This window comes from Phoenix dactylifera, chromosome 2, assembly GCF_009389715.1.
Source record: "Phoenix dactylifera cultivar Barhee BC4 chromosome 2, palm_55x_up_171113_PBpolish2nd_filt_p, whole genome shotgun sequence".
Classification (NCBI taxonomy): domain Eukaryota; kingdom Viridiplantae; phylum Streptophyta; class Magnoliopsida; order Arecales; family Arecaceae; genus Phoenix; species Phoenix dactylifera.
Genome location: NC_052393.1, coordinates 22,726,068 through 22,861,606, shown reverse-complemented (window position 1 = coordinate 22,861,606; position 135,539 = coordinate 22,726,068). Strand labels below are relative to the sequence as shown.

The following is a 135,539-nucleotide window of genomic DNA, read 5'->3' as shown; positions in this document are numbered from 1 at the left end:
TTAAACAATATGAAAAGAGAAGAGTTAGAAGCCCTCAAACAGATTTTGGAAGAGGAAGAAGGGGCTTCTCGAACTCTGAGTCTCCTCTTTGAATGTGCTAAATATTTGATGTCAGAAGGAGAGCCTTGAATGTGAAGGAAAGAGTTTGTTGGATGGAGTTTAATGCGCTTCTTCCTTCTTTTGCTTGTCTTTTCTCTCAATAGACTCTTGGTAGATGAAAAACACTTAATGCACAAATGGAGTGACTCTCTTGGTGTCTACTACTGTTCACTCTGGCTATTTAAGCAGTCTCCTTTGAAAACTAGCCGTTAGACACTGATTTGTGGCCGTTCTGCACAGTCTGCAACTTCTGACAATGTATCCGTTGGGGTCGGAGTCGACTCGCTCGATCTGGAGTCGACTCGGCTATTGCTGGAGTCGACTCTTGCTTTACTGGAGACGACTCGTCCACTGTTCGGGATTTGAATTAAAGTGCTGTCCCGTTCTGGAGTCGACTCGGCCAAACCTGGAGTCGACTCGCCAATATGCAGAGATGACTCGGCACTTTTGGAGACGGCTCGTTCTCAGGGTTCCAGAGATCTATATTTCTGCATTTCTTTCTCGAGTCGACTCGGATCATCTTGGAGTCGACTCGGCTCTCAGAGCTCGAAAAAACCGATCCTCTGTCTTTGGAGTTGAACTGCCTTGCAGTCGACTCGGATTATCTTGGAGTCGACTTGGCTCTCAGAGTCCGCAAACTGATCCTCTGTCTTTCGAGTTGCACTGCCTCGGAGTCGACTCGTACTTTGTTGGGGTCGACTCGGCTGACTTGGGGCTGACTCTCGTATTCTCGGAGTCGACTCGGTCACAGAGTCACTTTGTTTGGTTTTCTGCCTTTCAGTCTGCTTTCCTCTGAGAGTCGACTCTTGCATGTTTAGGAGTCGACTCGCCAAACTTCGGAGTCGACTCGTAACCTTCTAGAGTCGACTCGGTAACAGGGTCCAAAAACCATCGTTCTGTCTTTCTGTCTGTTACCCTTTGGAGTCGACTCGAAACTGTCGGGAGTCGACTCAGCAAGCATCGAAATCGACTCGAAATCGTCGGAGTCGACTCGGTGACAGGGTCTGAAATTCATCTTTCTGTCCTTCTGTCTGTTCTCAGTCGGAGTCGACTCGTAGTGAACCGGAGTCGACTCGAGCTTGTGCCAGAACCTCTGAAACACTTGGAGTCGACTCGCAAGCTTCCGGAGTCGACTCGAGCTTCAGACTTTGGCTTAATTGTGTTCAACACTTAGTCAATTAATCTTGAACAAAAGCTCGATACTCTTAAAGATAAATTCACCTATATTTGCCTGAAACACTAGATTGAATTCATTAATACAACATGAAATATATTCAAATACTTTGAGCTCATCAAAATCAAATGGGGGTATAACCAATCACTCCACAAGGCTACAATCATTTAACCATTTCTAAACTCCACAATGGCAGGAACTTTGCATATTGGAATGTCTTTTTTCTTTTTGTCGTATTATTTTGCCCTTGTTTTAGAGAATACGGAAGAATAAAAGAGAAAAAAAAAACTGTCAAAGGAAATGAGATATGATAAATCAGCATTCAATGCAACTGGTAATGCCAAAAAAGGGCCCATAGGATCCTAGCCATATTCGACTCTAACGGGCACATGGAGCTGATAAATTTTTGCTAATATAAGTATTAAACAAGTGTAGGGAGGGGGGGGGGGGGGGGGGGGGGGGGGGGGGGGGGGGGGGGGGGGGGGGCGGGGCGGGGGATGACATATACAAATAAGACTAGAATTTGCAATCCCAATATAGTCATTTACATAGAGCAAATACAAAAATCAATGGTTATTAGATATTAAAAAAAAAACTGCAACAAACATTCTCAAAGGCTAAACACCCCTTTTTGCAAGCCAATTTAACCAATGTCTAAAGGAGTCATTTCTTAAATGGCAATCACTTTAAATAAATAGATAAAAGTAAATGATAAAAATCCTAAAATACTTCTTTGAGATTTTATTGAATGATCTGAGAAATATAAAACTAATATATTTTTATTAAGAAATATAGTTTATTCAAGGCATTAGATATTGTAACATGCAATTAAGACTACAAATTGAGTGAGTTGGGTTAGTTTAAGGCAAATCCAATACAATCCAACTTCTATATCTCCCAACTCTAGCCCAACCTAACCCCATCTTAAGCTAAATTCAAATTGGGTTAGATTAGTCAAGTCAAGTTGGATTTTGCCGTATTAATGAGGTTAGGTTGGATTAGATAAGAATTTGAAGTTAGTGAAATAGTTTGTGATATTTTTGTTAATACTTGTTAGATTGAGGTCCCAGCAGTTCATTAATTTTCATGGTAGCTAGACATAATTTAGCGATACTAAAAATATAATTATATAAACATATGAATACTTTATATAAACATAAATATGAATTGGATTTTTTATTTATTTATGTGTTGGGTAGGGTTGGGTTGAAGGCCAACCCTAACCAACTCTACTTGAGCTTGGATCAGGATCTTTGAACCCCAAATTTATAAGACCTCAATGACTCAACCTAGCCCTAACCAATGAATAGGCCAGGCATGCAAGTTTCAAGTTGAGTCCAACCAAAGTTGCACTTTTACTTTGCATGTAAAATCCTAATGATTAAAACATATTCCTATTTTCATGTCTTGCAAATTATGAAAAGTTCTTGTAACCAAAGGAATAAGATTGTGGTGGCCATCTTATCTCACATCAAATAAGTTCCAGGCTAGCGCAAACCGCTCATTGTCCTAAAAGAGAATGATTAATTGCCAGACTTAAAGGTTTTAATACCACTTGATAATAATGAATATGAGATTGAATGAGAGAACATACAAGCACTGGTTTCACAGGAGATACAAACCTTCAGCTTCTTCATGCACTTCTTATAATCTCCCCATTCCTAGAATGTTCCCTCTCATCTAGTTGCTTGGTTTAGCACTTCCTCTTCAAGTTTGCTTTTGCTAACTATATTTACCTCCGTCTAAATGGATGAACTGGAGGAACCTGGTTTATGTTAATGCCCTAGCTAAAGAAATCGCTCTGATGACTATATGGATAACCTTGTAGACCAAAATGGTCTCTCTCTCTTTTTCTTTTCTTTTTTTTTTTTTTGGTGGTGGTACTACGGTAGCTCATGTCAACCTGGCATGAGTCCTACCCTCAGAGTCAAAAGAAATAATACATAAAAGTGGGGGAACGGAATCATGGAGTTCCAGCATAAATGATCTTGAGAATGGACTTTGTTCATAGTAATATCATGGAGTTCAATGCATATGTGAGACCCTAAAACTGGGCCCGATCCATTTGACCGGCCCAGTCCCAGAGTTCAGCCTCACGTGCGCCTCCCAGAGTTCAGCCTCACGTGCGGCAATGGGATGGAGAGATCCATCCCGAAGAAGAAGGAGGAGCCCCTGTTTTATGGCTTCTCCTCTTTCTCCTTTGAGACCACCGGAAGAGGAGCTGCCAGACCTCCTTCTTGGGCGATCTTCTTCCTCGTGCAGCCGCCCGAGAGAGAGAGAGAGAGAGAGAGAGAGCCGAGAAGCCACAGCACGGGTCTTCCTCTTTCTCCATTTCCGTCGGAAAGAAGCCGTCGGATCTTCGCCGGGGCTGAGGTAAGGGTTGCTACCCTTCATTTCTTGTTATACCATTTGAAAAGAAAGAAAGAAAGAAAGAAGAGAGGGAAGAAGGAGAACGCCGACCATCGTGGGCTCTTCTTCTTCTTCCGTCCGCATGCCTCCTCCGCGGGAAGAAGGAGAGGGCCAGCCGTTGCGGGTGCCGCCGGCCTCGACTTGGCCTCTCCCGAGCTCGCCGACCTCTCTTCGCGGGAGAAGAAAGAAGAAGAAAGAAAGGGGGGGGGAAGGAGAAGGAGTCGGGAGAAGAGGAGGAGGAGAAAGAAAAAGAAAGAAGAAAGAAAGGGGGGAAGGAAAAAAAAAAGAAGTCGGGAGAAGCTTCTGGAAAAGAAAAGAAAAAGAAAAGAAAAAGAAAAGAGAAGGAAAGAAAAGAAAAAGAAAAGAAATCAAAATAAAAAGAAAAGAAAAGAAAGAAAGAAAGAAAATAAGAATAATAATAATAAAATAAAGGGAAGAGGGTGGTTTATGAGTATGAACCTGAATCCGAACCCGAACCTGGGGTGCTAAACACCTCTGCAGGGTCGGCCCAGCGAGAATATTAAAATTTAAATTTTATATATATTGTGATGAATTTTAAAAGAAAAATATAATTTTTGGATATTAGGTTCTGCGAGGGATTTGTGAGATTAATTGAATCGCGTTGGATGTAAGTAATGAACTGCCTTTTCTATACTCTTTATTTATATAACATTATTCTTGCATCGAATAAATTTTTAATGAATTTATATGTGATTTATGAATTTTACGAGATAGTGATTTGAATGAAAGATAGATAGATGAATTGGAACAATATTTTTCGGATATATTTACTGTTCTTGCATTGCATATGCATATTTAAATCGGATTATGATATATTTATTATGTTACAAAAGAATTTTGATGTGCATCAGATTTGGAACTCTCAGCCTGACTATGTTCTGGACCCTGTCAATTGGGGGTTATGCATTGGTAATTCTGGCCCCACCATAGGGTATAAGTGCGGTATTCTGGCCCACTCCGCAGGGTATAAGTGCGGTATTCTGTTTCTGGCCTAACCACAGGGTATAAGTGTGGTCATAGTTAAAGGCTGTTGAGATGAATGTGATTTGTTTCGAATCAGATTTATGATTATGTATATGGATAATTAAAAGATACAGATTTCAATGGATTTGTGTTTGAAAAGAAATCAATTATGTCTTTATGCTGATTCATCGTAATTTGTATTTATATTTTATGTTAATATATGAATTGTCTAGTTAAACTATTTATTACTTACTGAGCTGTCAAGCTCATTGTATGATTTCTTACTATTTTTATAGATCCGAAGAATTAGCTCGATCCAGGGTTTTACAATATGGAAAAGCGAATAAAAGAATTATGGCATAAGTTATCTTAGATTAGGTTTTATTTAAAGTGATGTTTTATCTTTATTGTTCCGCTGTGTATTTAGAACTATAAGACTTTATAATTTGTGTCAGTCAATGGAATAAGATTGCATTTATTTCAGTTGAATTATTTAGTTACATTTTTGAGATTTGGTTAAGATGCCTTGCATGCTCGTGGGAAGAGTTTCCTACGGATGTGCAGCGGTTGGCGCGGACCCCCGGCTCGCGATCTCGGGCCGAGGGCATGACAACTTAAATGGTATCAGAGCATGAATGGATAAATTCTAAGATAAGAAAATCTGACATGACATGAGTGTAGGTGGGTAGACATTAGGGACATTGGGACGTTAGTTTGATTGTAACAACCATCCTATATACTTATAATTAATTAGTAAGCTTATTATTGGCATGCTGCTATTCGATAGATATAAGTCCGGATGTCTCCACGTCGGATAAGAAAGACTACTCGCGAAGCTACTGATAAGGCACCCAACCCGCAAAATGACAGCACACCCCAACAAATTGGTAGCACCCCTCAGTAGGAGAGAGTCGTCAATCCTGCTAGTGATACTCAGACAGGACAACAAGAACCGGGCCTAGGCTAGGTTATGCAGATCATAGTGGGCCTTATGCAGATGCAACAGCAGGTACAACAACAGTTGCTCCAACAACAAGTGCAGTTGCCCCAGACACAGCCACAGCAAGGACGAGGGGAACAGTGTGAACAACGTAGCAATATAGCTGAATTTAAGAGGCTGGCTCCTCCAGCTTTCAAGGGGACTACAGAACCATTGGAAGCAGACAATTGGCTTACAGGGATAAAAAGCATTTGTTGTCTTGAGAAGCCAGGATGATGAAAAGATTTTGTTTGCATCATACATGATGCAAGGTGAGGCATTCAACTGGTGGCGGATGTTGGAACATAAATATGAGCAGGATAGGGAGCTACTCACTTGGGACAGATTCCGATGAGCATTTTATGATAAGTATTTTTCTCGGAGTGTAAGGACGTAGAAAGAGCAAGAGTTTATTCATCTAAAGCAAAGAAATATGACTGTTGTAGAATATGAAGCTAAATTTACTGAGCTAGCCAAATTTGTTCCAAAGTTAGTTGAGGATGAGCTAGATCGAGCGCATAAATTTGAGATGGGACTAAAGACTGAAATTAAAAAACAAGTGGTACCTTATGAATTGACTACCTATGCAGCTGTGGTAAATAAGGCTTTGATAATTGAAAAGAAAGTTAATGATGAACGGTTGGAAAGGGAAAGAAATCAAAAAAAAAAGGAATAGGTCAAATGAATTCCAGGGGCAGAGCAATGAAAACGCCGAAAGTTCAAACAAGAAATCTACGAGTGACAACCCTAAGTAGATGAATAGCAATAAATGTTCAAGATGTGGTAAGGCTCATGCTGATAAGGATTGCCATTGGAACACTGGTGCCTGTTTTAGATGTGGTAAGATAGGTCATAAAATTGCAGACTGCCCACAAAGAAACGAGAATAGATCTACTTAGGCAATGGAAGGAAGCCAGGGGCCAAAGACTCAAGGAAGTGTATTTGCACTTACACAGCAAGATGCACAGGCTTCTGATGTGTTGACGACAAGTATTAATCTAGTCCCAATATTTATTTCTATTTATTGTTTTGCCATGCCCACTGCTCTTTGTTAGACAACTCATTACGCTGCTAGAAAAGATTAAATAGTTGCATAACATTTTTTTGATTAATTGTCAAAAGAAGAATATGAACTTTTAAATTTCGAAAGTGTTCACACGGATTAAGACATAATAATGAATGTACCAACAAGCAAGTAATTCTAGAGGAAAAAAAATCTAGACTTTGACATGGGTATGTTGAGGTTTAAATCAGAGTGTGCAGAGAAAGTGTGGTGAATAGAATTATTTGACATTGGTCAGACGAGATGACTTTGATTTGAAGAGTGTTATAACTTAGTTTGGAAGAAGTATTCTTTACTCTTGAACTGCATGTATGAAAATTTCGTGGACGAAATTTTTTTTAGGAGGGAAGGATGTGAGACCCTAGAACTGGGCCTATTCCATTTGACCGGCCCAGTCCCAGAGTTCAGCCTCACGTGCGGCGCACGTGAGGCAGCGGGATGGAGAGATCCATCCCGAAGAAGGAGGAGCCCCTGTTTTAGGGCTTCTCCTCTTTCTCCTTTGAGACCACCGGAAGAGGAGCCGCCAGACCTCCTTCTTGGGCGATCTTCTTCCTCGTGCAGCTGCCCGAGAGAGAGAGAGAGAGAGAGAGAGAGAGAGAGAGAGAGAGACGAGAAGCCACGACACGGGTCTTCCTCTTTCTCCTTTGCCGTCGGAAAGAAGCCGTCGGATCTTTGCGGGGGCTGAGGTAAAGGTTTCTACCCTTCATTTCTTGTTATAACATTTGAAAAGAAAGAAAGAAAGAAAGAAAGAAAGAAGAGAGGGAAGAAGGAGAACGCCGACCATCGTGGGCTCTTCTTCTTCTTCCGTCCGCATGCCTCCTCCACGGGAAGAAGGAGAGGGCCGGCCATCGCGGGCGCCGCCGGCCTCGACTTGGCCTCTTCCGAGCTCGCCGATCTCCCTTCGCGGGAGAAAAAAGAAGAAGAAAGAAAGGGGGGAAGGAGAAGTCGGGAGAAGAGGAGGAGGAGAAAGAAAAAGAAAGAAGAAAGAAAGGGGGGAAGGAAAAGAAAAGTCGGGAGAAGCTTCTGGAGAAGAAGAGAAGAAAAGAAAAGAAGAAGAAAAGAGAAGGAAAGAAAAGAAAAGAAAAAGAAAAGAAAAAAGAAAAGAAAATAAAAAGAAAATAAAAAAGAAAAGAACAGAAAGAAAGAAAGAAAATAAGAACAATAATAATAAAATAAAGGGAAGAGGGCGGTTTACGGGTATGAACCCGATCCGAACCTGAACCCGGGGTGTTAGACACATCTGCAGGGTCGGCCCTGCGAGAATGTTAAAATTTAAGTTTTATATATATTGTGATGAATTTTAAAAGAAAAATATGATTTTTGGATATTAGGTCTGCGAGGGATTTGTGAGATTAATTGGATCGCGTTGGATATAAGTAATGAACTGCCTTTTCTAGACTCTTCATTTATATAATATTATTTTTGCATCGAATAAATTGTTAATGAATTTATATGTGATTTATGAATTTTACGAGATGATGATTTGAATGAAAGATAGATAGATGAATTGGAACAATATTTTTCGGATATATTTACTGTTCTTGCATCGTATATGCATATTTAAATCAGATTATGATATATTTATTATGTTACAAAAGAATTTTGATGTGCATCAGATTTGGAACTCTCAGCCTGACTATGTTTTGGAACCTGCCAATTGGTGAATCTTCTTATAGTCTATATAGAATCAATTCTTTTCGCCCTTGAAAGCTGCAAAAAAAGAGTGTGAGATCTAGATTTGGCCCGTACATTATGAGCAGTTTCCATATCTTGAGCTTGCAACAAGCTTCCGATATTCTCTGCACAAACTGGTCCTCGACATTGACACCGGTTAGCTTCCGATAGCTTCTCTGAGTTTTATTTGGAAGGAGGTCATCTTCTAGCATATTCCTGGTCTTGAACTTGCAACAAGCTTCCATTTCTCTCTGCACAAACCGGTCCTTGACATTGATGGTGGCATGCTATTAATAGATTCTCTTAAGAGTTTTATTTGGAAGAAGGTCGTCTGCTAGTAAATTCCTGGTCTTGAACTTGCAACAAGCTTCCGTTATTCTCTGCAAAAACCAGTCCTTTGCTTTGATGTTGGTATGCTATTAATAGCTTTTACAAGAGTTTTATGTGGAAAGAGGTCATCTGCTAGTATATTCCTTGTCCTGAAGATGCACACTGACTTGGAAATTATGAGGTTCCCTGCATTTGTCACATGAAATAGAATGCAGTCAATTATACACCATCAGATCTAAGGTTTTGCATTATTGAAGATAGAACTAGATCCAACTTTATACGTTGATCACCAATTTAGCATTGAATTGGATTGATAACATACAAATAACTTCACAAGATTGTGACAAAATTGATCTATGTAATCTAAGATGGGTTGGATTCAGTCAAAATCAAGTAAAGAGCATTTTCCCCAACCAATTAATGTTATAAACAAACAGGTGGAGCTTAGGGTTAAAAAAAAGCAGTTTGCAATCGTTACAGAGACCTTAAAAAGTTGATACGATATATATTTTGTCACACCTCAAACCCAGATCGCGACAGAATTATAACTCAAGTCGACAGGGCCACCTAGGGGTCAATTTGAATCTGAGCAAAATGAAAGCTAGGGCTTTGAACTAAGATTCCTAGGTCTGGCTTAGAGAGAGAATCTCAGTCCAAGTCTTGGTCTGATCCTGATCACGGGCCCGGTCTGAGTGGTTCGGGTTGACCATTAGGAAAAGTCTAAGCCTACTCAATTAAAGAAGAGTCATGGATTAGTTTTTTTTCTTTTGGCCCAAAATGGAGATGAACACGGCCCTCAAATGGACACGGCCCACAATGGATGAACAGGGCCCAAAATGAATGAACACGATTCACAATGGATGAACAAACCCCAAATAGTCCACAATAGATAAATAAAGCTCAAAATGAATACAACCCACAATAGATGAATAGGGCCTAAAATGAATACGGCCCACAATAGATAAACAGGGCCCAAAATTAAGTTCTTCTTCCCGTTGACTAAAAGAATAAGAAGGAAGGGAAAGAGAAGGAAGAGAGGGAAGAGGGAAGGTCCGGCGGCAGTTGGGCCTTGGCAGTGGGGGTCCATGGCCAGGCGATAGCAGCTGACAGTGGTTGCGGTGACTGGCGAAAAAGGGAAAACCAACTTCTTGGCTTGAAATAGAGGAGCGGGCTCGGATTGTTTAGAAACAAAAGAACAAGGGAAAGGGGAGCTCATCAGCGAGTGGCGGAGAGTATAGATCTTAGCTCAGGGTAGCCAGTCCAGCGAGCTAGCGGCGGCAGCGACGGTGCTTCTGACAAAGAGAAGAGATCTTGGAGCACAGAGAGAAAGAAGAAGAGGGAGAAGGAAGCTTCGGACAATGCTAATCTGAGGTGGCACACCAGCCACCGGAGAAGGAGGATGGAGGAGAGGGAGTAGAATGCTCGGCAGAGCTCGAAGGTGGATCAATTGTTGAGGGTAGAGGAATTTTAAAGGAAGGTTTTCGAAGGGTCGTGGCTCATTCACCATCATGATTCTCACGATAGTTGAGCATGATCGACGACCTTTCAAAGCGGCCATGGAGCTGCCCCGGATCCAACCCCTATCACGCCGAGGAAGATGGAGCAGAGGATTGCGATCGCGATCCTCTGTTCTAGCTTCTCCTCATGCCACAGGCTGAAATCAGTTGGGCTTGCCAACTTCAGCCCAATACAGCCCATTTAGGGCATATTCTTAAATTTTTTACTTTTTTTCTGAAGAGGAAAGACTTTTAGTTGATCAAAAAGCAATATTTTTTTTTTATTTTATTGAACAGATAACCATTCCTTGAAGAGGTTTGTAGACCATATTGTCAACATTACGAAAACTTGGGAACTAGAGAGTATGTAGTGTTCGATATTTGCCTCGATATTCATCTTTCTATTAGCTTAGCCTTTTTGATCTTCATCTAGTTATTGATCTATTATTAGTTCACCAGAAAACTTAACCCTTTATTAAAGAAGACAGCAGGCTATGATTAACATTTACTTATTACAAAGAAGCTTGAAGAACTTCTTTAAACAATTAATGTCACGTCCCTAACCTAAAGAGAAATCAATTAGACTTCTTCCTTTCGACCCAATGTAGATACCTATATATCTTTATTGATGATTTATTTCCAAGTCAATATTTTATGCTTTAAATAAATATTAGCATGCTTTTCCCACTTTGGGGTATTATGTTGCTTACTAGGCTAGTGTATCTTATCATCATATTTTCTCTATTCTTCAGATGCAGATACATGATCGCACAAGACTGGGGAGTATGCTAGATTTTCTAAAGATTCTTTAAGTTATTGATAGTTTAGTTAGACTAATAAGAGTATTTTATTTGATTTATGTTATTAGTTAGCACATGTAGACATATCTTACATTGAAACTTTGTAAAATTGCTTTGAATAAATTATTGATTAAACAAAATTTTACGATTTATTATTACTTTGATCTGATCTGTAGCTTTGCATGCTTGTACGGTCTGCCGTACAGGCACCGTATAGCCATGCAGAGTCTGTCGCAAACTAAATATACAAGCTGAATCACATGCAGATATTAATCGATTAAAGTTCTCTATTTGGTCCAATTCAAATACGGATCAAATCCGATTCATTCCAATGCGACAAGTAATCAATTGGACTTCTTTTTGACCCAATACAGATACCAATTTGAAGCGGGGTAGCCAATCCCGATCCAACCCTACTCTACTCGCGGTCCAATTCCCAATCCCCTTAGAAATTGCTGTTTTGAATCAACCTAGAAGAACTAGGAGTTGACTTGAAGTAGGAATGCCAGAGAAGTTCGTCTCCTATAACATATAAAAGTTGACTCGAACTAGGAATAACAATATCTAAAATACTTATATATATACACGTACCCAGCATCCGGTGGAGTTAGAATCAAAAAAATGAGAGTCCATCATCCCATGGAAGACTTTTTGAGCTTCATTAAGAAGGAAGCAAGGAAGCCCTAATATCTTCTTTCTTGGAGAACGCCACGGGCTTGTCCTCCGACGCCGCCGTCAAGTATCTGCAGGCGACCAACTGGAGGTTGGAGGATACTTTAGAGCTATTTTTCGCCGGCCGAGAGCCTGGTGCTGCCTTCTCTGACAATGGAACAAGAGATGACGGAGTTCGACCTCCAATACTAGTGAAGAGGGAGGTTTTGTATGGTCCCGCCCCTTCTCTCCCCTTTCAAAGTTTTGATGTGGAATCGAGTGTCTGGAAAGGGTGGCGAATCAAGCTGCAGTGCTCTCGCTTCGTTGTTCCGTCCACCATCTTGTCTCATATATCATGGTTCCTTCCACGACGCCAAGGTGACAACCCATTGTGGGAATAGGTGGCTGTTTGTGAACCTGCAAAACATAGAGGAATTCAGGTCCTACATGCTCAACTGAGATACATAGTCGAAAGGAACGATGGTGAACATGATTCAGGCGAATTTCGTCTTCTAGCAAGCGAACCATGACACTGATGAGGGGAAGAAGGTCTGCACCTACTACAATTTGATCTCGTTGCCTACAATTCTCGTGATCAATCCCATCACCGGCCGAAAGATAAGGTCATGGAGTGGCATGAGATCAGCAGAGAAATTGTTAGAGGATCTGCTCCCATTTGTGGATGACGGTCCAAAGAAAAAGAAGGCCTCGTGAGTTGGCCGGCCCACTGCAGAAAACGGCCTTAGGCCCCCAAATACATTGGGTCGCTCCTGAGTTTTTATAAAGTGCAAAGTTCACGGTGTCTTGTTATTCTTAGTTTTGTAGGTGTGGTCTTAGGGTTATATACTACGTAGTACAAAGTGTTTTTTGAGATAGTAATATAGTAGAAAGTTGATGTTTTCTTTTGTTCGTTTGTTCTGTAGTTGTGGTCTCACGATGCTACTGCTACGTAAGTACTACTAGGGTTAGTTATTAGTGGGAAAAAAGGGTGTGTGAAGAAGGGTCCTATTGTAAAGACTACTATTATAAACATTTAATTTAAGAAAAAAACTGAATTCCCTCCTTTCTAATGATATGAAGTTATTCACAGGTTATGATTCTATTTCTGAAGACTTGTTGATTTTTTTAATTTTTCCTTTTTTTCTAAAAAGGGAAAGACTTTTAGTTGATTAGAAGGCAACCATTATTTTTTTTATTAAAAAACAACAATTCCTTGAAGAGGTTTGGAGGCAACATTATCAACATTACAGGACCTTCGGAACGTGGAGTACATAAAGGGCTCGTTTGATTCGCAGGAAAATAAAGGAGAAAAGTGTGGTCAATGGGAAAGTAATGAGATGCCTCTTGTTTGGTTGGAGTTTTCAAAGAAAAAAGATAGAAAAATTGTATTCCCATGGAAATATGATTTCCACATTTCATGAAAAAGTCTTTCGCATTAGAAACATGGAAAAATTACTTTTCCATAAGGCGCAAATCACTCAATCTTTATTTTTTTCCAAAACGGCCCTTCAGCATTAAAGACCTAATTTTTATTAAGAGTATAATAGGAATTACACATAATTTTTCCAGGAAAGTGGATAGTCAACCAAACATAAGCACACTAGAAATTTGTCACTTTTCCATGTTTAACCAAACATGCCAAAAGTACATTTCTAGGTATTCGCTTCCTACGAATCTTCTTTTCAGAAATTGTATTCTTAGGAGGGAAAATGCTTCCCGCGAACCAAACGAGCCCAAAGGGGAATTGATCAGCTAAGATCTGCCTTCACATCTTTTTAGAAGTACAAGGGATAGGAGTTATGAAGTATACCACGATCCTTGTTCTTCCACAAATTACAAAGGGGAAGAGGAAACAACCAGGAAAACCAACATGGAAGATTTGAGAATGGCAATAGCTGGGTTAGGTCACCTAAGGAACTTTTGAGCTTTAAAGCTGGCCATCGAGAGAACCTACTCTGTTTACCAAAAAAAAAGAGAACCTACTCACAGGAATGTAACGCTTCAGTGAGGCATTTTGACGAACAGATGAAGAGCAGAGAAGAGAAGAGCAGAGCAAAACTTTATCTGAAACGAGCAATACCGCAACTAGATGAACCGGCACGAATCAGCTGAGGTCCACGGCCTCCACTTCTCTCCCGCCGGCTGTGATTTCGAGGCGGAGGTGGAAGCAACGAGAGGAGAGGGGAACGAATGGAGTTTAGCCGATTAGACGACGCGAGTTAATGGACAGGAAGGCGGCGGAGGGTGGGTCCGTGCGGATATGGGAGCCGCGAAGAGGAAAAGCAATATTCACATATTGAACATGAAAATTTTGTAAGGGAAAAAAAATGATTTCTTTCCTCTCAAGAAAATGTAATTTTTATTTCTATAAACATATAGACAACTCTATTGAAACTATCCTCTTCGTTCTTTCTCATAATTAAAATGATTTATTATTTAATTTTACAGTGGAATTCTCAATAAACTATTTTTTTAATTATATACAGTCAAATAGTTTGTAGCAAATTCCTCTCAAAAATAATTTAAACCAAAATTAAAAATTTATCCATTCTTATGATTTTTTTTAATATTAAGAAAAATATGTCTAAGAAAGTTATATATGATCGGATACTAGCATATTTATATTTGTGTCTATATTTTTAAGGAATATGAATTCAAATATGAATATTAAATGAATACCAAAATTAGCATCTATATTTGTTCTAAATGGATACAGATATAAATTGAATATTAAGTATAACCATATTTATTCTGAATGAATACTGACATAAATCACATATTATTTATATCCGTATTTTTTCTATCCTAATATAGATATAAGCCGGATTTTATTCGGATATAAACCAAAATTTTATTATAATTTTGTGATGAAAAGTAATATTAATTATATAATTGTAAAGGATGAGAAAAGAATCTTCCATACTGGCTGCACACACACATAGGTAAGTAAAGATTTAGACTAAAGGTTTATTAAATCGGCACAAAGACCAATTTGGTCATGGGTCAGATCACCAATTCGACTGAATTCATAGGAAAATATTAAAATAAAAAATTATATAGCATAAAATACAATAAATATATTAAAATTTTCTGTATCAAATAACATTCTTACTTTTTAAATAATTATAAATTATCTATCTTTAGAAAGCTTGTAAGAAAAATTATGTATGAATATAGGAATGCATAGAAGTTAAGTTTTAAATATTTTAATAATAAGGCTTTGAAAACATCATAACGAATAAAATAATGCATGCTCATTTTCATTTTTTACCAAAGAGAAAATGATTTTTGTAAAAAATAATGATATGAAATTTCATAATATACATTAGATGATTATTTAATAATTTGACTATATGTCAAGAAGTCAACTCTCTTAATTAAATAGAATACATGCTATAACGTGGCAGTCGAGAGCTTGCTATTCAAATCATAGATCACTGGTTCAAATTAGTTTTTTTTTGAGAATTTTTACTGGATGTCGGAAACCAAATTCGAAAAGTATTTAAAATCTAAATTCGGATCTAAGTCCAATAAGATATCAAAATTTCTATTTAAATCCGATTCACTTTGGATATAGAAATGGACACGGTTGAGATAGATCATGAGGCAATTAGTTCCATTATACCCGTAGATTATATGAATCAATATTTAGGTTAACTTATATCATTAAGTTTCTGGTATGGATACAAATTGACGTATTAGTCAAGATAAAAACCTTGGTAAGGAGCAAGAGACACTCTTTTCCTTCCATCTTTATAATCACCATGCATTTAGAATAGATTCTTGAACTTAGGTTAGTCTCATTCATATTAATGTCAACCATCACAAAAAACCCCTAGGCCGAGTACACACTACCTTAGGGGGGAGGAACACACAGGTGGTGCAGTGGGGTCCCATAGCTAAGACTTGGACATCTTCCATGTAATAGTTCATGGGTACCATAGATCAGCAACAAAACCTCCCAGTTGATCATGGTTACAGTTCATCATGTCTTTATTGAGATCACAAAGACTAACAATTTATTGCATGTTGGTCAGGGTCACGGTTCATCTTGCCTGTACTGCAAACATGTAGGCTAACAACTTACACCTCCTGCTGGCCAAGGTCCATTTATCACAGTGATTGACTGAGAGTTTGAAATATGAACAAAATACAGTTCCCATGTAACTTATGGACCATGGAGTTCTCAGAATAACAATAAGTAACTTTCATGAAATCATAACCATAAGCAATGAGTCACATTATCGTAAAAAAGCATTCAAAAGCACAGCCATGTAATTTCAAAGAAAAGTAGTAACTTCAAGGTTCCTGATAAAATGGACAAATAAATTAAATTTTCAAAATCTTCAGATGTACTGTTTATCTAAGTTTACCACTTATTCCTTTTCAATTATGGTAACTAGCAGCCTTAAGGGCAAATTTCAGCTCAAGCCAAATCTCGAGCAATCTTAACGAAGTCCGAATACTACAAAAACTAACCATAACGACTTGAATTTACAACTAATCAAAATACGACCAGGTTGTGATGATCTCCTAAAATTTGCAAATCTTTAAGTAATTTTCCAAAATCATTTCTAGGAACTAGAAGTCTTAGGAATGGGTATAGACTTTAGTGAGTCATGCTTAGCCCCAAAACAAAATCTAGATACTGCCTGCACGAAAACCTTCTATACTTAGAATTAGCCAACTACAATAACAGCAGGATCTAAAAACTAATTTTCAAATGGAGACTTAACAGTAGTACGATTTATAGAGTTGTTGTATGCAAATTTAGCATGTGCTAAAACCAAGTCCCATTGAGTAGGATGCTCACTAACCAAACATCTAAGCATGTTACCGAGTGTACGGTTCACTACCTCTGTCTGACCATCTGTTTGGAGGTGATAAGCACTGCTGAGGTTTAGTTTTGTTCCTAATTGCTCCAAAGAGTTTTTCAAAAATAACTAGTGAATTTTGTATCCCTCTCAAATGTGAATGATCTGGGAATACCAAATAGTCTAATAATTTCTTTAAAAAATAAATGTGCTATATGAGATGCATCAGATATTTTTCTACATGGAATGAAATGTGTCATTTTTGAAAACCGGTCCACCACAACAAAAATCGAATCAACCTTTCTAGCAGTCATGGGTAGTCCTACAATGAAGTGCATGGTGATATCTTCCCAAGGGCCACTAGGAATAGGCAATGAAGTGTACAAACCTGTATTCTGGACCTTTTCCTTTTCCTGCTGACAATGTTGACATTTTCGTACGTATCTAATGACGTCATCTCTGATCTTAGGCCAGAAATATCTCTCAACTAGGAGTCCTAAAGTGCGGCTCTATCCATCATGAGCAGCTAACCCTCCTTCATGAAATTTCCGAATCAAAGTCTCACGCAATTCATCTCCACATATGCACAAGCATGATCCTCTAAACAAGAAGCCATCCTTGAATTCAGACAATAAAGATTGGACCGCCTTTGGAATATTCACTTCCTCCTGGATCTCTTTTTCTACTAGAACAGAAACTATTGAGTCCTCTTTCAGTTCAGCCTTGAAAGATTTTGAATTTAGAATCAAAGCCCTTTGAGTAGGTTCTTTGCCTTTTTCTTTCACAGATTTTTTCGTGTTATACCATACAATTCCTTTTGTGGATAAAATGTGATATTCATTTTATCTTTCACAAAGGAATATGTATTTTTTTCTCTGTCATGTTGGATCTTCCTATCGTACTGCCAAGGCCTACCCAACAACACGTAGCACATCTCCATAGGCATAACATCACAACATACCTGATCTTGATAACATTTTCCAATGAAAAACTCTACTAGACACCTGTGGGTGACCGGAACCTCAACTCCCTCCTTAAACCAAGATACCTTAAACGGTTTATGAATCTTTTATGTAGGTATCTTTAGTTTATCAACTATGGGTTAAGACCCAAAGTTTTCAATACTGTCACTATCAATCAAGATAAAACATCTATATCCCCCTGTAGTAGCTATAGTCAAGAAAATACTTCGCCTCAACCAATTGTTCTGGATAGGTTGCTTAGGTGCGACCATGACACGGTGAATCACCATGAGTGGGCCCACCTCATCACCTATAATAAGGACACAAAACAGAACATGATCGATAGCTTATTAATAAAGCCTAATCAATAAAACATAACAAATGCAGCAAACTAAAAATAACTACAGTAACTTCCTTCCTCCTTTCTTCCATACATTCAACATGCACAATTCTATGTCCAAGACTTTCACCCATCCTCCATTCCTAGAGATGAGTAATGGCCGTGGGCATTGAAAAAAGGCCAAGGCTGAAGCAATTAAGTTTAGTGGTTTGTGGTTGGGTTAGGCTTCCTATCACACCTAGGTGGACATTTTTTACTTAGCAGTCCTAGTATATGACTCGACTGAAAATCGAAGTCTAAATATGGCTTTGGATGGAAAATACAAAAACAACAAAAAATATAAACTATATACAAAATGGAGTCATGAGACTACATCAGTTTAACTTAGTTATGCAAGATCGAAACTAAAGGCCAAGTTAATCTAATCTAACTAAAAATTGTTGAAGATGGCCAGTCAAAGGCTTCACATCATTTGCATAAGGATAATATACAGCAATAGTGGAAGGGGAAAGAACTTATGCGACCTTTTGTTCATAAGAAATTGATCTAGCAACAGCAACAAAATATAATAAATAACTGCATGCCTAGAATGAACGGCAATTAATTAAAAAAAATGACTTAATTAAAAAATCATCCATTCTGCATCTAGTTGGCTTTTCATGACTAGTAATGGCTTTTCCTAATGAGTTACGATCTACAGGAAACCGAAATTTAAATTCACAATTTGCTGCCATTTTTTTAAAAAGCAAGTAAGACAAGTCAAAGTTTTATTCTGATTATTTGTGTAAACAGACTTCAACAAGTTGGGCAAACTCATGTTGATGTTCAGTGTCAAGAGCATGCACATTACATGTTTCCTGATGGCACATCCATAAGTACAGCACATGATTATTCCACCAGAACATGAACAATATAATTTTTCATGCACCAATCTAACTTGTAGATAGAAATAACATAAACCTGGGACATGTGACCTAATTTTCAAACACATGCACTTACATGATATATGTCTGAATTCGACGGGTCACTGCCTTCACCTCTGCATGCTTTGTTGAAACATGAACTGTCAAATGAAAATGTCATGGTAGTGATTAACTGCCCAGAAGCTTCACCACTAGAAATTTAGTTGTTGTATATAGTCCAGTTATCCCAGCATGGCTTCTGCATGCGCAACCATAGTACCGAGACCATCTTTGTGTAGCAAACTTAGAGAAAGAATACTGAGAGATTTTATGATTGTTAATTCCCTCAAATCGTTTTCACCCTACATACAGAGGCCCAGAACTTCACAATTGCTGGTGCCCATAAAACTCCAGAGTTTGATCCTGAAGCTCAGATATTCTTCTAGAAGGGAATCCTTCAAAATAATTTTTTCCTTGCTTCTGATAACCATATGGTTCATACCAGTCTTGCATCTGATAACCAAATGGTATGTAGCTGTCTTGGTTTTTCCAATTAGGTTCTAAAAAGCATGGTTACAGTAATTTCATCTATATCACCGAATACCTCTCTCCAAAGTTTCATGAACTATGTACTTATCAACTCTACCAGGGAACGAACCTAAAGAAAGTACTGGTCCATTCCCAATATTGCTTCAAATCAATTATGCCATATAGATCCCCATGGGCCCATATGTTTCACCATCAACACCTGCCACTGACTAGGAAAACTCTCTCAAAGAAATTCTTCAAATAATGAATTCCTCACATCTGAAAACCATGAGGAGCCCTGCATTCCCAGTTTTATCACCTGATGGGATTCAGGCAGCACCAGTACAAAGGTGTCCATCTATATATGGAACATGACCTCTCCCAACAATTTCTTCTTTAATAATACCATAAGTGACTCTCTTTCTGATAGCCAGATGGTATGTAGCAGTCTTGATTTTTCCAATTGGGTTCGAAGAACATCGTTAGAAAATTTTAATCTACATCGCAAGCATACATCTCTCCAACATTTCAACTTCAACTATATCATTACCTACTCTACCAGGCAATGAATTTTCTTGAGCACAGCAAGCAGTCAGTTTTCTTGATATTGCTTTCGGATCAATTACGCCATAAATAGATCCTTGTGGGTGCATATATTTCATCATGGTCAGCTTCCATTTCCTGACATCTGAAAACCATGAGAAGCATAGCATTCCCAACGTTATCCGCTAATGGGGTTCAAGCAGCATCATTGCAAAGATGTCCATCTATATCTGGAATATACCCTCTCTCAACCATGTCTTCCTTAATAATATCATAAGTAACTCTGTTTGGAACCAAACCTTTCTCCAACATCTCATTCAGAAGCTCATTTGCCTCATGCATCTTACCTCTCCCAGAGAAATGCTTGATAAGAATATTATACGTGACAACATTCGCATGCTTTCCACCCTTCTCCATCCTTGCCCTTATGTTCAAAGCAGCCCTGAGGTTTCCTTTCTTACACAACCCATCAATCAGAGTGTTATAAGTTACATGACTTGGCTGCAAACCAATATCCTGCATCTCATCCAAGAGCTTGACCGCCTTTGCCATCTTCCCTTCCCTGCACAAGGCACTGATCAAAACATTGTATGTTATGAGATCAGCTTTCACATCATTCTCTTCCATTTCATCCAATAGCTTTGTAGCACTGCTCATATCCCCATTTCTACAAAAACCTGATATCAAACAATTATAGGTCGAAACATTAGGACGTATTCCACTCCCCGACATAAGCCTCTTCAACGCAATCGCATCCTCCATCAAACCTGAACGGCAATGCCCATCAATTAAAGTATTGAACGTGATAACACTTGGTGTCACGTTCCGTTCCAACATATCATCCAGCAATCCCTTCGCCTCGGCCAACATCCCTTTCTTGCAGAACCCATTAACAATCCCATTAAAAGTCACCACATTTGGCATCACATTTGAATCATCCATCTCTTTAAGCAACCCAAGAGCTTCATCGACCTTGCCCTCACCACAGAGCCCATTAATCAACGAATTATAGGTGACCACATTAGGAGACAGCTCCTGCCTTTTCATTTCCTCAAGAAATCTCGCCGCCGCCGAGCTGTTCCCATCCTTGCAGTACCCATCAATCAGTGTGTTGAAGGTAACCACATTGGGGTGGATCTTCGCCAACACCATCTCCCGCAAGAGAGCGTCGGCCTTGTACATCTTCCCTGCTTGGCCACTTTTGCAGTACCCATCAATGAGGGTATTGTAAGTAACCACCGACGGCGAGAACCCCCAAGTCTTCATATCCTCGACAAGGTCCCCGGCCCTCCGGAGCTTCCTGGCCTTACAAAGGCCATGGATCATGGTGTTGAAGGTGATCAGATTGGGGGCGATCCTCCGCCGGATCATCTCTTTGTACACTTTCTCGACATTCTCGATCCTCCCCTCCTTGATTAAATAGCTTAGCAGAGGGTTGCAGGAGAGGACCGACAGCCGGCAGCCGTAATCCCTGGAGCGATAGAAGGCTTCCAAGGCTGACTCGGTTCTCGAATTCTTGACAAGAGCGAGGACCAGCATGTCGGCGATGACGGAGAGGGAGGCGCCCCGGCGACGGGTGTCACCGGATATGGAGAGGGAGTGGAGGATGGACGGGGCAGAGTGGCGGCCGGACTTGGCGAGGGAGTGGAGCTCGAAGCGGAGGTCGGAGTAGAGCTTGGCGGCGGCGAGGGAGTGGAGGAGGCGGCAGTGGAGAGGGAGGGGCTGGGGGGAACGGAAGTGGGACTCGGACCAGCGGAAGAGGAGGCGGAGGGTGGGGGGATTGGCATGGGGAGAATCGAGGAGGAGGTGGAGGAGTTGGGCGGCGGCGGCGGCGGAGGTGGTTCCGGCAAGGGCTTTGAGGCGGGACCAGTGCTGGCGGGCGATGAGGTCGGAGACGGCGGTGAGGTCAAGGCAGGCGGCGGCGGCGGCGGCGGTTTGGGAACATGAATTTGGTGTCATTGGCGTAGAGAGCGGCTCGTTTGATGACGGAGATCAACAAGGTTCCGATAACGCTGACTGATTAACAAAATAACGGGCCTCACCGAACCGTTGTGTACCGCTATAACGAAAACTACTGCCGTTGTGGAACCATTTCAACGGTATTTTTTTTGCATACACACTCTTCAAAATATTAGTATTCATGTAAATATCCTTTCAAATTAATATCTACATATATATTTTATAAAATACTTATTATATATATATATATATACTTATTTAATTTTTTAAAAATTTAAAATTTAAAATTAAAATAACTAAAATATTTTTAACAAATAAAATATTTATAAGATTTATGTACAAATAACAATTTTGTCTTCCAAATTTCTCGCTTACTATGAATAGCAGGATTGCCCAAATTTTTAGGTCATTCAACCTCTTTCACTCAACCACATTCTCATCCTCTAACATATTTTTCTCTCTCAATCCCCTTTTGTTTTAGTAATCCTCTAATTCTCCCCCTCTACCTTCACTCCCATCTTTTTTTTTTTTTTTGTACAATGGTTGCTCACGCTACTCTAACATGGAAGTAACCAGTAGAATCAAAAAAAAGACAATAACTCAAAACTAGGGGAATGACCCTTTGGTCTGTCCAAAGGACCTCTCCTAAGTGCTGGATAGCATAAGCGGCGACCTAATCGGTGGTCACGTTTGCCTCCCAGTATACGTGCACAGGCGGAAGATGTTGTAGTCCTCCATCATCCGTCGAAGATCACGAAGTAGGAGGTTGCCATCTCCCCTTCCCTCCTCCTGAATCCAATCGATCACCATTGCGGAATCTTCCTCAAGAAGGATGCACTTCGCCCTTAGCATCCCCTTTGTATAGGAGATGCCTTCCTAGGCCATCCTGAGCTCTGCCCTGGCTGCTGACAAGCCGGTGGTACTCCGCCCTCCGGCAGCTATCAATCTAGAGTTATGGCTTCTAATCACAAAACCAATACCTACCCTGTCTCCATCACTGGATACACTACTATCACAATTCACTTTGAGATGGCCTGGGGATGGGGGCTCTCAAGAGACAAAAGTTGTCCTAAGCGCTGTGGTAGCATGAAGGGGGTCCCAGATGTCTCTAGCCAACCTAGAGAAAATTGACGTAGTAGCTTTGGTGATCTCTACTGCCTGAAGGAGTGCTTGCTCTACAATACACCTTGGAGACGTCCACTTGTCTTCGAAGACCCGGACATTCTTATCCAGCCATGTGTGATATGCCACATAAGCACATGTGACACCCCACCTATTCCAATACTCCTTTGCATCCCCTCTATAAATTCAACCTAACAATCCTCATTACCACTTTGTTCATTCACTTTAGCAAAACAAACGCCTTATACTTGCATAACGGACCATACAAGCATTCAAAGGTACAGATCATATTATAATCTTAAAGCAACAATTTCTTCGATTTTTAAAAATTTATTTAATCAAGATCTAAAACAAATCATTCTCATAATCAATTGTTCCAAAGTGACATAAGTTAAAATATACAAACTAATTTAAATCAAATAAATTGTTCTAACTAAATTAGTCTAAACTAGAAGTCCAATAATTGTGAATGTCTTCAGAAGATCTAGCACATTCCCCCAAGTCCCGAGAAATCATGATTCAATATATGAAAAATAGAGAAAGGAAGAATAATGGGCTACACTAGCGCAGTATGCAATATAACACTAAAATGTGGGGTCTAAGCATGCTAAATAAATAAATAATTAAAAAACATGATACTAACTAGAGATAAATCAATTTTTGAATTATATATATATATATATATATCTCTTTTGAAATTTATTTTTATTTTCATAAACTGATACCAGAGATCTAACATTAGGCTATGACCATATAACCTAGTGGCATGGGTTAGATATAGAATGTACAAAGTGTCGGATTCCACAATTCTAATCACTAGTGGCTCTATGTCGAAACTAGTTTTTTAGATTACAAGTCGACAGGGCTAACAAATAATTTCTATTGGCGGAACTAGATCATAGCCGTGCTGAGAATACATACATATGAAATAAATTTCATAATTTACCTCTACATTCATAACATAATACATAACGTATTTAAAAAGATTACTATTGTAACAATAACATGTCTGATCTATTTGACCAAGTATAAAACAAATATCATAATCATATTTAATAAACTAATTATTATTTTATCAAAATTTAAAAAATACACTTTGAAGTATTAGATTACGTACCTTTTCTTGCTTCAAAGTCCTACCTCAGGTAGCAGATCAGGTTTACCTATTTTAATATTTATTAAAATATAATTAATTTTATCGTCATTTTAAAAGCCAAACGAAGTCAAAAATTAAAATACGATTGGAGATATGGCCTCATACCTCCAAATCAAATCGGTCAGATGGGAGTGCTCGACTGCCAAGGTCTGTCCATGCAAAGTGAACTCAAGTGATCAAAATGAGCTACGATTTAAGTGGCTTAATAAAGGTCAAGGATAACCAAATTCTACGGGTACCTAACAAGGCTGGGGGTACTGGTCCAGTATAGTGCCCGGGTATCGAGGCGGTGCAGGGCATCCACCTTGAGGTCAACTTGGATCCAAGCAAAAGAGAATCATAGTTTTGAAATTCCTAGGTCTTGTTAGAGCGTAATAGATGTTGCATACTTGTATGGTGGACCATACAAGCATGCAAGGCTACATATCATATTACAATTTCAAAGCAATAATAATTTTTTGATTTTTGAAAATTTATTTAATCAAGATCTAAAATAAATCATTCTCATAATCAATTGTTCTAAAGTGACATAAGTCAAAAGATGCTAACTAATTCAAATCAAATAAAATGTCCTAACTAAATTAGTCTAAACTAGAACTCCAATAATTGCAAATGTTTTCAGAAGATCTAGCGCATTCCCCCAAGTTCCGAGCAATTATGATTCGGGATCTAAAAAATAGAGAAAGAAACAATCATAAGCTACACTAACCTAGTATACAATATTACACCAAAAAGCTAGGGTCTACTTGGATCAATCAACATGCTTGTCCAAATTTCTAGGCCATTCAACCTCTTTCACTCAACCACATTCTCATCCTCTAACATGTTTTTCTCTCTCAACCCCCTTTTATTTTAGTAATCCCCTAACCATATTGTTAGTAGTTTTGAAGGTATCTGTCACGCCCCAAACCTAGAGCGTAATAGATGTTGCATACTTACATGGCAGACCATACAAGCACGCAAGGCTACATATCATATTACAATCTCAAAACAATAATATTTTTTTTAATTTTTAAAAATTTATTTAATCAAGATCTAAAATAAATCATTCTGATAATCAATTGTTCCAAAGTGACATAAGTCAAAATATGCTAACTAATTCAAGTCAAATAAAATCTTCTAACTAAATTAGTCTAAACTAGAACTCCAATAATTGTGAATGTCTTTAGAAGATCTAGCGTATTCTCCCAAGTTTCGAGCAATCATGATTCAGGATCTAAAAAATAGAGAAAGAAAGAATAATGACCTACACTAGCCCAGTATGCAATATAATATCAAAAAGTGGGGTCTAAGCATGCTAAATAAATAAATAATTAAAGAGCACAATACTAACCGGGGATAAATCAATTTTTGAATAATACAGATATCTCTTTTAAAATTTATCATTATTTTTATAAACTGATACTAGAGACCGAACATCAGGCCATGGCCACGTAACCTAGTGGCATAGCTCAGATACAAAGTGCACAAAGTACCAGATATCACTATTCTAATCACCAATGGCTCTATGTTAAAACTAGTTTTTCAGATACAAGTCTACAGGGCCAACGAATAATTCTTATTAATGGAGCCAGATCATAGCTGTGCTAAGAATACATACATATGAAACAATTGTCATAATTTACCTAATTATATTTTTAAAATTTCATAATATAACACATAACATATTTAAACAGATTTACTATTGTAACAATAACATGCCTGACCTGTTTGACCAAGTATAAAATAGATATCACCCATATTTAATAAACTTATTATCTAAAATTTGAAAAATATACTTTAAAGCATTAGGTTACTTATCTCTTCTTGTTTCAAAATTTTACTTCAAGTAGCAGGTCAAGTTCACCTATTTTAATATCATTAAGATGCAATTAATTTCATCGTCATCTTAGAAGCCAAGAGAAGTCAAAAATTAAAATACTATTCAAGATATGGTATCATGCCCCCAAATTAGATCAGTCAAGTGGCAGTGCTCGACTGCTCGGGTCGATCCAAGTAAAGTGAACTCAAGTGATCAAGATGAGCTATGATTTAAGTGACTCAATAAAGGTCAAGGATAACCAAATTCTAGAGGTACCTGACAAGGCTAGGGGTGCTGGTCTAGTATGCTGCCTAGGTATCGAGGTGGTGCAGGACGTCCGCCTTGGGGTCAACTTGAATCCGAGCAAAAGAGAATCATTACTTTGAACTAAGATTCCTAGGTCTTATTAGAGAGAGAGAGAATCTAAGTTCAGGTTCAATCAAGGGTCTGGATTTGGTTGTCAATAGCACAGGTCAACCTAAATCAATCAACATGCTTGGCCCATGAGTCAAGAGAGAGAAAAGAGGATTTGAGAAACTAATCCATAAGTAAATAAATAAAAAAGAAAAAAATAAGAATTAGAGAAGGAAGAAGAAGATAGAATGGAGAGAAGGATGAGAGGGAAGAGAAGAAAAGGAGGTCTGGCAGTGGGTGCTGGAGATCTGGCGACCAATCACGATGGAGCCAGTGGCGGAGGTGGTGGCAACTATAGCAGCGGCTGGCAAAGGTGGCATGACCAAGTAGTAAGTCTCGATTTGGCCCAAAAATAAGAAAAATGGCTAAACATAAGAAAGAACAGAGAAGGAGGGAAGGGAAGCTCATCGTGCATGGTAGAGATGGTGGACCTCGACCGCAGATAGTTGGGTCTGGTGGGATTTGTGGTGGCGACGCTCAAAACAGAAGAAAATAGGAAAAATAGGGCAATCGGGACACTAGCGAGAGTAGGAAGAGAGTTCGGCGGTGGCACTCTACTGAGGTGGTGCGGTGGCCATCGAAGAAGAAGGAGGAAAAGAGAGAAAACATTCTGGTGAATTGAATAGAGGGGACTCGGGGTACTTATAAAGGATTTTAGGGAGAGACGATAAGATCGAATTGAGCGACCGTTTGCCAGTTACAGCGGCCCCCAACGGCTGCCAGCCATTTGCATTAGCCCGATGAATCCCCATCAGCAACGGTTGGGGGTAGCCTCTTCCCGACGGCCCAGGGATCAAGCAAAGCAGGAACACATCCTTCTCTATTTCGATCCCATTTTTTTTTTGAAGTTTTCCAATGGAAGTCGATGGGCAATGCCGATTTCAATCAGAAATGAGCTCGATTGGGCCAATTCTCACATCCTCCCCTCCTAAAAAAATTTCATGCTGGAAATTTAACATACCTCAGTTTGCAAAAAGGTCTGAATATTTCTCTTTCATCTCGTCCACTAGTTCCCATGTAGCCTCACATTCACTGTCATTACTCCAATGAATCTTGACATAGGGAATCATGCACCTTAATACTTATTCCTTTCTATCAACAATATGTACCAGCTGCTCATCATATAACAAGTATTCTCCAAGCTGTAAAGGAGCCAACTCTACCACATAGCCTGCAGTTGAAATATACTTTCTTAACATGAAGAGATGGAATACATCATGAACTTCAGATGGTGAAGGTGGAAGTGCCAATCAGTATGCTCTCCAACTCTTCCTAGAATTTCAAAGGGTCCCATATAACACGTACTGAGTTTTCTATGAATTCCAAATTACATTACCCCTTTAGTAGGAGATACTTTCAAAAATACATGATTGCCGACCTAAAATTCTAATTCTCGCATTTTATTGTCTCCATAACTTTTCTACCTCCTCTAAGCTATCTTGAGGCGTTCTCTGATTTGCTAGATTTTCTCTACTATTGGTTAAATAATCTTAGGACTCATAAGTTTTTTTTTACCTACATCATCCCAACAATTTGCTGGATCCCATCTGAATACTTTTCTGGTAACTATTATTATATGCAAACTCGACCGAGGGCAAGTGACAGTCCCAAGAACCTCTCATATCAATTGCACAAGCTCTCAATATATCTTTCAAAATTTTGAATGGTCCTTCTCTACGAGGCAAAATAGAACGAAGTCCATTGTGATGTGTTCCCACTTCCATTCAAGAAGCAGAAGAGAATGCAACAATCTTGCTAGTCTATGATGTTCTACCTACTGACAAGTCAAACATTGTGCTACCAACTGTGAAATCTCTCTCTTTATGTTATTCCACCAAAATATATTCTTCAAATTCTTGTACATCTTAGTACTCCTAGGATGCACTATGTACCTGGTTCTATAAGCTTTTTCAATAATTTTTCTTTTTAACTCAGAATCATTTGGAATACAAATTCTATTATTGAATCTCAATGATCTATCCTAATGCATTCAAAACTCTAACTGAGAACCTAATTCAACATAACTTTTAATCTTTTGTAATAGAGCGTCATCTACTTGTGCACTCTTGATCCTTTCTTTTAAAGTAGGTTGGACACTCAAGTTAGCCAAATGTATATCATGATCATGCAAACATACTTCAATTTCTACTCTCAAATCTTCCAAAATGTCCCTCTAAGAGGTGAGTAAAATAGCTATGCCATCCAAAAATTGTCTGCTTAAAGCATCAGCCACTACATTGGCTTTTTCTGGATGGTAATGAATGGATAAATCATAATCCTTAAGCAATTCTAACCATCTTCTCTGTCTCATATTGAATTTCTTCTGAGTAAAGAAGTATTTTAAACTTTTATGATCAGTGTACACCTTATTGGACTCACAATATAAATAATGCCTCCAAATTTTTAATGCAAACTCAATAGTTGCAAGCTCAAGATCGTGAGTGGGGTAATTATTCTTATAAGGATTAGCTATTGAGAGGCATAAGCAATTCCCTTGTCATTTGCATCAAAACATAACCCAATCCTTTCTTTGAAGCATCACTATAGATGATAAAATCTGCACCACTAGAAGGAAGGGTAAGAATAGGAATCGATACCAAATGTTGTTTAAGCTTCCTAGAAACTTCATTCACATTTATCTGACCACTCAAACTTAACTCCTTTATGAGTTAGTTGAGTCAAAGGTGCAACAATATAGAAGAAACCCTCAACAAACCATCTATAATATCCAACAAAGCCTAAGAAACTGCAAACCTCAGAAACACTGTTCGGCCTGTTCCAATTGACCACTACTTCTACCTTTCTTGGATCTACATAAATCCCCTCTTTAGATATCACATGCCTTAGAAACATCATATTGTCTAGTCAGAATTCACTTTTCTTCAATTTACCATACAATTGCTCATGTCTCAGAGTTTCTAGAACAATCCTCAAATGCTGCTCATGCTCAGCCTGACTTCCAAATTAAACTAGAATATCATCAATAAAGGTAACCACAAATCTATCTAAAAAGGTTTTAAATACTCTATTCATCAGGTCCATAAAAGCTGCTAGAGCATTTTTCAACCCAAAGGGTATGACCAAAAATTCATAGCGCTCATACCACATACGAAAACCAGTCTTAAGCGCATCCTCCACCTTTATCTTCAATTGATGGTACCCAGAATGGAGATCAATCTTGGAGAACAATTGGGTGCTCTTTAATTGATCAAACATGTCATCAATCCTTGGTAGAGGATACTTGTTCTTCATTGTCACCTTATTTAACTCTCGATAATCAATACATAACTTCATACTACCATCTTTCTTCTTTACAAATAATATTGGAGCTCCCTAGTGGAAAACACCAGGTCTGATGAAGCCCTTATTAAGAAGATCTTGCAACTGTTTCTTTAATTTCTTCATTTCAGCTGGAGCTATTCTATAAGGAGTTTTGGAGATTGGTGTCATACCGGAAGTCAAATCGATTGCAAATTCAACTTCTTTATTTGGAGGCAAACTAGGGAGATCTTCTAGAAAGATATTAGGATATTCATCCACCACTGAAAAATCTTCTAGTTTCTGGTATGCTTGTCTGGTATCAACTACTATAGTTATATATGCCATGCACCCCTTCCTAAGTAACTGCTTAATTTCTATAGTAGAGACAACTTAAGGAGAAGTATAAGCACCACAACTCATAAAACTAAATTCAATATATTAGGAATCTAGAAATTTATCCATTTCTTATAGCAATCAATAGTAGCAAAATGTGATGCTAACCAGTCCATACTCAAAATTATGTTAAAATCATAAATGTCTATGACTATCAAATTAGGAGTCAATTCTTTACATACTATCTAAACTGAACAAGACTTGCAGATTCGATTAGCGATCACCCCACCCCTGGCAGGAGTTCTAATATGCATATCAAACTCTAATGGCACACAAGATAGGTTATAATTTTGCACAAATATAGATGACATAAAAGAATGTGTAGCACCAGAATCAAATAATAGATGAGCATAAATAGGTAAAATCGATAATATACAAGATACCATAGCAACCGGCTGGGAAGTGAGCTTCCCAGCTTTGTGTTCGTCTTTCTTTTTGCCGGAGCATCCTGCTGAGTCAATGCATAAACACAGCCCTGAGTGCACGGTCTCCCCCCTTTTGATGCTTGGGAGAAGACGATTGAGCTGATTGAGTTGGAGCAAAAGAAGCTTGCACTTGCTAAGTCTTAGTAGCCTGGGCCCTCTGAATTGATTAAGACTCTTGATGATTCTGAAGGCACTCTGCTATCTTATGGCCCTGTTGGCCATATTTGAAACAAGCTCCGGATAACCGTCTACAATCTTGGTCTTATGAACACCACCACATGCTTCATATTTAGCAATCATTCCAAAAGATTCTTGCATCCCCATATGCCAAGACTTGTCACGAGATTTTGCAGGTGCGCCAGGGTTCTATCCACTCTGAGTATCAAAATCTTTGCTCCTCTTCTTTTACTTCACGACTTTGTATCTCAAGTTTCTTTTCATAATAATCTCCATGATCTTGGCCCTATCTACCAAATTATCATAATTTGCTGAGTGCACTGCGGCCAAACTCTGACATAAGTGTGGCTTCAACCCTTCTTCAAACCTCCTCATCCTGGACTCTGCATCCATGATGAGGGTGGGAGCAAACTGGGACAGTTTATCAAACTCGGCCTCATACTCATCCACAGTCATAGCTCCTTGAAACAAATTAAGAACTTTCTTCTTTAGCTCTCTTAGACGACTAAAGGAAAATACTTGGAGTTGAAGGAAGTGCGGAACCTCTGCCAAGTAACTAACTTATGCTCATGAGCCAATGTGCATTCCACAGACTTCCACCAATGATGAGCCCTGTCCTGAAGCGTATAGGTGGCAAATCTAACTTTTTCTTTACCAGTGCACTCCATTTTCCTAAAGGCTTTTTCCATCTCATCAATCCAAGCCTTGCCCTCATGAAGATTAGTAGTACCTTTAAAAGTTGGAGGAGCCACCCTTTTGAATTTAGTTATACCCCTTTTTTTCTCAGCTAGATCAACATCATGCTAGACTAAGTGTTGTGGTTGCTACCTCTATTGACGTACCAATCCAACAACTTTCTTAATTAGTTCAAGCACCCGAGTTTGGTTTCCAACTACATTCCCTTGTATCACCATTGGCTGACCCAGAATTGGTTGATTCACTATTTATTGACCAGTGCCGCCTTATTGGTAAATTTTGGAGGCCACATTATGGTGCCCTGGACTCCGAGATGCCTTGGCGGCTTGGTTAGTAGGGGCTCCACCCTGAGAGCCCCCAACCGTCTCATTCAAACTACGGGTATGGTGAGGCGGCATTCTGATTCAGAAAAAATAAAACAAATATCACAAATAACATCCAAACAAAATAGCAGAAGGTTATTAACAAGAAACAAATAATATTAGCCTATTGTCTAGTTCCTACCCAACTCTCAACTTTTCCGACGAATCTTAAGGATCCTAAAACCTAGGCTCTAATATCACTAAACCTGTCACGCCCCAAACCCAGAGCATAATAAATGCCGCATACTTGCTTGGCAGACCATACAAGCATTCAAGGCTATAAATCATATCATAATCTCAGAACAATAATAATTTTTCGATTCTTGGAAAATAGTTTAATCAAGATCTAAAACAAATCATTCCCATAATCAATTATTTCAAAGTGTCCTAAGTCAAAATATACTAACTAATTCAAATCAAATAAAAAATTCTAACTAAACTAGTCTAAACAAGAACTCCAATAATTGCGAATGTCTTCAGAAGATCTAGCACACTCCCCCAAATTGCAAACAATCATGATTCAAGATTTGAAAAGTAGAGAAAAAAATAATAATAAGCTACACTAGCCTAGTAAGCAACATAACACTAAAAAGTGGAATCTAAGCATGATAAATAAATAAATAATTAAAGAGCATGATACTAACTGAGGATAAATCAATTTTTGAATAATACGCATATCTTTTTCAAAATTTATTATTATTTTTATCAACTAATATTAAAGAGCCAACATCAAGCTATGGCCACATAATCCAGTGGCATGGGTCAGATATAGAATACACAAAGTGCTTGATACTACTATTCTAATCACTGGTGGCTCAGTATCGAAACCAGTTTTTCAGATTACAAGTCAGCAGGGCCAAACAAATAATTTCCATTGACGGGGCTAGATCATAGCCATGCTAAGAATACATACATATAAAATAATGTGGAGTGATTGATTAAAACTTCGTTTGATTTTGATGAGCTCAAAGCATTTGAGTATATCTTGTGATTACTAATGAATTCAATTGAGTGTTTCAGTGAAAATCCTGTCCAAGTGTCTCTAGACTTGGTTCATAGTATTTTGGATAAGTTAAGAAGTCTGCATAAACCAATGTCTGAGACTCGAGTCGACTCCCGAGTATCACGAGTCGACTCCAAGTATATCAAGCTCACTGGCACAAGCTCGAGTCGACTCCAGATCAGTACGAGTCGACTCCGACTAAGAACAGAAGGAAGAACAGAAAGCCTCATCTCAGAACCTGTCAACGAGTCGACTCCTGAAGTGCGCGAGTCGACTCCGATGTTCAACGAGTCGACTCCAAGTTAGTAAGAGTCGACTCCAAGAGGAACACACAGAAAAGTCAGAAAGCAGTTTTCGGGTCTGAGATTCGAGTCGACTCCAGTGGAACGCGAGTCGACTCCGATGGTTGGCAGGTCGACTCCAAAGAAAGCAAGAGTCGACTCTCAGCGGTACACAAGGAAAAAGTCAGAGAGCGTTTTATGAACTCTGAGATTCGAGTCGACTCCCGCAGTACGCGAGTCGACTCCGAGACTGTGCGACCATCGACAGACAGAAAACCATGTTACTGCCTCTGAGATTCGAGTCGACTCCCAGACAGCTCGAGTCGACTCCAAGACAAGCTTCACGTCAAAAGGCAGAAGACCAACTTTCGAAAACTGAGAGCCGAGTCGACTCCAAGGAAGTTCGAGTCGACTCCAAGACTGGATGAGCCAAAAGACAGAATCGGGAGTTCGGGCTCTGAGATTCGAGTCGACTCGAGTGGACAAAATTCAAAATTGGATCCACGGACTTCAGTGGATGAGCCGACTCCAAAATTGCCAGGTCAGCTCCAGAAGTTGGCGAGTCGACTCCGGGTCAAGACGAGTCGACTCCCAGTCGTGACGGCAACTTTAATTCAAAATTGGAACAGTTTCCGAGTCGACTCCGGAAAAGCTTGAGTCGACTCCCGCTACAGCCGAGTCGACTCCTGATCGCGCGAGTCGACTCCAACCCACCAACGGTCATATTGTCAGGCTGCGCAGAGTGTGCAGAACGGACAGAAAAAGCAGTGTAACGGCTAGTTTCCGTGGGGGTTGGTTTAAATAGCCACAGAAGACTGTAGCAAAAAAAAAAGAACACACATTCCACTCCAAGCATTCAAGCTTTCAAGCTCTCCAAGTGCTCTTCAACGAAAAAAAGGGAAGATCTGCATTTACTGCTCCAACAACATCTTCCCAGCATTAAAAGCTTCCTCCTCCTGCATTCAAGTCGACCACTCTTTCAAGAGGAGACCGGAGTTCAAGAAGCCTTGCCTCTTCACCAGCTTAAAAGCGTTTGAGGGCTTCTAAACTCCTTCTTGTTTATATTGCTTTAAATCTGCTTAAGAGAAGCTTGTTCTTCTGTTTTTCTTTCTACACATTTGTATTACTTGGTTCAATCAGGGGATTGAATCAAGGGGATTAAGGTTGGTTGGTGAGCCAAGTTAAAACCAACGTGTGTAAGGGTTTGATTGTGAGCCCGGGAAAACAATCGGGGTTGGTTCTAGTCGGTGAGCCTAGGAAAACCGATCGAGTTCGTTGTGAGCTCGTAAAACAACAAGTTTGGTTGTGAGCTTGCAAAACAACCGGCTGTAATCCAAGGGGGTTATAGTGAAATTCCCAAGTGAGACTTGGGGAGTGGACGTAGGAGCAAGGGGTGGCTCCGAACCACTATAAAACTTTGTGTTTGTATTGCATTGTCTCTCATTTTCTTCCCCGCACACTACTCACAGCACTTAGCTTTAATTAAATAACTTGTTGTAGTTTTTTAATTAACCATCCACAAAGTTTTAATTAGCCAAATTATTTTAAAACCCAATTCACCCCCCCTCTTGGGTTGTCTATCTGGGCAACAAGTGGTATCAGAGCCAAAAACTCTTCCACTCAAGAGTTAAAAGATCAAAATGACAACCCCATTTGGATCTTCTCACATTGAGGGTCAGTCCACCCAAAGACCCCCTTTCTTCAATGGATCTGACTACTCATACTGGAAGGCTAGGATGAGAATATTCATCCAAGCCCAAGACTATGAGATGTGGTCCATTGTAGTAAATGGGCCATACATCCCATCCATATATGTAGATGGTGTTAAGGTACCTAAACTAGAAATGGATTGGGATGAGCATGACATGAGGAAGGCACAACTAAACTCTAAAACAATGAATGTGTTCTATTGTGCCTTAGACCGTAATGAATTCAATAGGATTTCAACTTGTAATTCAGCAAAAGAAATTTGGGACAGACTTGAAGTGACCCATGAGGGCACGAATCAAGTCAAGGAATCCAAAATAAACATCTTGGTTCATAAATATGAACTATTTAAAATGGATTCAAATGAAACAATCACATCCATGTTCACTAGGTTTACTGATATTGTCAATGGTCTAAAAAGCCTTGGCAAGAACTATACTAACAGTGAGCTTGTCAGGAAAATCCTTCGGTGTCTACCGAGGTCGTGGGAAGCTAAAGTGACAGCAATCCAAGAAGCCAAGGACTTGAACAAGCTACCACTTGAGGAGCTTCTTGGATCCCTCATGACGCACGAGCTCACCATGAAACAACACAACGAGGAAGAGTCCTCCCATAAGAAAAAGGTAATAGCCCTTAAATCTACTTCTTCTAACAAGGATTTGTCTTGCAGCAGCAGCAGTGAAGAAGAAGAAGATGAGGAAGATGGTGGTGAGGCTCTTCTTGTGCGCAAGTTCAAGAAATTCATCAACCACAAGAAGTCCTATCATCAAAGGAGAGGCCCCTCAAATTCCTACCGCAAAGACAAAGGTAAGGAAAGGGAAAATGAGGGGATTGGTTGTTACGAGTGCAAGAAGCCGGGTCACATAAGAGCGGAGTGCCCCTTACTGAAGAAGGGGAGTAAGTACAAGAAGAAAAAGGCACTTGTCACTACCCTATCGGACTCCGACTCATCATCCTCCTCATCAGATGATGAACAAGAAGAGAAGGTGATGAGTGCTAAATAATGTATAAATTTATCTATTTTACATAGCACTTATTATTATTGTTATTCACATATGTTAAATTTAAACATAAGAAAATGTGTTTTCCCTCTTCATTGCATTTTAATAAATTATTAGAGGTAATTCAAGTTTGGTTTAATAGTTTAATGTGTGTGCAGGTCGAGTTAACCCATTCACGAACTAGTTCCAATCTGTTTCATGTGTGGACTACTTTCTCCCACATGTGGATGAAGCTATCCATTCCTTTGTCCACGTCATATTTTCCCGTGTGCACCAAGCTTCCCAACCTAGCCAAACAGAGGCCTCTCCCATTTTCTCCACGTGTCCAAACTTCCTCTATTTCAGATTCAGGACCAAGCTCTTCCAACCTACCCGAGTGGACCCCAACCACCTTTCAAAACAAATAATAATAATAATAATAATATATATATATATATATATATATATATAATATAAATAAAACTCTCACGCATTCATCTCCCTCTCTTCCCCTCCCTGTTTTGGAACATACCGAGTGATCCCCTCCGCATCCTCCCCCGCGCGATCAAAGGAATTCCTCCCAGCATCATCGTCTTCTCCTAATCCTCCCAGATCACTCCCTTCCGTTTACAGCCGCAGCATCCCAGACCGGCCGCTCGTCCCAGCGCGTTCACAGCAGGATAAAATCTCCACTGTTCATCTTCTTCCTCCCGCGGTGGATCACGGCCGAGAATCAAGTCGCCACCCGACGATTCTCCCGTTCCAGCCACGAGCCCCACGCGGTGCAGCCAGCGACCGGATCTCCCGCCTCCTCCTCCGCCCGTGACGCAGCCAGATCCAGCCCCTCCGTCTTCAGCCGAGATCCAGCACCAGCGCATCATCGCCTCCCCCGCCTCCGCCTCGTCCGTTTCTCGCCATCCAGGAGGGATCCTCTTCCATGATCAGCGCCCAGCGATTCCACGGCCGTTTCGATCCTCAGTCGGCTGCAAGGGGTGGGGAAGTCCTATATAAGGAGGGCTCGGTTGAGAAGAAAGAGAGAGGGGTCTCCCCTGTTTCGGTGAAGAAAAGAAGCCACCAGCCGAGAGAAAAGAGAGAAAAAAAAATTATAAAAAAAAGAGAAAGGAGGGAGGAAAGAGAAGAGTTTGTGACATTTTGGGAAGAATGAGAGGTGAAGGCTTTCATTTGAAGATGGAAGGATATCCGGCCACCATGCGCGGCTGAACACCTAGTCTAGGGCTGGATGAAGCCCTAGCAATGTAACAGGGCATTGTAGTTCTTACTCTTTTAATCTTTTTGGAGTTTGTTTAAATTCTCATTCTCAATGAAAAATTATTTTATGATGTTTAAACCTTGAGCATGCCATTTACTATTCATGTTGCTAAAGTAGTCTAAGATGATCCATGCCTAGGAAGATGAGATGTGCTACACCCTAGATTAGCATACTTAGGTAGACACTTCATGCTATACCGAAGATGGATCTTCCTAAAACTCTTTATGCTTTTATTTTATAAGGCTTGTAGCCAAAATTGCATGCCTCTCCAAAAGATAAGATTAAGAACACAATCCTTGATGCAATGCTATGTGGTGGATTCCAAACCCTAGATCTATTTACTTTGATAAAATTTCAATCCGTACTCATAGTTTGATTTAGTTAAATCAAGTTAGCAAATCCTTCTTGTTGATTTATTTTTAAAAGAAAAATAACTTATTCTTCAATCCCTGTGGACCGACACCCGTAATCACTATCCTACAGGATACGTGCTATTGCGTGGTTTATTTTTGAAATTGAAATAACCGATCAATTTTTGGCGCCGTTGCCGGGGATTGCTTGCATAGTTATTTTTCCTATCATTAAAAAAAAATTAATTAATTAAAAAAAAAACTTTCAAATATATATATATATATATATATATAATTATTCTCTATTATTGTTACTTTTCTTATCTCCTTTTTCTCTTCTACTAATTTTTTTTTTTTAATTTTTCTTTTGGTCTTATTTGATCAGGAATCGAAGAGGAGATCTGGGCTATCAGAAAGGAATGCTTTGAAGGTTTGCTAAAAAAAAAAATTTAAAATTGCTGGGGAAATTTCCTTTGGTAACCTCTAAACCTTTCTTATTTAAATTAATTATTAGCTTGAAATTTTGTGGTGATTGTTTGATTTCAATTTCAGCAAAATTGTGAATGCATGCTTGATACACATACACAAATCAATTTGCACATAGTAAGGGCAATCACCCCAACAAGATAAGAGCCGGATTTCATCACCGGACTCTTGCCCAACTTAGGTGAACTCAATCTCACGTAGTGTCATCTTTAATTAAAATCAATTAGACGTTGGCCCCTAGGGACATTCGAGCTCAATAGGACGAAGATCACCGAAGGTTGCACCAATTTCGCTCTGTGGCTTAGTTGATGTCTAGGCAAGCTTTGTCCCTATAAGGGAGACAGTTCATCTGTTCGAGGCAAGTGGGTTTTAAGTGGGACCTTTGCGAACGCATCGTGACCCCTCCACTTACCTGGGAGCTTACCTGGTCAACTCGGTTCATTAGACCGGATTGGAGGCTTAGGTGCCCTCTTCAAACCAGTTAGGAGCTGTCTAGTGATTTTAGGACAAAGACTAGGATTGATATGCTTTTCTCTTTTATTGCATGCTTGATTGACCGAGTACTAGTGTATGCACGGTAGTCGTTCTAGAGTACAAAATCTATTACCTTTTGACCCTGAAATAGAACGAACCCTTAGGAACATTCGAGCTAAGATCAAAACATTAGGATCATACCCACCTCTTAAGATGGCTGAAGAACAACCCAAACTCCTGAGGGAATACTTTACTCCCACTATTTACACTTCCCCATCTTGCATTCGATTACCTGAGGTAGCAGCTGTACAATATGAAATAAAGTCTAGTGTGATCCAAATGCTTCCATCTTTTTATGGGCTCACCAATGAAGATCCATATAAACACCTAGATGAATTCCTTGAAATTTGCACCACTGTCAAGATTCAGAATTTCACTGATGATGCTCTGAAACTTAGGTTATTCCCCTTCTCCCTTAAAGATAGAGCCAAGCAATGGTTGAATTCTTTAGAAGCCAACTCAATTCGTTCTTGGGATCAAATGCAACAAGAATTCCTTAAAAAATACTTTCCCATAGGAAGAACGAACCAGTTTAGACGTGCCATTACAAGCTTCTCCCAAACTGAGGGAGAAGAATTTCATGAAACTTGGGAGAGATTTAGGGACCTAATCCGTAAATGCCCTCATCATCAAATACCTAAGTGGCAACTAGTGCAATGTTTTTATGACGGATTGACAGAACGAAACCGTCAGATGATCGATGCTGCATGCGGGGGCACTTTTATGCTTCAAAATGAGCATGAAGCATGGAAATTATTTGAAAAACTTAATGAAAACTCCCTCCACCATGCTTCATGTTCTCGTCAAGCACCCCCGAGTTCTCAAAGAAAAGGGACCATTTGTGAAATAAGTCATTCTATGGACCTGTCTAGCAAGGTAGATGCATTGTCCCATAAGATTGACCAACTGATGATAGGTGGGCATTACATGAACTCTTCCCAAGCACAAGTGTGTACTATTTGTTCTAGCCCATCCCACCCTATTCATAAGTGCCCTTCAGCGCCCCAATTCCCCGAACTCGTGCAAGAACACATCAATGCTGCTCAAATACTGCCTAGACCGGGTAATGACCCATTTTCCAATACATATAACCCGGGATGGCGAAATCATCCAAACTTTTCTTGGAAGCAGCAAGCTTCGAATACTGCCCAACCCTATTCCCAAAATCTTCAAAATCCTCAGAATTTTCAAGCCCAACAAAATATTTATCCCTACCGTCCCTCGACTCAATTTCAACACACTTCTCCTCCACCCCAAAGAAACACAGCCTTTGAGGAGAAAGTGTTGAACGCCCTTCAAGGTTTGGAAACCATTACACAATTAGTGCACTCTCATACGCAATCAATCGCCAAGCTAGAATCTCAAATGGGTCAACTAGTTAATGCACTAAACAAGCGAGAGGAAGGAAAACTTCCAAGCCAACCACTAAGTAATCCTAGGGGACAATACATGGCTCAAGAAAATCAACTAAATGCAATTCATCATGAACAAGCCAATGCTTTGACTACCCTAAGGAGTGGACGTGTAGTAGACAATAAGATTGGGGAGGACAACAATAAGGAGGATGAAGAAGAGGATAGAAATGTGTCAAATGAAAAACCTTCTTCTTCTTCTTCACCTAGTCCACCTTCTGCCAAAACTCATATCCCAAAGGCCCCATATCCTGAAGCTCTTACTTCACCCTCTCCATTTGGCAAAAAGGGAACTTCATTAGAAGAGATGATGGAGGTCTTCAAACAAGTTAAAATCAACCTCCCACTCCTTGATGCCATCAGACAAATTCCCTCCTATGCCAAATTTCTCAAAGACCTTTGTACACAAAAGCGAAAATCTAGGACACATGTGCCTAAAAAGGTCTTCCTAACTGAGCAAGTGAGTTCTATTCTCCAACACAACACCCCTCCAAAATTCAAAGATCCTGGTGCTCCCACCATCTCCTGTGTCTTAGGAAATAATTTCATTGATCGAGCACTCTTAGATCTAGGGGCAAGTGTCAACCTTTTACCTTATTCAGTTTATGAGAAACTTGGTTTAGGTGAGTTAAAACCAACCTCGGTATCCCTTCAATTGGCTGATCGATCTGTAAAAACACCACGTGGGATAATTGAAGATGTTCTTGTCAAGGTAGATAAATTCTATTTTCCAGTAGATTTCATTGTCCTTGATATGGAACATGAGCCCAATCCTAATAAACAAATCCCCGTGATCCTTGGGCGGCCCTTTTTAGCAACAGCCAATGCATGCATCAATTGTAGAACAGGGGTAATGAACATATCATTTGGAAACATGAAGGTAAAATTAAATGTGTTCAATGCGGCCGACCAACCCGCGAGGGAAGTTGAGTGTTTTATAATAGACAAAATAGATGACCTCATAAAAGGAGATGCAAAAACTATCTCACTGTGTCTGGCTGAAGACAATAAACTTAGCGCTTGTTGGAAGGCAACCCAATTCTCTTAGATTATTTCTTAACATTGAGGACAATGTTAGGTTTAGGTTTGGGGGTATTCATCTTGATTTTCATCCCAAAAAATAAAAAATAAAAAAATAATAATAAAAAAATTATTTTTTTTTAAAAATAATAAAAATAATAATAATAAAAATCATTTTTTTTAAAAAAAGAAAAAAATAAAAAATAAAAATATTTTTTTAAAAAAATGTGTTTATTTTCATTTTTTATAAAATAATAAAAAAAAATTTTTAAAAAAAAGTTTTTGTTAAAAAAAATCCTAATTTATATACATTTATGCGAGAATGATAAACACACAAGGTATATAAAATCTAAAAAGCCCAATGACTAGTGGAAAGTAATACAAATTTAAGTTCTTTTTATTAAGTCTCTCTTAGGGAGTTGTAAGCTAATTAATACTTTGGAATTTCACTACACACTGGCCGACCCTTCTAAGGTCTAGGCTCGACATTATGTTGATAGTATAGTAGCAACCTTGGACCCTGATGAATCATACTTATCTAATCCAATAAAAATAAAAAAAATCAATAAAAATGGATTTAGTCAGGAACATCGAAAAGGGCTACCTATTGTCAAAGGTCAAGTGGGCTTGTGATGAGGACTCCGAGCATAAGTCCGTAGGGGAGTCTTGATGCCCGACACCTTATGCCAACTGGTGTGAGAGTTGTCGACTGATTGCTCGTTACACGGAGAAATCACCACAAGAGTAAAAGTGCACAATTTATATATCTTTCTTTAAAAAAAAAAGAAAAAAAAAGAAGAAAAATGTTGTATTGACCGAAAAGACAATAGTGTGAAAGCCGTCATTGTAAAAATTCGAGTAAACTGGAATATTACAGATAAAGCCCGTGAGGTACTAAAGTAAACATCCACAACTCTCGAAATCCTGCAGATAAGATGATTTTGAATCAGTGAGTAGGTCTTTTCGACCAATCCTTGGAAACTACTAGTATTAACAATATTTTGGAGATCCGAACCCTTAGCTTGTGAACGGTCCAGATTTCACCGAGCACTCCAGTATAAATAAGTCTTACAACTCCCTAACGGAAACTTAATGACTTCAACTTGAATTGCATTTTGACCTAGAATTTGGGCTGACTTAGTAAATAAAACCGTGTGTGTTTTGAAATTCTTATCATTTATGTATCTTAAATTAGATTTTAATATAAAAAAAAAGTTTTTGAAATTCTTTACTAGTATGCATTTGGAATTTGATTTTCACTTCATAGATCAATCGAAAAAAAAAATAATTAAAAAAAGAATAAAAATAATAAAAAAAAATAATCATAACAATAAATGATTTATTTCAATATTGAAGTTTGTGGGTATCTTCGCTGGAAACCCTCACGAGACTATAACTCGTCCACTAGGGTAACCTAGGGGTTTAAAGCCTTGTTGCATATGGTAAATGCAACCGCGATGCCTGCGAAAGTGAGTTAGAATTTGTCTTTTCTAATTTTATTTTGCTCGAGGACTAGCAAAATGTAGGTTTGGGGGTGTGATGAGTGCTAAATAATGTATAAATTTATCTATTTTACATAGCACTTATTATTATTGTTATTCACATATGTTAAATTTAAACATAAGAAAATGTGTTTTCCCTCTTCATTGCATTTTAATAAATTATTAGAGGTAATTCAAGTTTGGTTTAATAGTTTAATGTGTGTGCAGGTCGAGTCAACCCATTCACGAACTAGTTCCAATCTGTTTCATGTGTGGACTACTTTCTCCCACATGTGGATGAAGCTATCCATTCCTTTGTCCACGTCATATTTTTCCGTGTGCACCAAGCTTCCCAACCTAGCCAAACAGAGGCCTCTCCCATTTTCTCCACGTGTCCAAACTTCCTCTATTTCAGATTCAGGACCAAGCTCTTCCAACCTACCCGAGTGGACCCCAACCACCTTTCAAAACAAATAATAATAATAATAATATATATATATATATATAAGATAAATAAAACTCTCACGCATTCATCTCCCTCTCTTCCCCTCCCTGTTTTGGAACATACCGAGTGATCCCCTCCGCATCCTCCCCCGCGCGATCAAAGGAATTCCTCCCAGCATCATCGTCTTCTCCTAATCCTCCCAGATCACTCCCTTCCGTTTACAGCCGCAGCATCCCAGACTGGCCCGCTCGTCCCAGCGCGTTCACAGCAGGATAAAATCTCCACTGTTCATCTTCTTCCTCCCGCGGTGGATCACGGCCGAGAATCAAGTCGCCACCCGACGATTCTCCCGTTCCAGCCACGAGCCCCACGCGGTGCAGCCAGCGACCGGATCTCCCGCCTCCTCCTCCGCCCGTGACGCAGCCAGATCCAGCCCCTCCGTCTTCAGCCGAGATCCAGCACCAGCGCATCATCGCCTCCCCCGCCTCCGCCTCGTCCGTTTCTCGCCATCCAGGAGGGATCCTCTTCCATGATCAGCGCCCAGCGATTCCACGGCCGTTTCGATCCTCAGTCGGCTGCAAGGGGTGGGGAAGTCCTATATAAGGAGGGCTCGGTTGAGAAGAAAGAGAGAGGGGTCTCCCCTGTTTCGGTGAAGAAAAGAAGCCACCAGCCGAGAGAAAAGAGAGAAAAAAAAATTATAAAAAAAAGAGAAAGGAGGGAGGAAAGAGAAGAGTTTGTGACATTTTGGGAAGAATGAGAGGTGAAGGCTTTCATTTGAAGATGGAAGGACATCCGGCCACCATGCGCGGCTGAACACCTAGTCTAGGGCTGGATGAAGCCCTAGCAATGTAACAGGGCATTGTAGTTCTTACTCTTTTAATCTTTTTGGAGTTTGTTTAAATTCTCATTCTCAATGAAAAATTATTTTATGATGTTTAAACCTTGAGCATGCCATTTACTATTCATGTTGCTAAAGTAGTCTAAGATGATCCATGCCTAGGAAGATGAGATGTGCTACACCCTAGATTAGCATACTTAGGTAGACACTTCATGCTATACCGAAGATGGATCTTCCTAAAACTCTTTATGCTTTTATTTTATAAGGCTTGTAGCCAAAATTGCATGCCTCTCCAAAAGATAAGATTAAGAACACAATCCTTGATGCAATGCTATGTGGTGGATTCCAAACCCTAGATCTATTTACTTTGATAAAATTTCAATCCGTACTCATAGTTTGATTTAGTTAAATCAAGTTAGCAAATCCTTCTTGTTGATTTATTTTTAAAAGAAAAATAACTTATTCTTCAATCCCTGTGGACCGACACCCGTAATCACTATCCTACAGGATACGTGCTATTGCGTGGTTTATTTTTGAAATTGAAATAACCGATCAGAAGGTCAATTTCTGTTTCATGGCCAACGAAAACGAGGTAACTTCCGACACGCATCCTGATTTTTCTTTTGATGAACTTTATGATGCATTTAATGAATTAATGGCAGAATATAAGGCTATAAATCTTAAGAATAAAGAACTGAAAATAACTAATCAATCATACCTACATAAATACGATAAATTAGTTAAGGATAAGGATTTAATCACCAAAGAAAATATAGAACTTAAAACAAGCAACCAACTTTTAACTCAAAAGACCAACACCTTAACTAAAGAAAATGAAAAACTAACTAAGGAATTTTCAGAACTTAAAAAATATAAACAAACCTTAGATAAGGATCTTACTAAAGAACTTAATGATCTAAAAGCCGAAAATCAAACACTAACTAAAGAACTTAACAAATACAAACCCTTAGTTGAAAGATTTACCTATAGTTCTGAAAAATTAAACATGATACTAAATAGTCAACTTGCAGTGTTTAATAAAGCCGGTTTAGGATATAAACCAAGAAATAAGCAAAAACTTCTTAGTAACTTCTTTGTTAAAGCTGGGGAAACAAAAACTAAGAAAATAACCTGCTTTTGTTGTGGTACAGTAGGTCATAAAGCAAATGTATGTAATTTTAGGAAAAGTAAAACTAAAAGAAAAATTAAAAGGGTATGGGTTCCAAAAGGAACCAACTTGACTAACCATGAAGGACCCAAGAAAACTTGGGTACCTAAGATGACATGATTTGCTTGTGTAGGAGTGTCTTGCAGCCAAGGTCAACAAAAATTGCTGGTATTTGGATAGTGGCTGCTCAAGGCACATGACGGGTGATAAAGACCAATTTTTCACTCTTGAAGCTAAGAAGGGAGGTGCTGTGACGTTTGGAGACAACAACCAAGGTCACATCATTGGTATTGGTAAAGTTCAAATCACCCCTTCTACTTTTATAGATAATGTTAGATATGTTGATGGTCTTAAGCATAACTTGTTAAGCATCAGTCAATTATGTGATAAAGGATATGATGTTATGTTTAAACCATCACTATGTATTATAACAAATCCTAATGATAATAGCTTAGTTTTTAAAAGGATTAGACGTGGAAATGTATATGTTGTAGACCTAGAAGATCTTGCAAAACATAACCAATGTCTAGTTGTAAATGAAACTAAAGATAATGATGCTAGTTGGTTATGGCACCGTAAGTTAGGTCATGCAAGCATGGACACAATAACTAAATTAGTTAAAAGAGACTCCGTGATAGGTTTGCCAAAATTAAAATTTGAAAAGAACAAAATATGTGAAGCATGTCAATTTGGCAAACAATCTAGGAACTCTTTTAAATCCATAAAATGTGTCTCTACCTCTAGGCCTCTAGAATTATTACACATGGACCTATTTGGTCCAACTAGAACAACAAGTCTAGGTGGAAATAAATATGGTCTTGTTATAGTAGATGATTACTCTAGGTACACATGGGTCATGTTCCTAGCACATAAGGATCAAGCATTTTCTATGTTTAAAAAGTTCCATAAGGAAGTAACAAATGCTAGAGAGTCTTCAGTCATAGCCATTACAAGTGACCATGGTATCGAATTCGAAAATCAATTATTTGACGAATTTTGTAGTAAAAAGGGGATAACCCATAATTTTTCTGCACCTAGGACACCACAACAAAATGGAGTTGTGGAAAGGAAGAATAGAACACTAGAAGAAATGGCTAGGACTTTGTTATGTGAAAGTAACCTCCCTAAGTACTTTTGGAGAGAAGCCATTAATACCTCTTGTCACATATAAAATAGAGTTCTATTGAGACCCATCATAAAGAAAACACCATATGAACTGTGGAAAAACAGAAAACCAAAAGTTAATTACTTTCATGTTTTTGGATGTAGGTGTTTTATACATAATAATGGAAAAGATAATCTAGGAAAATTTGACCCTAAATCTGATGAAGGAATATTCTTAGGTTATTCTACAACTAGTAAAGCCTATAGAGTCTTTAATAAAAGAACCCTAGTTATAGAAGAATCTATACATGTTGTATTTGATGACTCTAGTGACATCTCCTCCAGTAAGAAAGCTAATCTTGATGATGATATTGAAATACTTGAAGAAAAGATAGATGAGATGGGATTACAAGATGATAATCAAAAGTTGATTGAAGGAGAATCATCAAACCAAGAGCCTATAGTGGATCATGGGCTAACTAAAGCTTGGAGGTATGCTCACGGGCATCCTAAGGAACTAATTCTAGATGATCCATCACAACCGGTTAGGACTAGAGCATCCCTTAGGAATTTGAATAATCATCTAGCTTTTGTTTCACACTTTGAGCCCAAACATATAGAAGAAGCCGAAAATGATGTAAATTGGATAAATGCAATGCAAGAAGAACTAAATCAATTTACTAGAAACAAGGTTTGGGATCTAGTGGAGAGACCTTCTGAATATCCAATTATAGGTACTAAATGGATATATAAAAATAAGCTAGATGAAAATGGAATTGTTATAAGGAATAAGGCAAGACTAGTAGCAAAGGGTTATAATCAAGAAGAAGGCATAGATTTTGATGAAACCTTTGCTCCCGTAGCTAGACTTGAGGCAATTAGACTTCTATTAGCATATGCATGCTCTAAGGACTTCAAACTATATCAAATGGATGTAAAGAGTGCTTTTCTAAATGGGTTTATTAATGAGGAGGTGTATGTAGAACAACCTCCTGGTTTTGAAAATCATCAATACCCTAATCATGTGTATAAATTGAACAAAGCACTTTATGGACTAAAACAAGCACCTAGAGCATGGTATGAGAGACTTAGTAAATTCTTATTAGAACATGAATTCTCTAGGGGAAATGTAGATACAACATTATTTCTGAAAAGGAAAAATAAGGATATGTTATTAGTACAGATTTATGTTGATGATATCATTTTCGGTGCTACTAACAATCGCCTCTGCGAGGAATTTGCTGATTTGATGCAGAGTGAGTTTGAGATGAGCATGATGGGAGAGCTGAACTACTTCCTCGGGCTTCAAATCAAACAATCTGAAGGAGGCATCTTCATCAATCAAGCCAAATATATCAAGGAGATGCTCAAGAAGTTTGATATGGAGGGAAACAAGTCAATCAGCACCCCCATGAGCTCATCATGCAAGTTAGACCAAGATGAATCAGGTAAATCTGTAGATCAAAAACTTTACAGAGGTATGATAGGTTCTTTACTGTATCTTACTGCAAGTAGACCTGATATTATGTTTAGTGTGTGCATGTGTGCTAGATATCAGGCTAATCCTAAAGAATCACACCTAGCTGCAGTTAAGAGAATTTTTAAATACTTAATAGGAACTAAGAACATAGGGCTGTGGTACTCTAAAGAATCTAGCCTAAACTTAATAGGGTACACAGATTCAGACTTCGCTGGATGTAAGCTTGATAGAAAAAGTACCAGCGGGTCTTGTCAATTTCTAGGAGAAAACCTAATCTCATGGTTTAGCAAGAAACAAAACTCGGTTGCATTATCCACTGCAGAAGCTGAATATGTCGCAGCCGGGAGTTGTTGTGCTCAAATCTTATGGATTAAACAACAATTAGAAGATTATGGCATTAAACAAGATAAAATCCCCATTAATTGTGATAACACAAGTGCCATAAATCTAACTAAAAATCCAATTCAACATTCAAGAACTAAACACATTGAGATAAGGCATCACTTCATAAGAGATCATGTATTGAATGGTGATGTGACACTCCAATTTGTTTGTACCGATAATCAATTAGCAGATATTTTTACAAAACCCCTAAGTGAAGAGAGGTTTAGTGTGCTTAGGAGGGGATTAGGAGTGATTGATCCATCCTAGTGGTGGTCTTCACTAGAATAATTGATTTTGATGATTACAATGTGGTTAAAATAGAGCTTCTATTCAATGATCATCAAATCAGATCCCAATTAGGTGTTTTTCCCTCATTTGGCACGGTTATAGCATGATTTTTAAGTGCGTGCCAAGGTTAGAGACGACTCGAGTAAGTTTCAGAGCCGGCTCCTAAGGGGGAGTCGACTCGCACATTGTCGGGAGTCGACTCGAAGTCTACAGGCGCATAAGGAGAGTCGACTCGCGCATATTCTGGAGTCGACTCGAGGTCGAGTCGACTCGCGACTCAGGAGAGTCGACTCGCAGTCGGGATCCGACTTTTTAACCCTAGGTTTGTCGTTTCGCAAACACTTTTCCTCAAGCCGCCACTGTTCAAAAAGCCCTAGAGCCGACTCCTAGGTCATCCCCGATCGTCTCCAACCCCTTTTCCCGTCGATTCTTCGCCGGACATTGAGTTTCCGTCCGTTCCTAGGTCATTTCCGGTTCGTCCCGAGCTTCCTCTGTCGACCCTTCCACCGTTCTTTAGTTTTTTCTTCCCGTTTAGGTCAAGATGCCTCGTAAGACCGTGGTTAGGAAGAGGTCCCGTCCCGAGGCCGGTCCCGAGCGGCGCTCCAAGGCGCGGCACGATCCCGCGAGGGAACCACCTCCGGCTTGTTCCCCGCCTAGGGCGGTTCCCGCAAGGCCGTTGGCCGGGAAGGCCGTCACCACCGGGAGGTATGTCGACTTTGACTATCTCTCCCGGGAAGGGTTCACCATAGGTGATAGGCTTAGAGCCCAGGGCCTAGAGTACTTCCTCACTTTGGACCTTCCCACTTACCCTGGCCTTGTTCAAGAGTTTTATAGTACCGTCCGTCGGGGAGATGGAGGTATCGAGGGCACAGTAGTAGGTGTCCCTGTGCGTGTCACGGAGGATCTCATTGCCCACATCCTCCACCTTCCATTAGTAGGGGTGGCTCCCGCACACCCTGAGGATAGAGTTGAGGCCCTTACGGTCATCTTAGGGCATCCACCTCAGTCCCCCCTAGACGAGGTATCTGCTAGCTCACTTCCTATTGAAGTGAGAATCCTTTTGAGTATTCTGTCCAGATCCATCTTTCCTAAGACAGGAAGATTTGATTTTGTAAATGAGAGGGACCTAGCTGTTATGTCTTACATTCTTCAGGACACCCCGGTCAACTTCCCTAAGCTCATTTATAGGTATATGTGTGAGCCCCTAGACAGACCTAGGCTCTCCCTCCCATACGGGATGATATTCACTCTTCTCTTTAGGCAGTACGAAATTCCCATTCCTGAGAAGGAACCCTCTCGTGCCTTGCGATGGACTGATCGCTTGTGTACGGGGACCATGCACAGAATGGGGTTTCGGAAGAGAGAAGGGATCTGGGTTAGGAAGTCCACTCTCACGGCCACATCCTCGAGGAGGCCATAGATGATTTTATGTTTTGTATTGATTTACTTTACTTATTGTATGCTCAAATGTATTCACATTCATATCAATACAATGAGTAGACAATTTATCTTCAATTATGTGCCATTTGATGTGCCATTTGTTGGTTGTGCCATTGATTGTGTGTGATTACCTCCTTTTTGATATGATGACAAAAAGGAGGAGAAATATGTATAAGATATGTAAAAAGGGGAGAAATATGAAAAAAATATGTAAAAGAAATCAATGGAAATAAATAAAAAGATAAATGGAAATAAATAAAAAGATAAACTCTTAAAAACACACATAAATTTGTTCTAAGTGGATTCGGTACCTCGAGGCTCATTATCTCTCTTTTGGGGCTCCTAATGGAGTAATCTCCAGAATCTATTCAAGGGATATTCGGAGATTAGCTGAATCCTACTCAAGAACAAATTGACAGATTTTCCCTCTAGAAAGATAAAATTCAGTTCGAAAACTTCAAAGCATTAAAAGGAAATTCAGAAAATCAAAACATAATTGAATGCATATGCTGAGGGAGAGAATCTGAATTTTAATCAAGCTAAATCATTAATGACATATAAGCCAAACAATTGACTGCATAATATGAAGGCTTATATAATTCCAAATGAAAGGAGGAGCTTTAACTCCGAAATTTAATGTTTCACTCCTTTCAAACTTGGATAAATTAAATTTTCAGACATTTAAATTCATTTATGGTTTTCATTTCATTATTTACTGAGCAATTCATTTTACATATACTCAAAGTTTTGTCATCATCAAAAAGGGGGAGATTGTGGAGTGATTGATTAAAACCCCGTTTGATTTTGATGAGCTCAAAGCATTTGAGTATATCTTGTGATTACTAATGAATTCAATTGAGTGTTTCAGTGAAAATCCTGTCCAAGTGTCTCTAGACTTGGTTCATAGTATTTTGGATAAGTTAAGAAGTCTGCATGAACCAATGTCTGAGACTCGAGTCGACTCCCGAGTATCACGAGTCGACTCCAAGCGTATCAAGCTCACTGGCACAAGCTCGAGTCGACTCCAGATCAGTACGAGTCGACTCCGACTAAGAACAGAAGGAAGAACAGAAAGCCTCATCTCAGAACCTGTCAACGAGTCGACTCCTGAAGTGCGCGAGTCGACTCCGATGTTCAACGAGTCGACTCCAAGTTAGTAAGAGTCGACTCCAAGAGGAACACACAGAAAAGTCAGAAAGCAGTTTTTGGGTCTGAGATTCGAGTCGACTCCAGTGGAACGCGAGTCGACTCCGATGGTTGGCAGGTCGACTCCAAAGAAAGCAAGAGTCGACTCTCAGCGGTACACAAGAAAAAAGTCAGAGAGCGTTTTATGGACTCTGAGATTCGAGTCGACTCCCACAGTACGCGAGTCGACTCCGAGACTGTGCGACCATCGACAGACAGAAAACCATGTTACTGCCTCTGAGATTCGAGTCGACTCCCAGACAGCTCGAGTCGACTCCAAGACAAGCTTCACGTCAAAAGGCAGAAGACCAACTTTCGGAAACTGAGAGCCGAGTCGACTCCAAGGAAGTTCGAGTCGACTCCAAGACTGGATGAGCCAAAAGACAGAATCGGGAGTTCGGGCTCTGAGATTCGAGTCGACTCCAAGGACAGTCGAGTCGACTCGAGTGGACAAAATTCAAAATTGGATCCACGGACTTCAGTGGATGAGCCGACTCCAAAATTGCCAGGTCAGCTCCAGAAGTTGGCGAGTCGACTCCGGGTCAAGACGAGTCGACTCCCAGTCGTGACGGCAACTTTAATTCAAAATTGGAACAGTTTCCGAGTCGACTCCGGAAAAGCTTGAGTCGACTCCCGCTACAGCCGAGTCGACTCCTGATCGCACGAGTCGACTCCAACCCACCAACGGTCATATTGTCAGGCTGCGCAGAGTGTGCAGAACGGACAGAAAAAGCAGTGTAACGGCTAGTTTCCGTGGGGGTTGGTTTAAATAGCCACAGAAGACTGTAGCAAAAAAAAAGAACACACATTCCACTCCAAGCATTCAAGCTTTCAAGCTCTCCAAGTGCTCTTCAACGAAAAAAAGGGAAGATCTGCATTTACTGCTCCAACAACATCTTCCCAGCATTAAAAGCTTCCTCCTCCTGCATTCAAGTCGACTACTCTTTCAAGAGGAGACCGGAGTTCAAGAAGCCTTGCCTCTTCACCAGCTTAAAAGCGTTTGAGGGCTTCTAAACTCCTTCTTGTTTATATTGCTTTAAATCTGCTTAAGAGAAGCTTGTTCTTCTGTTTTTCTTTCTACACATTTGTATTACTTGGTTCAATCAGGGGATTGAATCAAGGGGATTAAGGTTGGTTGGTGAGCCAAGTTAAAACCAACGTGTGTAAGGGTTTGATTGTGAGCCCGGGAAAACAATCGGGGTTGGTTCTAGTCGGTGAGCCTGGGAAAACCGACCGAGTTCGTTGTGAGCTCGTAAAACAACAAGTTTGGTTGTGAGCTTGCAAAACAACCGGCTGTAATCCAAGGGGGTTATAGTGAAATTCCCAAGTGAGACTTGGGGAGTGGACGTAGGAGCAAGAGGTGGCTCCGAACCACTATAAAACTTTGTGTTTGTATTGCATTGTCTCTCATCTTCTTCCCCGCACACTACTCACAGCACTTAGCTTTAATTAAATAACTTGTTGTAGTTTTTTAATTAACCATCCACAAAGTTTTAATTAGCCAAATTATTTTAAAACCCAATTCACCCCCCCCCCCTCTTGGGTTGTCTATCTGGGCAACAAATAAATTTCAAAATTTATCCAGTCATATTTTCCAAATTTCATAACATAATTCATAATATATTTAAAAAGATTTATTATTGTAATAATAATATGCCCGATCTATTTGACCAAGTATAAAACAGGTATCATAATCATATTTAATAAACTAATTATCATTTTACCAAAATTCAGAAAATAAATTTTGAAGCATTAGGTTACTTAGCTCTTCTTGCTTTAAAATCCTACTTTAGGTAGCGGGCTAGGTTCACATATGTTAATATTATTAAAATATAATTAATTTCATCATCATTTTAGAAGCCAAAAAAGTTAAAAATTAAAATACTATTGGGGATACGACTTTATGCCCTCAAATCAGATTGGTCAGATGGTAGTGCCCGACTACCCGGGTCAGTCCGAGAAAGTTGAACTCAAGTGATTAAAATGAGCTATGACTTAAGTGGCTTAAAAAAGGTCAAGAGTAACCAAATTATAAGGGTTCTTGACAAGGCTAGGGGTACCGGTCCAGTATGTAGCCCCGGGTATCGAGGCGGTGCAGGGCGTCCACCCTAGGGTCAACTTGGATCCAACCAAAAGAGAGTCATAGTTTTAAACTAAGATTCCTAGGTCTTGCTTAGAGAGAAAGAGAGAGAATCTCAATCTGGGTTCAATCGGGGGTCTGGGTTTGGTTGTCAATGACATGGGTCGATCTAGATCAATTAACATATCTAGCCCATGAGTCAAAAGAGAGAAAAGAGGATTTGAGAAACTAATCCATATGTAAATAAATAAATAAAAATGAAAAGAAATAAGAATTAGAGGAGGAAGGAAAAGATAGAATGGAGAGAAAGATAAGAGGAAAGAGAGGAGAGGGAAGAGAAGAAAAGAAGGTCTGATAGTGGGTGCTAGGGATCCAGTGACCACTCATGATGGAGCCGGCGGCAAAAGCAACGGCGACTGTGGTAGCGGCCTGCATAGGTGGCAAGACCAAGAAGTAAGTCTCGATTTGGCCCAAAAACAAGGAAAATAGCTCAACATAAGGAAGAACCAAAAAGGAGGAGGGAAGGAAAGCTCACCGTGCATGACAGAGATAGTGGATCTCGGCTGAAAACAACTAGGCCTGGTGACATCTATGGCGGCAATGCTCAGAATAGAGAAAAACAAGGAAAACAAGATAGTCGGGGCACAATGGAGAGGAGGATGGGAGTTCAGCGGTGGCACTTGGCTAAGGTGGTGCAGTGGCCACTGGTGAAGAAGGAAAAGTGACGAAAGATTCTAGTGAATCAAATAGAGGGGACTTGGGGTACTTATAAAGGATTTTAGAGAGAGATGATAAGCTCAAATCGGGTAATCGTTCGCCGGTTTGCAGCTGCCCCCAACAGCCGCCGGCCGTTTGCACCGGCCCGACGAATGCCCACCAACTAAGGTTAGGGTCAGCCTCATCCCAACAGCCCGAGGATTGGGCAGAGGAGGAACGCATCCTCCTCTACTTTGATCCCAAATTTTTTTGAAGTTTTCCGGTGGAAATCGGTGGGCAATACCAGCTTCAATTAGAAAGGGGCCCAATTGGGCCCATTCTCGTAGTATCCTTGTGATACTGGATGAAGCTGAACTCACTAAAAAATATCAAGCGCTGAACTTACAACTTACCCACCCACCACTTTGCACATTGTGTTTGATTTGTTTAACCTACTTTACAAAATTTCAGTTTTGCTTACTAATAAAACAACCATACTATTATTAATAAGATGGAATTTTCTTTGTTTGCAATTTTAACCTGAATATGAGTTACATCTTTATCTTTGGTTGCATACTATTCCTTTATACAAATGATAGGTATTGAAATGATATTTTATGTTGGTTTTCATGCCAAGATATTGCAAGCAATCAGTTTTCTTGTGGCAAGAAGGCTTGTTCATATGGTTCCTCATTAAACTGATCCAGATTTGCTAAGATTTTAGTGTGCCTTTATAATTCTGTTGTGGACGAAAGATAGAAATTGATTATGAATAAAAAGTTGGACAGTTTCTTACCTTCATTATTGATGGAACACAAAATATCTTGTCATTTTATGCAGGCTAGTCCAAGTATCAAAATAAAATAACAATGGATTTTTCAACACCAAAAGTCTGACAAATTGTTGGTTAGCGTGCAAAATAATATTGATACAATGTTGGGCCCCTGTCATCTTTATCTTACAAGAACTCAAGGCAGAATTGTGTGAGGACTCAATCATCAGAATTTTTAGTGAGGAGATTTTAGATGTACATCATTTTCAAGTCAAAGGGGTGAAAAACCAAATGAAGCAATGGAGTCATATTGTAAAAAAAAAAACAAATTCCAGGTTTTAATTTATTATTGAAGACAATAATAGATGTTTTTACTGGCTAAAATCATGGAAGAAGGCTTCAAATAAGGATTGAAGTGGATCCCAAAGGAAGATGAGATGGAGGCTCGATCAGTAAAAGAAAATAGAAAGTGGACAATGCAGGCATGATAATCAAGTGTCACAGTGAATGCTTCTGAGGCAACCATGGGACCTGGAGAAACCTTGCCAACATTATGTCACAATGTAAGGCAATAGTCAAGTTGAATCCTGGTTGAAAGAATAAAAAACATAGCAAGAGTGTCTACAAAGAGTCATGTCTCTGATATATTATACAGTGTAGCTGGTTCTGAAAAACCATGTCTTTAATCACTATCAGGATAGAAGTCACCATGTTTCTTTACCACCCCACTGCAAATTATTTCATATTACTATGCTTACAATCAAGGTCCGCAATCTTGGTATCAGTACCTTATTGATTTGGTATAGTACGATACAATATACCTCTATACTAAAATAACTCTCTAAGCATTTTTTTTCAATTTTTATTTTAGTACGGATCAGTACGCACTTCGGTGCACCTCGGTAGAGGTTGGTACGTCTTGATATAAGCGGTCCGGAGCTTGTACCGACTTGATAACTTTCATACTTATTTTCTTCCGATATAGCTCCGTACTAGGTGGTACAGTAGACCATACTTACTACTACACTATCTCATTTTCCACTGAAATTACAGTATACACTAAGGAACTTATCGAAAGCTACAAGCACCTCTAAAAAATTTTTCATTGGATTTCCATGACACAATGAAAACTTAGATATCACTTTTCATTGTGCTGCTATCACGCTAAAATGATCTCTATGCAACGGCTGTCAAAAATGCCTGAGCGAAGTGACCAAAGCATACTCTTTTGTATGCTGGGTCGTTCGCACTCTTAACACCAATATCAAATCTAAAACGTTGTTCCACATCCTGCCACTGCACCCAGTATAATAGTAATTCATCCTCCAGGAAGTATTAGTTTAAAAGTAAGCCAATTAGTGATTTCAAGTCATATGAAAACATTTGTGAGTTTTAAAGCTTCACTAGCAATAATATTTGATGCCCTGGAAGCTTCAAGCTTTAATTTCAAAATCAACATACTTCTAGCGAGGTTTGTCGCCATGATTACCTTGGGTCTCAGAATTATAGGAAGCATAAACTCTTGGTGTTTTGATTTGATTCTTCTGTCTCAACAGTTCCACATACATACTTGATAATCTCATATCTGACCACATTTGCATGCTTTCCATCCTTCTGCGTCCTCATCTGTAAGTTTAAATCAGGTTCCCTCTCTTAAAGAACTCATTCAAGAAAGTTATTGAACCAGAAAATGCAGTTATAAACCCATATCTAACAACTAATTTAATAGCTTAACAGCATTCCCAATTCCTTCCATACATAATTCACCAGGCAACATGTTACAAATCACAGTATTGATTGTCAACCTTTTCTTGTCATATCTTTAATTCTACAAAACTTGTTACTAAAGAATCATAAGTGAAAAATCAGATTTAATATTTTTCCAAGATCAGGACCTTCAACCAATTAGATCCTCCATGATACCAGATTGAAAATACCATCAATCAATACCACACAGAGAATCACTGACAAAACCTGTCATATAAAGCCTATCAAAAAAAAAAAACTCACTATCTCAATTCTTTTTCTGAGCAATCTGAAAGCCTCATAGGCTTTGCCCTTGCCAGAAAGCATACTGATCAACAAATAATATGTTTAAGACATTAGGAGAGGATTTTTTATTTTCCTCGAGAAATTCCGTTGTAGTAGTATATGATTCATCTTTACGATAACTCTCATGCTTGGCATGAAAATAGTTTAACATGTATTTAATTGATAATTCATTCTCATATTACATGCTCACAATCTCTGTATTTTTTCCATGCTGATTGTTTGAAAACAACTGCAATGAACCAGCCAGATGCCCAAACAGTTGCTGCTTAAACTGCTCATAAGCATAACAGGAGCAAGAACGATCATTGGTAGACTATTGAGGCATTCTGATACTAAACAAAGCCCTTGTGTAAGGTAACTTGATTGGAGGATGTGAATGATCTGAGCAGAGAAGGAAATTGTTCAGGCTTTAGTGAGAATTTGAATCAGAGAGATACCTATTATGAGGACAATCAAGCAGAAAACATACTGGCAACTAGAGTAACAGTTCGAATCTTTCGTAGTGAGCATACCTCTGCTGCTGAAGACAAACAATTCTACGTTTTTATTTCAAATGCCTCTTTAACTTTTACCACGTCCATCTTCCGATCATAAAAAAACTGCTGAAGCTGCAGCTCTTCTAAGGCAGAAATCTGCCTCTGAGGTTGTGATATGATCATCGTGCCTAATCACTCTTATCCACCTGCAGTTTCTATTAAAAGAAAAAAATCATCAAGGTGAGCTCCTGTTATTAGGATGCAGCTTAAATTTGCACAGAGAAAAGCAAACAAAATCACTGATTGATGGCATATGAACTCTTCGCAAAATGTCATACTGCAAAAACACCAGGTTAGTCAAAGCAAGTAACAAAGTTCCATGTCATGTCACCTGTCTAACTCTGCTGTAAGATTAAATCTCTACATCAGCTTCACCATTTGATGGTAAGATTCTTTAACTACAATAGTGGGACAGTTGAGGTTTGTTATCATAGTTTGACCTTTTCTGGTAATTTTTCAAGTTTCAACAAGACTAAGCTAATCTCAGTCTGCCTAAATAGCTTGCTGACTATTAAAAAAACAAAGGATCTATCATATATTGTTTGTATAAAATGGAAACAGAGAACACTAGTCAGAAGACCTTCAAAGAGTACTGATATGCTGCATAATTTGGGCAAACCATGAAACCTATAACAGTATGTTAAATTGATAAGGTATTCTAAAATTATTAGTAGAAAAAAACTTAATGAAAAATAAAATGAAATTCTGTGATGGAAAAAACAATTAAAGACACAAAAGATGATCATTAAAAGAACGACAAGTCACCCAAAAGTTCTGTCAGGATTAGTTAACTCTTCCAGTAGCAGCTAGAAATCCACCTACAATGTCCATTACTAGTCAATTAGTAACCAGTACAATATCACCTTCTAAGCATGCATCCTGAAGAGTATAACATTTGATATAGTTTTTCAGGATTTACTCAGTCCTTTAACCCATTATTCCAATCGTATTTAGCCAAACGGTCACTTGAGCACCCATGTTATATCTAGAGGGCAAAACAAGTGTTTCTTCAAAAGTTGGTATCCAGTAAATGCTCATGCTTTTCTTAGCCTACTTACCCCACTTAAAAGAAATAACTTGATCCTTGGAAAAATATAACCATCCATTCTTGAGATGCCTACTAGTGTAGTTGGTAAAGTCTTCCAGAGCTTGTACCAAGAACCTGGGTTTGAGTCCCTGACACCCTGATTTTCCCTGGAATTTCTCCCATCCTACTTCTTAAAAAAGAAAGGAAAAAGTAATTTCCACACAAAAATCCCGCTAACCTGACATTTTTATTCCTGAACCAAACACAGCTGAAATGAATAAAGGCCTTGGATATTTATGTTGCACTGATCTGATAAGTCTGATTTAGTCTGAATATTTTCACTACTTTTACTCTGGTTGATGATAATAAATTGGGAGAGGAAGGAAAGAAGAATGTTTCATAGGCTGAAAACAAAAGAAAGGGCAAGCTTAAGGTAAAAAGAACCCAATCCTCCGTAAAGAAACTACTTTCAAAGTAAACCCAAAACCATACAAAAGGTTGTCACTCTTCATGCACCTCCCATTGTAGACAGCTAATCAACCATAGAATGATATCTTCTAATCTTAGGATTCCAGACCTAGTTATGATGGAACTAAGATTAATCAACTAAAAACTAAGAAATCCTACTGATGACTTGCAACTCCTTATGCCAAGAAACACAATCCTACAAAGCTCCAAGAGTACTGAAAATACATTGAAAAAGAAATCCAAAAATATATTATTGAACTAAAACTCTTCTTTCCTTTTTTCTATTTTTCTACGAAGTTCTTTGAGACCATCTACCAATATCAGCTGCTCAAAGAAAAGATTATAACTAATCCCTTGTGCTAATTAGTTGCAACTAGCATATACAAAACAATTTTCTAATGGTGCATGAATTGGATGACTCTAATCAATATCACAACTCATTTCCCTTGTAAGTTCTACAAGATTTCGATAATTTTGTGGAAGAACCAGGAGTTGGACCATGAAAGGGTGGACCAGAGCATCAAAGTAGATACTTCAAAAATATCGTTGAGCTTAGAAAACTTATATAGCTAAAATGTGCTAAAATGCCAATCTTATAGATACCTGCTCGAGCTTTTAAAAGCACATTACAAGAATGCCCAAAGTTTGAAACATCATGCACCTAAAATACTGAATAGTCATAGATGGAAACCAGAATCTTAATTCGGTCAAATTGGTTAACTAATCCAAAATGTGGAAGTAAGTCATTATGAGTCTGTGACAGTTGTAGGTTTACCAATCTGGTTTCATGAGAATCTCATAGAAATTTGCTAACGTTTTGGAGCTTCCGAATATTTATAAGCCCACTGGCCAAGCATACACAAGAACAGCAGGATGCTTCATGGAAATGCTGTGAGGGTCATGTAGAATGATCTGAAAATGGATGAACGGCAATCTGCAACATATCAAACTGTTAGAACTCAACTATGCTTCATAAAAAATGACTGTAGATTATGAGGATGTTTGAAAAATGCTCTGTTGATATGCTCCTAGAACTGGATTTTGATCTACAATGTAAGATGAAGGCTTCAGCCTGGAAAGAATAAAGTCTGATGTGCTTATAATGTAGGGCAAGACCCAAAATAGGACAGTTTGTCAACTTTATTATAGTTACAATAAATGGGTTATGGTTGCATGGGAGGACACAGATAAGTGAGTCTGTTCAGATTTGTATAAGTGGTCATATCAAGAACTAGATCTGATAATTGTATATTCCACATCTGAAAGGGAATATAGACATTTTATTTTCAAACTTTATAAGAGAAATAACAAAGAAGCATCTAGTTGTTCCCCAAAAGAAATGAGTTAGCATAGAGTTCATTTCTTAGGTTCCTAAGAATGTTTTGATTGGTTTCATTTTCAATGGCTTGTTAAGCCAGTATAACAACAAATCTGTTCCGACAAACAGCAACATAGGAAGGTATGAAGTAGTTTGAGTTTGAGAGATGGGGGAAAAAGAAAGAGATTCAAAGCAAAGATAAAACCTTTCTGCAGAAGCACAGCTATAATTTGAAAATTCCTATATGATAGTCTTGCCCAAGGGTTCAAATCCCAGTATTGATACCTGTCCCAATCTGGTCCTGGTTCAGCATGGTACTAGGACACTCCTATTCCAACACTCGGTGCTCTTTATATAACAATGGAATGTCCTCACTTTCTATTTCCTTTATTGCTGTATTGTTTTATAAAGAACTTTTAGATAGTTTTAGGCCCTCAAATAGGCTTTCTCAGCCAATGGAATGTCCTCACTTTCTATTTCCTTTATTGCTCTGTTGTTTTTTAAAGAACTTTTAGATAGCTTTAGGCCCTCAAATAGGCTTTCTCAGCCGATGGCTTGGATTTATGGTTCCAGTGCCACTACCCGCACCTAACATTTGAACAAAATTTTAAAAAAAATAAAATAAATGGAACCAAAAATATCAATCATACGATTAATTTGGATAATTTACATTTACATGTAAATTACACTTTTTTCAAATTTTTAAGATTTACTTTAATTTAATAATTTTAAAATAATTTTTATCCAAAAAATAATTTAAAAATTATAGAAATTTTGAAAATCAAACTTGATTCGTGCTTTTGGGGGGTACTAAGTATGTTTTCTCTAACCAAAGGAAAAGCTTTATGGTTAGGTTATTTTTACGTCTCCCAATTTGAGCACAGATTGAGGTGCCCACAAAGGTGCTCGAGTTTTATCCATATCTTGCAATAATTTAGCAATGTATGTACATTTGTAGTGCAAACATGCCACAAAATTTTCTTTCTGAAATTATTTTTTATTTTAATAAATAGTTTATTTTAAAAATATCATAATTTTATACAATAAAATACACATCAAAAAAATAAAAAATGTGTCTTAGGTTAATACCTACCCTACAATTTATCCGAAATTTTTTCATGATTTTTTCTTACTTTCTTATTTTTTGACCACATAAATGGTAAAAAAAAGTGAGTGGACAAGCTAACCAGATTTCCACAACTGTTCCAATGTTCAAGAGGCCAAATTTGAGAAAGATAAGGCTAGATCTAAGCACCTCCTCCCTCTGTTCTCGCCCTTCCTCTCTTTTCTCACATTCTCTCTTTCTCTCATTTCTTATCTCCTATACAAGAACCACAACAAAAACAAAGAGACCTCTTTATTTTTCATCATGGCCTAGCTATGTTGTTAGTTGGCAATGGTTAAAATGCTACCAAACCAGTCAATCCCCACCATTAGGAACTAGGATATGCTGTAACAACCGGATTTAGAGATACTTATGGTCCTAGATGCATCCCAAGACCCTCTCTCTTCGACCCGGCACAGTACTGCCAGGATAGACCAGGCTAGACTGGGTCCTTAATCATTAGTCTTTCCCCTTTATATAATAATGGGCAAAATAACATACACAAAGGACTACAAGGAAATGAAATAACATATAAAACAACTATATTCTAATATAATGAGTCAATAACTCAAACCTCACTAAGTATATGGAATAAAAGTATATATATATTTTTAAATAATCCCAAGTCGAAACATATTCCAAAAAGCAACAGAGAAACCTCATTTGGTCTATTAGCTTAATATCCTTCAATAGGGACTTGATATTAGGTAACTCCATAATAGTGTCTCTATTTCCATTGCATGGCCAAGTGATATATATGCATGACTTTAAAATTTGTTTGGAGTATAATCACTTCCAAATACATCAGCGATAGCCTATCCGCCACAATGTTACAACAATGAGCTTTAGACACCCAAAGTTTGCTATCCACTGTATCACAACTAGACAAAAGTTTATTTGCTATATCAATAGAATACCACAAACAAGCAATATTGAGGAAGCCTAATGGACTTGGAAGAGGGTTCAGGCCCAAGTCTAACACCTTTTGGCCGACTGTCATAGCTGGCCACACTATTTATGGAATAGGGAAGAATGATTCTTAATAAACCTAAAGTCTACTGAACAACTATTATACAGATCTAACATATTGCAGCTTGCATGTGCTACATGGATCAAGATGTGTAAAGTTCGTCCTGACCAGTAAATCAAGATAAGTTCTTTGTAGGCTTTTCTTGGAGAAAATTTCAAAATGGTTATGCTTGACAATGATATTGAATCATTTGCTAACTATTGGTAACTAATCACTTTCAAGGCTCACATGTGTAACAACTGAACTAAACAGTCAAACTGCATAATGACCTCTAATTGCCAGAAACAGGGAAAATCTGGCAAAACCAAGCTTCTTTAAAAGCTTACTACCTTTTATTTTATTATGAGAGAGAATTTATGCCAGATATGCTTCCATCTATATAAAAGAAGGAAACTGAAGACTGGTAAGACCTGAACTAGTCCACCATGGTGGCCCACCCTGTGAGAACACGGTTAGTCTAGCAAGATCTATCCATCATGTTGGTTCGGGCCCATTATAGTTAGTAGCTCCTTAAAGTGTAAATTCAGTTTTGCTGAGCATTCTAAGAATAAATCCCATGGTACACTATTACACCAAGAAGCTTTTGCCCAAAACTTAAGATGTTCTTTGCAAATGTTTTAGAGCATCTAAGTGAATGTGTACCCATTTACTTTAGATAGATGATCTCCAATGTTTGTGGTTAACTCCTAGATCTAAATTATTATCTATAGTACCAAAAAATGTAAGTCAAGTTCTGTCTTCAGGGTATGGACTCAGAGAGAAACATGTTAATCCTCCTGATATTAATACTGTATTCCTAGGATATTATCACAGTTGTGAGTGCTTTAACTTGTAAGACTCCAAGAGTAAGAGAAATAGCATGTTCAACTGTAATGTTATAATTTAAAACATGATTTTTCTTTAGAAGGTACACAAATTCTCCATAATGCTTGACAAGTTTTTGAAGGTTGAATAGCCAATGCTTCCATCACTCTTCTGCTTATTCCCTTAAGATTTCTTGCATGTGCCAATTTATCTAATAGTTGAGACATCCATCCTTATCACCAGAGAACAAACAGGACAGCCATCAAAGGCATAGACGAGATGAAAAACCAGAAAGTTCATGAGCATCTATTCAGTATTTAGTGACAAATCAGTCAACATCATAGCTTGGGAAATCAAGCTTCCTATTGCTATGTCAGAAGTAAACATACATCTAACATCATCCTAGATCTCATTCAAGAACCCGATTTCAACATGTTCATGCAATCAACATGACATTTCCAGTTGATTGTATTCTAGTTTTCCTTGCTGGTTTGGAAATGGATAAAGTGATGCAGCTCTCAGATAGGGTGAAACCTGACAGGTGTACTATTTACCATTTCAAAATTGTGGTAGCTATAACATTTATTTGACAATGATCAACTTGATGGGCATTCTGTAGCCTCTGCTGTAAAAAATTAACTTAGTAGGCTCATCGAGAGGCTGTAGAAATGGGCTACAACCAGGGATTAAAAAATTAAAAATGGCTTATATGAAAATTTTTTTTCCAATTCTTGCAGACTATCTCAACCAAATGGTTATATCTATTATGCCTACTAAAAGCTGACCAATGTTACAGTAATAAATCGAAAATAACTTCTCGAAAATAATCTAAACGACAAGGAGTACAAACAAGAATACTTTGAGTTTGTCATGACGATAAGCTCTGATTCCAGACATTGTCCTAGTTGCTTTGCATATTTGCATCAGGGGAACTCTAAGGTTATTGACAGAATATGGAAAACAGCTTACTGGATAAAAAGAAAAAAAATATCTATTTTAGCAAAATATAAATCAAAGACCAAAATCTAATAGCAAAGAAGTTGCTGAGCTATTATCAGTACCCTGCTACAAATATGGTGATCAACTGGCTGGATAGTCAAAAACGATCTGGTTCAAAATCATCATGTGTCCATTTTTCCAATAATGGAAATAGTGTGACAGGAAGTTTCCATCTGACTGAATGTAAATGTGATTTATATTGGTTCATATTTCCATATTCTATGATATCGCTTTCTTGATGGATGATTCTTTTATTTTCGCACACTTAAGCTGACGGCAGAAGTTAGAAGGGAAACTATTAGTTCTGTATTTCTTCTTCTCCTTGTTCTCTTCTTTTTCCACCTTTTCTTTTCCCACTTAAATCTCAATCAGTTTGATATTTAATGGTGCATCTCTTAGTCTTTCTTTAAAGTCGTGGCTTCTCTCTTTAACATTTTATAGCACCAAAAAGCCTCCTTGAAATTTTCTAGCTTATATGCTTGTGTGCAATAATCGCCAAGATTATAATCTACAAAGGATTAAGGTACTGGCAGTACCGACAAGCCCTGCCAGAACCGTCCCATTGCACTGAGAGCACAATACATGGGAGGTGTCCAAGATATAGGTTTGGACATAAAGTAGACATTCTGCTTGTCCTGCTCGAAACTGATTGAGACAGTCTGGTTCCAAGGCCAGTTCAGTAGGTAGCAGCTAGGACCCAAGTAAGTCCCTTTGTTCCCAAAAAATAGAGCCCCCCCCCTCCCCCAATACTCTCTTTTCTCTGATCTTCATGGGAGGGCCTCAAGATCAAAGAGAGCAAGAGACAAAAAGAGAGAGAGAGGAAAGAAGAGAAGAAAAAAAAAGAGAGGAAGGGTCAGGTACGGCTCACTCCTATATTAGGAACAAGACATGGACGTATTCAAGGCCCAGAAATACTTCACTTGGAATTGAAATTAAGTTGGATGCTATTTCATTTAAATTCATGGTTTTATTATGCATAATATGATTGATGATTGATGTTTCACTCATATTTATTTGTAATTTCTAAATTGTTCAAACCACAAATGTTGGTACTATACCCCACCATTGACTCAAAAACCACTTTTAAGAATCTCAAAATATTTAAATATTTATTGAAATTATTAAAGATAAAAGTTAATAATTGAAAAATTTTAGAAAAAGTAAAAATAATAAAAAAAATCCCAGCACAATACCATGGTGCTAGACTAGCCCAAGAGTCAGGATGGTAGCATACTCGTACCATGCTGACCTAGGACAAAAATGGTACAGTGGTCGAAACTGGAAATTAAACCCTTAATCTCTACAACATTGTTGATCTTATTTCAATCATGGAAGGTTTTACATTCAATTTCATTAGCAAAAAAGCCCCCAAAAGCAAATCAAGGATTCATCTATCATATTTGTTCTATAAGAAATATCTTCTAAAACAAAAAAAAAATCACTCTAGATCATAAGGTCAAATTTCAAGATGAAAAAGAAAAATAAATAACCATATAAAATAACATCAATTGGATGAGTCATGCACAATGTGCTTAGAGGCTTTGTGGAGTAAGTATTTGATTGGAAATAATGAACATGATTACAAACCTTCTGCAAACCACGCATATTATTCCTAATTCTACTGTTGTAACAAAGTTCTTCCTGAGAACAAATGACATCTACATTTTGCTTTCCTCTTCTGGAATCTGGATGAAACCCTAATGTCCAATATACGTTTTTGAAGTTTCAGCTCATAATTTTTCTTAAAATTTTTTCCCTTCATGGAGTCAAGACTTATTTTGCCCAACATCTTTTTGATGAAACACCCATTTCCAATTCAACTTTCTGAAGTTTTAGTTCATAAATTTTTCATTACCTTTTTTCCCTTCTAGTGTCAGAATTTTTTTCTGCTGAAAATGTATGCATCATTATTACTATCATTCAAGATTTTCTCTCAACAAAGAGTGATAGGAAATGGAACACAAGTCCATAAAAGATTTCGAGGACGTCTTAATGCCACATGCAGAATTAGAACTGCTACAAATCTAGATGGTGAAACTTGAATGAAGCTTTGTTTAGGAAAACATATATAGGCTGGATATAGAGCATGCCTTTGCACTGGCATCAACAAAGATGTCAAAGAATAGTAGTAACTCATCAAGCTAAAAGCCTGTGCAAGATGGAAGTATGAGTTGGTTCTATTATCTGGGAAATAAAACATATCTTTGAGTCTCAGAAAACATAATCCTCCAGTCATAAGATGAACTGAATGCTCAGAAAAGCTGCTGATGTAAGCTAACTTCTTGAACATATTTTGCTTAGGAAAAAATGTGGCAAGCTTCTGGTGAGTTACAAGAGATTTTGGCATTATCATAAGAAATTATATAGAAAACTAGGATAAATTTGAAGATAACATGTTATGAGCAATGCTGATTTTTTTTTCTACTGAGAAGAAAGCTTTAAGACCCATCTTCAAAGATTGATAGCAACCACTTGCACCAATAACTACGTCATAGGACTCATAGCATAGTGAAATCTCATCCAACAAGATAATATCAAACCACCCTAGAAAGTGGAGTCCAAGAATTCCAGGAACACAGGGGCAAAAGACCTTATCACTGCACCAATTTTACTAACTGTTAGATAATAATTTTGGGATTTGATTTAGCCTCAGTTTGAATACAGAACTCCTACATTCTAGAACAGTTGATCTCACTCTATCTCTAAAATTAAATTCAAAATGTAAATATTTCATTTTCTATTATGATTGTTGAAGCAACTATTGCTCCTTCATCATGAATCCAAAGTGGAAATGTTCTCGGTCAACAACTGCATGAACCTTTCAAGGATCTTAGGTGGATATCATTCAAGTCATGGGCGCTCATTCCAAGACTGAAGATAAAGTTTCTAAAGGGCTTCCTCTCTGTCTCACCATCACCAATAAAGTTCCCTTGCAGAAAAACATGTTGAGAGAGAATTTTATTAGAAAATATTTTACAAAGCCTACCAAGTGCAACAATAGCCACCTTCGGTCCAAGTTCAAAATCAGCAAAACCTCATAAAATGAGGAGACATATTAATATTACAAGACTAATCAACAAAGTGAATGCATACCTTTTTGGGTCTCGTTTGCTTAAGCTTCACCTTTACATCAACCCCATGATCGATAATAGACTGAAGCACAGTCTGAATCTTCCCTTCGATTTTTTCCCCTCTCCTCGGTGTGTAGACCACATTGTAAATATCATCCTCAATCGCACGCTTTGCCAAAACCTCTCCAATGGCAGCACAAGCTGTCGCATCCTTCTTAGATGTCAGGTCAAACTTCATGTCCTTTGAAATGGAATGCGCCACAGCGACCACCTTGCAGGTGACCCGATGAACAACACAAGCACGAACAGATCCTTTCGATATATAAATATCCAGACAGAATGGCAGATGGTAAGGATCTGTCAATTGATTAAATGTGGGCGTTCTCACCTTCTTCCCCTCCATCACTGGTGCCTCAATTCGAGCTCTTTCGCTCTCCTGGTTTAAATTTTTGGGCTTCTGCTTTGAAACCTTGGTGGCATTCATCTTCTTTTCCGATTCCTTGAATTCTTTCTTTCGATCAGCTTGTGTTGGCTTCTCACGATTCCTCTTCGTCTTCTTCGATGATGTCCTCCGATGGAAGCTGAAGTTGTTCTCTTCGAATTCCTTGGAACCCTTATCCAATTTGTAGAACAACTTCTTGCGCAGCCTCAAGTCCTCGATCTCGTCGAAATCAGGGGTGTCTTCCGTCACCATCTCCGGAGAACAATCAGAAGAACCATCATCGACCAATTCCGACATGGGATTCGCCGCTTCCGGCTTCCCATCCATTCCATTCCAAGAGTGGGCCAAGCCGAAGGACACCCCCCAAAGGTCGGAATCCACGAGATCGATATTAAATCCCTTTTCCAAGGGATTCCTACCGGTTGGAATCATCGGCGGCAGTTGGATCAAATGACGGCGGTGGTTTGTCGGCGTGCTCGAACCATCGATGTCTTCGATCGATCGAAATGCCGCTGAGCAAAGACTACGCAAACTGAATAAGTTTGATGGGGTTGTAGGGGATCGAGAGAGGAGGATGCGCCTCGCTGATAAGAAGAATTTTGCCATTTTTTTAGTCTGGAGCAAGCTTGATTGCTCTGGTGACTGGAAAATAGGATCAGGTTCGGCTCGTCATCACGGCAACAGGAGGGTGGTTGGTGCTCGATGGAGAAGTCGTAGGGATTGGAACTGGGGGAGAAGCGCCGAGATCGAGTGGATTTCGGGAGGAAGGACGAGCGGGATCCCGGGAAAGGCCAAGTGGAGACGGAGAGGGATGAAGAGGGTTGCGTTCAATCAATTAGCTCTAATTCTCTGTCTTATTTCTCATCCAGCCTCAATCATCAACCGTTTGAGATCCATACAACGGCTGATCACAATGATTGCTCGTACATGTAAATGGCTGATATACAACCTCTGTGTATATATATATATATATACATTATACAATGTGTATGTATAAGTACAACAACACCTTTTTAAGGGGTAGTTCTATATACACCCCCCCTATTGCTCAGGACACCCCCCAAAAACCAAAAAAAAAAATACCCAAACTAACCTTTAGTGTAATTACCATATTGCCCTTGAAATTTTCTCATACACCCCCCTCCCTCCTCCTCCGTTTCGTTTTGAAAAGAAAAAAAAAACACCCCTCAAACCCCCCTTAAACCCCTCCTCCCCCGTTCCCCCTTCTCCCTCTCGTCGCCGGCATTCTCCCGATCTCCGACCACTTCGCCGGCTTCTCCCGGAACCACCTCGCCGGCTTCTCCCGAAATTTTTTTTTTTTACGGTTCGTGCTCCGTTCGGCACTGGATCGCCGAACAAAAGGCTTCTGTTCGGCTGAACAGTGCCGAACAGAAGCCTTCTGTTCGGCAACCCTCAACCGAACAGATCTGTTCGGCTGCACAGTGCCGAACAGAAGGCTTCTATCCGGCACTGTTCAGCCGAACAGAAGCCTTTTGTTCGGCGATCCAGTGCCGAACGGAGCACGAACCGTGAAAAAAAAATTTCGGGAGAAGCCGGCGAGGTGGTCGAAGATCGGGAGAATGCCGGCGACGAGAGGGAGAAGGGGGAACGGGGGGGTTTTGGGCGTTGGCGAGGTGTTTTGGAGGGGAAGAGCGGGGTGGGGGGGGGGGGGTTTGGGGGGTGTAGAGAGCAATTTAGGTGAGGGGGTGGGGAGGGTGGGGGGTAATTTAGGAATTTCTAATTTTTTAGGGGTGTCCTTAGCAAATGGGGGGTGTAGAGAGTATTTAATTTTTTTTTAATTTTTGGGGGGTGTCCTGAGCAATAGGGGGGGTGTATATAGAACCACCCCTTTTTAAGCTTCAGCGAGAAATATATCGCCCTCAAAAGTTAAAAAAATTTCAATTGACCTTCATTTTTTTTTTTAATGTCAACATGGCGCAACAGCCATCCATGTATCTGGTCCTTAGTATCATACACAGGTTAAAAATGCTAAAATACTATTAATCATTTACAGATGGAAAAATATAGTGATGCTTCTTCAAATTTGGGCGAGAAATATGTTTATCCCAAAAATTTAAAAGTTTCGATTAATTCTTAAAAGTTATTTTTCATATCAATTATAATACTTAATCCTTGAAGGGGTTACGGTTCTGTTAACTATTTTGGCAATTAAAATATTGTGATTCCAACCTAATTCTTCTTTACTATTGCGATCTTCTGGTGCACTCCATCCTAATCGACATTGCATGGCATTTTTGCAATTCTAGGAGGATTCCAACTCTAATTTTTTCACCAACTAGTGTATGGTCGTGCTCAAGCAAGAAGAGACTGCGTGGAACACAAAGCACTCTATTTTGGGTAAGTGCTCTTTATTCTAAATTTGGGATTTTTATATTTCTTCCTTGATGATGGTTTGTTTTTGACAATATGGTATTTTTTATTATTTGTTTTAAAAATGTGTATAGTTTAAGTTAGGGTTTGTAATGCGATCTTCATGTTCTTTATATTTTGGTGTTCAAAATATGTACTTCATTTAAAGGAAATTTTTGTATGTGGACAAATAGTCTTTCATGTGGATTGCAAAGCCTAAAGGGGTTTAGGGCTTGGTGTTAGTTTTAGAGAGAGTTTAGTACCACAATCTTTGATGTCAATTTGATATAATCCTTGTCTAATGGCCTCTTACAGCCTTCCAAGCCTTATCGGCAATCCTACATGGCCTGATGTTGGCATTAAAGGGGTTTAGGGATGCTAGGCTTTAGGTAAATCCAATGTCTTGTAAGATTATATAGTTGAAACTTGGCATGTTATTTGCTTCAGTACATTTGTTTGAAAAGGCTTTAAGGCAATTCTCCATTCAAAAAAAAATTGGCTATATAAGTACAATCAACAGGCTAGGGCCATAGGTATTTTTAAGAAGAAAAGTGGATGTAAGATTCATGCTTCCCCCTTGTAAACAGTTGAAATATACGTGATTAAAAGAGCATTTGAGCCTACACATAAATATGATACACTTTGAGAACCATAATGTCAAATCCAAATAGTTATCTCAAACCTATGTAGAAGATAATAAGTGTGATACTAATTGGAGCATTAAAGGATTCATGGTAAGAGTGAAGAGGGATGTGAAGGTTCAGATATCTAAGGCTTAAGTCTGTAGAGCAAATAGAGAGGCTCAAATAAAAGAGTAGACCATATGGTGGGACTAGTGCTAAAAGGGTATGACCTGGAAAGGAAACTTGAATGTGCACAAGAAATGGGACTATTTCAAGAAGGGAAAAAATCAATTTAAAATCATTTACATATATTTTAAGTTTTAACTTAATCATTTTTTTAATCTAGCTAGATTTATATCCAATTTTAGGTGATGGGTAATGCAAAAGGACAAGTTGTTGTCCCATCTAATAAATTTGATATACAGCTGCACAACTGTTAGTATTACTGCAAGCAATATATTAACAGTGTCGCCATACCCAGCATCATATTACTGCAAGCATCCCAAGGGAACCCCCTTCATAGAAGAAGTTTTTAGTCTTGGTAGTATATCAATGGTATAAGCCTAGTTCTACCTATTCATGTTGTATAGAAACAAAATTATACAAGGAGGGGCAACATGTCGCCACAAGATTTGAGTTATCAAGAGTAGCCTCAACTGTAACCTCCAAGAATCAGAAGGATGCAAGTTGAGTGAGCATAACCTCAACCTCTAACCAACAATTTGAAAGACCACATTGGAAAATTTGATACATCAAATACTTTGTGTTGACGCTATGTTTCAATAGATATTGTTTTTATTATCTCATCTTTAATATAATGCACCTTTTCTGATACTTTTAATTTTATGATGGCCACAATGTTTTTTGTGATGTGATCTTTCAAGTGTTTTTGGTATTTTGAGCCGCTAAATATGAATTAAATCTAGTCTTTTTGGTATTTTCAGTAATGGTATTTTGAATTGAATGTAATATATATTGAATAGTTCAAAGTTTCTAAATGCCATGAGTTAAAATTGATTAAATTGTTGTCACAAGGAATTCTTTGAGTGATTTGATTTGTATGTGGATGGTTATGCTTGGTTTAGTATTGAGTTTAAAGTTCAATTTAGTGTTGAGTTTAGTACAGCACAGTCTGATTAAATTTTCTAAAGCTTAGTGTTTAATATAGTAGAGTTGCATATGGATGACCCGTTTAGAATTGTATATACTGCTGAGTTTGTTGTATGTGTAGAGTTTAGTATAGCTGTGATTGGTTCAAAGTTATATATACAGATTTTAGTGTAGCTGAGATTGGTTTAAAGTTGTATGTACAAAGTTTAGTATAGCTGAGTTTAAAGCCTAATTTAGTGCCACTCTTGTGCCGGTCTTTACTAACAACCCCTCAATCAATCTTCTACAAATTGGAATGTGCTTAGTGACTTTATAACAATTGTTCCATCCAAATTAAGTCTTATTCAAGTGTAGCATCCAATATGTCTTCCTCAGTTGTATGGCTAAAATATCATGGCTATCCAAATTAAGTCTTGTTAAGTATCGCTAGAGCATCCAAATCAAAATGTGTCGAGTAAATCTCATATGAATAAATTGGACTTGTTATTAGCTAAAATGTGATTCTAAGATGTGATTCTAGATTATAAACATCATAAATATAAAATTATATTCCTATTTTTTCCATGGATACAAAATTCATAAACTTCATTGATCCTGGAAAAATGCAGAGACACCCCCTCAAACTTAGTACAAAAATATTTAGAAAAAGTATAAAATTTTTCCACTCTTCTCCTATTCCGGATATTGTAACCCTTATAGCTGATAGTTAGAGAAGATAATCATGCGACTGCCTTGTGATTTTTCTTCCCTTATTGCCAAAATGCAAGCTCAATTGCAATTAGAAGAAAGGGTATTTCAGAAATAGCAGAGGTATTAAATTGTCACGCAATGATCACATAATAATGATTTCTAACAATGATGGATGACCGGACCATATTGACACAAAAAAACAACTTTTGGAGGTCAACTAAAGTTTTTTAAACTTTTAGGTCAATGTGCTTCTCGCTCAAACTTGAAAAGGTGTCGCTATATTTTTTTCATTCTTTATTTTACTTCTCGGCTAGCCTAAATCTTTAACTTTGAACAATGGTTGATTATGCAAATAAATGGCTGATATACATAATTTGTGTGCATACATATACACACATTGTACAATATGCCTATATATAATTAAACACACATAGATATATACTAGAACAAATGTTCATAGCTTGGCTCCTTCCTAATAAATGATCATGAACAAAGTTACTGTAATATTTTTTTTCTGAGATTAGAGAGTTCATGTTGGCCTATTTTACTAGTAAAGCTTCAAAATAAGGCTTGAGCTTGTCTTTTTTGAGTTGCGGATGAACAATTTTGTTCATTTGCAGTACCAATCAGAAGGCTTGGCTTAACATGGCAACATTTCTTTTTATATCTTTATGTAATTATTCATTCTCATGATCATCCTTGCCTCCCTTTGATATTGTATGAGAAAAATACTCATGTTACTAGATATTCTAACATAATTGATCTACATCGCTCATTGATTAAAACCGCAAATATTAAAAGTAGTACATTCTGAGACAATATCAGTGCATTTAGTTGGTGCAACTTGAGGCAGAATTATCACTCTTGGTGCCAAAAGTATTTCACATAACAGCTAGAATTGAAAGAATTATGAGGATTAATAGAGATTTTTCTGCACTAACAGACCAAAGCAAGGATGACCATGCCAAAACCCTTAAGAAGTTAAAACATTGTTGAATTACACCAGCGCCGGGCATGTTCAGTGGCCCTGAAGGACGATAGCAAGAAGGGAAGGTTGATGGCTCCAGTTCTCCGTTTGATAATTGCATTGAGTTACTGCTCCCTCTTATTCTTATGCAGGAGATGGACTAATGAGAATGCGCTTTTATTAGAGGAGGGTGTATGTATTAAGTGTCTTAACAAATTGTGGCAGTGTACAAGCAAGGATAGAGCTCAAGGACCGTAGAGGAAGGCACAAAATAATTTGCCCTGTAATAAGAGTAAAAGACCAATTTTTAACTGTCCAAAGTAAAGCATGGCATCATGGTGAAGTCAGAAATAATGAAGCCATAAACAGGCATTGACTGTAGTAGGGATTGAGGTAAGAAGGTTACAAGAAAGCAAGAATCAAACATCTAAGAGACAAGGCAAAAAGAAATCAAGAGAATGAAGGACCAAAATGATTGAAAAAGGCTAAGCCAAGAAAAGAAACAATAGGGCATGATAAATTCCAAGACAAAATGATAGGAAATAAAAGCATAAATAGCCATTCAAAACCAAGATGAACTTTAGTTGATGCCCAAAACTATGAAATATAGAAGAAACAGTACTATCCTAATACATATTTTGAAAAATTTAGGCGCATTTGGATAATTCAACAGGATTAAGCTAAATTTCTTGCTGGATTTAGGAATTAAGCCATCCAATTTAGTATGGCTCTATCAACCAAATACCTCCCAGACTAAATCCCGTGAGAAGAAAAAAAAATCTCGATTGATTTTTTTGCTTCCTGCAGCCCATAGGTTGGGATTTAGGCTGGAACTTGGATAAGCCCTTAGAAGAGGCACTGAACGGAGTAACAGATCTGATATTGCAGAATTTTCAGCCCAAATCTTTAGGTTGCTAAGGGGAAGTCCTAGCAAAGAAATGGAGAAATATTAGCACTGGATGCCCTTTCTGTGAAAATCTAACACAGACTATCAGCCAAACTCCCCTGTTGTCCCTTTGCAAAGATGATCTGGAAATCCATTAAAGGTTACTAAGAATGGAAGGGCATTGGAGGCCAGCTTCTTTTTTTTTTTTTCTTTTTTAAGACCTATGAGTCACACAAATCTAATACGAATACATCCCCAAAAATCAAAAAGTAAAATATTCCAAAAAAGGAGATGGCATGACCATCCCAAAGAGAGGAAGGACATTGGAGGCCAGCTTGGCAATGCTTTATTTCTTCTAGATTGGAAATTGTTGGGCAATTCAAGCCTCTTGCTTTTGAAGCTGCCAGATTGTTTAGTTGGAGGAAGCTGAATTCTGAAATGGAAATTATAATAAGGCTCCCATTCCACCCATTTTGCTAGAAGAAATCCTATTTTGATTCTAATTCCAGAAAAAAAATAGAAAGCCCCAATCCTCCAAAACCTAATCCCAAGTCTCTCTAATATTCAAATTCCTTCCAATTCCAAACCCAGTCACGAACCAAATACATCAAAAAATATACTTATTCCAATCCATTCCGATCCCAAATGCGAACCAAATTCACTCTAAATTAGAAGGGTTTTTTTTTTGTTTGAAATTGGCTGCCTTTTCACTTTTACTTTCCTCCTTGTAGCTCCTTTTTCCTTTCTCTTGTATTTCTTCTTCGTGACATCCTATTCTCACCTACCCTCTTTATAAAACTCGATGGGTTTAACCCTCAAAAACACAGTTAACAACCAATAACAGTAACAAATTCATGAAATCATAGAGATCCTAATTCCTAAGGGCACTGGGAGAATATGCCGGAGCACCGACAGAAATTGACAGGTTAATCTTGCATGAATTATGTGTTCATTATTGGTAGTGGTAAAGGCAGCAGCAATCTGGAAACTTTTGTAACATAACGCAAATCATCTTTTAATATCTACATTGCCTTGAGCCAACTAAAAAGCAGAACAATTATACAAAACTTTAAGAGAAAACATTAATAATAATTAGCCAATTAAAGTAGGTGTGTACTCATTGGATTAGCGAAAAAATGTTTTCGGGACACTGATTCTGATTTACATAACTTGGAACGGAAAAGGTCTTGCAATATCGCTGGAGGACCAGATGTAGTAGTTTGATGCATCAACCTCACCATAAGGTGGTTATCTAGAACCATCATTTCCAAGAGACTTCTGCAACTCTGCACAATATTCAGACTATGCTTAGCTATCCGTAGAAATATTGATATCCCCGAAAGAGTCAACAAAAGAAAAACAACAAAGATGGAAAAAAAAAAAAAAAACAGATGCATACTGCAAGAAAGAAAAAAACATCCTTTCGACTTTTTTCCTTTTTCCCCTTTTATAAAGCTTTATGACAAATATCTTATCCATCATAAGGCATCAATGAAGCATACCTGAGGATTTAAAACATCCATTCGATTGATAATAGCTTCCTGTCATCACCGAAAAATTAATAAAAAAATTCAGTCAGATCTAATTATGAAAAGAATTAATCTAACTGAAGTTAATGTTGTAATCGTGATATGGCAACAATTATTTTCTCCAGTAGGTAAAGAGACAAAGCTAAAGTAATTATCTGCTGTACTAGAATCATCAAAATAATCACTATCAGATGCACAACCTTTTAGCAAACCATGGTCAATTGGAAGCAGCAAACATATCAGCGACTAGTTCAGTTACACTTAAGTAGCTAGAATTAGGCTACTTTACCGGACATCATCAAAATAAATTCCAATAGACCCAACACAAAAACTCAAGAAGAGTTGTAAGAGTTCATACAGGACATGGTTTGGGAATTGCCAAGCAGCTAAATCCTTTATCACATATCCAATTCATGTTTTTCCTAAATAATGTTCTAGCTTGTTGCTTCATGGTTGTCAAAAAGGTTAAAAGTTTGTTAATGCTCTTTGATCACTATGCATGAAAATGGTTCTATACATTTAAATGATCTATTAACCGGTCAAGCTGTTAGAAAAGAAAATTATCTATCATAATGACTTGACTAATACAAAGCCTAGATAACATGGATCATTCAAATCGCATTATGTGCAAGTATCCCACTACTTGTTGGATATAGATGGGTAAAATACATCAAAAGCTAAAATATAAAAAATAAAAAAGGCTTTGAATACTTCTTGGATATATTCACAGTACTTCGAAGATAATTCAAATTGCAAATGGTGCTCATATCCAATCCGTACTTGCTACATATGAATAAGATACATGTCAAATACTTACTTTAACAATCAAAGTTAAAATAAAAAATTGGATACCTACAAGATATGCCCAGAATACTTCATTGGTACTTGTGGGGATGAGGAGAGCGCTTTCTTTTTTTTATTCTCTAAATGTTGATCCCTTGATGATTAACAGTTAATTCTAGAGTTTGTAATCTTAGTGATATCATATGGAATACAAATTTGGTCCATGGATTCGAATGATGAGTAAGTCCTTAGTTGGATGTCAGACACATTATCCATTGGATGGAGAGTTGAGTTGTGAAGTGCTGAAGAAATGCACTGAGGAATAGAGAAGTCGAGGTTTTAGGGAGATGGGTGCATACAGGGAAAAAGGCAACTTTTTACACTAACGTGTGAAACTGCAGCGGACTCAATGTCATGGGATATGCTCCACCCAGGCCTCCTTCAACCCCCCACCCCCCATCCCCCCCCCCCACCCCCCCAAAAAAAAAAAGAAAAAAAAAAGAAATATTGAACAAATTTCATCTTTCCTCCTACTCAAACCCAAGTCCCTGTTTCATTGGACGCAACTTGAGATTGGTTCAAGTTATGGCCAACAACACTCAAAACACAACCAATAAAATCTCAATCCATAGATCTGAAAAATTAACTACTCAAACTTGAATCCAGAGTGAGTCCAAAAGTTGTTCTGAATCCAAACTCATATTGGCAGGTCAGATTAGGTCAGGTGAGTTGAGTGTGTTTAAGCAAGAATAATCTCAGGAAGGGAGTCCTTACACTAGAGAATATAAAGCACGTTCGGGCTAAGCCTAGTTAAGTTGGTTTAAGCAAGAAGAAGGTTGGGAAGGGACTCTTCATTCTACAGAATACATGGGTTTAAGTCAGGATAGAAGATCTAGAAGTGCATTCAAACCCAAATTTTGGTTAGGTCACTTACCGAAAATTTTTGGTTACTTTGAGTTTTGGTTGTTCAAGTGAGACAAAAATTAGGTTTGCTAGGGAGTTCATATTTTATAAAAGATAAACTACATATGGGTTGGGTTGGGTTAAGATCTAGAAATATAGATTACATATGGGCTGAGTTGGTTAAAAGCTCTAGAAATGTGAGCTATTCATGGATAAAGTTAGTATCTCAGTCATCAAGAATTAGGTTCAGTTCAATGTTTGTCTAGTTTCCTAAGCAAATATAACATAACCCACCTTAAAATTTGGATTAGTTTGAGTTATGGCAAACTAAGCCCAACCCAACCAACAAGATATCCGATCCAAAATTTGACCAAACTCAACAATTAGCTAACCAAACTTGAAAGCAGCATAAGTTTAAAATGTTGAGCCTAAACTAAAGTTCATTCAAGTTATGCTAATCCACACAAGATTTGACAATGGATAGCAAGGAAGTCCATATTCCATAAACTGTGAAACACATATGTGTTTGATCAGGAAGCTCTAGAATTACGAGCTAGATATGCATGAGTTGATTAGAACCATCATTGAAAATTAAGTTTGGTTCAACATGGATCCAGTTGAATCAACATATATCCCAACTTAAAATGGAATTGACATTTTATGACCAAGTTCAAAGTCAGACATACAAGTTAGGTTGGAAAGGCAGCCCCTAATCTATAGATAGATTACCTCGGGTCAAATCAAGTTAAGAGCTTTACAAATACGGGCTCGATATAGTCAGGCTAATTAGGAGCTCTAGAAAATTGGGCTAGATAAGGGGTGGAACAGTTGTTCAAATTCAAGTCATACTAATCAAATAGGGCTCCATCTTGGGCTAGATTAATCAAAAGATTAAATTGTCAGCCCTGGTCTCAATCATGTGGAAGATGATCAAGTATGTCTTTGTTACACACAAAGGTATGTATTTACATACCCAATACAAAAAGTGACTTTCTATTGCACATAGCTCTAAATGAATGTAATGTTTCAATAATCCAAAGGAGGCATATTTAGTCCCAATAACAATAATACTTAGAGATGCATTAGCTTTTCTTCAATTTTGTTTGAATGGTTTTTATACTTGCTTACAGAAAAATAACTTACCTTTTCCTGATTATAAGATTTGCAAAAAGTCATATATTGATTATAAAATGTTGGTTTTGACTAATAAAAATTGCAAGATAATATTTTTGCTGCTATTATTTAAATTTTGCCTTCTATTTTAGTTTGGAGAGAATTTTTAAACATAAATGATTACAACCTCTTGTCTTCTATTTCTTTATTTTTTTATTTTCTCAAATTTTAATTTCCTAGAGTTTAATATTCTTTTTTCTAAAAAAATCTCCCTCACATCGCATGGGTATTTTACCTGTAGTTCCATACTTGTAAAAGGAGAAATATATTCAAGAACTATGAATGTTGAGAATTAACAATTATCTGTTTTATACTTTTTAAACACGAAGGTATGTTATGCAGAAGAATTAATAATTTTTTTTATATTGCTTCTATCTGAATTTCTATACTCATATGTTTCTTTCCTACCATCACTCATGTATTAATAACAATGTTATCTCCCATATTGATCAAAAAATACCTTGGACAAAACCTATTTAATTGTTTATTATATGTATCTACTATTTCTAAATGAATATTTGAGATTAGAATGATATAATCTTTTAGCCATTTAAATATTTAACAATTGACTTATGCAAGATATCATTTAAAGGCCCAAGGATCAGGAAGTGTTACACAACCATGTGAAAATACCTCAAGTCTGTCACCTGATATAATCCCTAAGAAATTTGTGGTGACTTAAAAAAAAAAAAAGTCATACAAAGAACAGTCCAAACCAGTAAGAAATAATATAGAAAAAGGTAATTGAATTGCCTGAGGCCCTGACTTACTAGTACTCTGGTAAACTTCTAAGTGATCCAAAAGTTCTTGATTAAAGAATTGAAACATCACAAATTTGTAACTTATAAATTTTTTAAATAGGACTAGGTTTCTTTACCTTCAGATGCAACATGGTCGTTTGATGCATGGCGGAATCCTTATCAGTCTTAGATATTATTGATTGTGATTTATGCTTCCACAAAGATACAAAAGAGATGCTTTCAGACACCTTTTTTTTATTTATTTATTTTTAAGAATCTAGTGGGATCACATGTTCTTTCAAATCTAGCTGCTTTCCAGTCTTTCTTAACATATCACATTTCAAACAGAAAGAGAGTCTTACACATGTTATCATTTGGTTATTATCAAAAGAACATACAATAGAAACACTCCCATGCATATTGCCGGTAACAAAGAATATCAACTTACAATACCATCACAACATACAAAATAAATTGGCAATTTAACGTGAACTGGGGATTGCTACAGTAATACACGCCTTTGCTTAGAGACCATAGGTTTTGGGTTCGATGCTTGAGTGGTGCATCTATAAGAACTGAATCTGGGTAATTATAGTGTGGGTGGGTCTCCATCCCTCTCTCTCAGTGGGAACACATGAATCACGTGACTTGTGTAAGGCTGCAATAGCATATATTTAACAAGATCAGCCCACAGAAAACCTGAGTGTGGGTTCATTGTGTTGTCTGTGTTCAACTGTATGCTGTGAATATAGCACTATAAAAATAGCTAGGATTTCACCCTAATTGACCACACTATTAACTTTCCAAGAACTTGACTATTTAACAACACCAGAAAAGAATCCCCAAAGAAAAGAAGGTTTACAAAAAACTTAAAAATTAAGAATACATGTTGAGAAGATTGGTCCAATAGACATGCCATACAAGTAATCATTTGACTCAAAGCCTCATATATATTATTGCGCATCATCCTGGATATGTTTGTTGCTCATAAAATTTTCAACCTAAGACGGATACTAATACATATGCAACTAACAAAATTTTATGAGTTCATAACAAATATGTCTGAATTCATAGTTTGTTTGCAGTTGCATCATCTTGACCACACCACACTTTAACCTCTACGTAGGTGACCTGTGTGTGTATATTATGAGCATCAAAGCATTATATCATCATTCATTCTAGATATGCTAATTATAACAATAATATACAGACAAAGATTCATACCTCCATGATACCAGGATTTTGCATGACAGTGCCAAGAACTCGACGTGTAAGACCCTTGTATACGATGGAGTTTGTACTGCCATCTCCATTAATCCATGGTAATATAGGTCTAGATGCATGTGAAACACAGGTGGCAGGCCATTTGCTGTCCTCAGTGTTTTTCCTTTGCACCTGAACAGCTGCACCCTGAATGATTTCACCAACCGTGCTACTACCTTCAATGTTTTGGCCTTCAATGTGAGGTACAGCAGGCTTGCTAGGCACATCAAGAATGGTTACTTTATGCCCATCACAAAGGTTCACGCTAGTCTCCTGAGAATGATCAATACTATCTCGCTTTTCTTGCAACAATTGTCGAGATGCTTCATAACAAGCTATTTGAGACTTCATGTAAGATGACAAATCATGGACTTGATTGAGATCTGCGAGCGTGCTTATAAAATACTTTGATCTATATGAAGAATCAACTATCCGGATGCTGTCATATGCATTGACCTGTGTAGATTATGTTTTAACAGAAGATTGAAATTTATCCCAAATATTTATCTACAGTACAACTTACATAAGAGCAAGCAAAAGCAAAAGCAATTTGATATGTTCTAACCTCTCTGCCCTAAACTATCAAACCATCCATCATTCTAGGGTTGATCTATATTCTAACATGACTTGCAGCATTTGACATATTGTTCCTAGCAGGCCTATGAAAGCGCTTAGGATTGTCTTGCTTTCCCATAGGCACTGAACTTAAAGTACAGCAAACAACAAAATGAATGCAGAGATCTCTGTTTGTGAAAACAATACTCGCAATATTAGACTGAACATTTCTTCACAAAGGTATGTTTCTTTACAGTTCAACTGATAAATGGGAAGTTCACTTTAATTTTTCACATAACTACGGATGTCTACTTGCACCACATGTCATCCCATCCCATACGATGGGCAAAATCAAAAAGCAAGTTCTTTTCTGCAAAAAACTAAAATATCTTTCCTGATAACTATAAATAAATGCTAATTTTATCACTTCACTGATTAAGCATGATGATGCGACACTTCTGCCTCTGGCAGATAGCTATGAAGAACTATAAATGAGTACTAACCAGTAATCAGCTAGAATCTCCAAGTAGCTTATAGAATTTCATAATTTAAAATTCACCACGCAGATCTGCAACACTTCAGCAGTTATTGCCAGCAGACAGCTGTTATAATTTGCACAAGTGAACTACATTTGCACATACAGCCAAAGAAATGTATAACACAGATCTCTTGAAGAGATAGGCAGACAATTGTGCAGCAATTACTGCTTCCCTTAGTATGTGCTTTCATCTTAGATTTCTTATTTCAAATATCAGCAACTTAAAATGCATTCTTCATCCAAAACAAGTAGCTAGCTTGGTCTTATGACAATTCTAATTTCCTAGCCTTCATGAAGAGAAAACTGCTGGTAATATGACATGGAAATAGGGCATAACCTAATTCAAAATTTTGATTCGATAAACTGAACATTACGGACATATGGCAGCAAATGAAATAGAAATATTACTATCCAAAAGAAATCACCAGCGCAAAAGTCAGGCTATTATCTTTGGTATTGGAAAATTGTCAACCAATAGAAGAGATTTGAATCAAGGTTCACTATCTCGGTACCGGATTCCAAACCGGTACCATCCTATTATAGTGCCGCCTAGTATGAGGGGCGGTGCATACCAAGTATTGGTACGTCCTTTATACCATGTACTGGTCCAGTTCGGTACGATAAGGTCGATATGCACCGATAACGACCGGTACCGCAAACCTGATTTAAATAATAATAACATTCATGAATGCTATTAATGTTACCAACTCTAACATTCTGATCCTCTAAATATGTCCAATTTTGATGCAAATTGATGCAATAATTCCTTATCGAGTGAAAAATAGAATAAAGATACATAAAGCTTGGTTTATGTTACCAGAAGCCATCCCCCCACCTCTTCTCTTTCAGTAGAACCGAAAAGCCTATTAGAAGAGAATGGTAGTCATCCATGTAACTCAACTAACATCTAACTAGTCAAAAATGTTCTAAACTGAAAACTGAGCTATTAAAATATGCAAGGACCAAGTATAGGGCTTGCCACTTAGGCAAAGAGGGGCGCGAAGGATAAGCAAGCAGCTGCTCAGCAGACCAAAAAAAGAAAACAAAAGACACCTGCGGCCCCCAAAAAAAGTGCGGACGAGCCAGTTCACTCAAATTCAAAGACCAGGAGCAGCAGTTCTAGTGGTCATGGATCTGTTGGCTAGGAATGGATTAGACATAAGATCATTTATAAGACAGTCACAGAGTGGTCCTCGATTTACCGATAAGTCCCGATTTATGCATACTACATAGGATAGGGACCACGGTGCATGATCTGATAAAGCCCGCAAGGCGATTGCATATTGAAGACAAGCTTCTTAAGGTCATTCAAGAGGACACAATGCAGCTGCAGATAACCTCGCACGTGGAGTAGGATCCATAAACATATCAGGTTTCGAGTCGTATACTGAATCCTATTATTTGCAGCCACAAGTAGCCTATGACCCATATAAATATAGATATGAATATGGTGCGTCTAAGACATCGTCTTCCGATAGCTACTACTCTATGCAAACCGGAGCATCTTACGGATCAGATTTTACAGCCGGCTTATTCGGATAGGCCGCTTCACAGTCATTTTATTAGCCAGCGGATACCTCTCAAAGCTAGAGCTTCAGCAAGAGATTCGAAAGTGCTTATAACCTAGAATGCATTCTTTATGGAAAAACATACAAAACTACAGCGTCGCTTGGATAGAAGGATAGCCGATGTGCCTCCTAATTATGTTAATAATCCGAAAATCTACAAGAAGCATCACCACTCGACGAGATTTTAAATATTAATATGTATATTATACTTTATATATATATAATTGATTGTATTATTTTATATTTTTCTCCTCACTAGTTGATTTTAGGATATTTCATGTTGCTTCTTGCAGCATACAACATCTCATTAATCATTGTATATTTTTATATCACTTTACAACAATAAGATGCATCATTTAGGTTAAACCAAGATCATAAAAATATCAAAAAATATATCAAATTAGACTTAAAATCATTGAAAAAATTGAAAGAGATTGATTACCAATTAATTAAAACTCAAAAATTCAAAAAAAATAGGTGTGCCAATTCCGAACTGGTACCATATCGATCCGCCAGCCAACCAGTACGGATCTCGGTACCTGTTCGGTTGACCTTGAGCCGTAGGATATTACATGGAACCAAAAACAACTTAGGGCACCTTAGAAATCCTACACGAATTTATATATGATTATGTTGCCCACAAGGAAATTGACTGAAACACCTAATAATCCTGACTGTTTTCATAGTAAGGATAAATTGACTATCCATTGGTGTTAAAGTATGAGATAAACTGAAGAACCTTCTAGTGCCTTGGTAGACATACAAAAACGCAAGGTATTCAGAAAATATGAAAGTGAAACCATTAAATTTTCTAGAAAAAACAAAAAAAGATAACTCTTCTAGTTGTCCATAACGATCTCCTCATTTGTTTTAACCAAGAGTCCAGACAATTTTGTTGGTCAGAAATAGCTTCCGAGAGATCTAAAGCTCATGTTTTCTAGGGAAGATCACCACTGGCTAGGAAGCATAGATGCTTCACATCACATGCTGTATCTGTATTGTATAATGATACTCTATGAGATACTTCTCAGATACATATACAATACTTGTGTTAAGTATTCTATTTTTCAAGATTAAAAAAACACTATGGTTCTTCTTGGATACATTTTAGATACTTTTGTGATACCTCAAAAAATGAGTCAATTTTGTACTCTATGATATTAATTCTAAAATATTATTTATGTATTATGGTGTTTAGAATAATGACTAAATGATGAGCTTGTAACAATTAATGCTACCATATAAAGAATGGACTCTGTTATTTTGATAGCGTACTCTACTTTATGGATGACTTTTTTTATATGCATATATTTGTGTATGCATGTGTTTTATACATGCATATATACATACATATGTATATGTACATGTGTATTCCTTGATGTATCTTTGGCTTATTGTATCCTACTTTGTCAACATTCGTCATATTGTGTTGTATCCGTACCCTCATCCATATCCATGCTTCACAGTTGATTTCTAGCTCTAGTACCATGTAATTCAAGGATCAATTTTTAGATTGTTACAATTATGCATTGCTCTAGTCATGGACTGATAGCCCAATATAGAAGAATCAATGAATCATCATTCTCCATCAAACAAACATCTAATATAATGCAAAAGCCTTTCCATATGGCGTGCATGGCCATCACCATCATCTGCATCTACATAACTATAGTTCCACCCACTTTTAACAAATACACATTCCAGACTTCAGTTATTGCTCTAAGGGGAAGAAGCAATAGAAGTTGACCAGCTATAAGTGCGAGTGTATTTATAAGTTAAATAAATAATAGCAAAAATATTTAGTAAGATGGGGATTGCAGCCACCTGCCCAATAATGGTAGACAAGCTACGTTTTTACCTCTAAAATATATTACATCCAGTCGATCTACAAGAATATATTACATCCAGTCGATCTACAAGGCAAAACTGAAATATTTGGGTTTAAGTTCTCTATGGAAGTTTGGAAGAACATGCTCTCCGAGTGCAGATGTTCTTCATGCTCATCAAGATCTATTCATCAATTTGGTCCCTCATGGAACGTTTCTCTGGAAAAGATGATCAAAATTCTTAATTCTTCATTACTAATGAGAACTAATGAAACAATTTTAAACAAGATTCACCCTGTTTGTACCATAGGGAACTCAAGCCAATGATCGGGCTATGATTTGGATATTTATAATTGAAATATCTAGAAGTTAGGGGACTAGAGCAAAGTGTGCAATTATTGAATGTACAGAGTAGAATGATGTGAAAGCACATTATATTTTTTCCCCCACTTTTCTGCTTTGTTAAAGGAACCTGTGTTCTTCAATAATTGCAACGATCTAAGTTGCTAGAGTTATCAGTGGAAAACCATCAAATCTAACAGAGAACACTCAGAAGAAAATGCCAACTAGTTTAATTTCGTAAAGTTGCCAGGAGTTGGGTGCCAGTGACCTGGGTTCATATCCTACCTTCATCCTGATTTCGCCCAAGCTTCCTCCTGCCCTAGTTCTCAGAAAGAGAGAGAGAGAGAGAGAGGAGAGAGAAAGAGAGAATGCTAACAACTAACCATTTGTTCAATAAGATAACTTCCTAGAGGATTCCTTAAGCCACCCAATTGTAATAGTTAAAAATTTATTCGATTAGGTATCTCACGAACACATTTATCTTCCTCAAACAGTATAACAATTTGACAATACTAGGAGAATAGAATCAATCTAGAGGACTGAGAAAAGAACTTCAAATTAAAAAACCAAGAAAAGAAAATTTTATCTTCCTCAAACAGTATAAATGATCAATAAGTTCATCAGGTCATCTTCGGTTTCTTAAAGAGTCATGTAATATTACCTTAATAACTAACTTGAATACTTCGAGAGTGTCCACAATTGTTTCAGCCAATTGCACCCCTATACGGGAGAAAAAAGAATCTCAATAAAGTATTCTACAAATAGAATACCCAACCGCACATCTTTGAAAATTGAAATATGAAAATTCTTGCCAGGATATAAAACAGACCTTGTACTTTCGTGATTTCAGAAATTTCTTCCATCTCTAATCCTTGTTCGCCAGATTGGCAAATAGCAGAATGCACGGACTTAAAGAGCTCGTGAGAAATGGTAATTGCTTCATCCCCACCAACAAAAACTGATGACATCTGCACAGCATACGTAGCCATAGCATCCCAAGGAAACTCATTATGGGGCACAGCTGATTGGATGATACCAACAAAATTCTGACATGAGACTGAATTTTCTGACAAATATGGAATACCAACTGTTTCTACAGTATGGGAGTTTCCTTGATTGTTCTCATCATATGATAAAGAACAAGCAAGGTCATGCTTATCTGTAAAGCACTGAACTGCATCACCTCTTGAAAATGTTGCACGGTTGAGAATGACTCTGATGCCAGGAAACCCTTTCTCTCGACGAGAACACAAATTAGTATCTATTCTCACTTGAGTTTTCTGTTTCTTAAACTTCTCACTAGTGCTTAATTTTACTTTATCACTTTTACGTTTTAAAACTTTTGGATCATCAACCTCATTTGTGTCCTCCATTGGAAAGGAAGATGTTGAATTGTTCGGCTCATCAGCCTCACCAACTCCTTCCTTTGGCACGACTGGTGAAACAAAGAGTTCTCCTGAAGAAACAAGAGCGAACAGGCGAAAAATTTCCCCACATTGTAAATCTTCAGTAAGATTAACCCCACTCTCCCTTAGATTTTTTTCTTGCTTAGTAAGCCAACTTGAAAAATCAGCAGCCCTTTTTCCCGAGTCAATTGGAAAGGGAGAAGAAGAAGCATCATGCCAGAACTTCCGGGATAAGACAAATGGTCGAATTCCATGCCCAGCAACCTGCTCAACAGAGTAAAAGAGATGTACAAGCAATCAATGAAAGCACAATAGTCATTTTGATAAAGCCAAAACAAAAGTACCAGCACATCATTACAAGTACTGAAACTGAAAAAATAATTGAAATAACAGAAGTTCCCAAAGTCACAAGAATATTGACGATCCTTGTCATATATCAGAACTGTAATCACATCCCCAATTGTTTCAACAACCACAACAAGGCTGACATGCAATATTCTATCCTTGCTCTATAACCAAAATATTTTAGAGAATGACACAGGTACAAAGATAAAGATTATCTGATATATTAAGCCAATGAAGATTAGTAAAATGTGACATATAAGTGCAAAGGCATCATATCAAGACACAAACCATAATCCTAAAACTGAGGGAACATTAGCTAAGTATATAATAGCATTCGTAATGTCTGATTATGGGTAGCTTTTATATTCTACAGCAAATATTACATAGAATAAGTATAGTATTCCTCAAACACAAAATGTAAGATGCAGAAGCCCAATATTTGTAATGGGGATAAGTTCATGCTTATGGTGAATTGGATCTTCAATGCATGGAAGTGTGATGAGAAATATTCTTAAATAACCTTTCAGCATTAATTTGGTCCAGTTACAAGCCTAAGTTGGACAGCTTACCATGAAGTTTCTTTCTTTGAGATAGTTAAATGCTGCAAATATATCACGCTCAGAATACAGATGCAGAGTTACTGCTAATGAGTTTTGCACTTCTGGCGCTGCAGAGGCGCTTAGAAAGACCAGTTTCAGGAGCTCAACGGCATTGGCAATTGTTAATGATTCACGCACTTTCCTTCTGATGATGCCACCTCTGCTTTTCAAAATCTTGAAAAACTTTCCTCGAAAGCAATGAGAACTTGCCCCACTTCGTTTAGTTGTTGAAATAATATTGACATTTTTACATCTATCAACGTAGTCCTGATTTCCATCGCCAGGAACTGCTGCCTGCAGCTAAAAAGATATAAATTTAGAGTCCAGAATTGGGTTCAATTTCACGAGTTAAATGATAACTTACAGGTTCTTGGACGTTTGAACTTGTCCCATCAGTCTTAGGAACATCTGGCCACTCCTTTCCATGCCTAGAACCAATCCTCGTTGCATACTCCATCTTTGCTATCCTTTTGTATCGAAGGACTTCATCAACTGCGATCTTTATGTCTGGATCTTCAAAATCATCCCAAGAGTGTTGCTGGAAATTTGTCTCAAACTTATTTTCATGAGTAGAAGATAAATTTTGAGTAAGAGATTCCTTTTCCTGTGTTCTCCGTACTGTATCAAGATAGCTCGCATACCGTTCCGCCAGAAGATTACATAATCTCATCACAGCTCTCCTAATGTTTAAGTTACTATTTAGTATAGCCATTCGTCTTGCACAAGTGCCTGGAAGTGCCGGAAGATCAGAAAGTGAAGGCCAGTCAACACGATAAAATCTTGCTCCAAGGATTGCACGTTGTCTTGCATATTGCATCACTAGCTGCCTGAAAAAAGAATATTTGCACCAAACAACAACAAAAGCTTAAATAAAAAATAAAATATATCATATATTTTTTGAAAATATTATCTTCATTAATCTCATCTAACCAATTGAAGGCCTGCAAGATAATATGTTCAAAAACTTCTTTAGAATGAAAAAAGTATACGATTAGATACACTATACCTATCCGAACTGTCAGTCCATGAGAACCTTTTCCTACGCTTGCGCTTTCTCTTTGGAATGGTACATTGGCTGATGAAAGCACATTTTATACCATCTTCCTCATGCATCTCAGAGTCTACTGTAGCATTGACATGAATATTATTTCTACCTGCTGGCAAGTGGCAATCATGGTTTCCACTAGCATCTAAAGTAAAAGTATTTCTTCCCTTGGTTTTCTCGTCAGCGATAGATGTAACAGAAATTGTTTGTCTGCTTGATTCTGTAGTTTCATTAGCATCTTGAGTATGCTTCAGAGACACATATTTTGAAGATCTCTTTCTTTTTTGACCAGATGACCCACAATTATCTATATCCATATGGTTTTCCTGCATTTTGGATCTTGATCTACTAGAATTTCTTTGAAGTCGGGATTGTCTTTTATCATAGGAGACACGAAGCACCTGCAAGAAGCAATGTTACTAAAGAAAATCCAAGTAGCCAAAAATGTAGTAACTAATCAGATTTTGAAAGGATTTCAATGAGAGATAATGATTACAGAACAAGATATACCCCTGCAAAATGATCGTAACAAGTCATATAGACATATGACTCAATGGGCAACAAAGAATCCAGATGACAATAATATCAACCAAAGACAGTAAAGCAAAAACTTTCATTTGTGAAACCCAATAAAATTAATTGACAATTTTATAAAAAAATCCTTAACATATACCGATGACAAAAAGATATCTCAAAGAGAGAGAGAGAGCCAACTTCTCTGACGAGAAGAGAATTTTGAAGATAGTAATCGTAACAAGAATGATGTACACCATTCTACTTTCTATCCTACAAATAAACAGATATGGTGGACTTTCAGATAACATGAGAGAAAGATGAAACTATATTGACCAGTTATGCAATCTAGTTCAACCAGTTTGTCTTAATGTTTGGGGGTTCAACCAATGATGACATTTCTTGCTTAAGTTAATTGGTAAAAAACCTTAGAACAGGAGAAAAAAGGTAACTCAGTGAAAAAAGATAACATAGATTCTATTTACTGAGAGAAAGAGAAAACACACAACAAAACAAAGAAGAGGTGAATTCAAGGAAACAAGGCATATTACACAAACTAACAGACAGAATGAAAATTATACACCAGAAGAAAGCAGTTATACATGTGGTATTCTAGTATGGGAAAATTGGTGACTTCAAATTGTTTTCTTACATTAGGCTTGAGCATTTAGCCTCCATTCACTAGTCAAAGATGGAGTGTTTTTCATTATTAATCGGAATATATGTAAAAGTAGATGATCAACGATTAATTAACGAAATAGAGTAGATATGTTTGAACCAAGGAAGTGAGCAAATTTTAAAGGTAACAACCTAAACATTAGTTGAACCAAAACAAAGTATACAGAGAGGATGTTTTATTTTTTATCCCCATTTTTTGAGAATAAGGGAGGGACACCCGCCTGCAATGTATTTACCCAGTTGTCTGAGGGTTGTACTAGGATGGACCACACAGCTTATATGTCAACTTAAAGTGATGGAGTGATTCAAAGAGATGGCTGTTGTAGTAATTAATGGTCAAAACTCAAGCCATCACACAGCTTATATGCCAACTTACAATAATATGAAAAAGGAATGAGAAAATATATGCATAGTAGCGGATTGGGGGCTGGGCCACAGCCCTCCCAACGATTCAGAACTACTTTTAGCTTTATATGAAAATGCCCAGCTCTTACAGCAAGTCTGCTCCACCCCTCTCCTCGTGATCAGTCTTACAAGGTCCTCATCTCAGATGTAATTAATTAAGATGGAGTTTCATACAAAAACGATATATTATAAGTGCCTACTGATTTGAAATTCTGTAACTCAAATTTTGAATAAGAGCTTAGATAGCAATGGTTCATCAGTTCTCACCCATTTTATGAATTCTGTTTTGTTCTCTTTCTTCCTTTCCAAACTTAGTCAACCTAAGTAAGAACCATAAAACCCAACAACTGTTTATTCCTGCACCATACTTGGTTGGGCCTTCACATGTAAGATAACGGGCTGCAGACGGCAGCCCCAGCCGACTTCAGCCCAAAGCCCTTGTGAAGAGCCGGAATAGAGGATCGCGAGCGTGATCCTCCCCGGCTTCTTCGGGCGAGATGGGAGCAGGGGCGCCGTGGCCATTCCGCGGTCACCCCCAACTACTTGAACGACCGCCAATCCTGATCAACCGCCGCGATTCTCGCAGCGATGAACAGGCCAAAACCTACTAAAGAAAAACCCCTCTTCCTTTGCCATTGACCCACCGCCGAGCTCCTTCTCCTCCCTTCTTCTCCTCCTCCGGTGGCCGATGTGCCATCCCGGCCAAGAACCACCACCGAGATTTCTCCCCCCTATTCTTCCTTTGTTTCGAGATCCACTTGGTCGCTAGAAACCCTATTCCTCTTGTTGCTCGGATCAAAGTTGATCCAGTTTGAAGACCCTGAATCGCTCCGGTACCCGGGCAGTAGACAGGCCCATTACTTTAGCCCTAACTAGATTTGACCACTTTTGATCTTCATCTGACCCGTTGAATCCTTCTGGCTCAGACCGACCATTAGCCATCCTGGCCAATAAAGACTGTTTATGTAGTTTTGCCATTAGGTTTTACAAACCGCTCGCATGCATGAGAGAAATGGAGAGCATTTTCCTAGAAAAAAGAGTGGAAAAATGAATTGTAGGTCCGTCGAGAATGAGGTGTCTTTCTTGTTCTCTGAATTTTCTCCCTCTGTTTTAGGGTCTTATTTCATTGACTTTTTTCTCCTTCAAAATTTTAATCTGCACATGTTAATTATCTCTTAGTTTTAAACAATTGGTTGTAGATTGCTTATTGTATATGCATATCAGTAGAAGCTTGAAAATAATCCATATTTTATTAATGTAATTTTTAAAATAGTGCTTGTGAGGGTGAGTCTTGGCTTAACGACAGAATTTGTCCATTGTGACCTAAAGGTCACGGATTTGAAATATATAAACAGCCTCTCCGCACGTGGGGTTAAGGCTACATGCATCTGACCCTCCCCAGACCTTCCAATGGTTGGAGCCTTGTCCACTGGAAATCCCTTTTCTAACATAGTGCTTGTATTTCTTATGATTTTAATCATACCTTGTGATGTGCAGTGTAGCCTTTTCATTATTTAGCTCCTTTGAAAAAATTTCAAGAATAATTTAATATTTTACATAAACCAAACTGATTAATTAAGTCAAGTTAGCAATATTTCTTTTTTTAGCTGATATGTCAACTGATGACGCTTTCAATCAACATTTTTATGTGTTAAAGGAAAAAGAGTGACATTACTCTGATACCCGTGCAGCAGAAGTGGTTTATGCATAAATTCAGTGAACTGATATTAATAAATTTAGATGGTTGAAATTCACAAAGAAAACCAGAAGTAGCCATAATAAATGTTTCATTGGATTCCAGCCATTGATTCTGAAAGCAGAGGGAGATTATTGAAGCCCTACATGGAAGCAGTGTATCAGGATCTGAGGAGGTATCCATGACATGGCTACAAGCACATGGAAAATCATACAACTACCTAACAGGAATTATAAACTCCGGAGCTTTTCATTTTCCGATCTTTAAAGAATAAGTCAAAATATAAAGTCATGCTCCAAAATTTTATATGACCTTATCGTGCTCTTCCTATATGACTAACAGAATTATGACCAGTACTTTGTAAACAAACAACTAGTTTCATTAAACCATCAATTTGTATTTTTCTAATGCGATCCCATGTAGCTGAAATCACTTCATCACATTACTAGAGAGACAATTTTCAAGAATGAATTCAAGGTACACCATCTCAATACCGGGGCCTATACCGGTGCCACCCTATCACTTTATCGGTACGCCCTATACGGGAGCCGATTCGTCGTACCGAGTGTTGGTACACCTCTCATACCATGTAATGGTACCGAATAGGCACGGTATGATACGCCCTATACCGTCGATTCGGTATAGTATAGCATACCATGAGAATAATTAAAAAAAATATAAAGTGGAATTGTGTAAATGCATGATATCAAGCATCATCAACATATACGACTCCAATAATGTGGAGGATACGTTAAATAACAAAAAAGTTAACACTGACCTGTTCTAGCGTAAGGTTCAACTCCCGAGCAATCTTTGCACAATCTTTGAATGAAATTTTCTTCCCTGGTTCAACATCTTTTACACGCTTAAGCAACTCCATGCGTTGTTCAGCACTCATAATTCGAACTGAAGCCCATGAACGGAAATGAAACAGCTGCGATTATCAAGTATTGGTTATTTTCAAAGTTGCTAAGATCACTACTCACAAGGTATAGTTCCAAAAAGTCATAATAAGTTAACAATATGCTGATAAAATACCACATATATAGGGTTCATTTCTTAGAGATGCCAAAGTATTTTGAGATGCCAATAGCATTTTGAAACACAGGTGCTCTCTATGGCATTATAGCCTAAGTGTATAGTTCCCACGGACGAATATATTTAAGGATGGATCGATGAGAGTTTGTCACCCGTATGTCATTCTTTGCTCAAGTTCAGACATAGGTGTCCAAGTCCTAGGGGCTGTTATTTTCATGTATAGCACAGTGGAGGATGCTTTGCGACAAGGAGTTCCTCAAGGATTACTTGTACACCAGGGACCTTACACAAGTATCAGTCAAGCTTTGGCACAGGGTGAAGGTTAAGCCTGTGATGGTTGTTATTGCAATAAGGCTGATGTGTTCCAATAGTTGGTATCAAAACTGGTACGAACCTTTTTTCTACAGCCAAAGCATGGTCACATGTAGGGAAAGAATCATACCAACTTCCAAGGAGGCAGTTATCAAGGATCCAAGTGAAAGGTCTGAAATCTTGCAGAATGCGGGTGCAGCAGTCATCTAACAATATGGGATGTTACAACTGTGTTAATACAAAATGTTACTAAGAATTATGGTGTGTAATGCGGGGCTGTATGACATATGGGATGTTACAATGTTAATACAGCTGTGTTAATATAAAATGTTACCAGGCATTACGGTGCGCGATGCAGGGTTGTATGATGTGCAGTATGGGGTGTTACAATCAGCATTTCAAACCTTAATGAGGAATGGATGCAAATATGAACAGATGAGCTAGTCCAAGATGTCAAGGATGAACAAGACTTCAAATTAACTTCTCACATAAGAGAGTTATGATATAGGGTCGGCATGTGGAACCCAGCATAAGGTGGCCCTGTACCAGTTGCATGCTACAATGGAGACCAACTGTATTTGTGCATATATGCATTATAAAAATTGGGGCCGGATTGCAAGTGATAATGGAGATATTCGGGGGCCCATCCACAAGCAAAGAGAAGCATCATGGCTTTGCAAAAACGTTAGGCAACAATGGTGGACTACGAAAATCTTAAGATCAAGGTTTTGTTCCTCAAGAAAGAGTGGTTCGTGGAGAGTCAATATAGCCTAAGCAAGAGGGTACTCCAGTTAGGGAATAATGGAAACACATAGGATGTCAACAAAGTGGGGAATGACTCATGGCAAGGAGAAAAATACTTCCAAACCTCAAAGATGAGAAGCAAGTAAAGCGACGAAAAATGTACCTCTTAAATATGTTATGCTATATCAGTAGTAACATATAATGCAAAAGCTCACCCTTTGTAGCATTGAGATATGGAGTTCAACGAGTCGAAGGACCAACTCGTTCACACCTACCTCAAGGAAAGGATAGTATTGTTGTGGCATACAGGCAAAATTCAAACAAGCATAAACAATTTCATCACTATCCTCAGCATTTCTGAAGGAATGCAATGCAACCTACATAAAATGATCATGGTGTGAAAAACCAAGCTTCAACGTTGGTAGCAACCAAGAAGTCAGCTTGAGGCCAAATGCCCACAAGTGCAAGTGCATAACACATGACCAAGTGTCATGGAAAGATAGAATGCATTTCAAAGCAAGGACAAGAAGTATCAGGGACCATTCTACCGCCATACCAGAAGAGGCCAATGATGTACTAATATCAACCATGAAAAGCAAACAACAAATGAACTCAAAAGGGTTGCACAAAAGGTTAAAGTTGAATAGGTTAAGACCCGAAACTGTGTCAGCTTAGGGCAACCATCCATGATAGGAGATCCCCTAAGTTTTCAAAATAACTAAGAATTCATGTCAGCCAAGTTTTATATTCCAGCTTAGCAGGATATAATACCAATCAACGCAGAGCCTTTGGAGAAGAGTTATTCACAAATAGGCCCCTTCATACAAACTATTCTTTTTCAATATAGTTCCTCCATCTTACTCTATCCACATACGATCCAAAAGCAAACAATGACGATATCAACCTCTAAGTAACACATTGTATATTCATCTGAACCTATAACAGTAACTTGTAAGAAATTACGTTTTTCAATCAGAAACCATATAATATTTTTTTCACATGCATAGATACATGTACTTATGGTAGGTGTGCATGCTTGCACGCATGCATGCATGCATTTATGGATGCATATGAAAATGTAAAAATGTAACTCCAAAACATAACCTAGTCCAATCAATCATTTGATATCACCATATATTTCATTATAAGCACCATCCAATTGGGACTGACTTCACCAACATCAAAATGGATGGGCATGCCCACGTATCTGAAGACCACTTTGAGAAGTAAATACTAATTATGTCATAAAAATGTTTGTTTCAAGAGATAGATTCAAAATTGTTGATCACAATCTAAAACACATCCCTGTGTCAACATGAACTTCCATGGCTCACATAATAAAGGAATGGCCACTTTAGCATGTTATATCTTTTTCTTTTTCAGAAACAATGATAAACACTGTTCAGTATGACAATCATGTTAGTACATGCCCAGCCTAAGCCATTGCAAGAAGTTATCACTAATCAGTAATTCCCAAAAATAAATAAATAAACAAAATTACAGACACATCCAAGTCATCAGTATGTGATAAACATAACCAAATATGTATAATAAGATCACTAAAGCTACACAGACTGATGATCATGCAATGTATAAAGTTAACCAATCCAATGATCAAGAAAGCCTTTGAAGTCTTTGACAACAACTTTCTCAGTTTAATAAAAGAATGAACTGATTGTCTTGGCTATCTAACCCTTTGTTATGCAAATCTGAAGCCTAACTATGGCCTAGCAACTTGTTGCTCCATGAAACTATTTGCAACTGCTTGACTGCTTCCTTATGGTTACCTAATACACAAAATGCTAAAAAAAAATATGCAGCTTGATCCAAACATCTCCTTTTGGGTTATGTTGCTTAACTTGATATGAACCTCGGTCCTATTAGGTCTTGACCCTTCAATTTGCCATTTTCTTGCCATTGTCCTTATGACTGTGAGAATGTCTTCTTGTCTAACAAGATAATGATCGATATTTGAATGAAACATACATAAAGCTTAATCCTATCAACTACAAGCACTCTATGATACTATTTGATAATATATGTTAGAATTTACCAACTACATGCCCAACATGAGCATGTTGTTCATGCATTTTGGTACTCTGTTCGTAGTTATGCCCACTTAATGCAGACCAGGACCAAGCTAAAAAAAGAAAGCGGTCCCACAAGGCCAAAAATAACTTAACAGAAAGCATCCTGGTATCAAATTGCATCCAGCGGCGAAACCCATACCATCAAATAGACCTTCACAGACAGAAGGATCTGACAGGCCACAGTCTTCTAGAACCCCTCCATAAGGGCATCAACATGCCCTGATCCAACCTAGACAAGTTCGAGCCAATCTGTATGCCATCCAAAGTATTCCGACAATGCCAAGATAACTGTGTGAAGTTCAAGCATCCAAGTTCGAGCCAGACAAGGGGCCACAGGACCTTAGGGCAACCCCCTCACTGTCAAATCCCATTTGACAGGAAACTAACTACTACCCAACCCATTCCGACAGCACTAGGTCCATCATCAAATCAGAACTTATTCTAGAAGCATCGATATGGTGAGCTTACCTATTCCAATAGTCTTAGGCAAGGTCCGCAATCTCGGTACCAGATATTGCACCAGTACATTACCACAAAGGATACATGTCAACTCTGCTCTCTCTTTTTGCATCAAGCTTGAAGAGGTTCTCAGAGGCTTAAGAAGGTCAAGAGAGTTGGAGTACTACTGGATGAGAGAGTGAGTTTTGCTACGACTATATGGATCTCACTTGTTAATAACTCCTAACAATTTTTCTGATCAATTACTAATGGTCGAATGAGTTATAAATGCCAGAAAAACTAATGAAAATTTTTGGAAAAATATTGGCATCATATTGTAGCTATTTTCCCTTTCACAAGAAGGCAAAGATGAAGTTTAGAATATGAAGAAATAGATTTTTTTTAAGCCTGGAGACAAAAACATTGACCATATTGCTCTTAGCCAGAACATCTTCCTTTGAGATTTCTCTCTTCCTAGATATGTATAATTTTAAAAACACTACTTTTTGAGGAACAGTAAACACCATTTTTTTATTGTGATTGTTTAGTCATCATTATTTTTACTATGTCAAAGAGGTGGAATTTCAGTATCTGTAATCTCAAAAGACCTTTTTTTTCATCAATCGTCATTTTTTAATTGTATTTAAGGTATGTTTTAGGATGTTAGACAATAAGCTATCATATAGTAAGTTTGCTCGGAAAGAAAAAAATCTACCATAAAAATCTAAATTATAGAAATGTGTATCAGTGACAGCAGCTATAACTATATACATTACCTTAGCAAAACTTTGATAGTGGTTCACTATTGCAAAGACTCCACATGTTCGAGTTCTATCATAAGATTACTTAAAATCATAGTATGCTATGTGTGTGTGTGTGTGAGAGAGAGAGAGAGAACAAACGTGCGCGCGCGCGCGAGAGAGAGAGAGAGAGAGAGTAGTGGGTGGAGACAACTCACAGTAAGTACAATTTCAAAGCAAACTGGTTTTCCCATGATAAGTAGGACATGGCCACAGGAAGGAGTTGGGCTGTTCGGCATAAAAAGTTGTTTTCAATAATGAAGATTTCTGGCATGGCAAAGAGTATAAATAGGAAAAGAAGAAGAGATGGTGTACTGAAACGGTGATGTCCATGCTGAAAGGAGTATTTGGAGTAAGGAGTTTAAACAATGGTGAAGTAGATTGTGCTGCTGAGTGTCGACTGCCTGTTTTCTAGGAGTTTTTTGTAAGGGGGAAAGGATCAGGTAAGGGCTGGAGTATCCTAGTTATTTCCAGCCTCTCCATGGTGAGATGTGCGAGAATTTGACATATCTTCTACATTAATCATAAAGGTATTATGGAAGGAAAAAAGAATACATTTACTTTCTCTAAGGATATTCTAGGAGAGGGCTATTTTTGATAATAGAAAAGTTTTCACATCAAATATTGGAGAGAGAGAGAGAGAGAGAGAGATTTTCAATGTATACACATCAATACCCATTCATTATATGAGGCCTAGACAGTAGGGACTATATTGGATATGTATTATTTGGTAATTGCCTCACTGGAGAATTTTTTGCATTACCACATCTCAACAATAACCGCCCAAGATTTGCTGTATAGATTTATTTCCTTCTCAAAAATTACATTTGGTTTTCGATACATATATCTACAGTTGATACAGGCCAGAGAAATCCACAAGTACAATCTTGACAACAACTTTCATAGGTCTCAAAGTTCCATAGCTCAGTGGTTCAACAAGTGGATAAGAATAGAAAAGTTTCTCACGCCAAAGTATGAGGATGAAAATGGTTTTATCTTAATAAATAAAAAGGAATTAGTGCCACAAACTACATCAGGATCTCTTAATATAAATTCTCTAGAGTGAAATATTCACAACTGATATAGCAAGACTTTACAATACAAAAATAAAAATCACAAACCTCACGAACAGAAGAACCAGGGAATGCGTGTGAAGCAACAGCTGGATCAGCTGCAGCATAGAAGTACTCCAAGGTTTCCCAATATGCATCAACAGCATCTTGCTTTGAAAGGATGAAATCATGTCGAATTCTAGGACGAAGATCAACCTTGACATGTGAAGATCGGAGGGTTGTTGACCAAGGTTCTTCAATGTAAGGTTTAAGCTCCAAAGCATGTGTAAGGATAGCATGTGCAAGGGCAGTTGCATCTTTTGCAGATTCTTCTCTCACTAGTTGAATCAACTAGAAAATAGGGAGAAAAGCCTATTAGCTTTCCTGAAATGCTGTTAAAGTAGGTAATATAATATCAATGTCACAAAGGCACTAGGTACTAGGCTTCTTCATCCCTAGGCAACCCCCATAAAAATGAATATGCATCTGATTATATGCATACCAAGTGTAGGCATAGTAGCAAACAAAAATTTCCAGAAAGAAATTTCCAGCAAAATAAACAGCAAATTATCCACCAAGGCCACAAGAAAACTATCTGAGCGTCAAGCAGCAAGCGAAGGTTCCAATACTCTAAGATTTACTTGCACAAAGGAAATTTGGCAAGCAAGCACATAGATTTGACACGTTGAAGAGAAGAAAATCACTAAGGACTAACCAAAAAAACAACAGCCAGAGAGAGAGATTTAACAATGTGGATTAAGAAAAACAGAGGCAAGTGGTAAACTAGCATATTAGTAATATAGTACAAATCATAGAAACAGTAAAAGAGTGTGACTTATGCAAATAGAATTTAAATATAGTCAAAATATTATGATACAATTTCTCCATAAATAAGCGTAAAACTATCTTGTAAGAGATTGTGGATGACTCACTCCATATAGTTTGCAGAGTGGATATTAAATGAGTGAACAACCATATTACAACTGAATTCAATAAACTAACTGATAAGTCTACAGCCTTCAATCCAGAACACCAGCTTTTGAAGTTTTACAAAATAAAGTGTGGTGTTGTAGTTACTAACAAAAAATATTTAGATGCAAAGCCAGGATATTATATGCATAAAGAAAAGCACTAAAAATAAATTGTCTTGTGAAAGCCTTTGGGAGCAGTGTACGTGAAATTATTACCTTCAACCGAAGTAAAATATTAATTATACATGAGAGACGTCCAGTTGCCTGAGTATCCATCAGGTGTCTGTACTCCTGGACAGGAAGATCTGAAATCCTTAATCCAAGTCTGCATTTCTCTACCATGTTATCAATCTCTTTTGGAGACCCAACAATCTGTAAGAACAGTTCAAGCGGCATTGTCTTTACAGCTTCATCCAGAACAAACAACTGGCATGTGCTGTGAGGATTTTTTAGATCATACCCATATTTGTTAGAATTAAAAGCATTATCCCAATCAGGTAAATCACTCAAATAACCCCACAAAAATTTATGCAAAAGTTTTGCTCGGATCATCTTTGCAGGAACAAATCCGTTAGCACGTATAGCATCAAATATCACAGGTTTGTTCTCTGCACGATTTGATGGCTTCAAACTAGTTAGTGAAATGACAGATTTACCATTCTCTGATCTAGCTGACCCTTGTCCACGAACATGCTTGTCAAAATCTCTGTGTCTCTTATGAATTCGAGCCAAAATTTCTGATGATAAATTATCTACAGAAGGGTGCAAAATAACCTCTGTTAGACGAGTTCGACTGTAGTTTGTCACCCCAGGGATACTAACTTGAACACATTTACACAGCCCTTCTTGTTGAAGTTTATTCAGAATACGGGTCAGAGTTTTCCTATCCATCCTTGTGTGCTTATTCTTCTCGAATCCCTCAAGCCACCTATACAGCTCAGACATTAAAATGAACTTCTCTTTCTGCAGGGAAGCAAAGGCAGATTAGCATTCTACCCCCAAAAAAAGCAGATTAGCAGAAAAGCCTAAAATTATATAAAAGAAGTATTGACATTATGATATAGCTATCAATATGTATTTCTGTATTTTCTTACACAGGCCACTAAAAATAAGATAATATGATACTTATTAACTTAATCTGTCGTAAGCTAGAGTTGACATGCAAATGAAAATAAAAGAGTGTTTGGTATATCTTAGTTGGGCTTCACAAGAATAAAAACCAGATTTGCATATCCAACAAAGGAAATAAAATTGAAGCTTCTGGTCGAAGTACTGCCCAAAAAGATGAGTCTAAAACCACTTTGCGTCATTTCATGTGAGGAATAAATGTTGACCATATCTGTCACAGGGGTAGTAAAAAAGGAGGAAATGATATTTGTAATTGAGCTTCATATTCTGTATCAAACCAACTTGCAGAAACAACCAAAAAGAGAGCCAAAAAAAATATATAGAAGGTTTGTTAAGACTTGAAAATATTCTGGACCAATGCCTGTGTTTAAATATAAAAAGACTTCAAAAGGAAAAGATGTTGCAGATCCTAATCAGAATCTACTAGACAATGTTTATTGAGCAAAATAAATTCCCCTGGTTCTTTCAAGTTCCATGACAAGATTCATATTTCTCTCAAACCACAAAGTGACTAAACAAAGCATACATTGCAGATGGTTCTAATACGGAACAACATTCCAATATCTTTTTGTGACTAAGTCTTGCAAATTGTTCAAAGCCACACTAGGATGGATGGATGAATGGATGGATGGATTTAATAAAGGGGAGTTTACATATGGTTAGAATCCTAAACATTTCTACCAACTGGTAGGCAAAGCTAGATGAAGCAAAGGGCTCACATACTGTTTAAGCACCATGTAATGTAATAATAAGCATAAAGCATTATGATAATAGAAAGTAAATGGCCAATAACCTTCAATCTTTTCAGTATCCTTTGTTCCCTCCTGTTGCCAACCAAAGTTGATGTAAGGCAAGGATACCTCTTTACTGCTTTCAGCTTGGACAAAATAGATGAAACTGAAACATGTTTATCTGATTGACGACCATTTAATCTGGGTGCCATACCATGCTTTGGATCATCACCTATGATTGAAATATCAAGGATTTGATTCTCACTCTCTGTGCCATGTTTAATTACCTGGGAATTCATGGTACATCCAGAACTGATGCTAGGTGGTTCTGATAAAACTGATCTACCATCAGTTTTCTCTGAGTGCAAAAACTCATCAGTGGAGTTAGTATCTTTAAATTGGACAGTTGAAGATGATTCAGCATATGGAAAAGAATCCCTTGTTTGAATAGAAATCTCAGGCTTATGAGAAAGCGCTTCGCAGTTGCCAGGATCAGCAATAGCTGAACAGTGAGGATAATTTCTGAATGTCCAAATGCGATAAAGTGGTGTCCTATCTCGAATCTCAGCCTCCCAAGGCATTTTAAACCTTCCACGCATAGCATTAACTCGGTTATATAATTTCTTAGCATTGAACCCAAGTCGTTTGCAAATCTGCATGTAGCAAAATATTTGAAGCATATTTTAGAAATGTTCAGTAATTCAAGAAGCAACAAGCATGTGAGTCAACCTGCATAATTACTTGATTCAGTGAACAAGCCAATCAATGAGCATAATTTCTATACTGATGAGAAAGCGCTTTCCTAGAAAAATAACTACTGTTGCAATAAGGAAACAGACAACTATTATTTAGATAAATGCATTACTACATAAAAAATAATGGAATTGGATATGATTAAGATTAGAACATTCAAAATCCTTTAATTAGTAAAGCTTCACATTTGTAAAAGAACCTGTCATTTCATGACTACACAACTAAGTATAAAATTAAATGAAGTGAAATGACTAAATTATTAAAACCATCATACAAGGAATATCTGCTAATACATCCTGCAATATTCACAAACTATTTACTAATACAAGCTAATTTTTGAACTTCTGATAAAAGCCATCAGAAGTACAATCTACAATAGTTTCCTCTATGACTGCAAATCTGCAATCATACCTCAAAAATGAGGAGCAAGCTTTTACACAATTTCATCGTCTCCAGATTTCAAAAGTAACAAATTCTTTCTGTGACTTCCAAATGAAGGCGACCCGAAACATTATGCTATAATCTGAGCAGGAAAAGGATATGAAATGTAAAGGTCGATCAATGTATTACAAAGTGGAAAGTGGATAGCCGGCCCATAGCAGCCGGGGTGTTTCATAGCAGATATTGAATAGGTGCTGCAGGCCATTAAAACATTTTAATAGCTTTTCTTACTAATATCGAAAATTAATACTTTACATCATCTTCATGCAAAAAAAAAAGGAAAAAGGTCAAGGACCAAGCTATAAAACATCACAAAGCTAGCATCATAAGTTATATATAATAACTTATACCTTCATATATAAACATGAATTATTCTCCATAAACTATTCATATCACATGACCAGAAGACATATCACTAACAACTAACACATTAGTAAGCTTGGGCCAAGACCTTTTTCTAATGGCCATCTGCCATCTAAATGATCTACTAGCTCTTATGTATAAGAGAATCTCCCTTGAAATTTCATCTTGCAAATTTTGATCATTAAGACAGAATTTCAAAATGCACTCAATCAACCTTTTCCATAAATTATTTTCAAGTTTATTCTTATTGGCATGGAAGAATAGGGTTTCAAGAAGTACTGTAAAATGGCCCTATAAGTTTTGCATGCCATCTCGAATGAATAATTGCCCAAATTAGAAAGTACGTCTCATCTTCATTCAAATGTATCTCCCTCTTAGCACTCGTCAAACCACCCCATATATAACTCATGGCCATGCCTAAGCATTTCTACCAAGGGCTACCACAATTTCAAAGCAAATGACACATTATTCCAAAATTTAAAGCTCAGAACTAGGCCTTCGATCTTCTTTCCTTGATCTTTATTATACCATTTCGAATTCTCTCAATCACTAACTCCATCCTCTCACTCATCATACTCTGCAAGCTCAAAAAGAATTAAGCAAATTGAATCTTTCCTGGTCTCACCAAATCCCTTTTATTCGTGAACTTTTTCATCATGCTAAGGCTGAAGGTATGCCCATATAAACTCACTTTGGCACATAGAGCTTGCTATAACCCAAAAGTGTAGTGGCTGCTATAGCAGCTTTTTACCTGCTATATCATGCAGTATAGACCAAAATGCTATAAGAGGCAACTACAGCACATAATATAGCAGTTTAGGTCCAAAACTGCTAAAGTGGCTGCTATGGCCAGTTTTTAAATCAATGATAAAGGCATGCAGATGATGATTAAATATGATCTTTTAGCCAAAGAATTGTATTTGTATACCCTCACCAATTATCCTGATTCCACAATCCCAAGCATTAGATGTTAATGAAAGCCCCCCTAGTCCCAACCAATAAAAGAACATAATAAGTTTCTCCAACACCATTACACCAAATAATCAATCTCCTCAAATGGATACCTAATGGTTAATATAGATCAAACCTTAGAAATCAGATCTAAAAAAAAGTGCTGATCTGGTTCTTTAGATAAAGCTCAAGAACAAAGAATAAAGGAAAGATTTTACCAAATCCATGATCATAGGTGCAACTCCTTAAGCTCCTGAGTGACTAAATCTAATCACAAAACTCACAACACAAGCAATATGGAAAACAATAATAAAATAGACTGAAATTTTATCAACTTGTCTTCAATTTGTTTAGGACAATCATACTCCAATATATATACATATATATATATATATTGGTGTATACATATATATACATATGTGTGTATATATATGTGTGTGTGTGTGTGTGTGTATACTAGAAACACAAGTGGCTTTGATCATTACTAGCATGAAAACACTAAGGCAGTGCTCTTACTAGTATTTGCTTATCCATTTTCATCATGAGATATCACTTGGATACAAGAACACCAAATCATGCTTAACTTACGATCAATATAAAAGTTATAGAATTTTTAACAGTGATCTGTGTCATCAAGGTACAGAAATAGTTCGCCTACAAGAGTCCATGAACAGCTGCTATATATGTATTTGGCATTTATGACTTCTAAATGCCGCTCAAGTATGGCCTTCATTCTCCAAAAACCAGAGTGGACAAATACCATGCAAAATTTTAAGACCATTACATGGTACCCTTTTCCTGCGAGGTTGCCTTCCAACATTTCTCTCCTAAATTCATTTCAATACTAACTTGGCATCTTTTTAGAGTATGACTAATGGGAAAGACAGACCACTCTGCTAAAGAGAGGACTCCCAAATTTCTTACATAGCCTAGCCAATTTTCTAATGGAGTATAACAAACAATAATCAGGCACATCATTTAGTCTTTTAGTTCCTTATCTTAAACAACAATTTCTTAGCTATATACTCAGTTGAACTCCAGTTCAATTGTTCACTAATTATTCATTTATTTAGAAGTATTTATTTAGTCTTACATGACCGGTTTTACTCATGGTACAATACTACCGAAGATTGTTAATAGCACTGTCCCTTATACTACATCCAGAAGGGGAGGGTGAAGATAAGTGAAGGACTGCATCAAGTCTTTCAACTCCAATCTTCTTTGGAAACAAGTTATTACAAGGAATACAAGTGTTGTACATGAGAAATTTACAGATTAACCACCTTGAAAGATTCCAGCTCATCAGCCAATTCCTATGTCAATTCTACATTTGAATAACAGTATTAATCAGGCTTAAGGTAGCTTCTTGATCAGTAATTAGAGGCATTATGACTTTTATGAAAAGGTATCAATCAATCCAATTAGATATTAAAAATTCAAGTTGTAATAAAACCACATATTATATATCTTGGAAGAACAACCAAACATCACATGAAAACAACAAAACACCATCACAGCATGATAAACATAACAGCAGTTGAATACAGTATGACCACCAAATGTTTTCCCTAAAATGAGTATGTATGTCCAAATTTATGCAAATTCATAATTTTGACATTCTATAATTATATGTATCCCATTGTCCAACAAAATGGGTTTTCGTGCCCATGAAATTTTATTAGTAGTCAATCTGTACAAGACTGGAATGCAAGTCAGACCAAAGAATCAAAAATAAGCAACTTCAGTAACCATGTCAACTTCAGCACAAAAATTGAGAACCAGAACTTCACCAAAAAATTAATTGGCCATTGCAAATAGAGGTTGCTAGATACCTCAGCAATGGTTATTCCTTTTTGTCCTTCAGCATCCACCATATCGTATATACGATGTTCTATGGGAAGATCCACAAACTGATCGGTAATCTGGCCTCTTTTTCCATGTTTAACCAGGTGTTCAGAGTCAAAACTATCATACCCACTCATGCTTATTTTTGGCTGAAAATCTTTAGGATCAAATTTCTTTAATAAGCGTACACAGCTGACAACCTGCAAATAGTTTAAAGCAAGAACTATATGAACAGATGAAAAGACTACATTGACATAAGGATAGTAAACATTCAAGAAAGAAGGACTGACAGATATTTAATGGTTGTGAGCGAAAAGGAGAAGGTGCTGAGGAGCAAATGCAATAGAAAACCCAAAGTTAAGCAGCAGGTATGTCTTCAGAAGTTACAGAAAAAACATAACCAATAAGCCTCATGCCACACATCTGGATTTTTGATTGAGGTCTGATACTTGTTTGAGTAACTTCTACCATTCTTCCAAAATAGGGTTAAAATTCACCAATAATACAAGTTCAAGCAACTCCCTACCCCAGATCATATCAGGTGCTTGCTGCTTTTAAACTCATCACATCAGTCACATATCCAGCATTTTATACTTCTGTTCCTCAATCAAAAGATTCTACGAAATACTCTCAGCCTAATTATGAATATCTAAAACTTAAAAGTTTATTAAAGGATCTGAAATAACAGTAAGACATCTCAAAAGAAAAATCATATTCATAATTTTCCCCTTTTGTTTGGTAACATCCTCATCTATTACCCCAATCTTCTTTATAGAGAGCCAAGAAAACTTAGACATTTACTTGGAAATCTCTTTGTCAACAATTATCAGTAGAATCTCAGCATTGTAAATATTTATGCTTATATTGTATAGAATGTGCTGATTCAATAGTTTGATTAATAGCTCTTATCCTCCAAAAGTGTTTTGTGGCGATCATAATGCACTAGCACCAAAAAAAATAGTTATATATATTTGGAATTAGCCCTGCCTTTACATCAATAAGAATTTAAATTTCCTATAAGACAAATATTCATCAATAGTTCAGTGGAGTTCAGGTTAATAATGATGAAAGAGAAGAGCTTCCCTCATGTCAATAACTCTAATTTTTATTCTCAAACTGACCATATAAGCAAAATGATCGGATCAAATGAAGGTGTGGTAACATAGGCAGGCCAAACCCAAAGCTTGCAGAGTCAGGCCGTAATAAAATTGGTTGGTTCAAGCATAATCTATAGTTACAATTTGTGGAACATACCCTGTTGTTAACTTTTGCTTGAAATTCTTCAACAAGGTGAGCATCTTTCAATCTGTTCAAGGTCTGTTAGTGCATTCATGACAAACACAAGCCAGAATAAGTTTGAAACATCAAGAATGAAACTAAGACAAATTCAACATATACATAGATGCAGAATAAAAAAACTTACACTTCTCCATGCCCTGTGCCCAGGACTTTTCCTATAACCAAGAGCCAATTTGATATCTGATGCAACAAGAACCTAAAAGAAACCAATATTACATTTATTCAGTGTTCACAAGCATATTTTTGAGAATAGATATATACTACAATTATAGTTGACCTTCCCGCTTGCTTCTTCCAGTTTATCACAAATAGCTTTCATTTCTGGTAGATAGTCTTTTATGGATACATCATCATTCACACTGTCCCCAGGAGTTCCATCTCCTTTCAAAGTACTTCCATTTGCATTATCAAGACTTCCTAAAATACCTGGCTTTGTAATCACAATTTTTTGTTGAGAATTTGAATTCAAATTTCTTGCATAACGATGTAAGTGTAGTAGATTGGTGGTCACATGTTGCGTGTTTTTTGGCCCACTTTCTCCCTCATCTGCTAATTCTTTCGCCCTTAACATAGTCGATTGCCGAATAATCAGCTGCTGATATTCCAGGTTTCTCACAACATAAAAAAAATTATTCCCTTTAATCCCAAATTCTTTAGCAAGCTCAGTCTGAGTAACACCATTAGTCCTGCAGAGATCAAAATACATTAATGAGGATGTATCATAGCCAAAAGTAAATAAAGCAAGAAGCTTATGTCTTTCTTAAGAGTCAAACCACGTAGATGACATAGCAGGAGTCAAATAACAGCCAAAAGAAAGCATGCAACAATTTCTAAAGATCCTTGCAGCAGCCATAAACATAAGAAACCAGATATTCTCATGCAATGAAAATCTCTCTCTATTATTTCTAAACATCAAGTGGGATCTCGAAAGAATTATTTACAGCATTTCGAAGCAAAAAATAACTAGCTGTAGCGGTGCATTTTGTAGAATGAGAACGGAATATCCTATTAGGGCTTATGCTAACTTATAGAGTCCCGCAGAAGGATTGGCACAGTCATCGATCGAAATCAACTGTGCCCACATAACTCACAACAGAGATAAATTTTAAAACAAAAAATAGATTATTACTACCGTTCACCAATAGCAAGAGTTGAAAAGAGAGAAATTGAGAAACAAAAGAAACCTGGCAGCAGCGACCCGCTCGAGTGTGGCCCTCTGAATCTGAGAAATGTCATGGTTAGCAGCTTTGAGATCATAGATCCCCAAAAAACTATCCCTGAGGTGCTCCTCCGCGACTATCTTTACTCCCAGCTTCTCGGCTACCTCAAACGACTGGATGGAAGGATCCTGGGAGCCAATAGAAGAGCCATCGGCTTCGAAGCGAAGCCCAGGGTGGGCGAGGAGGCGATCCCATATGGCCTTCATGACGGGCTCGCAAGGATGGAGGCCGGCGGTGGAGAGGGCGTTCCGCAAGCTCGGCCACAGGTCGGGGAGGAGGATTCCGGCCGCGGCGCGGGCGCAGATCTCCTCCAACGCCGAGCAGATGATAGAATCCATGGAGATGAGAGCATTAGAGATGGTTGGGAGCGAGGGGTGAGGGGATCTAGGGCTTTAGCGTCCGTTTCCCAGAAGGTCGGGGTGAGGTCTTAGCGACGATTATGAAGTGTGGCAGGGGTTTTCGTGATTTGGGGAGCGGAGGGAGGGAGGACATCGTAGAGTGAAGTACCATGCCTTGGGCTGGAACTGGCTTCAGGCCGGCCCGGCGAGCTGAGTCGGGTGTTTGGGTCGGCCTTGGGCTCAAAGATAGAATCCGATATCTGGCTGGAATTCGATCCCATCCATTCATTATAAAGATCAAAGCATCTTGGAAAAATTGTTAGGTAGACTCGGTCTACCAGCTTAATTGTAGATTGGGCCAATAATAACCCACCACATCAGCTAAAATTTCTATCAAATAAAATAATGATAAAAAAGCAACAAAAACTTTAATTCGCCCAACCGCATGGTTGCCTCTTCGACAAGCTCCTCACCATGAAGGAGCTCGTTTTCATGACCCACGGCTATGGCTCCAACTATGGCTCGGCTCTTCTAAAATATTGCCATTGCTTATACCACCTAGGGTTACAAAATCTACTGTGCCAACATCTTTGACCATGGGCGCTCTAACGGCATTCGCTGCTACCTAGGTGATATGGAATCTATCATTGTTGTCTCCCTCTTCTTCCTTTCCATTTGCTACAAGCATCCGTCCCTCCTAGCCTTCCTCTTCGACAAGTCCATGGGCAGCACGGCTACCCTCCTCATATACCTCCTTGGGGTCCTCAGTTGGAGGCACAATCAACTCGCCTCCCACTAGTTCTTGAGGTCTTCCCTTGATTTCTCTCTTTTTTTCCTGGGGCCCCTCCTCGATCTTATCCTCTTCTAGCTCTCCATCTCCTTCCTTCAGCTCCCACTCCTCCTTCGTGACCTCCTCTGTGATCTCGGAGATTAGCAGTATGGAAGTAGAATTTGAGAAAAATGAAAAGGAATTGAAACCCTAGCATTAAAAAATCTGAGCTTTTGAAAGCCGAGCAGATTTTGAGGGGACAAGAATTTTTTGCCCCTTCTTTCAGGAACCCTAGAGGGTGGATAGTGATCGACGGGGAATTAGGAGAATAGTGGGAGGAAGCTAAGTTAATGCAATGCTAGATTATTAGTTTGGTCTACTGCTAAGCTGGTAGACTAGGTCGACCTAATAATTTCTCAGCATCTTGGGTCAATCATGCCAAGAATTTTAGGTCCATTCAGGTCGGGCCTAGGATTTTAGCCCAAATAAGCTTATTTGGATCAAGCCTGAGTAAGCTTCGAATGGGCTCAGACGCAGGCTCGACTTCGGCCACTCAAGCCAATATTTGATAAAAAGTTTGAGACTAAACTTAACATGAAGCCAAAAAAAAAAAAATCATGGCAGCTCCGACATGCATGTGGTCTCACCTACCATGGTCTAATTCTAACCCTAATTACTGCCACGTATGGTTGTAAGTAGGCTAATGTGAATATATGTTCATTAAATGCTACTTCTCCCACTATTTTACTCAGTAATTTGGTCCCCAAAAATTATGTTGGTAAGTGTTTCTTTTCCAAAGTTGGGTTTCTATTTTTTAATGGATAATGGAGGAAATAAGGCACTTCCCTATCTTTATTAAATTGAAAAGAATGTAAACAAAAAAGTATTTAAAAGAGGAATTATTTACTGAAGAGAAGGGCTTAATACCCCCATTGGGATGTTACTAGAGCTAAGTGAAAGATAGAGTTCCATTATTTCCTACGCCTTTCCAACATTCTGCCTACACAGATTTTCGCAAAACCAGAAAGCTTGGATTGATTTTTGTTGTACATTGTTGATTGAAGATTTTCTTTGGAGGAAGACATATATGTTTCATGCCAAATTTGTCAATATAGTGCCATTATCAATTGGTCCTAAGTTCTTCATATTGAAGAGCGGATCTTCCTACACCTTCAAACTATCCAAAGAGTCTACACCTTCAAGTTGAGGCGCATCATCAATGATGTCCAAATACATTTTGTGGAAGGAACTTAATAAATACATAAATAACTATCCCCTCCCTTGCATCATATAGCGAGCATCCTAAGCAAACCCTCCAACCCTTTCTAGCAAGAACCACCTCTATGTGCAGTCCATTCTTTAAAGCAGGTCATATAAACACTTTGACTTTCTCTGGCGCCACAACAATCCCAATTGCTTTGTAATAAAGACTAAGAACACCACCATTATTAATTAATGAACTTGTAATAAGTCTACCATGAAGATGCCTTTTTGTGAGCTTTCAAATAGAGACCTTAGCTGTTCATGAGGGTCGAACAGTTGAGAGTAGGTCATGCATCATGTCAAGCTACCTTGATTTATGGAGAGTGAGAGTTCCTGGCAGTCTTATTTTCTATTTCAAAGTCCTCCAATTCCATTAAAACACTACAGAAATGTTGGTCTTGACTAATCTAAGATATTATTCAACAAGAAAAAAAGCTAAAAGTATTGATTTAATATATGATTCCTCCTAGAAAGAAATGTTATCATTGTTGCTGTTGCTGGGGGTTCAAACCAAGAACGATTGGCACAGCGGTGTGAACGGGGTTCCCTTGGAATTGCTTCGGTTGCGCTCCGCCTTCCGCCGGAAAACCTGCAAGCAAGCCTCGCACCACCACCGGGGTAGTGGGGGCCCTCCGACGATCAAGTTAGGGAAGATCGAAGGAGAAGAAGAGGTAGCAGGTAAGATGATACTCTGAAAAATCTTGCTTACCCTCCCCTTCCCCCCCAGTCGCATATATACCAGGCTGGGGGGTTTTTTTGGGATTGGTCATCGTGTGGCGCGATGGGGTTGCCACTGACATGGTCGTTACAGGGCGTCGTGGGGCAGCGCTGGGTACGGCTATGGCAGGGCGTAGTGGAGCAGGGGGCCGCGGCGTGCCTCAGGGGAACAGTCTGTTGTTGTCAGAGATTGCCGACTCGGGGTCGGATTGCTGGATCAAGGGGCAGCCGACTCGGGGTCGGGCTGCGGAGCCGAAGATATCCGACTCGGGGTCGGATCGCTGGATCAAGGGGCAGACGACTCGGGGTCGGGCTGCGGAGCCGAAGATATCCGACTCGGGGTCGGATCGCTGGATCAAGGGGCAGCCGACTCGGGGTCGGGCTGCGGAAGCCGAAGATATCCGACCCGAAGTCGGATTGCTGGATCAAGGGGCAGCCGACTCGGGGTCGGGCTGCGGAGCCGAAGATATCCGACCCGAGGTCGGATTGCTGGATCAAGGGGCAGCCGTAGTCTTCCTGGGCACGCGTGCCGGTCACGTGGGGCATGGTGGCTAAGTTCCCCATAACAGTAGCCCCCCACTTCCGAGCCTGGAACCAGGAGGAGAACGGGTGAAGGGAGTGACGCTTCGAGATTGCCGCCATCCCTCGGAAAGGCGCGCGCGCTTCGAGCTCCCCGCCTTCTTTATGGCGTATGGCGGTTGTCGCTGATCTGGCGGTCTGCGAATTTCGGCGGACATCCTTTCTTAATGGCGTCGATTCGCCTTTGGGGCGCGAACGAACCTTCGGCAGCCAGGCGTCCTCTGGCGTCACCGAGGCGTCACCCGCCTTTCCGCCTATTTAACCGGGGGCCCTCCCCCGTCCGCCTTTCTCTTCACAGGCATCCTCGAGTTTCTCCCTTGTGCTGCTGCCGTTGCCGTCGGACTGTTCGTTCGCTCCTCCTTTGACGCCCTCGGAGCCGTTCTTCCTTCCCTTCCGGTGAGTTGCCCCACTCTACAATTTAGGGCCCTCCGTACTTTCTCCTTTCGTATTAGTGTACCCCAGTCGTTCCGGTCCCTTCTCCCCTCTTGACCCCGTCCTGACCGTAGATTCACTGGCCGTTAGGGATGGACGAAGTAAGAGCAGACCGCATTCAGTCGGAGCTGGTCCCCGAAGACCTAGATAGGTTCGTGGCCCGGTACCACCTTCCCGAAACCTGCAACGTTACGCTCCTGGGGCCTGAGGAGAGGATGTCCCATCCTCCTCCAGGGAAGGTCGCCATCAATGAGGACATCCTTCGGGCTGGGTTCCGCTTTCCCCTCTCGAACTTAGTCATGCAGGTGCTTCGAGGTTTAAGAGTGGCGCCGACGCAACTGGTGCCGAACTCATGGCGTACCCTGACGGCCTTCCAGGTTCTCTGCCGCATGCACGAGGTTCCCGCCACCCTGAACGTCTTTTGGGAATGCTATGGCCTGAACGGCCACCCCCGGGACAGAGGGTGGTGGTGCTTTGTGGCGCGGCGAGGGTGCGGCCTCGTCAAGGAGGCTCCTTCCTCCATTCATGGCTGGAAGGAGCGTTTCTTTTTCATCGACGTAGATCCCTCTTGGGGAATCGGGACAACCTGGGAGACGCCAATGAAGTCCCCGATCGGCCTATCGAGGTTGTCGAGGGAGGAGTCCGATGGCGTCGCCGTCTTGAGGGGGTTGGTTGCCGAGGGCCGGCTCCCCCTGGTGGCTAGCCTTATTTCCGAGGATGCCTTGGTGAACGTCGGTCTGAGCTCGGTCCCCGCCGACCGTGAGCCCGCCACCACTTCTTCTTTTTTAGCTCTTTTCTCCTCTTTCCTTTCTTCTTTCCATCGGTTTCTCAGTTTCTAACCATCTCGTCCTTTTTGCAGAAATCGACGACGTCATGCAGTCGGACAAGGCAATGGCTGTTAGTAGGGCGTCCCTACTGGAAGCGGTCCGGAGGAAGAAACGGACTCCTCCGAGCGGGGTCCCACCGGTGAAGAAGCCCCGCCAGCAGGCGACTCCGACGCTGACAGACGGGTCCGGGCCCACCGATCAGGGGGACGCCGCGGGCTCGGACCGACAGTTGACGCCGTATCAGCCCTCCGGTGATGAGACTATCGTTTTTTCCGGAGGTGTCATCCGGGCGCGCCCGAGGCGGCCGGGTCGGACGCAGTCGGTCCCCAGCCCGACCTTCGACTCGGTCGGCTTCGGATGATACGAGAAGGAGGGGCGCGCCGAGGCCCCGGCCGAGCGGGACCCTGTCAATCTCTGGCGCGGCCCCTGCCCCGCGCACGGTCGGCATGACTCTCTCCCAAGCGATGGGTAAGGGTAAGGCTGCAGAACCACCGTCCGGCTCCGGGGCGAAGTCGGGGTCGGCCTTCACTTTCGCCGGCGCCCGAAACCTCGTCGAGACGGTGCTGCTGGAGAGGGACCGTAGGCAGGTCCGGCAGATGAGCATCCTTGAAGTCGGAGCTGCCAGCTGCGTCTGTCTCATGTCGGTGAGTGTTCTTTTGGTCGCTTTCGTCGTTTATAGGCTCTGTTGATCCCCGTCTGACGCTCTCATTTTTCCTATCTCTTAGCTCGCCCAGTACATGATCCGCCTGGAGGAGAGCCACGAGGAACAGGCGAGGCTTCTGGCGAGGACCGAGAGCCGACTGAAAGCTGTAGAGGAGGGAGGCCAGGCTGCGGCGGGGAGGACGACCAGGAACCTCGAAACGAGGCTCCAGGTGGCCGAAGAGCGGGCACTCGGCTTCGCCGTCCTCGAGAGGCAACTGTTGGATGCTCAGGAGCAACTCAAGGTTGCCTCAGGTCTCGAAAGCGAGATCAGGAAGGCGGAGGAGCGGGCCGAAAAGCAGTCCCGGAAGGCTGCCGACTTCCGGGAGAGGTGGGAGAAGGCCCAGCAGTCGGCCGACAACGCCCGCAACCGAACCCGATCTCTTGAAGCCAAGCTGGCCGAATTGGAGTCGGCCTTGGAGGGGACTCGTGCGAGCAACCAGGAGCTTCATTCGCGCCTGGAGGAGGCTGAGGCTGCTCGCGTCGCTGCCGAGGCGAGGCACATGGAGGCTCGGGCCGATCTGCTGAGGGTCTCCTCCGAGGCGGACGACCGGATTGTGGCGAAGGTCATGGAAGCGAAAGCTCAGATTACGGAGCGAGCGGAGGCTGCGCTGGCCGAGAAGAGCGCGGGAATCGGGCGTCAGGCGGTACAGGCCTATCGTCAGTCCGCCGAGTTCATCCGTGACATGTCGGACGCGGGGTCCGACTCCTTTGCCTTAGGCTTCGATGAAGGCCTGGCAAGGGTGTCCGCTAAATACCCCGAAATTGACCTGAGTGGGGTCTCCCTCCTCGACTCCCCTCCGATGCCATTGCCTGCCGATTCTCCAACCGTCTCCCTACCCTTCGTGGACGTGCTCGCCGTTCCCGACCCAGGGGTTCCTCCAAGCTGACTCTCTGTACTTTTCTTTGTTCTTTTCTTTGTATGTTGGCGTTTTGCCATGTTGTATGGGTCTCGGCCCTGATGCAACGAAAGTTAATGCAAACAAAGTGTTTCCTCATTTCACTTTCGTCCTTCCTCTTTTTAACTCTTGGTAGCGTCTCGCCGACTCCTGACTCTTGAAGTTCTTCCGGCGCTAGGCCAGGCATCCGAGGGTTAGGCCTTAGGGAATTCTTCCGGCGCTAGGCCAGGCGTCCGAGGGTTAGGCCTCAGGAAATTCTTCCGGCGCTAGGCCAGGCATCCGAGGGTTAGGCCTCAGGAAATTCTTCCGGCGCTAGGCCAGGCATCTGAGGGTTAGGCCTCAGGAAATTCTTCCGCTGGTCGGCCAAGGCTGGCGCAAGCCGAGGCGACCGGTCGGGGCTTCAGGCTAGTCTGCTCCCGGGATGATCATCGGGTTAGCCTGGCATCCGAGGGCCGAGCCTCGGGGAATTCCGCTCGTTGGTCGGCCAAGGCTGGCGCAAGCCGAGGCGACCGGTCGGGGCTTCAGGCTAGTCTGCTCCCGGGATGATCATCGGGTTAGCCTGGCATCCGAGGGCCGAGCCTCGGGGAATTCCGCTCGTTGGTCGGCCAAGGCTGGCGCAAGCCGAGGCGACCGGTCGGGGCTTCAGGCTAGTCTGCTCCCGGGATGATCATCGGGTTAGCCTGGCATCCGAGGGCCGAGCCTCGGGGAATTCCGCTCGTTGGTCGGCCAAGGCTGGCGCAAGCCGAGGCGACCGGTCGGGGCTTCAGGCTAGTCTGCTCCCGGGATGATCATCGGGTTAGCCTGGCATCCGAGGGCCGAGCCTCGGGAAATTCCGCTCGTTGGTCGGCCAAGGCTGGCGCAAGCCGAGGCGACCGGTCGGGGCTTCAGGCTAGTCTGCTCCCGGGATGATCATCGGGTTAGCCTGGCATCCGAGGGCCGAGCCTCGGAGAATTCCGCTCATTGGTCGGCCAAGGCTGGCGCAAGCCGAGGCGACCGGTCGGGGCTTCAGGCTAGTCTGCTCCCGGGATGATCGTCGGGTTAGCCTGGCATCCGAGGGCCGAGCCTCGGGGAATTCCGCTCGTTGGTCGGCCAAGGCTGGCGCAAGCCGAGGCGACCGGTCGGGGCTTCAGGCTAGTCTGCTCCCGGGATGATCATCGGGTTAGCCTGGCATCCGAGGGCCGAGCCTCGGAGAATTCCGCTCGTTGGTCGGCCAAGGCTGGCGCAAGCCGAGGCGACCGGTCGGGGCTTCAGTCTAGTCTGCTCCCGGGATGATCATCGGGTTAGCCTGGCATCCGAGGGCCGAGCCTCGGAGAATTCCGCTCGTTGGTCGGCCAAGGCTGGCGCAAGCCGAGGCGTCCGGTCGGGGCTTCAGGCTAGTCTGCTCCCGGGATGATCATCGGGTTAGCCTGGCATCCGAGGGCCGAGCCTCGGGGAATTCCGCTCGTTGGCCACGCGCCTGTCACTTGCTGCTCGACAGGGTTTCTCCGTGGCCAGCTGCGATCGTGTTTCTCCTCCTCTCGAAGCGTCACCTGGGGAACACCAGAAGGCCATTAAATGCTAATTGAGGCGTTACCTGAGAAATCGGACCGGCCAGTTGCTGCTTGCGAGGAGTGCCAGTTAAGCGGCCGCGATACGCGTGTTCTTCGAGGCGGATGCGGCCTGGGCGCGTGCGGAGATACGTGGGCCGCGGGATACACGCCGTCCGTAGTGTCCTGCACGAAGAATGCAATTAAGGAGAACGACGCTTAGGAGATCGTGGGGGGATAAACCTCGAGAGCCGGAACGGCTCCGGATTCGATGTGCCCGCATTTATTGGAGCCACCCGCATCGGAACGACCGGGGGGCCACAGTTTGGCTATAAATATAAGCGCAGGTGCGGTGGAGCCTGCCAAGCCGGAGCTGTTCAGGTTGCCATGGATCGTGGACCTCCTCTCCGGCGTGTGGCTGGGAAATCCCTGCCGGAGGAACGGGAGGCGCGCCCCTCGCGACTTCCACCAACTAGCCGTTTCATCTGGGATCAACGGGAAGATTCTCCCCGGTGGAACTCCGCTCTAGGCGTTTCATCCGGGATCACATCCCCCCTCTTTTCAGCCCCACCTCCCCATGGAGCTCTGCGCTAGACGCTTCATCCGGGATCACGCCTCCTCGCGCTCTTCTCCCTTATATTCCTTTCCTCCCCTTCTCCTGGGGAGGACCGGAATATCCCTTGGAGGTGGCGTTCCTCTAGAAGCAGTGTGAACTTCTTCTTCGTCCGCGCCGGCTCTTCGTCTTTTGCGTGAGGCGTCGATGGCGCCTCCGGGGGGAAGCACCCACGGCCAGTGGGATTGCAGCTGCTTCGGGCGGAGGGTTCGGGATCCCAGATCTTCAGCTCCACGGAGTCTCCACCTCTTCCTTAGTTTCTTTACTCCCCAATCCCCCTCTGGAAATTCTTTGTAATCACACGAACACGCCATTGTAACCAGGAATTATTGAAATGAAAAGAACTATATATTTTTTTGAACTGTCTTTCTGGCTTTGTCTTTCTACTGGTAATACACCTGCAGGTTAGCGGAATTCCAGCTCCTTGGAATTTCTCGACCATCTAGTGCCTCCAACTGGTAGGAGCCAGGTCGGTTTACCCAGCGAACCCTATACGGGCCTTCCCAATTTGGCGCCAGCTTCCCACCTTCCGCGGGTTGAGATGCTTTGGCCCGCCTTAGCACCAGATCTCCGATTCTGAAAAGTTTTGGTTGGACCTTGGAGTTATAATATCGGGCCACCCTCCGCTGATACATCGCCATCCGGACCTGCGCCATTTTCCTCGCTTCTTCCAAGAGGTCCAGGTTCCCTCGGAGCTGCTCCGAATTGGCCTCGGGTCGGTGCGCGGCCACCCGGAGCGAGGGGAGTCCGAGCTCCACGGGGACGACCGCTTCCGTGCCATAGGTTAGGCCGAAAGGCGTCTCTCCGGTAGGGGTCCGATGCGTGGTCCAATACGCCCAAAGGACGTTCTCGAGTTCTTCGACCCAAGCTTGCCTCGTCCGACCGATTCGCGCCTTAATTCCTTGGAGGATTGTCCGATTTGTCACCTCGGCCTCACCGTTGGTTTGGGGATGCGACACAGATGTGAACCGATGCTCGATCCCGAACTCCTCGCAGAAGTCACGGAAATGCTTGTTGTCGAACTGTCGACCATTATCCGAGATGAGGACTCGGGGTACCCCAAATCGGACAATGATGTTTTTCTTCACGAACTTCCGGACTTGCGCCTCCGTGATAGTGGCCAGCGGCTCTGCCTCCACCCACTTGGTGAAGTAGTCGATTGCAACAATCAAGAATTTCCGCTGGGCGGAAGCGACGGGGAATGGTCCGAGGATATCCATTCCCCACTGTGCGAAGGGCCAGGGTGCGGTGATTGGTGCCAAGGGGACAGAAGGGACTCTCTGGACGTTGGCGTGGCGCTGGCAGGCGTCGCATTTCCGTACGTGATCCTTTGAGTCCTCCAACAAGGTAGGCCAATAATAGCCTTGCCTCATGATCTTGTGCGCCAAGGACCTAGCCCCCGAGTGCGATCCGCAGACGCCCTCGTGGACTTCGCCGAGGACGTAGGCCGCCTCCAAGGGGAGGAGGCACCTTAAGAGGGGGGCGGTGAACGAGGTCCGATACAGCCTCCCTTCATAGAGTACGTAGTGGGCGGACTTCCTGACAAGTCGCCGAGCTTGATCTTCGTCTTCAGGGAGGATCCCTTCGGCGAGGTAGGCGACGAGCGGGTCCATCCAAGACGGCTCCGGATCAATCGCCATCACCGCCCCAGCCTCGCCGATGCTCGGGGCATCCAGGGTCTCCAGGTAGATTGCCCTCGACAGGTTGTGCGCCTCTGCGCCCACCAAGCGGGACAACCTGTCGGCCCTGGCATTTTCGCTTCTGGAGACCTGCTGGAGGTCGACGCTGCCGAGGTCGGGAATGAGTGCTTGCACCTTCCGGACGTAGTTCTGCATGGTCGGGCTCCGGGCCTCGAACTCCCCACGGACCTGCCCGACCACCAGCTGGGAGTCGGTGAAGACCTTCAAACGCCGGATGCCGAGCTCCCCGGTGAGTTTGAGTCCCGCGACTAGGGCCTCGTACTCCGCCTCGTTGTTGGTCACTGGAAATCCAAACCTCAAGGCATACTCGGCTATCACTCCATCAGGACTGGTAAGGACCAGCCCGGCCCCTCCACCCTCGGGGTTCGACGACCCATCGATGTGAAGCATCCAGGTCGGGAGGTCGAGGCTGGGCGTTTCCGGCGGTCTAGGTTCCGCCACCTGCATCGTGCACTCAGCGAGGAAGTCCGCGAGCACCTGGGCCTTGATGGCGGGTCGAGGCTGGTAGCGGATGTCGAACTCACCGAGTTCTACTGCCCACTTCACCAGCCGTCCCGCATTCTCGGGGTTGCTGAGGATCTGTCGTAGTGGTTAATCAGTTAAGAGGGTGACAGAATGGGCCTGGAAATAGGGGCGGAGCCTCCTGGTCGCGGTCAGCAGCGCGAAGGCGATCTTTTCAGCCTTCGTATACCGCGCCTCGGCATCCCGTAGGACCCGGCTGATGTAGTACACGGGCTTCTGGAGCTTTGCCTCTTCCCGAACCAGCACCGCACTGACCGCGGTTGGGGAGACCGCCAGATAGAGGTAGAGCATCTCCCCTTCTTGCGGCTTGGACAGCAGGGGAGGAGACGCCAGGTATTCCTTGAGCTAGTCGAATGCTGCTTGACATTCGGCCGTCCAGAGGAAGTCTTTCGGGCGTTTTAACACCTTGAAGAATGGTTGGCAGCGTTCGGCCGATTTTGCCACAAATCGTCCGAGCGCGGCGACCCTTCCAGCGAGCTCCTGAACCTCCTTCACTTTGGTCGGAGGGGACATACCTTGGATGGCCTTGATTTTGTCCGGGTTGGCTTCGATACCCCGCTGGTTGACAATGAAACCGAGGAACCTCCCGGCCGAAGCGCCAAAGGCGCACTTCGCTGGGTTCAGCTTCATGCGAAACTTCCGCAAGGTGGTGAAAGTCTCCTCCAGATCCACGATGTGCTGGTCTGCCTGGCGGCTCTTCACCAGCATATCGTCCACGTACACCTTCATGTTCCGGCCGATTTGCTCTTTGAAGATTTTGTTGACGAGGCGCTGGTAAGTGGCGCCAGCATTCTTCAGACCGAAGGGCATTACCTTGTAGCAGTACAGCCCCCGGTCTGTTATAAAGGCAGTTTTCTCCTCGTCCTGTGGGGCCATCATTATCTGGTTGTAACCGGAGAAGGCGTCCATGAAAGACAGCAGCTGATGTCCGGAAGTCGCGTCGACCAGTTGGTCTATCCGCGGAAGCGGAAAGCTATCCTTAGGGCACGCCTTGTTCAGGTCGGTATAGTCGACGCACATCCTCCACTTTCCGCTCGCCTTCCGGACAAGTACGACATTTGCCAGCCACTCGGGGTAACTCACCTCCCTTATGAATCCTGCCTCCAAGAGTTTGTCTACCTCCTGGTCGATCACCCGGATCCGATCCGGGGCACAGTGTCTCTTCTTCTGCTTCACTGGCCGGTGGGTCGGGTCGACGTTGAGGGCGTGAGAGATGACCTCCGGGTCGATCCCAGGTACATCGGCCGCCGACCAGGCAAATACATCGGCATTGGCTCGGAGGAATTCCACCAACCGGGCCCGAGCTCCCGGGTCGAGATTGGCGCCGACCCGGACCGCCCGGTCCCGGCGGCCTTCCTCGAGGGGAACTTCGACCACACCCTCGGCCGGCTCCCCCTGCCGCAAGGCCACCTCGTCTCTGGCATCAAGGGACTCGACGCTTAGGGCTTCTGCGGGCTTCTTCCCTTTGAGGGTCGCTAAGAAACATTGCCGTGCGGTCGGTTGGTCACCTCGGACCTCCCCGATCCCGACCGTCGTGGGGAACCGCATGAGCAAGTGGTACGTGGAGACCACCGCACGAAGGGCGTTCAGCCCGGGTCGTCCGAGGATAGCGTTGTAAGCCGAGGGAACACGGACGACCAAGAACCCGAGTCGCACCGTGGCTTCTGCGGGTGCGACGCCCGCAGTCACAGGCAGCTCAACGACACCTTCCACCGGGACAGCGTCACCGGTGAATCCTACGAGGGGGGTGGACATTTTGTGCAACAATTGTCTGGACAAGCCCAGCTTTTGGAAGGCCTCGTAAAACAAGATATCAGCTGAGCTTCCACTATCCACAAGAACACGCCTTACATCATAGTTTGCCATGGTGAGGGAGATCACCATGGCGTCATCGTGGGGGGTCTGAACCCCCTTTACATCCTCATCACAAAAAGTGATTACATTGCCGACCCTCTGCCTCTTTGCGACGGCCGCCCCTGACGCCTCCGTTGAGCCCCCTGCGTTCCTCACGGGCCGGGGGCAGCCCCTAGTGATAGTGTGGATCACGCCCGCAACGGGTCGATTCTGCTCCCGAGGCCCCGGAGGAGCCGGGTCGGCCGGACGCGGGTCTGCGGGGGGACGTCGGTCGCTCACATATCGACCGAGACGCCCCCGGCGGATGAGAGCCTCGATCTCGTCCCGAAGCTGGAAGCAGTCTTCTGTGTCGTGGCCGTGGTCTCGGTGGTACTCACAGTACGCCCGGGAGGGCCTCTTCCCAGGGATCTTCCGCATCTGTCTCGGGGCCGGGAGGTCCTCCCGCCCCTTGATCTCCATAAGGATCTTGGCCCGGGGAGTCAGGAGAGGGGTGTACCGGTTGAAACGTCGGGGCGGAGAACGAGGGCGTGGGGCGCCGTGGTTCTTCGCCGGCGACGGGCTTCTGCGCCGACGCTGGGGCGTCGGGCTCCTCCTCTGGCGTGCCTCTTTCCGCCTTTTCTTCCCAAGCTTTGGAGGGATCTCGGCGGCCTCCTTGCTCCGGTGGGCGGCCGCCTCCTCGGCGTCCGCATACTGGTTCGCCCGGGACAACAGCTCTGGGAAGCTCCGCGGCAGGCGTTTGTCCAGGGAGAAGGTGAGTCTGCCCTTCCGGAAGCCACGCTTCAGGGCTGAAAGAGCTACCTCCTGACTCAGGCTCCGGACCTCCAGCGTAGTCCTGTTGAAGCGGGTAAGATAATCCCGCAGGCTTTCTCCCTCGTTTTGCCGGACATCAAAGAGGGAGTCAGAGACCAGTCGCCGCCGGCTACTGACGGCGAAATGAGTGACGAAGAGGCGAGTGAACTGGTCGAAGGACCGGATTGAGTCAGCCTCTAGCCCGGCGAACCACGCCCTCGCCGGGCCACGGAGGGTTGCCGGGAAAGCCTTGCAGAGAAGGGGATCTGATGCTCCGTGGAGGAGCATAAGGGTCCTGAAACTCCCGACGTGATCCCGCGGGTCCGCCGCCCCGTCATAGGGCTCGATCGCCGGCATTTTGAACTCCGGCGGATTCGGGGTCCGCAGGATCCTCGAGGCAAGCGCCGGCTGGGAGGAGATCTCTAAGTCGGCGAAGGAATCTTTGGAATGGCCCTTCAGGACCTGGAGTTGTCGGTGGAGATCGTCCACCCACCGGTCCAGGGAGCGCGACCGATGGGTGGGAGACAAGGAGCGGCGAGAGGGGGACCGACTGGAGCGCGGGTTCCTCGAGGACTGGGGGGTCTGGGAACGCGCCCGGGCCCGCCTCTCGGACCCCGCGCAGCTCCAGTGGGAAGGTCCCGGCAGAATGGAGCGTGCTCGAGAATCCTCCTTGCGCCGGCGCTCCTCCCCATGGGAGAGAAAGGAGCGCGGGTTGAGGAGGACAGGCGAACGCTCAGGCAGCGGCGGCTCCTGAGCCCGCTGCGGCGCCCGGGACATCGCACCCTGCAGATTCTGCACCGCCTCCGCGAGGGTGCGAACCTGCTGGGTTAGCTGGTCGAACTGGGCGGCTTCGACCGTCTGAACGGGCGGTGGGGAGGTGGAGTGTTGCTGAGAGTGTGTTGGAGATGCAGCGGCCTTCCGGCCAGAGGCGCGAGAGGCCCCGCGACCGGAAGCATTGGAAGCTCCACGACCACCTCGCCGTGCCATTACGATCGCTCTGAGATCCAGCCCTTCCTCTAGCACCAACTGTTGCTGGGGGTTCAAACCAAGAACGATTGGCACAGCGGTGTGAACGGGGTTCCCTTGGAATTGCTTCGGTTGCGCTCCGCCTTCCGCCGGAAAACCTGCAAGCGAGCCTCGCACCACCACCGGGGTAGTGGGGGCCCTCCGACGATCAAGTTAGGGAAGATCGAAGGAGAAGGAGAGGTAGCAGGTAAGATGATACTCTGGAAAATCTTGCTTACCCTCTCCCTTCCCCCCCAGCCGCATATATACCAGGCTGGGGGGTTTTTTTGGGGATTGGTCATCGTGTGGCGCGATGGGGTTGCCACTGACATGGTCGTTACAGGGCGTCGTGGGGCAGCGCTGGGTACGGCTATGGCAGGGCGTAGTGGAGCAGGGGGCCGCGGCGTGCCTCAGGAGAACAGTCTGTTGTTGTCAGAGATTGCCGACTCGGGGTCGGATTGCTGGATCAAGGGGCAGCCGACTCGGGGTCGGGCTGCGGAGCCGAAGATATCCGACTCGGGGTCGGATCGCTGGATCAAAGGGCAGCCGACTCGGGGTCGGGCTGCGGAGCCGAAGATATCCGACTCGGGGTCGGATCGCTGGATCAAGGGGCAGCCGACTCGGGGTCGGGCTGCAGAGCCGAAGATATCCGACCCGAGGTCGGATTGCTGGATCAAGGGGCAGCCGACTCGAGGTCGGGCTGCGGAGCCGAAGATATCCGACCCGAGGTCGGATTGCTGGATCAAGGGGCAGCCGTAGTCTTTCTGGGCGCGCGTGCCGGTCACGTGGGGCATGGTGGCTAAGTTCCCCCGTAACAGTTGCATAGCTTGAATGAGGTGTAGTTCCAGAAAGCATCTAGATCTTTACTAATATCCTTCCAAACAAGAAAAAAATTGACTAAAGAATGCTAAACACGCATGGTAAGTTTCACTCTAGCATAATAGGTGTTATCAATCCAATACATCTATGGAGCCTCCATGCTAACAAAGTAAAATTAATGTTTTTAGTGTTCTTCAACCCCAATCCTCCTTTCTTTGCATTAATACACTATGCCAGTTTGCCAAGCAATAGAAGCCACTCACTCCTTTCCAAAGGAGTGAATACACTTGCATCCCTTTCCAAAGTAAATCATGTCTCATTTGATAAATATTGTTTGCCACTTAGTTAAGCAAATTGAAGATAGACATGAAGTAAGGAAGTAAGTTTGTTAGTATCGCATTAAACAAAGTGATCCTTTCTCCAAATAGCGAAAATTTTTCTTTCCAAGAAGCAAGAAGCAACCCTAGAATTGATTTTCTCCAATAGAGGCATCAAGCATTGCCTATGGATCTTCTTGTCATGAATAGGCAACCAAGATAACTGAAAAGGAGAGTACCTTGCTTACAATTCATCAATTCTGCAAAACTTATTGCCTCATCATCTCAATATTGATGCAAAGGACCAAATATTTGTGAAAAATAATCTTTAAGTTAGATACGCTTTCAAACGCAAGAAGAATTTCTTTAGCTACTATCACACTCTGTTTTTTATCAGCACAAAATAAAAGTGTGTTATTTGCAAAACATAAGCTTTTTTATTCTTCTAAAACATGGATTGTTTCCAATGCCTTCTATAATCCCCATGGTTCTGGCTTGCTTAAGAATTTTGGAAAAGACATCGGAGGCCAAGATGTAGAGTGCAGGTAAAAGTGGGTCTGCTTGACTCAAACCTTCCTTGCACTTGATTTATTTGCAGAATGCAAATGAGTGTTTGTACCAAGCCAACCATTTTTCAGAGAAATCTCTTGCTTATAGTACTGAAAGAAGATACTTCTTGTTAACTTTATTAAAAACCTTTTCAAAGTAGAGAAAATTTGCCTCAACTAAAGCTTGATTTTAGAAAAGCTCACTCGATTTATGTAGCTACTATTACTTATTGGAATAAATTGATGTTAGACAAAAGAGTGTGGAGCTTTTCTCATCTTAGTCAAAAAAAATCGTTGGTCATCATTCTAGAGATAAAGCATGTTGGGTGATCCAAAGTTCTTATGTTTGGTGGAATTGTTGACTTGATGAGATTCTTCTTGGACAAATATTCTTGTGCCAATAATGTCTCTAGAAGAGAAAGAGCAAGAGGGAATGCTCAACTTTAGGGCATTCCAACAAGTAACTAACCCCAACCAAAATAGATAGTTCCATAAATTTCCAAAAATTAAAGGTATGGACGATTGCATTTAAATTATTTATGGAAACATATAAATTGATGGAACTAATGATAAAAGAAAGAGATTTATATATGAATTCCTCGCACATTATTTTTTTTCTAGGGCGGGTGAATCATACCTGACGAGTATGGATACATCCAATAAAATCAAAAAACAAAATACCTCGGAGTGCCAAGAGTAGTTCTCCATCACCAGCCCACAAGGTACTATGGAGTGACTGGCTACATAAGCAGCCACCTAGTCCGCAGCCTCATTAGCTTCACGGAACATATGTTTGGCCTAAAAGGCCCCTCTGTCCCCCACTATTGCCCAGATATCTCGGAGCAAGGGGTGGACGCAACCGTTACCCCTTGAGTCCGTTCGGATCTAACTGATAATAGTGGCTGAGTCCTCTTCCATGATGATGGACCTAGCCCGTAAAATATACTGGGCGTGACGAAAGCCCACCCAAGCGGCCCGTAGCTCAGCACCCGAAACCGATATGTCGAAGAGTTGATTGCCCCTGTAGCCACAACTCTGGTAGATGGGTCCTGAATAACAAAACTCGCACCGTCCCTCGTACATCTATCTAAGACAGACCCGTCGAAATTAACCTTGAGAAAACTCGAAGGTGGAGGCTTCCAAGTGAAAAACACTGAACGGGATGCTGCCGAAGCAGAATGAAAACCCTAGATGTTCCGAGTTGTTAAGGTTCCTTTGATAGGTATGATGAGACTGGGCTCCGCTGCCTGCACATGGGAACTCTCCACTACGTGTCTCGACGACATACTATATTCGCCAAAGATTCGAGCATTCTTAGCCAGCCAAATCTGGTAGGACGTGCAAATTGCTTGAGCGGCCTCCTGGCGAAGTGGTGGGGACTTCAAGTATCGGTGCAAGGCCTGTAAGAAAAGGTCCCTCCGGCCCCAAACTTCCCCCGAGAAGCTTGCCAGTCGCCCTAGCCCATGTGCACTAAAACAAGGCATGGTCCACCATCTCGTCCACACCACAATCCCCGCACACCGGGAGAATTCCCAGTCCATGCCCACTCAGTACTGCTCTCGTTGGAAGACGGTCCCAGACCACCTTCTAAAGAAACAGTGCTACCCTTGGGTGGAGTCCCAACCGCCAGATCTAGATGCAGTTTGGCCCAGGCTCGTACTGCCGCCGAAGGATGCGAAAAAGGTCGCCTATCCTAACACTGGTCCTGGTGGAGGTGCTGCAAACCCACACGTTTGGGCCCGCACACCTTGGTAATGGAAGGGATCGGACCCTCTCTGCTAGATGCCCTCCGAAAAGCTGAACTATCCTAGACTCGTCCCATGAAACCCCCTCGGGGACAAGGAGATCCCCGACATGCAGGCCTTCCCTAGCCTCGACACTAATCCTAGTCGACCAAAGCCGCAAGGGGAGGGCATCTACCTACGGGTCCCCAGCCACATCAATACTGCGTCTATCTCCTATCAGTCGTCTGGTATGTGCCAACGCAGTAGGCAGGTACCTCCTCAAACCGGTGCCTTAAGGCCTACCCTCCCATAGTGGGTTGCCATGGTCCAGCTCCAGATCCCCTGCGGCTCCAAAAGGAACCGGATTGCATGCCAGGTAATGAGCACCTCCCGTCTCTCCAGGAGAGACAAAACTCCAAGACCACCCTCACTGAATGGGAGGCAGATGCTCTTCCATGCCACCAAGTGCACCCCCAACTACCTGCATGTGAGCCCCATAAGAAGCCTCGAAGTAGCTGCTCAATCTTCAGTAGCACTGTCCTCGGCACCACCGTGTTTGCCATAAGATAGATGGGCATGAAGACAAGTATAGATTTGATCAGCGTTAATCTACCCATTATACATAGAGACGCTGCTCGCCATCCCTTCAACCTACTCTGGACCCATTGCACCAGCCCGGAGTACTCAAATATTCGCAGTCTCCTACCTATGATCGGTACACCCAGGTAGCTCCAGGTCCCGTCCTGCTCTGGCATCCCCAGAGTCTAGATCCCCCGTCGAACCTCTAGGGTCGTGCTAGGGCTGAAGGAGATGGTGGACTTATGAGCATTCACTCTCTGCTCTGACCCAGTGCAGTAGTCGATCAACACCCTCCTGAGGGCTCGTGCATCCACTATTTGTGCCCTCGTCAAGAGGAGACAGTCATTGGCAAAGAGTAAATGAGATATCAGATGGGCCCCTAGAGCTAGAACGTAAGCCTCCAACTCTCCGGCGGCACACGCGGCCTATAATGCCCAAGACAGGACATCAGAGCAAATCATGAACAGGTATGGGGATAAAGGGCAGCCTTGCTGAAGCCCTATAGTAGATTTAAAAAAGGGGGACGGTGTGCCATTGACTAGAATAGAAAATCTTGGTCCCCGAACGCACCCCAGCACCCAACCAATCCAAGTCTCGTGGAAACCAAGACTCTCCAAGGCTTGCCAAAGGAAGCTCCACCTGATTCTGTCATAAGCTCGTTTCATGTCCAGCTAAGGAAAAAAAAAACCCTAAGGTGGCAGCCCCTATCCTTCTTTAATTTGGGTGTGGAGCTCCTAAAATTTAGGAGCTCCAACCTTATCCTATAAGGCAAGAGGAAGGGTGTAGCCCCTCCCTCTTTTTCTTCACATAATCAGCCTAGGGAGGGGTACGCCCCTCCCTCTTCTCCCTATCACACACACGCCTCACTTAATCCAATTAAGTGGGGCATGGGGGCCATTTACAAGGTGGGTCTAATCCTCTTCCAAAGAGGATTGAGTGAACCCAATCTTTCTTTCCCTTTAAATCCTAATCTAATTAGGATTTCAATTAAACCATGACTCAATTGAACTCTTCAATCCTAATCCAATTAGGAGTCATCTTAATCTATTAGATTAAAATTAATTAGGACTTAAGAACTCCTAATCCAATTAGGACTTATTCAATTTCAGTCATAATCTAGTTAGGACTTTAGAAATCCTACTCTAAGTAGGACTTTAATTTAATTTGAAATCCTAATCCAATTAGGACTCTAAGAATCCTACTCCAAGTAGGACTCGTAATTAAGTCCAATTAATTAAATCTAATTAATTAAATTAAATTGCAATCCAATTGCAATTATTCCTTCTTCAACTCACTAACTCTTAGCGGGTTAACCAATTATCAATCAAATTGATTATTTGTGATTCCTAATCACAATTCAACCATCGGATCGGTCAATACCTCTAATGTGTGTGACCCCATAGGTTCTATTCTGTCTGGTAGTGAGATATATGGCGATCTTTATCACAATATCATTGAAAACTCCTTTCAATGGGTTGGAACAATTCCAACTCAACTCACCAGGGACCATCGATCATCAAGATAGTCCCTGTGAGTCTCACCATCCACCAGTGACACCTAGCAGCATGTAGTGGCAACCCAGCAGAATGAAATGATGAACCTCTAGGTGCAGTTATCATATGATATGGTCCTTCTATCGTGGATCCCTACAGAACAGAGGTCATGGATAACTCGTCAAACCCCGTCGTCTGTCATATGTTTAGATTTATTCGACTTAAGTTCGATAATGGAAAACTCCTTTTCCACTGTACATACTACCCCGACCGAGGATTTACGAACTCAGTCTCATAAATCACATAGGATCTCTCTTAACCTATCAAGATCGATAGATTCCATCTAGATGCACCCCTACTCCTACAATGAACCTACTGCAGCCAATCTGCACCACAAGAACCCAATTGTCTAGGGCTCATGTTTATGTGCTCGTTAAACTACAGCAACCTCACTGTGAATAGCCGAGGCATCGCAGGTCAAAGGACCAGTCATACAACTGCAGCATCAAGTAAGTCACTGACGAGTGGATAGACATCCAAGTGACTACTTGCTATGGTCACGCTCAGTACCCTTGTTCTCTAACAAGCACTTGCACAATTGCTCCAGTGTCGCCACACTGTGGACTCAAGACTCGTCCATCAAAGAAAGCGATCTGTGCACTAATCTCAGCGGATCGATCACCGTCCTCGTGATGATCCATCGATCAGGAGCAATTTAGAAATTAATCACCAATGACACATGCCTCAAATTCTCAACTCTTGAGAATATGCATCATTATCTTATTAATTTCTTGGACGATTCATGGACACATAAGAACATGAATGAAAAGAATGCCCAACTTAATAAATTCATAATTAGGTCAAGTACAAATTTATGTCTCAGAATAAAATAATGCGTCAGCCAAATTGGCTTCTAGGGCATACTTCTAACAATCTCCCACTTGCACTAAAGCCAATCAGCCATAAACCTAAGCCCCATCTTCTCAAGATGTGCTTCAGTTTTCTGCTGACTTATCTGCTTAGTGAATGGGTCCACCACATTTCCTGTGGAGTCTACTCTCTGATCCTCTACTTATTTCTTTTCTGGGTAGTCGCTTATTTGGTTAAACCGCCGCTCTATGTGCTTCGGCTTCTGGTGAGACCTTGGCTCTTTAGCTAGTGCTATGGTGCCTTTGTTATCGCAGTAGAGTGTTATGGCATCTGATGACATTACACCTAACTCAGCAATAAACTTATTAAACCAGAAGGTTTCCACTGCACCCTTAGATACGGCTAAACATTCAGCTTCTAAGGTAGAATATACAATGATCGGTTGTTTGGAACTCTTCCAATTAACTAAACCACTATTGCACATGTTCTGATGTAGACTTTCTATCATCAATATATGTGCATTCTTCTACCTTCAACTCTGATCTTCTCCTAAAGACCAAGAACATGTCCTTAGTTCTTCTCAAGTACTTAAGACTGCTCTTCACAGCTATCTAGCGCTTCTTGCCTGGATTTGACCGATATATGCTCGTGACACTCACAGCATGTACTATATCAAGTCACGTACATAGCATGGTATACATGAGGCTCCCTATAGCCGAAGCATAAGGGATCTTGCTCATCCGCTGAATCTCTTCAGATATGTTGGGGCACATCTTCTTGGAGAGATGTATCCCATGCCTAAGGGGTCATAATTCCCTTTTAGAGATTTTTCATGCCGAACCTCTTCAGCACTCCCTCTATGTATATATTCTGTAATAGGACAAGCATCCTCTTAGATCTATCTCTATAGACCTTAATTCTCAAAATATAGGATGCTTTCCCAAGGTCTATCATGGAGAATTTCTTACACAACCAAACCTTGACCTAAGTTAGTATGGGAATATCATTCCCAATTTGAAGGATATCATCCACGTACAATACGAAGAATGCAATGGCCCTTCCACTAACTTTCTTATAAACACATGGTTCCTCCTCGTTCTTGATGAAATCAAACGATTTGATTACATAGTTGAAACGAGTGTTCCAACTCCGAGATGCTTGTTTTAGTATATAGAAGGACCTCTGCAGTTTGCAGACCTTGTGATCACCATCACAATATCTCATAATCATATTATGCTGCAATAGCAAGCAATATTCGAATGGACTTCAGCATGGCTACAGGTGAAAAGGTATCCTGATAATTAGTGCCTTCGCACTGACTATAACCTTTCGCCATTAGCCTTGCCTTATAGGTCTCTACCTAGCCATCCGAACTTAATTTTCTCTTGTAGATCCATTTACACCCAATAGGTACTATACCTTCTGGTGAATCTACTAAGGTTCAGACTTGGTTGGAATGCATGGAGTCCATCTCTAACTTCATTGCTTCCAACTCTTGCTCGGAATCGATGTCTAACATCGCCTTGTTGTAGGTATTGGGATCCTTACCTTGATCTCTATCTCCCATGAGGAACACTTTCTCTACATCCTCTGTAAGCATACCTAAGTACCTTTCAGGCGGACGGAAGATCCTACTAAATTTATGAGGTGGAGGAGGTACTACGTGTATTGGCTTAATATGAATATGTTCTATAGGCACAATGGCTCGTTGTTCTTTAGAGACTTTCTCTTCGAGCTCAATTTTTCTCCCACTGTCTCTATCAAGGATAAACTATTTTCCATTAAGATAGCATGTAGGCTCACAAACACTTTGTGATCCTTTGGGATGAAAAGTCGTATCCTAATGACTCTTTAGGATATCCTATAAAACGAGCATTAATTGTCCTATCCTCTAACTTGTCTACCTGTTGTCGCTTGAGTTGAGCTGGACATCCCCAAATCTTGAGATAACCAAGACTCGGCTTCTTACCATGTCATATCTCATATGGTGTGGTAGGAACGGACTTTAGCGGGAACTCTATTCAATAAGTAAATTGCTGAAAGTAGGGCATCTCTCTAAAGAAACCAGGATAAATCAGTGAAGCTCATCATGGACCTAACCATATCCAATAGGGTTGATTCCTCCTCTCTGACACCCCGTTGAGCTGAGGTGTACCAGGAGGGGTCCATTATGAAACTATACCATTCTCTTTGAGATAATTACGGAACTCTATATTAAGGTGTTCACCTTCTCGATCCGATCGAAGAACCTTAATGAGTTTTTCTGTTTGTTTTTCTACTTCATATCTAAACTTTTTGAACCTTTCAAAAGATTTCAGATTTGTGTCTCATACACATATCCATACCAAAAGAAATCATCGGTAAATGAAGTAAAAATTACAACCCCTAGCCTGCACATCGAATGGGCCACACACATCTGTGTGTACTAGGGTAAGTATTTCAGTGCACCTCCCCCGTGTCCTACAAAGGATAATTTGGCCATCTTTCCTTGAAGGCAGGATTCACAAATCGCTTTGGGGCCCGCTGAATATCCCACATCATCTCTTGGGCCAACATGATATTATTGGAGATACTCCTACCTTCCACAAAAGCTTCTTGCTCCTGGCAGATAATGCCGAAGAGCAAGGGTTTCATCCGTTCCACCAGTATTTTTGCTACAACTTTATATAAAGTTGTGCACAAGCTGATAGGCCTAAAGTGGCTCGGTTCCGCCATATCCTGATGCTTTAATATCAGAATGACAAAAGTGGCCTTCCATTCATCAAGCATCCTTGCCCGACTGAAGAAACATAGGACCGCTTCGACCATAGTCGTCCGGACGATGCCCCAGTATCTCCAAAAGAAGAAGGGTGGAAACCCATCTAGACCGGAAGCCTTATCCTCTCCTAGGGCTCAGTCCGCCTCCAGCACCTTTTCCTCCGTCACTAGTCGAACCAGTAACGCATTCTCTATAGTGCCAACTCCCATGTCGGCCCTCGGGAGTCAGCCGACAGTGTCATCCCCTTTGTCCTTCATCCATCGAGAATGGAAGAATCAAGCAAGATCTGGCTGACTACCGGATCTTCCTCCGCCCGGTGACCCCCCCGTCCCGCAGAGACCGAATTATATTTCTCCGCCTTCTAATTAGAGGTGGGCATTGGGCCGGGCCGCCCATGGCCTGGCACGGCCCGCTTGATACAGTAACGGGTCGTGCTAAGCACGACTCATAAAAGAGCGCCGGGTTGGGTTAAGGATTTCTGGCCCGCGGGCCAAGCCCGACATGGCCCACAAGGGCATGGGCTGGCACGATTCGTGGGCCAAGCACGGCACGGCCCGCGGGCTAGCCCAGAACGGCCCATAAGGGCTTGAACCGGGCCCGGCACGGCCCACAAGGGCCTGGGTCGGGCCAGGCACGGCTCGTCCCCCTTAAAATAAATGGAAATAAAATTTTTTATTTATAAATTTTTTTAATAAATTAATAAATATTGGAAACTAAGAATTTATTAATATAAAGCCACCTTAATGGTGGGGGGTTTGGCATAGACCTCAACCAGTTTATTAATTTAAATCAAAATGGTACATGAAGGAAGGTTTGGACTGACCTCCAGAATATAATAAGAAAGAAGAAAAAATAGAGATGACTCACTTTAACAATTAAAAAAATAAAAATATACAATTATAAAAAATTAAGAAATAAAAATAAATGATCAAAATCTTACTAATCATCAGTATTCACGATTCAGTAGTGTTTGTATCATCATTATTAGAGGATGTTGTATCATGTCCACCTTTATCTTGAAGTCTCGCCTCAGCATCCAACCAATCTTTGAAACAGAGAAGCATCTCAACCGTTTTGCCAGTCATCCTACTTCTCTTTTCATCAAGAACACGCCGACCTGCACTAAAAGCGGATTCCGATGCTACTGTGGACATCGGCACAGCTAAAATATCGCGTGCAATTGCAGACATAACAGGATATTGATTTTTAACACTCTACCACCAAGATAATACATCTAGACTCTCTATTTGATTTTCATCATATGCAGACTGAAGATCATTTCGTAAATAAAATTCTAGTTCACTACTTAAAGATGAAGAAGATGAAGATGAACTTGAAGCATGTGTGTGTTTTCTCTGTGCAATGGATGAAAAAATAGATGACGAACGATAACTACTAGAAGAAAAAATAGAGCTTTGTACGGAGAATCTAGATCCACGAATTTTTTCATCATATATAGCATAAATATCATAAAGAAGTTGTGTTACCTCAATTTTAGCAGGTTCAGAATTTTGAATCATATTTTCACAATATGCATCAAGTAAAATTAGTACGCCATTCTATTTAACTCTTGGATCAAATACAGCAGCTAAGTTATGTATAGGACATATCTTGTCCCAATACTCATTCCATTTAGATTCTATTTGTTTAATAATAGGCATTAAAACATCATCATATCTATGTTCCGCAAATTTTTGACTAATCATATATGCTTATTGTAAAAATGAACATGAAGTTGGATAATAAATACCAGAAAGAACATTAATAGCATTATAAAAACTAACCAAAAAATCTTTCAAAATTTTTCTTTTATTCCAATCAATTTTAGTCAATGTAAAGCCTAATCCACGATCATTAATATATGCACTTAATAAGTTTTTATATGGGTATGCATCATGTATCATGCTATATGTTGAGTTCCAACGAGTAATTACATCAAGTTTAAATTTTTTAAAACGTTTTCCGTGATTTATACATAGTTCCTTAAATTCTTGAAGTCTTGATCCTGAAGCATGAATAAAAGAAACTGCATTTCTAATTTTTGAAATGACATCTTGAATCATGCCCATGCCAGCTTGAACAGAAAGATTTAAGATATGACATGCACATATCATATGCAATAAATTTCCATTTAATATGGGATGCAATGAGTCCATTAATAATGTAACAGCAGAATTATTATTAGATGCATTATCAAATGTAATAGACATAATTTTATTATTAATATTATATGAACATGCAGTTTGATAAATGACATTTGAAATTTGTTGCCCAGAATGTGAAAAATCAAAAGCATGAAAAGCAAGAATACGTTTATTTAATTGCCAATCATTATCAATATAATGAGCAGTAATAGCAATAAAATAATTACTACCTACAGATGCTGACCAAATATCAGAAGTTAATGAAACTTTTACATTTAAAGTAGAGAGTGTTTCAATTAAACTTTGTTTCATTGCTAAAAAGTTAGTCATAGCTACTCTTCTAAATGTATGCCTACTAGTTCTTTTCTAAGCAGGTTGTAGGTTTAATTGAACATATTCTTCAAAATTAAAAGATTCACATAAACTAAAAGGTAATTCATTCTTAACTATCCATTTTACAAGTGATTTTCTTTGATTTTCATGATTATATGCAAAATTACCTACAAGTGATCCCTTTGTATATTAAGGGTACTTTGAAGGCGAGAATCACGCATCCTATGACTCTCTTGATGTCTTTTTAAATGGCTTGTTCCCCCACTACTACTACAACTATAAAGTTTGGCATATTTTTTACATTTTGCTTTTCAGACTCCATCAACCATAATTCTATCAAATTCATTCCATACAACACTAGTCCTCTTACGAGAAGAGGTTTGATTTTCACTCGGTTCACTAGTTCTAGAGGAACTAGGAATATGGGGTTGGGGATTAGTTTCTTCTCCCTCAGAAATAGGAGGAATGCCAAAATGACTTTCATCATAAGATGGCATATCTAAATTGATGATTGCAAAAAATAAAAACTAACCACAAGAAGAAATTGAGTAGAGGACCAGAGATAGAGCCGAGATTTGTGAGCTTCCTCTTGTGCTCTCAACAAGGAGTGACTTTCTCTTTCTCTTGTACTTCTAACTTCTCAACAAGAACCTCCTCTTGTGTAGCATTTGAACACTTGCTAAATGCAAACTAAAAATTAAATTGCTAGAAGCCTAAAGCACTTGCTAAATATTGCTAGAAGAGAGAAATAGTAGTAGTAGAGAAGGAGAGAAGAGTTGGTTTGGTGTGGTGAGAATGAGAGAGGAAAGGGGTATTTATAGGACTCCATTTTTTCTCCAAAATACCCCTCAAATTAGCCGTTTTATGGCTGTTGGAAGGGAAAACATGGGTAAAAAGTCACAAATAGCCGTTATGGGCCAAAAAATAGCCGTTATGGGCCACCCATAATGGCTGTTTTTTTGGACAGATGGGCCATGCTAGGGCCCGTCTCATGCCTGGCACGGCCTGCCACCCCACGGGCCTAGGACCGTGCCGAGCTTAGCCTTTAGGTTAAGCGGGCCATGCCAGGCACGACTCATTTGGTCTGTCGCCCGGTGGGCCTGCCCGGCCCGGTCCGATATCCATCTCTACTTCTAATGACCATGGTCCAATGAAAGAAACTAGTATTCCGATCACCCTCTCTGACCCACCGGATTCTGGACTTCAGTCTCCAATCTCATGTTGTCGCAGGATCGAGTGGTATGTGGCAAGTAGCCCCCGGAGGCCTGCATGTCTGCCTCAGGGAGCACACCCACCTGATCTTCCTTTCTTTGGAGGTCGGCAATAGCGGCCTCCACATTCTCCAACTTTCTAAAAATATCGTCCACAATCTCACGGTTGCAACGGCGCAGCCGTCTCTTGGTCAACTTCAATTTGCGCGAAACCCTCTTATGGTATCACCACGAACCTGTCGGGTTACCACTGTATGCGTTGCGACAATCGCAGCGAAAACACACGCACGGGGTCGTTCATCACATGAACGTCCCAAGGAAGGTAGAATTCAAAAAAATTCTGAGTTCACAAACTCAGAAAATTATGAATTGAAAGGAAAAGATTAAAATTAAAACTTGATTAATTTAATTCTATAATAAAGAATTGTAAAGATCCTATCTTTATCTTTGAGCGGGTAGATCTTCACCGCTATTTGATGATCGAAGAATTCGATTTCGCTTGAAGCCATACAAGTATCCGGCCTCTACAGGTATCTACACAAGGTACAGATCGCTCCAAGCACCTTGATCTCACTGCGGTGCTAGCTCCCTTGCAGAGATCCTCTCTTGAAGGTTGGAACTCCTCTAAGCAATCAACTCTTGATTGCTTCCAAGAGAAGGAAGAAGGAAGAAGAAGAAGAAACACTTTCTCTTTTTCTTGGAAGAAGAAGGA

General features: G+C 40.5%; 3 protein-coding genes, 1 long non-coding RNA gene and 1 other non-coding gene across 10 annotated transcripts; all 5 read right to left on the bottom strand.

Annotated features, from left to right (window-relative positions):
• Nucleotides 1-11,569: 11,569 nt before the first annotated feature.
• On the bottom strand, nt 11,570-13,965 carry LOC120109919. The gene is made up of 2 exons (XR_005510735.1): nt 13,740-13,965; nt 11,570-12,076 (listed from the first exon to the last, which is right to left on the bottom strand). It is a non-coding gene; the product is annotated as an uncharacterized LOC120109919 (long non-coding RNA).
• Nucleotides 13,966-18,525: 4,560 nt separating this feature from the next.
• On the bottom strand, nt 18,526-21,777 carry LOC103719133 (pentatricopeptide repeat-containing protein At1g09820). The gene has a single exon (XM_008808230.4). The coding sequence runs from the start codon at nt 21,705-21,707 to the stop codon at nt 19,944-19,946; it is 1,764 nt and encodes a 587-aa protein (XP_008806452.3). The 5' UTR covers nt 21,708-21,777; the 3' UTR covers nt 18,526-19,943.
• A 16,877-nt stretch (nt 21,778-38,654) lies between these two features.
• On the bottom strand, nt 38,655-38,760 carry LOC120110038. The gene has a single exon (XR_005510816.1). It is a non-coding gene; the product is annotated as a small nucleolar RNA R71 (small nucleolar RNA).
• Nucleotides 38,761-54,916: 16,156 nt separating this feature from the next.
• On the bottom strand, nt 54,917-67,593 carry LOC103719132. 5 transcript variants are annotated; one of them, XM_026809266.2, is made up of 4 exons: nt 66,351-67,593; nt 58,777-58,935; nt 56,483-56,661; nt 54,917-55,544 (listed from the first exon to the last, which is right to left on the bottom strand). In XM_026809266.2, exons 1-2 carry the CDS (start codon nt 67,374-67,376, stop codon nt 58,900-58,902), a joined length of 1,062 nt encoding a protein of 353 aa, XP_026665067.2. In that variant the 5' UTR covers nt 67,377-67,593; the 3' UTR covers nt 54,917-55,544; nt 56,483-56,661; nt 58,777-58,899. The 5 variants fall into 5 exon arrangements, with proteins under 5 accessions (XP_026665067.2, XP_038979613.1, XP_038979611.1 ...); XM_039123685.1 differs by lacking the exon at nt 54,917-55,544 and adding an exon at nt 56,010-56,351 and having other exon boundaries at nt 56,440-56,661; XM_039123683.1 differs by lacking the exon at nt 54,917-55,544 and having other exon boundaries at nt 56,010-56,661.
• A 6,782-nt stretch (nt 67,594-74,375) lies between these two features.
• Nucleotides 74,376-107,991, bottom strand: LOC103719131. 2 transcript variants are annotated; one of them, XM_008808217.4, is made up of 17 exons: nt 107,464-107,991; nt 106,557-106,965; nt 106,404-106,475; nt 106,235-106,297; nt 104,968-105,180; nt 100,690-101,280; nt 98,985-99,731; nt 97,867-98,148; nt 92,102-92,257; nt 87,993-88,432; nt 87,351-87,813; nt 86,957-87,286; nt 85,466-86,306; nt 85,298-85,356; nt 79,769-80,263; nt 74,919-74,957; nt 74,376-74,702 (listed from the first exon to the last, which is right to left on the bottom strand). In XM_008808217.4, exons 1-17 carry the CDS (start codon nt 107,835-107,837, stop codon nt 74,517-74,519), a joined length of 5,760 nt encoding a protein of 1,919 aa, XP_008806439.2. In that variant the 5' UTR covers nt 107,838-107,991; the 3' UTR covers nt 74,376-74,516. The 2 variants fall into 2 exon arrangements, with proteins under 2 accessions (XP_008806439.2, XP_008806440.2); XM_008808218.4 differs by having other exon boundaries at nt 86,957-87,280; nt 107,464-107,990.
• Nucleotides 107,992-135,539: the final 27,548 nt, after the last annotated feature.

Coding starts and splice junctions, on each gene's coding strand:
- LOC103719133 (XM_008808230.4), bottom strand. CDS start 21,707: ATGACACCAAATTCATGTTCCCAAACCGCCGCCGCCGCCGCCGCCTGC.
- LOC103719132 (XM_026809266.2), bottom strand. CDS start 67,376: ATGGCAAAATTCTTCTTATCAGCGAGGCGCATCCTCCTCTCTCGATCC. Junction 58,936..66,350: donor AGCAAACGAGACCCAAAAAG/GTATGCATTCAC, acceptor GATATGTTGCAG/ATTGCCGTTCATCCATTTTC.
- LOC103719131 (XM_008808217.4), bottom strand. CDS start 107,837: ATGGATTCTATCATCTGCTCGGCGTTGGAGGAGATCTGCGCCCGCGCC. Junction 80,264..85,297: donor TATTCAAGTTAGTTATTAAG/GTAATATTACAT, acceptor TAATCTACACAG/GTCAATGCATATGACAGCAT. Junction 74,703..74,918: donor TGGATGTTTTAAATCCTCAG/GTATGCTTCATT, acceptor AATATTGTGCAG/AGTTGCAGAAGTCTCTTGGA.